This window comes from Lepidochelys kempii, chromosome 23 (assembly GCF_965140285.1).
Source record: "Lepidochelys kempii isolate rLepKem1 chromosome 23, rLepKem1.hap1, whole genome shotgun sequence".
In the NCBI taxonomy this organism is placed as follows: domain Eukaryota; kingdom Metazoa; phylum Chordata; order Testudines; family Cheloniidae; genus Lepidochelys; species Lepidochelys kempii.
Window position 1 is genome coordinate 1,795,672 of NC_136402.1, and position 133,622 is coordinate 1,929,293.

The 133,622-nt window shown below is 64.0% G+C and overlaps 7 protein-coding genes across 15 annotated transcripts in view; 4 read left to right on the top strand and 3 right to left on the bottom strand.

The window, feature by feature from the left end:
- The first annotated feature begins 4,264 nt into the window (after positions 1–4,264).
- Positions 4,265–43,609, top strand: AXL (AXL receptor tyrosine kinase). 5 transcript variants are annotated; one of them, XM_078850286.1, is made up of 20 exons: positions 4,265–4,861; positions 8,714–8,912; positions 9,396–9,496; positions 10,500–10,682; positions 14,024–14,104; positions 14,384–14,499; positions 15,423–15,618; positions 16,171–16,310; positions 17,982–18,120; positions 20,014–20,040; positions 20,458–20,590; positions 21,571–21,662; positions 23,135–23,230; positions 24,598–24,675; positions 24,857–24,949; positions 25,810–25,931; positions 35,072–35,224; positions 36,323–36,535; positions 41,449–41,596; positions 42,128–43,609. In XM_078850286.1, exons 1-20 carry the CDS (start codon positions 4,792–4,794, stop codon positions 42,919–42,921), a joined length of 3,174 nt encoding a protein of 1,057 aa, XP_078706412.1. In that variant the 5' UTR covers positions 4,265–4,791; the 3' UTR covers positions 42,922–43,609. The 5 variants fall into 5 exon arrangements, with proteins under 5 accessions (XP_078706412.1, XP_073177986.1, XP_078706414.1 ...); XM_073321885.2 differs by lacking the exons at positions 35,072–35,224; positions 36,323–36,535; positions 41,449–41,596; positions 42,128–43,609 and adding exons at positions 26,886–26,995; positions 27,972–28,131; positions 29,127–29,263; positions 29,989–32,430; XM_078850288.1 differs by lacking the exon at positions 24,598–24,675.
- A 1,698-nt stretch (positions 43,610–45,307) lies between these two features.
- Positions 45,308–69,946, top strand: HNRNPUL1 (heterogeneous nuclear ribonucleoprotein U like 1). Its single transcript, XM_073321884.2, has 15 exons — positions 45,308–45,587; positions 47,467–47,601; positions 48,450–48,759; positions 50,644–50,717; positions 51,533–51,672; positions 54,508–54,607; positions 55,109–55,221; positions 56,658–56,924; positions 57,974–58,096; positions 58,725–58,853; positions 65,146–65,314; positions 66,071–66,400; positions 67,033–67,235; positions 67,426–67,590; positions 69,026–69,946. The coding sequence occupies exons 1-15, from the start codon at positions 45,320–45,322 to the stop codon at positions 69,140–69,142; spliced, it is 2,643 nt and encodes an 880-aa protein (XP_073177985.1). The 5' UTR covers positions 45,308–45,319; the 3' UTR covers positions 69,143–69,946.
- A 1,997-nt stretch (positions 69,947–71,943) lies between these two features.
- On the top strand, positions 71,944–76,579 carry CCDC97 (coiled-coil domain containing 97). Of its 4 annotated transcripts, none has more exons than XM_073321886.2 (5): positions 71,945–72,061; positions 73,205–74,299; positions 74,886–75,128; positions 75,321–75,450; positions 76,213–76,579. In XM_073321886.2, exons 1-5 carry the CDS (start codon positions 72,019–72,021, stop codon positions 76,565–76,567), a joined length of 1,866 nt encoding a protein of 621 aa, XP_073177987.1. In that variant the 5' UTR covers positions 71,945–72,018; the 3' UTR covers positions 76,568–76,579. The 4 variants fall into 4 exon arrangements, with proteins under 4 accessions (XP_073177990.1, XP_073177987.1, XP_073177988.1 ...); XM_073321887.2 differs by having other exon boundaries at positions 71,946–72,061; positions 73,208–74,299; XM_073321888.2 differs by having other exon boundaries at positions 71,947–72,061; positions 75,860–76,305.
- Positions 76,580–96,677: 20,098 nt separating this feature from the next.
- Positions 96,678–106,306, bottom strand: TGFB1 (transforming growth factor beta 1). The gene is made up of 7 exons (XM_073321688.2): positions 105,521–106,306; positions 99,783–99,940; positions 99,303–99,420; positions 98,730–98,807; positions 98,209–98,359; positions 97,620–97,773; positions 96,678–97,028 (listed from the first exon to the last, which is right to left on the bottom strand). Exons 1-7 carry the CDS (start codon positions 105,876–105,878, stop codon positions 96,870–96,872), a joined length of 1,176 nt encoding a protein of 391 aa, XP_073177789.1. The 5' UTR covers positions 105,879–106,306; the 3' UTR covers positions 96,678–96,869.
- Positions 106,307–110,163: 3,857 nt separating this feature from the next.
- Positions 110,164–113,475, bottom strand: B9D2 (B9 domain containing 2). Of its 2 annotated transcripts, none has more exons than XM_073321848.1 (4): positions 113,377–113,475; positions 112,279–112,370; positions 111,873–111,998; positions 110,164–111,332 (listed from the first exon to the last, which is right to left on the bottom strand). In XM_073321848.1, the coding sequence occupies exons 2-4, from the start codon at positions 112,364–112,366 to the stop codon at positions 111,019–111,021; spliced, it is 528 nt and encodes a 175-aa protein (XP_073177949.1). In that variant the 5' UTR covers positions 112,367–112,370; positions 113,377–113,475; the 3' UTR covers positions 110,164–111,018. The 2 variants fall into 2 exon arrangements, with proteins under 2 accessions (XP_073177949.1, XP_073177950.1); XM_073321849.1 differs by lacking the exon at positions 113,377–113,475 and adding an exon at positions 113,199–113,280.
- A 5,135-nt stretch (positions 113,476–118,610) lies between these two features.
- Positions 118,611–125,951, top strand: TMEM91 (transmembrane protein 91). Its single transcript, XM_073321354.2, has 4 exons — positions 118,611–118,697; positions 120,816–121,261; positions 122,460–122,597; positions 123,146–125,951. The coding sequence occupies exons 2-4, from the start codon at positions 120,878–120,880 to the stop codon at positions 123,302–123,304; spliced, it is 681 nt and encodes a 226-aa protein (XP_073177455.1). The 5' UTR covers positions 118,611–118,697; positions 120,816–120,877; the 3' UTR covers positions 123,305–125,951.
- A 2,062-nt stretch (positions 125,952–128,013) lies between these two features.
- Positions 128,014–133,622, bottom strand: part of EXOSC5 (exosome component 5) — a 12,822-nt gene continuing 7,213 nt past the window's right edge. The window contains exons 4-6 of the mRNA XM_078850298.1: positions 131,813–131,953; positions 130,966–131,055; positions 128,014–128,309 (exon numbers count right to left, since the gene is read on the bottom strand). Coding sequence (XP_078706424.1) covers positions 128,217–128,309; positions 130,966–131,055; positions 131,813–131,953 — 324 coding nt within the window. The 3' untranslated portion in view covers positions 128,014–128,216. The remainder of the gene's footprint in view (positions 128,310–130,965; positions 131,056–131,812; positions 131,954–133,622) is intronic.

The window sequence follows — 133,622 nt, forward strand, 5'->3', positions numbered from 1 at the left end:
GGCAGCTGAGCGATGTGATTAGCAAGGCTTTCAGTAGATAAGGAAGGGATGATGGAACAATCAGGGGAGGAGGCAGGTGTGTGGGGCAGACACCAGGGGGCGCCAGCGGGGGGTGGGGGCGTTATCTGTGCTGGCAGGGCTCATGCGCATCCCTACAATGCAGCAGTCCAGTGGTCCACCTACCCAGAGTCTGGTGGCCCATCCCCAGGGAGAGACATGACACCCCACAGTGGATAGTGCTGGGATAACCGGTGTTACGTGCCCAGCACACCGGGGGACAGCCCAGACCCACAGGAAATGCTCCTGCTGGCAGACAGCAGCATGAGGCTCCTTTCCCAGCACACATGGACCCCAAAACAGGGAGAGACGAAGCAGGCTGCTCCCTAGGGCAGTGAGCACAGCTCCCCCCACCCTAGGCTGGGCTGGCTGGAAACTGAGGAGCTCTCCACAGAGCCCCCGAGCCTGCAGGCAGGATCAGGAACGAGACCCCCCCCACCCCCCCCCCCACAGCCCTTGGTACCCCACAGCCTGTCCCCATGGATGGTCAGACCCCCACCCCACCAGACTGAGTCTTTGCTACGCAGCGGTCCAGCTTCTCCTCCAGCAGCCTGGGGAGGGAGCAGCCTTGGGCTGGGCTCTTTGAGATCCAGGGTTTGAATCGGCCAAAGAAACAGCCATAAAATAACTCCCAGAGCTCCGCCAAGGCGGCCAGGCCGGGACTGGGCAGGGCTGCAGGTCAGCTGGGATGTGCACAGCAGATTGCGGGGCCAGGGTTCGGTACTCCAGTTAGCGTCACTCCGGATTGACCCCGGGGAGCTGAGATCAGGATCCGGCCCCACCCACTGCAGTCAGGGGTGACTCCGGATTGACCCCAGGGGAGCTGAGATCAGGATCCGGCCCTGCCCCCATTGCAGTCAGGGGTGACTCCGGATTGAGCCCAGGGGGAGCAGAGGTCAGGATCCAGCCCACACCTCTATGAGGCAGCCAAGTTTGGTCCCCTGATGGGGAGAACACCCCACTCCTGGCAGGTCCCCAAAGTCCCCAAATTGGCAGCCCCTGCATTAACCGTTTTCACACCCTGATCTCCAGCTGGGGGTGGGCAGGAGCAGGCCGGGGGGGGGGGGGATGCTCCTCCTTCCCACCCCCTCCTCCTGTCTATATTGACTCCCTTTGGGAGGCGAGTCCGGCACCTGGATCCTCTCAGCCCAGCCACTCAGCGGGGTCAGTGCCCACAAGGCCACATTCTGGGGTTTGCTGGAGGAGCCCCTGCTTTGTGTCCTGCCCCAGGGGGTGGGGTGCAATGTCAGGCTGCCTTAGGGGTCCAGCTGAGCACCCCTTGGAGCTGTGCCAGCCTTCCCGGGCTAAGAGATTAGAGACATGAAAGAGACTGACCCTGGGGACTGTGGGTTGGGAGCGAGGGGCACCACCGATCTGGGACAGGGAGCCCAGGGCTGGGCTAGCAGGGGCTGCAGGTTGGGAGTGAGGGGCACCGGCAGAGCTGGGGGGGAGCCCAGGGCTGGCACCGGCAACGCTGGGGGGGCCGTCTCAGGTGTCTATGTACTGGAGCCACATGGGATATAGCCCCCTCAACCCCTGGCTGCCCTCGGCGCCAGGCACCCCAGAGCCCAATGATCCCAGCTGGCATGGGGCACGGCAGGGGGTGGGGGTGGATGGCTCAGACTGCCTGGCCGGTGGCTTCTCTGCCCCAGCCTGAGGCATGACGCATCCGCCCAACAGACCCCTGGGCACAAAGCTCCCAGCCTGGCGCTCCATGGCATGGAAACCTGAGCCTGGCGAGTGCGGCCCTCCGGAGCCGTCCACTCATCGCTGCCGCTTTAACCCCTGCGGACAGACAGAGCGGACGGATCTGGGACACCCTCGTGACCTGCGGCAGAGAGCAGGGGCTAGTGGTTAGAGCAGGAGGGGCTGGGGGCCAGGACTCCTGGGTTCTCTCCCTGGATCTGAGAGGGGAGTGGGGTCTAGTGGTTAGAGCAGGGGGGTTGGAAGGCAGGATTCCAGGGTCTATTTCTGGGTCACCATGGGGTCCTTCCCATCTCCATGCCTCGGTTTCCCCATTTATAAAATGGGGACAGTGCCACTGACCCAGCTCTCAGATCTAGGGCCAAAAAGGGTGGAGTCTCCTGATTCATTTAGGGACCCCCGACCAGCTCCCCTCCCCAGTCCCAGCTAGGATCACAAGGGAGACCCACATGCCCCAAGGGTGGAAGTGGGGTGGCTCCCCTCTCCCTTCCAGTGGCAACTGTTCCTCCAGCTTGGCCTGGGGGGTGATCCTCCTGCTGGAAGCAGCCGCCCAGGACCACAGTCCCACCTGGCAGCTCTTCTGGGGGTTAATGTTTAAACCAAAAAGCCCCAGGCTTGTAATAGGCTCCCACCCCATTGCAGCTTTTATTGGGCACTTAATCTGGGCAAATACACCCCCGGCTTTACTGGGGAGGAGTCCTGGGCTGGGAGTCACCCACCGAGGAGCCAGGACACCTGGGTTCCAGCCCCAGCTGCAGGAGGGGGCTGGGAGCCAGGTCTAGTAGTTAGGGCGGAGGGCTAGAGCCAGGACTCCTGGACTCTATCCCCACTCTTCCAGTGACCTCAGGCAAGTCTTGTCCTCTCTCTGTGCCTCAGTTTCCACATTTGTAAAATAGGGATAAGATTCCTCCTTGTGTCTATGGAGACTGAGCTGGTGGGGGCCGGGACTGTCTCTCACTCAGGGTCTGTGCAGCTGCAGCCGCCCAGGGTCTCATCTCAGCTCCCGCTGTAGGTGGGACCCTCACACAAACACCAGATAAGATCCCCTGGCCTTTATCAGATGTATTGTCTTTCCCTAGAGCTCTTTTACTCATGGGGAACCCTGTTGTGTGCTGGTTTGTTTATTGCAGGGTAGCTTGTCAGGACTGGGCCTGTGGATGTATTATTATTCAAATTACCGTTGAATTCAAAATTCAAATTCAAAAGCCTTGACTGACATCAGGGCCCCCGTCGTGCCAGGCGCTGCCCAGACCCCGACCGAGATCAGGGCCCTCTTCTGCCAGGCGCTGCCCAGACCCCGACTGAGATCAGGGCCCCGTCATGCCAGGCGCTGCCCAGACCCCGACCAAGATCAGGGCCCTCTTCTGCCAGGCACTGCCCAGACCCCAACCGAGATCAGGGCCCTGTCGCGCCGGGCGCTGCCCAGACCCCAACCGAGATCAGGGCCCTGTCGCGCCAGGCACTGCCCAGACCCCAACCGAGATCAGGGCCCCGTCATGCCAGGCGCTGCCCAGACCCCGACCGAGATCAGGGCCCCGTCGCGCCAGGCGCTGCCCAGACCCCAACCAAGATCAGGGCCCCGTCATGCCAGGCGCTGCCCAGACCCCGACCGAGATCAGGGCCCTGTCGCGCCGGGCACTGCCCAGACCCCGACCGAGATCAGGGCTGTTTGTGGTGTTTGTCTTCCATTGACATGACCGAGCCTTGCTTCTCTCTGACACCCCAGTCCCAGCACAGGGAGACGCAGAGGAAACAGCCAGCCCTGCTCTAAGACAGGACAAAACCAGGAACTTGGTGGGGCAAAAATAAACTGACAGAAAGTCCCCACGGCAGTGGGTGTAAAGGGAAGCATGCCGGGCACAGCTGGTGTAAATCAGGAATAGCTGCAGGGAAGGCAGTGGGGATAGCCTGGGGTAAAGCTGCCGTAAACGAGTGAGGAGCCGGCTCCGAATTGCCCCTTCCTGTTTCAGTATTACCTCTGTGCCAGCCACGGGCCAAGGCAGCATCATCTGGCGGTTGGGGGCTGGGCTGCAGTCAGGACACCTGGGTCTGGGCAGCACCCGGCCCAACGGGGCCCTGGTCTTGCTGGGATCTGGGCAGCGCCCGGCGTAAAGGGGCCCTGATCTCCGCTGCTCACTGTTATCATGTTAATAAGAATAGAAAAGGTCGAATTTTTACTCGCCCCTGGTGTGCCGTGGCCGTGGACGTGGGCAGCAGCCTCCCGCCCCCCTCAGCGCCCCAGCCCTGCGCCCGCCTGCCCCGGGCCTTGCCTGCTCCTTTCCCAGCGCCTGTAACTTTAACAGACAGAAAACTTTCTTTCAGGCTTTCTTCTGCTCTCCTCCCATTAACCCCTCGGCTGCCGGCTGGAATTTCCCAGCCATTCACCCCAGCGCTGGGGACAGCAGCTCCCTGCCCCCTTCTCCATTCGGGCCCAGCCAAGTTTCAGCCCAGGCAGCGTGGGTGGGTGGGGAGCCAGGCGGGGAGGGAAGCGTCAGCAGCCCTGGCTCTGGCCCTGGCCCTGGCTCTGGAAGGAGAGAAGCCAGAGGGCTGGGAAGGGGCCAGGCACTCGCTGGGGTTGGGGTGTGTGTTTCAATCTTGCTTTGGGAACTTTTCTGACACCCAGGTGCCGGCGGCTGAGAGAAGCGGGGAGTCAGGTGCGGACACCGCGAAGGGGGACGCAGCCAGGAGTGAAACCCACTGGTCGGCCGAGGAAGGAGAACTGGAACCAGCTCTGTTTCGAGGGGCTTGCACTGGTCTGGCCCTTCGCAGGAGGGACTCAGCCGGGAGGAATTTCTTTCCCCCAAGCCCCGGCAAACCAGTCTTCGAGGCACGGATCCGCCGTGTGGAGCCAACGCTGCTTCGGGACCCGCCTGGACCAATTCCGGCTGTGGGACAGTTCCCAACCCCTGGGTGTTTCTTTCCGGGCAGGGCTCCTGGCTCTGGCCCACCACCCCGGCCCCCCAGATCAGTTCCGGGAGCCGGCGACTTGGGGGGAAATCAGAGCCGACGGCTTGTTTTGGTTTGCAGAACATGGGCAAGGCCCGCAGCTCCCTCCTGTGCGTGCTGGTGGCCTGCTGGATGGGCTCGGGCACCCCGGCGGGTGAGTACGCGAGGCTGCCCAGTGACCCACCCTGAGCCCCTCCGCGGAGGCTCGGTTCCCAGGCTGGGCCAGGCGCTGTGGAAATCTGGCCCTTTTAAGGCAGTCGGGCACCCCAGGCAAGTCACCCTGGCAAGTGTGAGCCTCCCTCACAGCGCTGCTCCGCCGGGCCGGACAGATTGGTGGCGAAAGCCTTTGCAATCCTTCTGGAAGGGCCTGGGCTGGAGGTCAGGACACCTGGGTCCAACGTCTGGCTCTTCCACTGCCTCCCTGGGGCTCCTGCACCAAGTAGGGCAGAGCCAACCCACAGGATTGGGGCCATCTTCCCCTGTGCCCCACTGCATGCAGAGGCAGCTGGGTCCTAGAGGGTAGGGCAAAGGGCTGGGCCTATGGGAGACCTGGGTTCAAATCTTGCCTCTGCCACAGACTCCCCATGTGACCCTGGCCAAGTCCCTTCACCCCCCACTGTGCCTCGGTTTCCCCATTTGTGATCAGGATCTTGACCAATCTCAGGGGCGCGGGAAGGGTAAATCTCTGTTGGGTTTAGGGGTGGGCTGGGACAGAGGGGAGGTCAGACTCCCTGCGCTGTTGGGGAGGCGCCCAGAGCCCACAGTGAGGAGGGTCGTAGAGGTACCTAAATAGGTAGGTGCTAAAAATGGCTTCACCACAAAGTATGCTGCGGGCAAGGGGCCTGGTCAGAGCCCAGCGGGGCTGGTGGACTCAGGGCCCAGGGCTGGGCTAGCAGGGGGCTGCGAGTCGGGAGTGAAGGGCACCAGGGCACCGGCAGAGCTGGGGGGGGGCAGGGCTGGGACCCAGGGGGCTGCGGGTCGGGGCTCCAGCAGAGCTGGGGGGCAGGGCTGGGACCCAGGGGGCTGCGGGTCGGGGCTCCAGCAGAGCTGGGGGGCAGGGCTGGGACCCAGGGGGCTGCGGGTCGGGGCTCCAGCAGAGCTGGGGGGCAGGGCTGGGACCCAGGGGGCTGTGGGTTGGGGCTGAGGGGCACCGGCAGAGCTGGGGGGGGCAGGGCTGGGACCCAGGGGGCTGCGGGTCGGGGCTCCAGCAGAGCTGGGGGGCAGGGCTGGGACCCAGGGGGCTGCGGGTCGGGGCTCCAGCAGAGCTGGGGGGCAGGGCTGTGCATGTCACACATGACGTCTCCTGGCTGGGAGAGTTTTGCACCTGCAGCTCCCCTCAGCCAGCGGCTCGGGGACCAGCACGCCCAGGGCCAGGCTGGTGGGTCACTGCTCAGACCAGCTCCCCCACCCCCAAGGGACCCAGAACAGCTGAGGAGCCCGCCCTGCTGATTGGGGCCAGACATCTGGGACTGGTTACAGCCAGGCCGGCCTGTACAGCCCCCGCCCTGAAGCCAGGCGTCCGGGGGCCCTTCCAACTGGCCCGAGAGCCCGACCGAGATCAGGCCCCCCCTTGCCGGGTGCTGCCCAGACCCCGACCGAGATCAGGGCCCCGTCATGCTGGGCGCTGCCCAGACCCCGACCGAGATCAGGCCCCGTCGGGTCGGGCGCTGCCCAGACCCCGACCGAGATCAGGCCCCGTCGGGCCGGGCGCTGCCCAGACCCCGACCGAGATCAGGGCCCCGTCGGGCCGGGCGCTGCCCAGACCCCGACCGAGATCAGGCCCCGTCGGGCCGGGCGCTGCCCAGACCCCGACCGAGATCAGGGCCCCGTCGGGCCGGGCGCTGCCCAGACCCCGACCGAGATCAGGCCCCGTCGGGCCGGGCGCTGCCCAGACCCCGACCGAGATCAGGCCCCGTCGGGCTGGGCGCTGCCCAGACCCCGACCGAGATCAGGCCCCGTCAGGCCGGGCGCTGCCCAGACCCCGACCGAGATCAGGCCCCGTCGGGCCGGGCGCTGCCCAGACCCCGACCGAGATCAGGCCCCGTCAGGCCGGGCGCTGCCCAGAGACACAGGCCCTGCCCCAATGAGCTCCCAGTTGACCAGCCCAGAGGAAGATGATTCTCCTCATTTCCCAGAGCGATGCAGGGACTGACCCCAGGCCCCCCGGGGCAGCAGTGGCAGAGCTGAGATTTGAATGCAGGTTTCCACAGCCCTTTCACCACTAACCCAGCCCTCCCCGGGAGCCTCTGCCCAGCCCCGCATCTCTGAGCCCAGCTGGGCTCTCAGGGGTGAGTCCCAGGTCCTGAGATCTCTGCCGCGGGGCCAGCTGGGCTCTCGGGGGTGAGTCCCAGGTCCTGAGATCTCTGCAGCGGGCCGGGACATGCTGGGAACAGCCGCCCGGGGGGGCCCTGGCCCCGGCCCCTCTGCCGGAAGCTCGGAGGGGAGAAATGAAAGAGGAAATAAATAGTTTTGAACCACAACAGGGGGAGGGGGAAGGGGGGGTGTCATGCTCCAGGCCGGGTGCCTGTGGCTGATACACACAGCTGGGGGGGCAGGGGAGTTGGGGGCAGGGGCTGTACAGAGCTCTCAGGCTGCTGCTGTGACCCACAAGCTCCCAGAGTGAGGAGCGGGGCCCTTGCCAAGTTGCTTCTGCTTCCCACGCCCAAGGGTGGTTGGGGTGGGGGAATCTGGGAAGATCCCTGCTCAAGGGGGCTGCAGAATAATCATCTGTCAGTTGGCCGCTGGGGAAACCGAGGCACGGAGGGGCGGGCAGGGACTGTCCAAGGCAATGCAGAGAGTCAGTGGCCAAGCCAGGGATGGAACCCAGGTGTCCTGATTCCCAGCCCTCTGCTATGCGCAGGCATTCAGGTGGTACGATACCAGCATGGGGGCAGCCGTGCCCACCCCAGGCACCGCTGGCTGCCAGCTCGCCTTGCACAAGGCAGGCCGCTCGCACGTAATGCCAGCTCGGGCATTCCCTCGGTGCTGTGCCAGCCAAGTGCCTCCCGGGGGGGACGGGACAAGGGGCCTCTGTCCTGGGGGTCCTCCTGCCCCCCAGCCCAGGCCGCAGGGCGTCGCTGTGCAGGGGGGTCTGTCAACCCGGGACAGGCTCCGAACCCTGCCCCACCTTACCCAACACACCAGAGAGCCGGGCCCTCGGGATGAGCCCCCCCTGGGCTCACTCCCAGCAGGTGCAGCGAGTCGCATGCTTCAGGGCCAGAGCCCCAGGGGTCAGGAGGGACGTCCCCTCAAACCCCAGCCCACAGGCCGGCTCTGGGTGAAAACCAGCCTCTGACTGTCTCTAGGACTTCGGGACTGAGGCTGTCCCAGGGGCTCATGATGATTTATGTCCCTGGGATGTAGGCATACGCAGGGATCCCTTGCCCAGCAGAGATGCAGCTGCTTCTGGGGTGGGGCACGGGGGCTGTTTATCCAGGGACTCCTCACCCAGAGCTGAGATGCAGCCACCTCTGGGGTGGGGCATGGGGGCTGTTTATCCAGGGACCCCTCACCCAGAGCTGAGATGCAGCCACCTCTGGGGTGGGGCACGGGGGCTCTTTATCCAGGGACTCCTCACCCAGAGCTGAGATGCAGCCACCTCTGGGGTGGGGCACGGGGGCTGTTTATCCAGGGACCCCTCACCCAGAGCTGAGATGCAGCCACCTCTGGGGTGGGGCTCACGGGCTGTTTATCCAGGGACCCCTCACCCAGAGCTGAGACGCAGCCACCTCTGGGGTGGGGCACGGGGGCTGTTTATCCAGGGACCCCTCACCCAGAGCTGAGACGCAGCCACCTCTGGGGTGGGGCTCGCGGGCTGTTTATCCAGGGACCCCTCACCCAGAGCTGAGACGCAGCCACCTCTGGGGTGGGGCGCGGGGGCTGTTTATCCAGGGATCCCGCGCCTGGCTCTGAGGTGCAGCTGCTTCCATACCCAGGGGATTCTGGGGGGCAGCCTCTGGCTCTGGACCCCTTCATCTCGTCCCTGTCCCCGTCCCCCCCTCCGCAGACCTGCACTTCCTGGAGAGCCCCTCGAACCAGACCTCATCCCTGGGCAAGGACGTGCGGCTGCGCTGTGCCATGCAGCTGAGCCAGGAGCTGCCCGAGATCAGCTGGCGGCGGGATGGGCAGGTGCTGGAGCTGGCCGACAGCAACCAGATGCAGATGCCCATAAACGACACGGTCTGGCTGGCCATCAGCGAGCTCAGGTGAGCGGGGGCCTGGGGGGCACAACAGCTCCTGGGGACCAGGCAGGGTCCCCCCTGCCGCCTCCTGGTGTCGGCACACGGGGCGGCTGCGTGGCCCGGTAGGGGAGGAGCCAGGATCCTGGGCCAGAGGGGCCCCTTGGTCTCACCTGGGGTGGGAAGGACGGGGACACGGGGCTGGTGGCCTGTTGCTCTGATCTGGCTGCCCGCAGAGGCCCCTGTGTTGGCCCCGTTGGGGAGAGGCGGGTGGACTGGGAGAGGGGCAGAGGAAGGGTTGGGGGGGAGGTGATATTGGGGGACCACCCTCGCCATGGAGCCCATTATATCCCCTCATTAATAACGATTTGCCTTGGGTGGGCAGCCCCCAAATGACCCACCTGTCCCCCGCCCCTGCCCATGGCCATGTCCCTGTCCGGGGGCGAGCGGTGAGACCTCGCTGTGCCAGGGGGGTGCCCGCCCTGCTCACGCTCCCTCTCCACCCTGCAGCATCCCATCCGTGCAGCTCTCAGACGCGGGCAGCTACCAGTGCGCCATGTGGGTGAACGGGGAGGAGGTGCTGTCCGACACAGCCCACCTGGGGCTGGAAGGTGAGTGTCCCAGTGCCAGGGGGCCTGGCATAGATGCCCATGGGGTCAGGGCGGTGTCTGAATAAAGGGAATTGCAGCGACGCTGCCTGGGTCTGCCGAGAGCCTGCGCCCGTCGCTGGGGGGGGGCTGCCCCGAGCGTGAGTGACGCAGGATCTGCCGAGAGCCTGTGCCCGTCGCTGGGGGGAGCTGCCCCGAGCGTGAGTGACGCAGGATCTGCCGAGAGCCTGCGCCCGTCGCTGGGGGGAGCTGCCCCGAGCGTGAGTGACGCAGGAACCCTGCCTGGGTCTGCCGAGAGCCTGCGCCCATTGCTGGGGGGGGGGCTGCCCCGAGCGTGAGTGACGCAGGATCTGCCGAGAGCCTGTGCCCGTCGCTGGGGGGAGCTGCCCCGAGCGTGAGTGACGCAGGAACCCTGCCTGGGTCTGCCGAGAGCCTGCGCCCATTGCTGGGGGGGGGCTGCCCCGAGTGTGAGTGACGCAGGAACCCTGCCTGGGTCTGCCGAGAGCCTGCGCCCATTGCTGGGGGGGGGCTGCCCCGAGCGTGAGTGACGCTGGGTCTGCCGAGAGCCTGCGCCCGTCGCTGGGGGGGGGCTGCCCCGAGCGTGAGTGACGCAGGAACCCTGCCTGGGTCTGCCGAGAGCCTGCGCCCGTCACTGAGCCGGGGCTGCCCCGAGCGTGAGTGACGCAGCGACGCTGCCTGGGTCTGCCGAGAGCCTGCGCCCGTCGCTGGGGGGGGGGCTGCCCCGAGCGTGAGTGACGCAGCGACGCTGTCTGGGTCTGCCGAGAGCCTGCGCCCGTCGCTGGGGAGCTGCCCCGGTGTCTTGGTGGGGTGCTAACACCCAATCCCACTGCTCTGGGGATGCTGTGTAGGGCAGTGTGGGGAGAGGGCAGCTAGAGATGCCCCAGCTCCTGGGGCCCCCCAGTGCCCGTCCAAGTGGGGGTGACACTGTGCATGGGCGGAGCCCTGGAGGATGGACTAGCCTGAATGCAATTCTGCCCTCCCCCAGGTCTGCCCTTCTTCTCCGAGGAGCCCCAGGACCTGGAGGTGGCAGCTGACACCCCCTTTAACCTGAGCTGCAGCGCCCAGGGCCCCCCCGAGCCGGTGCGGGTCATCTGGCTGCAAGACGGGGCCCCCCTCAACTCCCTGGTGGACCCCATGGCGCAGGCGCCCTCCATGCTGGCTGTGAGCGGTGAGTGTGGGGGAGGTGACCCCTTGGGGGCGGGGGGTGGGGGGCCAGAGCACCCCATCTGTGGGCTCTGTAGAGCAGAGGAGTCCTTGGGATGGGGGATGGGGAAGGAGGCAGAGGCAGGAGTGGGGGGAGCAGCCAGCAGAGGCGTGCACTGGCCTCCATCGCCATTCAGTGGGGGGCCCTCGCTGCCCCCCCCCACCGGCCCTGCTCTCAATAGGCCCCTTGTCTCCAGCCCGTGGCCCCGTTTGTCACCTGTCTGGAAGGTGGCATCGGTCACTGGCGGCGGCTGGTTCTCCAGGGCTGAGGCTGGGGCAGGGGGCCACTCTCCGGGCGTGGGAATGGCTTCTGCCAGCCCCCGGGGCGGGAGGCTCAGCCCGGGGCTCTGTTATTGTAGGGTTGCTGCTGGGCAGGGTGTTTATTGCAGAGTCGGCCGCGTGCCTGCTGGGTCAGCAGGACTTGTCCCTCCCGCCCGCAGCTCGCCCGGCGCTCGATACAGGGTGAAACCACCGTGGAGCCTTGGAGACGAGCACACTGATTCGGGCGACAGCTTTCGCGGGCTGGACCCCACTTCACCAGCTGCATGGGGGGAAAGTACAGAGGCAGGTAGAAATGCACAGCGCCTGAAAAGCTGGGAGTTGCCTTACCAAGGGGGGCAGTGGGGGTCACTACAAAAACTACTTACACCTGCTTATCAACTCTTTGAAATGGCCACCTTGATTGCCGTGGCCTCCTTAGCACTACAAAGGTGATTTCCCCTCCCTTGGTATTCACCCCTTCTTGTCAGCTGTTGAGAATAGCCCACCTCCACCTTAACTGAATTGGCTCGTTAGCCCTGCCCCCCACCTGGCAAGGCAACTCCCATCTTTTCATGTGCTGTGTATTTCTACCTGCCTCTGTATTTTCCACTCCATGCATCTGATGAAGTGGGTTCTAGCCCACAAAAGCTTAGGCCCAAATCAATGTGTTAGTCTCTAAGGTGCCACAAGGACTCCTCGTTGTTTTTGCTGATACAGACTAACAGGGCTGCCCCTCTGAAATCTTTATAGAGGATGTCGCTCATTACAGGGGAAACTGAGGCGCAGAGCACTGAAGCAGCATCTCCATGGTCACATAGGGAGTCCATGATAGACCCAGGAGTCCTGCTTCCCAGTTCCCCCGCCCTCAGCCGGGGAGAGAACCCAGGAGTCCTGGCTCCCAGCCTCCCCCACCCTGCTCTAACCACTAGGCAGGGGTGGAACCCAGTCTAATTAGCTGAATGTTGAAACAAAAGGCATTTTGACCCGAAAACGGGAATTTTTTCTTGTGAACCATTTGGCTGGTTCCGGTGTCCGTGGGACCGCGGGGAGCTGGGAGATGTCGGCGGTTGCCCCATCCGTGCTGGTCGATCTGCATGGGGAGGGTCTCGTCTTGCGTGTGGGGGAGGGTCTGTCCCCCCCGGATCAGGACCAGGGAGGGTGTCCCACTGGCCCTGCCCACCGTGTCCAGGGCCCCGAAGCCAGGAGCAGGGCCCCTACCCGTGTACCTGGCAGTCCCGACCCCCCTCCCCCCTGCCCCAGCCCCTGCGGACGTGGCCAGCCCGGCTGTGCTGACTCAGGCCGGGGGCACGCGCGGCAGATGCAGGAGGTGACCGGGGAGTGAGTCAGGCGCCCATCCCAGCCAGGCTGGCGGGAGGAGGGACTGGAGAGGGGCTGAGATGGGTGATGGGGGCTCTGGAGTAGCAGCGTTGGGGGCTGGGAATGGAGAGGCAGCAGTGGGAGGGGCAGGGGAACAGGGGTGTGGGTAGGGGGTGCAGGGCAAGGGGTGCTGGGGGCAGGGGGATTGTGGCGAACAGGGAAGGTGGGGGCAGGGGGTGCAGAGCAAGCGGTGCATGCAGGACATGGGGGGCTATGGCACGGTTGGCACAGGGGGGCCACAGGGGGTGCAAATCCCTGGAAATTGCTTTGCCCCGCTGCCCCTGGGCAGTGGTTCTGGGGCTGCTGCCCAGATCCCCACAGCCCCCCAGATCCCCTGGGCTGGGATCCAGGCAGCGGCAGGAGTGCTGGGGGGGGGCAGTACAGCCCCTCACCCAGGTGTCAGGTCTCATGGTGCTTGAGCAACACCTCAGGCCTTCCATTGGCTGTGTCTCTCCTGATCTGTACCCGCTTATCAGCCTCGAGAGAACCCAGGAGTCCTGGCTCCCAGCCCCCCCAGTCCAGCCCCTAACCCCGTTTGCGGTCCCTGCGCTGAGCAGCGAGACTGGCTGCGGCCGGGGAGCCAGCCCCGGAAATGCCGAGCACACGGCGGGAGCTGGGGACCCGCCTGGCGGCTGGGAGGGAGCCTGGGCCCCAGATGTGCGGGGGGAGGGGGGCACTGCCAGGCTGGGGATGGTGGGTCTGACTCCCCGGGCAGGCGCCGGATGGGTTCATGGAGCACAGTGTGGACAAAGACAGGCCTTGCTGCCCTGCCCCCCGCCCCGCCCCCTCTGCCCCCGTCAGGCCGGGGCACCCTGGCTGGGCCTGCCCTGCCTGGTGCCCTGGGCTGCGGCGGGCTGGGGACCCCCTCCCATCACTGCAGTCGGGGGGGCCCCAGGCTAGGCAGAGGGGCAGGGAGTGGGGAGGTGCCAGGGATTTGGGGGCGCTGGGAATGTGGGGCACTGGGGGGGACTGGGAATTTGCACCACAGCCGCTCCCTGCCAGTCGCCCGTCCTGGCGTCCTGAGCAATCTGGCCTTGGGCCGAAGAGCCAGCACCCCGCCCCCCACGCCCCGTGCCCCTTCTCCCAGTCCCTGCGGGGGACGCCCCGATAAGCTGGAGGCGCCATGACCTTGGGGGCCGGGAGGCTGCAGGAGCTGGTGCTGGGAACAGGGAGGGATGGGAACGCTTGGCACTGACGTCCCTCGCCCGGACAGACCCGGCCAGGGAAGGGGCAGGGCCCAGGAAGCGGGGCGGGGGTCAGCAGGCGGGCGCTGCTGGGCAGGAGTGAGGGGCACTGGGGGGCAGGGCTGGGGTGGCAGGGGGCTGCCAATCGGGAGTGAGGGGCACCGGGGGGGGGTAGGGCTGGGGTGGCAGGGGGCTGCCAAGCGGGAGTGAGGGGCACTGGGGGGACAGGGCTGGGGTGGCAGGGGGCTGCCAAGCGGGAGTGAGGGGCACTGGGGGGCAGGGCTGGGGTGGCAGGGGGCTGCCAATCGGGAGTGAGGGGCACCGGGGGGGGTAGGGCTGGGGTGGCAGGGGGCTGCCAAGCGGGAGTGAGGGGCACCGGGAGGGTAGGGCTGGCTCTGGGTTTGGAGTGCGGGGCACCGGGGGGCAGCCTGGTCCCCTTGCCCCATGCTCTCATCCCCCCCCCGCCCCACTTTACCCCTTCCAGGCCTGAACAGAACTGCCTCCTTCTCCTGCGAAGCCCACAATGCCAAGGGCGTGGCCACCTCCCGGACCGCGGCCGTGACAGGTGAGGGGGCCGGGCCCTGCCCCGCGCCGTGGATCGGGCCCCGGGAGCCCAGGCTCAGGCCCCGTGGCTGATTGGCAGCTGCTGGGCTCCCCACTGCACCGGGGGGAGGGCGCGCCCCAGGTTGCTTGCAGGGGGCCCCGAGCCCCCCATGAGCCCACAGAGGGTCCCTCAGGATAGCACCTCCCTGCCCAGCCCCCCACGGCCTGGAGCACAGAGGTGGGGTGACGTGGGGCACAGGCTGGGGCAGCCCCTGAACCCTCCCCCATTTGCCGCCGGCAGTGGTCCCCCAGCGGCCCAGGAGCCTGGTGCTGGTGATGCGCAGCGAGAACGCCCTGGAGGTGGGCTGGGAGCCGGGGGCCAGCGGGGCATCGCCCCTCAGCGTCTGCACAGTCCAGGTACGCTCGGCCGCGGGCTGGTCCGCGGGGATCGGGGCCCTGGGGGGCTGAGCACATGGGGGGCTGGTCCGTGGGGTTTGGGGCCCTGAGGGTCCTGAGGTGGGGCTGAGCACGCGGGGGGCTGGTCCGTGGGGGATCAGAGCCCTGAGGGTCCTGAGGGGGGGCTGAGCACACGGGGGGCTGGTCTCTGGGGATCAGGGCCCTGAGGGGGCTGCGTACACGGGCCAGCTCCGGGGGATGTTATGGGGGTGAACATCCCCGGTGAGGAGGGGGGCGGTCACACAGGGGGTTAAGCAGGTGGGAGGGAAGGTGACACGGGGGGGCAGCAGCCCCCCATTTCCTGTGACCCACAGCTGAGAAAGGGGAAGTGCAAGTTGCTGAGCGCCCGGATTTGGGGTTTATGAAAGAAGTTGGCCTCCCACTTCTGCTTTCCCCAGAGCCCGGACGTCCCGTTCCCCCCCACCTCCCGTGGCTGGCAGTAACCGCTGCCCCCCCCCCCGTGACCACTGGCCCCCCCCACACTGTGTCTGCTGCCCAGCCCGGCACCCTGGGAAAATGAAACTCAGGAGGGGAAGGGAGTTTCCATGGGGGGACGGTTGCCCCACCCTGCTGCCCTTCTGCCCATGTGCGATGGGGATGGGGCTGAGAAATCTTCCACCCCCCTGCCCTGGGGCTGGGGGCGGGGGTTAGGACTGGCCCAGCAGCGAATGCGGATAGGGGCCCAGTTCTGGGGAGGGTGAGAGCCTCCTCCTCTGCAGCCTGGAGCTGCCTAGCTCTGCTCCCCCAAGAATGGGGGTCAGGAGCCCGGGGGCGCCCCGTGGCTTGCAAGGGGGATTGAAGAGGAATCCGGACTCCTGCAGGCAGGGGTGGGGGCACCCCAGACGGGGCCCCGCCCCCACTAATGCCCCTGCTGTCTCCCCCAGGCCGTGCGCACAGACCCGGACCTCAGCACCGTCCCCGCCGAGGCCATGTACAACCAGAACCTCAACGTGCCGCCCTTCCGCCACCTCATCCAGGGGCTGGCGCCCTTCGCCTCCTACCACGTCCGCGTGGCCTGCCGCAGCGGGGCTGGTGCCTCCCGCTGGACCCACTGGGTGCCCATGGAGACCCTGGAAGGGGGTGAGGGGTGTCAACAGGCCCGGGGGGGCTGAGCGGGGAGGGGAGTGGGGTCTAGTGGTTAGAGCAGGGGGCTGGAAGCCAGGACTCCTGGGTTCTGTCCCCGGCTCTGCGAGGGGAGTGGGGTCTAGTGGTTAGTGCATTTTGAACCACCCTGCCCATGGCCCAATCCCTGGTGCCAGCTGGCATTTGCCGACTCATTACATGGCATCACCATGACTAAGTGCCCGGTTCCCCGGTGTCCTGGATTCCTGGGTCCCCGCTGGGGCAGGATGGAGCAGGGGGGCTCTCCTGGCCCCCCAAGGCCACTCCACGTGTCAGGGCGGAGGCGGGCTGGGCTGAGGAATGTTTTGCTCCGATACGGGGCTTTGCACAGTGCCAAGATAGACACGGGGGCAGGGCCGGGGGGGGCTCTGTTCCCATGGTGGGGAGGGGAATCGGCATGTGCCCAGTGCTGCATGGGGGAGTTCTGCTCCCGGGCAGGGCCCTGCCCCCGCCAGGGGACAGGCCTGGAGAGGGGCAGCCCCCGAGTGACGAGTCTGTGCCCCCCGGCAGCGCCCCACGACCCTCCGGAGAACGTCACGGCCTTCCAGAACGGCACCCGCGCCACGGTACAGTGGCTGGAGCCCCGCGGGCCGCTGGGCGGGATCCTGCGTGGGTACAAGCTGGCCTATCAGAGCCCCGATTCACCCGAGGTGAGCTCGCCCCTGGCCCGGGACCCCAGCTGTGGGGCACAGGGGGCTCCCCCAGCCCTTGGCCTGCCTGCTGGGGCCACGCAGCATTGGAGAACCCACCAGCTCACCACCGCCCCCTAAGCTAGGCCCCTACCGCAATCCCGGCCCCCTTGCCGCAGCCAGAACCCCACGCTGGGGCCGGATTTGGGCTGGAGCCCCCTAGAGAGGACAGGCCCCCTGCCCCATGCCCTGCCCCCCTTAGCCAGCCAGTCCCTGCCCTGGGGCCAGATGGGAACCAGCACCCCCTAGAGGGGACAGGCCCCCTGCCCCATGCCCTGCCCCCCTTAGCCAGCCAGTCCCTGCCCTGGGGCCAGATGGGAACCAGCGCCCCCTAGAGGGGACAGGCCCCTGCCCCATTCCCTGCCCCCCTAAATTGGCCAATCCCTGGGGCCAGCGCCCCCTAGAGAGGACAGGCCCCCTGCCCCATGCCCTGCCCCCCTTAGCCAGCCAGTCCCTGCCCTGGGGCCAGATGGGAACCAGCACCCCCTAGAGGGGACAGGCCCCTGCCCCATGCCCTGCCCCCCTAAATTGGCCAATCCCTGGGGCCAGCGCCCCCTAGAGGGGACAGGCCCCTGCCCCATGCCCTGCCCCCCTAAATTGGCCAATCCCTGGGGCCAGCGCCCCCTAGAGGGGACAGGCCCCTGCCCCATGCCCTGCCCCCCTAAATTGGCCAATCCCTGGGGCCAGCGCCCCCTAGAGGGGACAGGCCCCTGCCCCATGCCCTGCCCCCCTAAATTGGCCAATCCCTGGGGCCAGCGCCCCCTAGAGGGGACAGGCCCCTGCCCCATGCCCTGCCCCCCTAAATTGGCCAATCCCTGGGGCCAGCGCCCCCTAGAGGGGAAAGCCCGGTGTCCCAGCCCTGGCCCCCTAAATTGGCCAATCCCTGGGGCCAGCGCCCCCTAGAGGGGAAAGCCCGGTGTCCCAGCCCTGGCCCCCTAAATTGGCCAATCCCTGGGGCCAGCGCCCCCTAGAGGGGAAAGCCCGGTGTCCCAGCCCTGGCCCCCTAAATTGGCCAATCCCTGGGGCCAGCGCCCCCTAGAGGGGAAAGCCCGGTGTCCCAGCTCTGGCCCCCTAAATTGGCCAATCCCTGGGGCCAGCGCCCCCTAGAGGGGAAAGCCCGGTGTCCCAGCCCTGCCCCCCTAAATTGGCCAACCCCTGGGGCCAGCGCCCCCTAGAGGGGAAAGCCCGGTGTCCCAGCCCTGGCCCCCTAAATTGGCCAATTCCTGGGGCCAGCGCCCCCTAGAGGGGACAGGCCCCTGCCCCATGCCCTGCCCCCCTAAATTGGCCAATCCCTGGGGCCAGCGCCCCCTAGAGGGGAAAGCCCGGTGTCCCAGCCCTGCCCCCCTAAATTGGCCAACCCCTGGGGCCAGCGCCCCCTAGAGGGGAAAGCCCGGTGTCCCAGCCCTGCCCCCCTATATTGGCCAACCCCTGGGGCCAGCGCCCCCTAGAGGGGAAAGCCCGGTGTCCCAGCCCTGGCCCCCTAAATTGGCCAACCCCTGGGGCCAGCGCCCCCTAGAGGGGAAAGCCCGGTGTCCCAGCCCTGGCCCCCTAAATTGGCCAACCCCTGGGGCCAGCGCCCCCTAGAGGGGAAAGCCCGGTGTCCCAGCCCTGGCTAACCCCGCTCCCTGGCAGGTGGTGCTGGATGTGGGCCTGACCACCGAGAAGACCCTGGAGCCGGTCTCGGAGGTGCAGAACCTGACGGTGCGGGTGGCGTCGTACACCAGCGCCGGGGACGGGCCCTGGAGCGACTCCGTCATGGTCTCCCCCTCCTGTGAGTGCGGGGGGGCTGGGCCGGGGGGGGACCGGCCCACGGGGTGGGGCTCTCCAACGGGGTAACCTGGGGGTGGTGCTGGCGCTCGCGAACCCAGGGATGGCTCTGGTCCAGGTCCTGCCCTCAGCCCATTTCCAGGGAGAGGTCCGATCCGGGTCCCGTGGTTCTGAACTCAGTCCCCCGGCTCTGATCCGGATCCCGTGGTTCTGAACTGGGTCCCCCGGCTCTGATCTGGATCCCGTGGTTCTGAACTGGGTCCCACAGCACCGATCCGGGTCCCGTGGTTCTGAACTGGGTCTCCCGGCACCGATCCAGGTCCCGTGGTTCTGAACTGGGTCCCACAGCACCGATCCGGGTCCCGTGGTTCTGAACTGGGTCCCCCGGCTCTGATCTGGATCCCGTGGTTCTGAACTGGGTCCCACAGCACCGATCCGGGTCCCGTGGTTCTGAACTGGGTCCCACAGCACCGATCCAGGTCCCGTGGTTCTGAACTCAGTCTCCCGGCACCGATCCGGGTCCCGTGGTTCTGAACTGGGTCCCACAGCACCGATCCAGGTCCCGTGGTTCTGAACTGGGTCCCACAGCACCGATCCGGGTCCCGTGGTTCTGAACTGGGTCCCACAGCACCGATCCGGGTCCCGTGGTTCTGAACTCAGTCTCCCGGCACCGATCCGGGTCCCGTGGTTCTGAACTGGGTCCCCCGGCTCTGATCCGGATCCCGTGGTTCTGAACTCAGTCTCCCGGCACCGATCCAGGTCCCATGGTTCTGAACTCAGTCCCCCGGCACCGATCCAGGTCCCGTGGTTCTGAACTCAGTCTCCCGGCACCGATCCAGGTCCCGTGGTTCTGAACTCAGTCTCCCGGCTCTGATCTGGATCCCGTGGTTCTGAACTGGGTCCCACAGCACCGATCCGGGTCCCGTGGTTCTGAACTCAGTCCCCCGGCACCGATCCGGGTCCCGTGGTTCTGAACTCAGTCTCCCGGCACCGATCCAGGTCCCGTGGTTCTGAACTCAGTCCCCCGGCTCTGATCTGGATCCCGTGGTTCTGAACTCAGTCCCCCGGCTCTGATCTGGATCCCGTGGTTCTGAACTGGGTCCCACAGCACCAATCCAGGTCCCATGGTTCTGAACTCAGTCTCCCGGCACCGATCCGGGTCCCGTGGTTCTGAACTGGGTCCCCCGGCTCTGATCTGGATCCCGTGGTTCTGAACTCAGTCCCCCGGCTCTGATCTGGATCCCGTGGTTCTGAACTGGGTCCCACAGCACCGATCCAGGTCCCGTGGTTCTGAACTCAGTCTCCCGGCACCGATCCAGGTCCCGTGGTTCTGAACTCAGTCCCCCGGCTCTGATCTGGATCCCGTGGTTCTGAACTGGGTCCCCCGGCTCTGATCCGGATCCCGTGGTTCTGAACTGGGTCTCCCGGCGCCGATCCGGGTATTGTAGTTCTGAACTCAGTCCCCCAGCACCAATCCGGATCCCGTGGTTCTGAACTGGGTCCCCCGGCTCTGATCCAGATCCCGTGGTTCTGAACTGGGTCTCCCGGCGCCGATCCGGGTATTGTAGTTCTGAACTCAGTCCCCCAGCACCAATCCGGATCCCGTGGTTCTGAACTGGGTCCCCTGGCTCTGATCCGGATCCCGTAGTTCTGAACTGGGTCCCCCGGTGCCGATCTGGGTCCCATGGTTCTGTGTTGGTGCAGTTTCTTGCTACCAGCAGTGGCTTTGATTTCTCGCAAACCCAGAACCAAGGCCGGTTCCGATCCAGGTCCCATTTCTGGCTCAAAAGCCCCTGGACCTGCTGGTTGGGCGACTTATTGCACCAGCCCCTAAACTTGTCCCCCGCAACCTGCTCCCCATGGCTAAGAGCGCCTCTCTTCTCTCTCCCCTCTGCAGATCTGCTCGCCCCACAGACCCAGCGAGGTGAGGAGCCCCCCATCCCTCTGCCCGCCCCCACCCCCTCACTCTGCCCTGACCCCTAGCCCCCCTCCCCTCTGCCCACCCCCCCACTCTGCCCTGCCCCCTCTACCCCCTCTACAGCACTGCCCCCCCAGTCCTGCAGGACGTTGGGGTCAGATCTCACAGGGATCTGTGAGGATCCGGCGCTGGGGGGAGGCACCTGACAGGGGCCAATTCTCCCCACCTGGGGTGCAGCTCCTCAAGTGACACGGCCCCGCCCCCTGCAGGGAGGGGGTGTTCAGTCTGGTGGAGCTGGGGGGGTGGGGAGCCCAGGGAGAGCCTGGTTCCCGGGCGGGTCTGTGGCCAGGGCTGGGGCAGATCCACGGGGGGCACCTTGCTGCCCGCCCCCCACCCAGCTAACCCTCCCCCTTGGCCCTGCAGTGAGGGAGAACGCGACCCCCGCCTTCTCGTGGCACTGGTGGGCCGTGATCCTGGCCGTGGGCCTGGCCGTGGCCTTCGCCGTCTTCTTCGTCCTTATCCTGGCTCGGCTGCGCAAGAAGGAGACACGGTTCGGGTGAGCGGGGGTCTGGGAGTGGGTGGGTGGGGAAGGGGGCAGGGGGCCTTTCTCCTCTATGGGGCTGTCACGGGGTCCCCGGCTAATGCTCTGGAACTGCTCCCCACGAAGCCAGGCAGGACTCTGGGGAGTCTCCTCTCGGGGAGCAGCCTGTCTGCAGGACACACAGCTCCCCCGGCTTCACCTTCCTGGGTCTGACCTCGCAGCATTCAGCCTCCTCTGCCCCTCCGTGCGCTTCCCACAGCCAGTCCGCCCAGGCGGGGTCCTGGGGGGCCAGAGGGTCCTGCCCCCCAACTCCGCAGTCAGACGGGACTCTCAGCCAGCCAGTAAAACAGAGGTTTATTAGACGACAGGAACATGGTCTAAAACAGAGCTTGCAGGTACAGAGAACAGGACCCCTCAGCCTGGTCCATTTTGGGGGGCAGGGAGCCAGACAACCACGTCTGCACTTCACTCCTCGTCCCCAGCCAGCCCCAAACTGACCCCCCTCCAGCCCCTCCTCCTCTGGGCTTTGTCCCTTTCCCGGGCCAGGAGGCCACCGGATTCCTTTGTTCTCCAACCCTTTAGCTCTCACCTCGCAGGGGGGGAAGGGCCAGGCCATCAGTGGCCAGGAAACAGGGTGTCGGCCATTCTCTGTGTCCAGACCCCTGCACACACCTGCCCTCTAGGGCTCTGCAACGACCATACACCCTTATCCTACCCCCTAGAGACTTAAGAACTGCCTAGGGGAAACTGAGGCACCCCCACGCTATTCAGAGGAAACATTAAGAACAGTCCCGCTTCGTCACTGGGGCGCTGGTCCCAATCCAGTCCTAGGGTGGGGACTGGCTGGCTCAGGGTGGTGGGGAATAGGGCACGGGGCCTTTCCCCTCTAGGGGGTGCTGGCCCCAATCTGGCCCCAGCGCAGGGACTGGCTGGCTTGGGTGTCCGGATGTTGCCGGCTGGGGGGTCTCTCTCACCGGCTGTTGCCCCCCACGCAGGGAGGCCTTTGAGCCCCACGTGGAGCGGGGCGAGCTGGCAGTACATTACCGTGTCCGCAAGTCGTACAGCCGCAGGACCACCGAGGCCACGCGTGAGTACCCTGCCCGCCACGCCCCGCCCTGCCCACGGCTCCCCACACACTCCAGGACCTCACAGTCAACCTGTGGCCAGCCCCCCGGCCAGGCTGGTCCCAGCTGCCCCCATCCTCCTCAGGACATCTCCCGAGAGAGCATGGGCCAGAGAGTGGTCCCCACGCAACTCCCGACACCTGGGTTCCCATCCTGGTTTTGCTGCTGGCTGCCACGCTGCCCCTGGGCCAGTCCCTGGCCCCCTCCAGGCCTCCTTCCCCTCCCGGCCCCGGTATCAGACTGAGAGCCTGATCTCGGCTGGGGTCTGGGCAGCGCCCGGTGCGACAGGGCCTGATCTCGGCTGGGGTCTGGGCAGTGCCCGGCGTGACGGGGCCTGATCTCGGCTGGGGTCTGGGCAGCGCCCGGCGTGACGGGGCCTGATCTCGGCTGGGGTCTGGGCAGCGCCCGGTGGGACAGTGCCTGATCTCGGTCGGGGTCTGGGCAGCGCCCGGTGCGACAGGGCCTGATCTCGGTCGGGGTCTGGGCAGTGCCCAGTGTGACGGGGCCTGATCTCGGTCGGGGTCTGGGCAGCGCCCGGTGCGACAGGGCCTGATCTCGGTCGGGGTCTGGGCAGCGCCCAGTGTGACGGGGCCTGATCTCGGTCAGGGTCTGGGCAGTGCCTGGTGCGATAGGGCCTGATCTCGGTCGGGGTCTGGGCAGTGGCGACAGGGCCTGATCTCGGTCGGGGTCTGGGCAGCCCCAGCGCGACGGGGCCTGATCTCGGTCGGGGTCTGGGCAGCGCCCGGTGCGACAGGGCCTGATCTCGGTCGGGGTCTGGGCAGTGCCCAGTGTGACGGGGCCTGATCTCGGTCAGGGTCTGGGCAGTGCCCGGCGTGACGGGGCCTGATCTCGGTCGGGGTCTGGGCAGCGCCCGGTGCGACAGGGCCTGATCTCGGTCAGGGTCTGGGCAGTGCCCGGCGTGACGGGGCCTGATCTTGCTCGGGGTCTGGGCAGCGCCCGGCGTGACGGGGCCTGATCTCGGTCAGGGTCTGGGCAGTGCCCGGCGTGACGGGGCCTGATCTCGCTCGGGGTCTGGGCAGCGCCCGGCGTGACGGGGCCTGATCTCGGTCGGGGTCTGGGCAGCGCCCGGCGTGACGGGGCCTGATCTCGGTCGGGGTCTGGGCAGCGCCCGGCGCGACGGGGCCTGATTTTGGTTGGGGTCTGGGCAGCGCCCGGCGCGACGGGGCCTGATCTCGGTTGGGGTCTGGGCAGCGCCCGGTGCAACAGGGCCTGATCTCGGTCGGGGTCTGGGCAGTGCCCAGCGTGACGGGGCCTGATCTCAGCCGGGGTCTGGGCAGCGCCCGGTGCGACGGTGCCTGATCTCGGCTGGGGTCTGGGCAGCACCCGGCCTGACGGGGCCTGATCTCGGCTGGAGTCTGTGCCCCACTCTTACTGCCCCAGAGTCTGACCCCTTGTCCCCGCCCTTGCGCCGCAGTGAACAGCCTGGGGATCAGTGAGGACCTGAAGGAGAAGCTGCGGGACGTGATGGTGGATCGGCACAAAGTGGCTCTGGGGAAGACCCTGGGTGAAGGTAGGTGGCCTGCACCCAATGCTGGAGGGCAGCAATGCATTGTGCTACCCCCTGATGGGGTGGGCAGGTTCCTCCCCACGCGGCCCAGGGAGCCAGGCCAGCGGGGTGCTGGGGGCTGCATGTTCCCAGCGGGGGGAGCTGCGGGGCCGCAGCCAGGCCAGGTTCCCCACGCACCACCGACGTGGCCAGGGAGCTCCGGCTTTGGAAAGTCGAGGGCCCGGCTGGAAAAGCCCCTGGCTTGCGGCCCAGCACTGCCGGTGTTTCCAGTCCCCGCCCCGGCCCGATTCCACAGCCCCGTCCAGCTCCCGGCTTGGCAGGGAGACTTTCCCCAAGCTGCTCCCTCCCCACGGAGCGGATTTAACCCTTTCCGGGCACATTTCCCTCCTGCTCTTGGCACTGAGATCTGGGGGGCAGCTGGGGCTGGTGGAAGTGGGGGTCTGCCTGTCAATTTCCCCACGGAGGTGCAAGGCCCCCCCCAAGGCAGGGCCCCTGCGGCCCCCAGGTAGGCATGCAGCTGGTCCCTGTCCCACCACGTTCAGGGGTGCCCGCCGCCCCGCCTGGCGCAGCCAGGATCAGCCACGGGAAGGCTGCGTCCATGTGCGCAGGGGCCGTGCCAGGCTGACGGCGTCGTGCCAGGCAGCTGGGAAAGCCATTCCCATCCCACCCTCCGGCTTCCTGTCCCCTTGGGAGCCTGCCACCCGCCATCCCCAGCCAAGCCGACGCCCAAGCACTCGAGTTCTGTCCTGCCCCCCGGGCCTGGCTCCCAGCTTCCGCATCCAGCCCCGCACTGGGCGTCGAGGGGCTCTAAGCCCGCAGGACACCCCCATGTGTTGGGCCTCCGGTGTCACTTACAGCAGCCTCTGGGCTCCTCTAACTCGCGCTCCACCCCACGGGCCCTGGGGGGCTGGGAATAGCCGCAGCACAGCGTGCTCTGGCTACGCCCCTATTTGCCCCTGGCTTGGAGTGGGGCCCTTATTCCCCGCTCTGCACCAGCCGGGTGGCCCCTACTCGGGGCGGGGAGGATTCTCAGGAGGGGCCCGCGCATCGCTGAGACTCAGGCCCCAGAGTCAGCAGCGTGCGGGGTGGTGGGATTTTAGTCCCTGCTGCTGAGCCAGCAGGGGGCGCTGCGAGCAATGGGGGCCCTGGGAGCTCAACAACCTGCGGGGTAAGAACCCCCTATTGTGCTGAATGGGGGGGTGCGCTGCTGGGTGTGTGCACTGCCGGGGGGGTGCGTGTGTGCACTGCCGGGTGTGTCTCTGTGCACAAGCTGCTGCCCCCTGCTGGCTGCCCGGGGGATGGCCGTGCTGTGTGTCCCAGCCCCCGCACTGCCGGGGATCTCACAGCCCGTCTGCCTCCGGCTTCCCCAGGCGAGTTCGGCTCCGTCATGGAAGGGCAGCTCAACCAGGACGACAGCGTCCTCAAGGTGGCCGTCAAGACCATGAAGAGTAAGTGTCCGGCAGGCGCCTGGGGGTCTGGCGAGTCCCTTCCCCCCAGAACCCCCCTCTTGTTGCACCCCTAATGGGCCCTTCTGCCCCCGCCACCTCCCCAGGGTCCCCTCCCTTCCCCTGCGGCTCTGCCCTGGTGCCTGCGGCTCTGGCGTCACCCCCCATCCCGTGTCCCCCGCAGTCGCCATCTGCACCCGCAGCGAGATGGAGGATTTCCTGAGCGAGGCCGTCTGCATGAAGGAGTTCGACCACCCCAACGTCATGAAGCTGCTGGGTGAGAGCCCCCTGCCTGGGCATGGCACCCACAGGGGTAACGGGGCAGGGCTTCCCGGGGGGGGGCACAGCAGGGCCCATGGCACTGGCAGCCCCCAGCCCGTCACGTACGCCAGGCCGGGGTGGTGAGCGGCTGCAGCCTGGCCCTGGCAGGACGGATGGCCTGGGAAAGCAGAGAGGAAGTTGGGGGGCTGGGGCCCTGGGGCGCAGGCTGGGCTGGGGGCGGGCGGTTTCCCTGGGAAAGCAGATGTGGGAGGGAGAGACGGGAACTCAGGGCAGCCGCCAGGGGAATTGGGCCCTGGATTCCCTTCCTCGCCGCGTCACGCCTTGGCTGCACAGGGCCCGGGTTCACGCCCTGCCTCCACCGCTGCCCCCCGGGCGACCCAGGCCGGTCCCCCGTCTCCCCAGGCTGCCCCCCAGAGCAGAGCCTGCCCCTCGTCCCACGGGGCCCGTGCAGTGCCCAGCTCGGCCGGGGCTCCCCTGGCCACACGGAGCAACGGACCACCGAACCGGGGGAGGGACTCACCCACCTCCCGGAACCCAGGAGTCCGGCTCTAACCCCTACACCCCACTCCCCTCCCCAAGCTGGGGATGGAACCCAGGAGTCCTGGCTCCTAGCCCCCTCCCCCGCTGGAACCACTGGACCCCACTCCTTCCTTTTCGATTGGTATCTAACCTGCCTTGGTGGCCCTGTCCCATCTCGGGGGCTGGGATCCAGGGGGAGTCTGGGGGTGGAGAACCGGGGGAGCTGGGACCCCGGGGGTCTGGGATCCTGGGGGGCAGGTATTTGAGGGGGCTGGGATCTGGGGGGCTGGGACCCCTGGGGGCGGGTCTCACGGCCGCTCTGCTCCCTCTCGGCAGGGGTGTGTCTGCAGAGCACGGAGAGCGAGGGCTGCCCCTGGCCCGTGGTCATCCTGCCCTTCATGAAACACGGCGACCTGCACAGCTTCCTGCTCTACTCCCGGCTCGGGGACAGCCCCGTGGTGAGTGTGGGCCCCCGGCCCCACGCGCCGCCTCCCGGCCCCACGCGCCGCCGCCCGGCCCCACGCGCCGCCCGGCCCCACGCGCCGCCGCCCGGCCCCACGCGCCGCCGCCCGGCCCCACGCGCCGCCGCCCGGCCCCACGCGCCGCCGCCCCGGCCCCACGCGCCGCCGCCCCGGCCCCACGCGCCGCCGCCCGGCCCCACGCGCCGCCGCCCGGCCCCACGCGCCGCCGCCCGGCCCCACGCGCCGCCGCCCCGGCCCCACGCGCCGCCGCCCGGCCCCACGCGCCGCCCGGCCCCAAGCGCCGCCGCCCGGCCCCACGCGCCGCCGCCCGGCCCCACGCGCCGCCCGGCCCCACGCGCCGCCCGGCCCCACGCGCCGCCGCCCGGCCCCACGCGCCGCCGCCCCGGCCCCACGCGCCGCCGCCCCGGCCCCAAGCGCCGCCGCCCGGCCCCACGCGCCGCCGCCCGGCCCCACGCGCCGCCGCCCCCGGCCCCACGCGCCGCCGCCCCGGCCCCACGCGCCGCCGCCCGGCCCCAAGCGCCGCCGCCCGGCCCCACGCGCCGCCGCCCGGCCCCACGCGCCGCCGCCCGGCCCCACGCGGCGCCGCCCGGCCCCCACGCGCCTCCCGGCCCCACGCGCCGCCGCCCGGCCCCACGCGCCGCCCGGCCCCACGCGCCGCCGCCCGGCCCCACGCGCCGCCCGGCCCCACGCGCCTCCCGGCCCCACGCGCCGCCGCCCGGCCCCACGCGCCGCCCGGCCCCACGCGCCGCCGCCCGGCCCCACGCGCCGCCGCCCGGCCCCACGCGCCGCCGCCCGGCCCCACGCGCTGCCCGGCCCCAGCCCCAGCTGCCGCCCTGGCCCCAGGAGCCGCGGGCCATGTGGGGGGATGCGGCGGGGACCCGGCTCAGGGAGAGCCCCCGGCCCGGGCACTGACCGGCTCGTCTCCCCCAGTACCTGCCCACCCAGACGCTGGTGCGGTTCATGGCCGACATCGCCAGCGGGATGGACTATCTCAGCAGCCGGAACTTCATCCACCGGGACCTGGCCGCCCGCAACTGCATGTGAGAGACGCGGGGGGTCGCCCCCCCCCCGGCCGACGCCCCAGGGACGGCTCCGCACTCGGGGCACCCCATGGGGAGCCTGGCCCGCCCCCACCCCCCAGTGCTGCTCACTCCTCCTCCCCGGCCCCCCCAGGGTCCCATTCCCCCTTCTGCCCCCCAGGCCTGCCCCTCCTCCCCCAGCCCGCCCAGGGTCCCATTCCCCCTCCTGCCCCCCAGGCCTGCCCCTCCTTCCCCAGCCCCTCCAGGGTCCCATTCCCCCCCTCCTACCTCCGCCCAGGCCTGCCCCTCCTCCCCGGCCCCCCCAGGGTCCCATTCCCCCTTCTGCCCCCCAGGCCTGCCCCTCCTCCCCCAGCCCGCCCAGGGTCCCATTCCCCCTCCTGCCCCCGAGGCCTGCCCCTCCTTCCCCAGCCCCTCCAGGGTCCCATTCCCCCCCTCCTACCTCCGCCCAGGCCTGCCCCTCCTCCCCGGCCCCCCCAGGGTCCCATTTCCCCCCCTCCTACCTCCCCCCAGGCCTGCCCCTCCTCCCCCAGCCCCCCCAGGGTCCCATTTCCCCCTCCTGCCCCCCAGGCCTGCCCCTCCTCCCCCAGCTCCCCCAGGCCTGCCCCTCCTCCCCGGCCCCCCCAGGGTCCCATTCCCCCTTCTGCCTCCCCCAGGCCTGCCCCTCCTCCCCGGCCCCCCCAGGGTCCCATTTCCCCCTCCTGCCCCCCAGGCCTGCCCCTCCTCCCCCAGCCCGCCCAGGGTCCCATTCCCCCTCCTGCCCCCCAGGCCTGCCCCTCCTCCCCCAGCCCCCCCAGGGTCCCATTCCCCCTTCTGCCTCCCCCAGGCCTGCCCCTCATGACCTGGCCCCCTCAGGGTCCCAGCCCCTCTCTTCCCCCGGCAGCCCCAGGGTCCCAATCCCCCTCCCACCCACCCCTGGCCAGCCCCTTCTCCCCCAGCCCCCAAGGACCCCCCTCACCAGGCCCCATGCTCCCCGCAGGCTGAACGAGAACATGAACGTCTGCGTGGCCGACTTCGGCCTGTCCAAGAAGATCTACAGTGGGGACTATTACCGCCAGGGCCGCATCGCCAAGATGCCCGTCAAGTGGATCGCCATCGAGAGCCTGGCCGACCGCGTCTACACCACCAGGAGTGACGTGGTGAGCCGGGGGCGGCGCGGCTACGGACCCCTCCTGCCTGGCCACCGACCCCTCCTGGTGCAGCCACGGACCCCTCCTGCCCGGCCACCGACCCCTACTGCCCGGCCACCGACCCCTCCTGGCCCAGCCACCAACCCCTCCTGCCTGGCCACCAACCCCTCCTGGTGCAGCCACGGACCCCTCCTGGCACGGCTACGGACCCCTCCTGCCCGGCCACCGACCCCTCCTGGCCCAGCCACCGACCACTCCTGCCTGGCCATGACCCCTCCCGGTGCAGCCACGGACCCCTCCTGGCGCGGCTACGGACCCCTCCTGCCCGGCCACCGAACCCTCCTGGCCCAGCCACCGACCCCTCCTGCCTGGCCATGACCCCTCCTGGTGCAGCCACGGACCCCTCCCGGTGCAGCCACGGACCCCTCCTGGCGTGGCTACTGACCCCTCCTGCCCAGCCACCGACCCCTCCTGCCTGGCCATGACCCCTCCCGGTGCAGCCACGGACCCCTCCTGGCGCGGCTATGGACCCCTCCTGCCCGGCCACCGACCCCTCCTGGCCCAGCCACCAACCCCTCCTGCCTGGCCACGACCCCTCCTGGCCCAGCCACCAACCCCTCCTGCCTGGCCACCAACCCCTCCTGGTGCAGCCACCGACCCCTCCTGCCTGGCCATGACCCCTCCTGGTGCAGCCATGGACCCCTCCTGGCGCGGCTACGGACCCCTCCTGCCCGGCCACTGACCCCTCCTGGCCCAGCCACCAACCCCTCCTGCCCGGCCACTGACCCCTCCTGCCCGGCCACCGGCCCCTCCTGCCCGGCCACCGGCCCCTCCTGGCGTGGCTACAGGCCCCTCCTGGCGTGGCTACAGACCCCTCCTGCCCAGCCACCGACCCCTCCTGCCCGGCCACCGACCCCTCCTGGCGCGGCCACGGACCCCTCCTGGCGTGGCTACGGACCCCTCCTGCCGCAGCCCATGCCAGCGCTCACGCTCTCCTCCCGCAGTGGTCGTTCGGGGTCACCATGTGGGAGATCGCCACGCGGGGGCAGACGCCGTACCCGGGCGTGGAGAACAGCGAGATCTACGACTACCTGCGCCAAGGGCATCGCCTCAAGCAGCCCCTCGACTGCCTGGACGGGCTGTAAGGGCACCCGCCCCCCGGGACCCCCTGGCTCCCCCCAGGACCTCCCAGCATGCCATGGGGCCACCCTCTGAGGCCCCCCCGGGACCCTCCCAGTGCCCCAGGACAGCCCAGCATGCCATGGGGCCACCCCCTGCAGTCCCCTGAGACCCTCCCAGTCCCCCAGGACCTCTCAGCATGCCATGGGCCACCCCCAACCCAGGGACTTGCCTCCAGGCGTTCCCAGCATGCTGCATCTCAGCCCCCGCCGAGGGATCGCTGTATCACCCCCCTCCCGCACCCCTCCCCAGAGATGGCTGTATCTCTGTGCCGGGCAAGGGGACCCCCGTATAGCCAGCCTCCCCCCCCCCCCATGCCCCACCCCAGAGATGGCTGTATCTCTGTGCCGGGCAAGGGGACCCCCGTATAGCCAGCCTCCCCCCCCCCCGTGCCCCACCCCAGAGATGGCTGTATCTCTGTGCCGGGCGAGGGGACCCCCGTATAGCCAGCCTCCCCCCCCCCCCGTGCCCCACCCCAGAGATGGCTGCATCTCTGTGCCAGGCGAGGGGACCCCCGTATAGCCAGCCTCCCCCCCCCGTGCCCCGCCCCAGAGGTGGCTGCGTCTCTGCACCGAGCAAGGGGACCCCCGTATAGCCAGCCCCCCCGTGCCCCGCCCCAGAGGGGCCACATCCCCATAGGCTGTGGGGCGAAGGCAGCCCCCTGTTCATCACTGCCCCTCTCCCCAGGTACCAGCTGATGAGCAGCTGCTGGGCCCTGCACCCCAAGGAGCGCCCCAGCTTCAAGGAGCTGCACGGGGAGCTGGAGAAGACCCTGCTGAGTCTCCCCCCCACCCAGGGCCCCGAGGAGATCCTCTACGTCAACATGGAGGACGGGGGCGCGGAGCAGGGCGCCGTGGGGGGGCTGGGCCCCCAGCAGCCGGCCAAGGAGCAGCTGCTTCCAAAGGGGGCCGTGGCGGCCCAGGTGCACCGGGCCGAGGGGGCAGGACGCTATGTGCTGTGCCCCGCCCCCCCCGAGAGCGGCCGGTGGCCGGGCGACCCCCCCGCCTCCCCCACGCCCTGCGCTGCCTCCGAGGAGGGGGCCTGAGGGGGGGCTGATCCCCAAGGGGCCCCGATCCCCGTCTCTCTGGCAGGGCTGGGCAGCCTATGGTGATGGGCAGGAGACCCTCCCTCTACCAGCTCCCCCCATCTCCTGTCTGACTCCCCCAACCCTGGACCCCCACCCCTCATCTCCTGTCTGACCCACCCCCCTGATCCTGGGCCTCTGCCCCCCATCTCCTGTCTGACCCCCGCACTGACCCTGGGCCCCCACCCCTCATCTCCTGTCTGACCCACCCCCCTGATCCTGGGCCTCTGCCCCCCATCTCCTGTCTGACCCCCGCACTGACCCTGGGCCCCCACCCCTCACCTCCTGTCTGACCCCCCAATCTTGGGCCCGCGCCCCCCCACCCAACTCCATTCCCCAACAGTTCCTCCCCCAACATCGCCTGTTCCCACCGCCCCTTCCACCCCCAGCAATGGAACCCGACCCCCAAACCATCTTCCCGAATCCCTCCCACCCCTCCCTACCTGCACCCAGCCCCCCCACTCCCCAACTCCAGTCCCCCAGCTCCTCCCCACCCACAGCGAGACCTTCCCTCCCAGCCCCCTTTGCCATGAGGTGGGGCTGGAGCGTGGCTGGTCTCCCTGCCGAGCCCAGGCCTGGCTGCCCCCCATGGGAGGGACGCCGATTGCCCCCCACCCCGCAGCCTGCTGGGACAGAGACACTTGGGGTGAGCAGGGGGCTGCCAGGCCTGGGCGGGGCAGGAAAAGGGACTGGCTGGGCCACTGCCCCCCCCCGGCCCAGCCCCCCCATTTCCCCTCCAGCTGTTTCACTGCCATAGGGTGGGGCAGGGCCCCTGCCCCTCGCCAGGCCGGGACAACCAGGAAGAGGGCGACGCCGGGACAGGACCAGGCCCTCGGGGCCGGACCGAGGTCGCCCCGCGCCGGGGAATGGAGCAGGGGGTGACCCCCGGCGCCGGCCGCACCAGTGGGAGCTCGCAGGAGCCACCGGGCACCCGGCCACCGACTCCCCCGGGCTGGTCCGACGGAGCCGGCGCCATGCGCAGAGCGTCACGGGAAGAGAGTCACGGCGCGGGGCCGGCTCCCAGCGCCCTGGGGCCGAGCCGCCCCCTGGATGCTGCTGGCCTCTGGAGCCCGGCTCCCCTCCGGGGGGGCCTCGCATGGGGCCCCTGTCAGGTCCTGCGTCGCTCCGGAGCTTCGGACCCAGCTGGCAGCTCTGCAGACGCGGCCCCCACCCCGGCCGGCGCCCAGGGTCGCAACGAACCCTGCCAGCGAGCTCAGCAAAGGGCTGCGGGGCCGGGGCGGGTTTGCCGTGGCCAAAGCCCTGGGCGAGGCCGGGCCACCCCCGTGCGGGGCCAGGGACACGGGGCCGATGCAGGAGAATTATCTCCCCCCGGCCCGGCTTCGAGACAAAGCCACTTTTGCACTATTGTCCGTGCTGGGCCGGGCGCGCTCCAGGCTGAGCCACTGCCGACCGGCTCCGGGTTCGAATCCCTCATGCCGTGGAGCCGCCCGGACTCGATGCAGCCGGCAGCTCCAGCTGGCCCAGGGCGGCCTGTGAGCTCCGTCCGGCTGGGGGGCCTCCAGGGGCTCACGTCGGTGCTGCTGTGGGTCCACGAGTGCCGTGGGGCTCCCCACGGAAAGGGGGCGCAGTGTGGACATGGCAGATACCGGGCCCCGGCTTGCGCCCACCATCAGCTGTCAGGCTGGCGTGAAACCCACCGAGGCCAAGAGCTTCCCGGGGCCGCGCCCGCCGTCAGCTCCCACGGGGCGCCCGGCTCCGGCTTGGGGGCTGCAGGGAATTCGGCCTTCGTTAGCCCCCCCGGATGCAAACGCCGCATGTGCCGGCCCATCCGGCCTGCGTGCCCCTGGCACCGTCGGCCCCAGCGCGGCCCCAAGCGCCCGGCAGCAAACCCGGCCCGGCCGGGGTCCGGGACGCGGCCCGTCTGCGGAGCGGAGCCGTTTCCGAAAATGTACATACTTTGTTTACACGCTGTATATGGACCGGCTGCTCCGGTGTGTAACGCACCCGCTGCCCTGTCGGGGCACGAGCCGGGCGAGAGCGTTCGGCCACAGCCCTGCTTATAAATAAACGCTTCCCCCAAGAGCCGGCCCAGTGAGCGGCTTTCATTTCCGCTTCAGAGCCTTCAGCAGGGGAGCGGGGGCTAGTGTTGAGAGCAGGGGGCTGGGAGCCAGGACGCCTGGGTTCTATCCCAGCGCGGGGGCGGGGGTCTGGCTCTGTCACTGACTTGCCACCCGGAGCCAGGCAGGTCCCGTCTCTCTGTGCCCCTGTATTGGGGCCGCCCCAGCCTTGCGCGCGGCAGGCGGGGGGATTAATGGGCCCGTCCGGCGCTGGGCAAGTGGCCGGAGGCTGCAGCCTGAGCCGACCCCGCAGAGCAAGGACTGGTCCCCCAGGGCAAACAGGGCCCAGGACAGGGGACTGGTGCCAGGGCAAACAGGGCCCAGGATGGGGGGCTGGTGCCAGGGCAAACAGGGCCCAGGACGGGGGGCTGGTCCCCCAGGGCGAACAGGGCCCAGGACAGGGGACTGGTGCCAGGGCGAACAGGGCCCAGGACAGGGGACTGGTGCCAGGGCGAACGGGGCCCAGGACGCGGGACTGGTGCCAGGGCAAACGGGGCCCAGGACAGGGGACTGGTGCCAGGGCAAACAGGGCCCAGGACGGGGGACTGGTGCCAGGGCAAACAGGGCCCAGGATGGGGGGCTGGTGCCAGGGCAAACAGGGCCCAGGACGGGGGGCTGGTCCCCCAGGGCGAACAGGGCCCAGGACAGGGGACTGGTGCCAGGGCGAACGGGGCCCAGGACGCGGGACTGGTCCCCCAGGGCGAACGGGGCCCAGGACAGGGGCTGGTCCCCAGGGTGAATGGGCCCAAGACAGGGGGGCTGGTCCCCCAGGGCGAACGGGGGGGGGCGGCGAGGTGGGGGAGCTAGAGCAGGCTCCAGTGTGTCCGTCCGTCCGTCTGTCTGTCTGTGCGGGGGGTGGGGGGGGAGCCTTGCTGTGAGTATCCTCTTAGCAAAGCATGCTGGGAGTGGGAGGAGCTTCTGGGGCTATAAAACACAGGCCCCTCCGCCCCCTGCCTAGATTCAGTGTGAGGGGAGCAGTTGGGGGCTCTGTGGGGTCTGGTGCCAGCAGCCCCACCCTGCCATGGGCCCTGCGCTGCCCCAGCCCCCCAGGGGCGTTCCTCCCCCCAGCCCTGCTGGTGCCCCTCACTCCCAACCGCAGCCCCCCAGGGGCGTTCCTCCCCCCAGCCCTGCCGGTGCCCCTCGCTCCTGACCCGCAGCCCCGCAGGGGCGTTCCTCCCCCCAGCCCTGCCGGTGCCCCTCGCTCCCAACCGCAGCCCCCTAGGGGCGTTCCTCCCCCCGGCCCTGCCGGTGCCCCTTGCTCCCGACCCGCAGCCCCCTGCTAAGCCTGTGCCTCCGAGCGCCAGATCTCTCGGAGCCGGGGGCTCGTGGCCTGGCTTGCCCCAGGGAGCTGAGCCCCCGGCTCTGGAGCCCTGATCTGACGGGGGCTGGTTTCCATTTGCCACGGAGCAGGGCCCAGCCGAGAACAAAGGCTCCCCAGTGCCACGCTCAGCGTTCCCCTTATCGGGGGGATTAAGCCATTTTGCAACTGGGAGGGTGGGGGCCCATCAGAGAAGGACAAACACGCCCCCCTTGCTCCGGGGGCTGTTCCGCAAACTGATACAGGGGGGGGGAGGGTGGCAGGAATGTGCCAAGTTCCTGCTGGGTGTCCGGCACCAGGCCCCTAATCAGGGCCCAGTTACGCAACGGGATTTACAGCAATTCCCCCCATCGCCCTCCGCATCATCAGCACTGGGTTAGGTGCCCCTCACTCCCGACCCGCAGCCCCTGCTAGCCCAGCCCTGGGCTCCGCCCCCCCCACCAGATCTGCTCCCCCCCACCAGATCTGCCGGTGCCCCTCACTCCCGACCCGCAGCCCCTGCTAGCCCAGCATGGGGCTCCCCACCCCCCCAGCTCCACTGGTGCCCCCCAATCCTGACCCACAGGTCCTGCTCGCCCGCTCCAGCCTTGGCTCCTTAGCACCCCCTGCAGCCCCCCCCCGGGTTCCCATCAGGTCACACCCAGGCCTCAGGCCTCTCTTGCTTGGGCACGAGACCCCCCCGTTAATCCCCCTGCCCCGCTATCTCGCTGGCACAGGCAGCCTGTCAATCACCGAGCTGAATGAGCAAACCTGAAACCAGCCAATTTAGGGATCAGTGTCACGTCACCTGGCTAGTGAGCAGCTATTATCGGACCGTCCCTCCGTCATGCGCCGGCCCGCGGCATCTTCCGCTGCCTATATAAAGGGCCTGGGGGCGCCGGGGGCTGACACAGCCTGGCCATGGCCACCATCGCGCTCGCCCTGTTCCTGGCGGGCTGCCCGCTCCTGCGCTGGACGGCTGCCTCCGTGAGTACCTCGGCCCACGTGCCACTTCGCCAGGGTGGCCTGGAGGGGAACAGCCGCAGGGTTGAAATCCCCTGCCCGCCCTGGACACGGGTGAAATCCTGCCGGGACAGCTGGCGATCCCATCCCTGTCTGTGCTGCGTGGCCATGAAACGTCCCCTGGGTTTCCCCTCCGCCTGCCCCGATCCCCTCTGCCCTGGCCACTGCGCCCTCTGACGCGCTCCTCCCCAGAGGTGGCTGCATTCCTGGGGCGCTTTGCGAGGGACGTGAGATGTGATGCTCCCGTAACGGGTCCCACCTGCTCCCCCCCCCTCGCCCCCCTTCCAGGCCGGCCAGAATCTGAGCAGCGTGATGGACGCCGGCGGCCACTGCGTCTGCACCGTCATCCTGCCCGACGACACCTTCCCCCTGCAGCGGATCGAGCTGCTGGAGACGTCGGCCCGCAACTTGACCTTCCGCGTGCAGTGGGAGATGAAGAAGGTGAGGCCGGGGAGGGGACGGGGCGGGATGAGGGGTGCTGGGGGGATCAGGGGTCTGTGAATTCCTTCCCCACCCTGGGCGAGGGCAGCGCCGGCCCTGGGGCTGGTTCCCACCGTCCCCGGTCAGGGCAGGCTACGCAAGGGGGGTTGGCAGGCTGGGGCCCCACGGAGCCGCCCTGGAGCCCGGGAGCAGCCGATCAGCCTCTGGGAGCTGCTGGGCACTCAGCCCTGGGCTGGGCTCCCCTGGGCTGGGCTGGAGCCCGCAGGCTGCGTGTGGCGTGGCTGCCCTCTGCTGGCCTGGCTCTCGGCACCGACGTGGGGGGACGCACCCGGCCCTGGCCACCCGGCGGGCCAGTTTTAGCCCACTCTTTGCCACTAGCGAATCACTCGCAAAACGAGGCCAATGTTCCTTGAGCGACCCCTGTCCCCGCTCTCCCTGCTCCCCGGGGCCCTCAGCTCCCAGCACCAAGGCCCGAGCCCAAGGGAACCACGAGCTCCCGGGACTCGCCGGGGCCTGGACTCAGCCGCCGTGGGCATGACTCAGTCCCTGCCCTGGTCAGTCTCAGGCCTCCACCCCCCCACAGCTCCAGGAGCCCTGTTGGGAGGAGGCAGCTGGACGGTTTTCGTCAGTGTGGCTAATGAAACTGACCCAGGCGTGGGAACGGACCCTTTCCCCCGAACTCCCTCCCCGGGGAATCTCGCCTCTGACTCTGTCCCAGCTCGAGAGGAATTTGGGGTTTGTTTCTTTGTTCCCCAAACTGTGAAATTTTCAGGAAAAGGGATTTCTGCTGCCCAGCTGCTGGGTGTGACTGAGATGGGTGGGGAGCTCCCCCCACATCCAGCCTCAGGGGAGCAGGGTCTGCACATATGGGGCTGGCTTCTGGGCTGAGTAACACGGGTGTGAATCCAGAGTCACCCCCAACTGCAGTGGGGTCAGGGCCAGGTTCTGATCTCAGCTGCTCCAGTGTTAATCCGGAGTCACCCCTGACTGCAATGGGGTCGGGGCTGGTTCTGACCGAGGGGAGCAACACGGGTTTACACCAGATGAGGTCTGACATCCTCTCCCCACTTCGGGGTCTTTGCTTCCTCCCCCCGGCAGCTCCAGGAATACGGGCAGCGCCTGGCGTGGTACGAGGCCAAGCTGCAGAACGCCAGCCGCCGGCTGCAGCTGCTGGAGGTGGGCGACCTGACCCCCGCCGAGCTGGCCTTCCAGGAGCTGCGGAAGGAGATCGGCGAGATGGAGTCCTTCGTGGGCCACCTCCGCTCCTCCCTCAACGGGAGCGACTCCACGGTGGAGGTGGTGCACCGGGAGGTGAGCGTCACGCGGTGCCGGGGTCTGACCCCCGGGGCCTGGTGGGAAGGGCCAGGGCCGCCCGGCGGGGCAGGGCTCAGATCCCGTGTGGATCAGACACAGACTGTGGGGAGTGTTCGGGGCGACCCCCAATTCCCACCTGCGCTCAGACCCCCGGCTGGCCATGGGGCGGGGTTCTCTGCAGCATGGAGTGGCCAGAAGAACCAGCCAATTGCAAGCTGGGAAGGCCGCGTGTCACTCTCACGCCTCTTCTGCGTCCAATTGCTTCCCTTCCCGACACAGGCCACGCCCACAGGGGATAATCCATCTAAGCCCCACCCCCAGAAGAGGGTCCTGGGCCGTCCCACTCCGGAGCAGCCCCTGGCAGGGTGGGGCTGACACTATGAAGTGCCCTCGACACCGACTCCCACCCTCCTTGGGGCTGGCACGGGGCCCACTGCCAGGCCAGCCTTCCCTGGGCTTCAGCTGGGTTTGGGTCCAGCCCGCAGGAGGGAGGACTCAGCCCCTGCCTGTCCCTCCATGTATAGGGCCCCCACCTGCCCCCACAGAGCCATGAGGTCCCCTGCACACACATGGGTCAACACCTGCTCCCAGCGACGGGCGCAGGCTCTCTGCAGACCCAGGCAGCGTCGCTGCGTCACACGCTCGGGGCAGCCCCCCCCCAGCGACGGGCGCAGGCTCTCGGCAGACCCAGGCAGCATCGCTGTGTCACTCACGCTCGGGGCAGCCCCCACCCCAGCGACGGGCGCAGGCTCTCGGCAGACCTAGGCAGGGTTCCTGCGTCACTCACGCTCGGGGCAGCTCCCCCAGCGACGGGCGCAGGCTCTCGGCAGACCCAGGCAGCGTCGCTGCGTCACTCACGCTCGGGGCAGCCCCCACCCCAGCGACGGGCGCAGGCTCTCGGCAGACCCAGGCAGCGTCGCTGCGTCACTCACGCTCGGGGCAGCCCCCACCCCAGCGACGGGCGCAGGCTCTCGGCAGACCCAGGCAGCGTCGCTGCGTCACTCACGCTCGGGGCAGCCCCCACCCCAGCGACGGGCGCAGGCTCTCGGCAGACCCAGGCAGCGTCGCTGCGTCACTCACGCTCGGGGCAGCCCCCCCCCAGCGACGGGCGCAGGCTCTCGGCAGACCCAGGCAGCGTCGCTGCGTCACTCACGCTCGGGGCAGCCCCCACCCCAGCGACGGGCGCAGGCTCTCGGCAGACCCAGGCAGGGTTCCTGCGTCACTCACGCTCGGGGCAGCCCCCCCCCAGCGACGGGCGCAGGCTCTCGGCAGACCCAGCGTCACTCACACTCGGGGCAGCCGCCCCCCCAGCGACGGGCGCAGGCTCTCGGCAGACCCAGGCAGGGTTCCTGCGTCACTCACGCTTGGGGCAGCCCCCCCGAGCGACGGGCGCAGGCTCTCGGCAGACCCAGGCAGGGTTCCTGCGTCACTCATGCTCGGGGCAGCTCCCCCAGCGACGGGCGCAGGCTCTCGGCAGACCCAGGCAGCGTCGCTGCGTCACTCACGCTCGGGGCAGCCCCCACCCCAGCGACGGGCGCAGGCTCTCGGCAGACCCAGGCAGGGTTCCTGCGTCACTCACGCTCGGGGCAGCCCCCCCCCAGCGACGGGCGCAGGCTCTCGGCAGACCCAGCGTCACTCACACTCGGGGCAGCCGCCCCCCCAGCGACGGGCGCAGGCTCTCGGCAGACCCAGGCAGGGTTCCTGCGTCACTCACGCTTGGGGCAGCCCCCCCGAGCGACGGGCGCAGGCTCTCGGCAGACCCAGGCAGGGTTCCTGCGTCACTCATGCTCGGGGCAGCTCCCCCAGCGACGGGCGCAGGCTCTCGGCAGACCCAGGCAGCGTCGCTGCGTCACTCACGCTCGGGGCAGCCCCCACCCCAGCGACGGGCGCAGGCTCTCGGCAGACCCAGGCAGCGTCGCTGCGTCACTCACGCTCGGGGCAGCCCCCACCCCAGCGACGGGCGCAGGCTCTCGGCAGACCCAGGCAGGGTTCCTGCGTCACTCATGCTCGGGGCAGCTCCCCCAGCGACGGGCGCAGGCTCTCGGCAGACCCAGGCAGCGTCGCTGCGTCACTCATGCTCGGGGCAGCCCCCCCCCAGCGATGGGCGCAGGCTCTCGGCAGACCCAGGCAGCGTTCCTACTTTGGTTCTGCTCAAGTCACATTTTCAAGCTTTTCCTCGCAAGCGCAAGGGCTAGAAATGTGATTTCCTCCCCCTCCACCCCCACATTCTCGTCAGGCAAAGATACAATACAGGGTTAACCTCCGGCATGCCTGATTCATTCCTCACCCGGGCTCAGCTCCAGGCCCAGAGAGCCTGGCTGACGATTTGGGCTTGCCAGCTGGGGAGCCCCCCTCCACGGAGGACGCCAGACAGGGCAAGCCCGTTTCCAAACACCTGTCCGCTTTGTGGCGAGTCTCTCGTGTTCGTGTGTGGTGGGGGACCTTTGCCGGGACCAGGACGGGCCGTAGTTCGCTCCGCGGCACTTGGAAGGAGAAGTCCCGTTTCTCCGGCGATGGGCCACACAGGGTCTTGCTGCTAACGATAACGAGAAACGCATTTGTGGTGCCGTTTGCCGGAGCCTTGCGTCCGAAGGCAGGGGACCCTTGGGAGCCGGCAGGATTCTCGTAAACAATTCCCCCCCTTTCGACAGCCTCCCCGGCTCCGGTTCTTGGCCACAGACTTCTCCGTGGCCCCACGGGGCCTGCGCTGCTTTGACCCAGCTCTGCCCCCTGCCCGCAGACGTCTCTCGTACCCGCAGCCCAGCCAGACGCCGGTGAATCCCGCGCCCTGCAGCCCCCTCGCCAGGAGGCTTCGGGGCCCTGGGCACCTTGACTTCTGCCCCATATCTTGGTCTTTCAGCTGTTTGTGACTTTCTGCCGCCCGACCAACTACATCCTGCCCTTCGTCAACGTCCGGGGCAAGTCCCTCATCGACCGACGCTGGAACTGCCCCCTCATCTACCTCCTGCGCCGGACCCAGAGGGCCCGGATGTGCGAGCTCCTGGACGCCCCGCAGTGGCGAGGCGAGCCCAAGGAGGACTACGTCGTCCTGGCTCCCCGGCGCTGGGACAGGAGGTCTCACAGGAGGTCCTTCGCCTGCTGGAAGCTGCAGTGAGCCGCCGGCCGGGGCGGAAGGGTGAGGATGGGGCAGGGGGACTGGGATCCTCGCTCACCCAGAGGCTGCCCACTGCCCACCTGGAGGCCACTGGTCACCCGCACAAGGGCTCGGACGTGCCCGGAACACTTCATCGTCACCTGCTCGCCCAGCCTGGCTCTGTGACACCCGCTCCGGAAGTCAATGAAGGGTTAATCAGTGCCAGTGATTGACAGTTGCCTCTCCCTTTGCCCCACCCCCGGTGGGCATGGCCTATCTTTTGGCCACGCCCCAAGGCTTGGCCGGCTCTGGTGACTCCCAGGCACCCTTGCACGCCCAGCGTGACTGCAGCAATCGTGCACACAAGCTGGGCGCAGGGCGGGGAAACATGCCCCTGAAATCCTAAACTCACCCAGGAGTCCTACGCGCTGGACGATCCGGCCCCAAGTTCTTGCCTCTCGCGGGCTACAACCAGCCGGGGCCTGGCCTCCTTCCGCCAAGGATAAACGAGGCCCCAAGCCGTCCTTCCCAGTGAAACGGCCCCTGCTCCCTTGTATTTCCCCGCATGCTCTGCCCCACCTCACCCCCCTGCCCTGCCTGCATGTCCCCTGGCGCCGTCCCAGTGTCCCGTTATTCGCTGCTAAAAAGCCGAACTGCAATAAAAACTTTTCTGCTTAACCCTCCCCCGTGGTCCCGCTGGTCGAGTTCATTTCCGAGGCTCGGGCGGGAAATATTTCAGCTGCCAGGGCAGCGACACCAAAACCCGTGCGGAATCCCGGCAAAGCCAGGTACGAAAACCGGGGACTCCCCGGAGCCCGCCACACCGGCCAGCGTGGGCTGAGCACCCGGGCAGATTTCCCGGGACAGCGACCTCCGAAAAGGGACGGTCCTGGGAACCCCTGGCCGGATGGGAACGCCGGCCACCACAGCGCCAGGGACGGCACCAGGGAACTGAGCTGTGCAAATAACGGATATTTGGGTTCGCTGAAGAACACTTGTTTTGCGTCGAACCGAAAATGAACGGTTTTGTGCTGCTTGGTGCATCGAAAAGTGTGTGTGGGGGGGGGATTTATCTGGGGCCCAACGAAACATTTTGTTTGAAAACCTTTCGTTTTGCTTTGGAGCCTTTTTAAACCTCTGCTATGGGGCGTGGGGTACTTGAGATCGAAGGATGTTTCTAAACAAAGAGCCCCATTGAGACCCCCAAACTAGCACGAGTCCGGTTTGCTCGGAATTGTTTCAAGGTTGTGGGGGGGAGGGTTTCCTGACCGAAACAATTTGGTGAAACTGATGCAAACTCATGAAACATTTTGGTGTTTTGCCAAATCTGCATTTTTTCCCTAGAAAAATTTCCTTCCCCCTCCCCCCCAGCTCAAGTGGGGATTTGGGCCATGGGCTGAGGCTTCCCCCAGCTGGCGGCTTGGCCCAGTGATGCCTTGCCATCTATTCTCCAGGCTGGGTTTCTTGGTTCCCTCTGCTTCAGAGGTGGGGGAGGAGACCAAGGCGCCTGCGAGCAAATATCTAGAGCGTGACCTGAAGTTATTGGCTAATGGACGGTGCTCGGGACACGATATTTTTGGTGACGTTTGGCTGTGTGGAAAACATGCCCCGAGCTCGGCCACTGCCAGAGGACGTTGCTCTTGAGCGGGGGTGTCCGCCGGAGCTGGATGATAAGGGTGCAGACTCCTTACTTCAGCAGCCGGCAGGGCTGGAGTTTGGGCACTCGGGGGATCCAGCGAGGGGGTGCAGGGAGTCCCCCGGAAAGGGGCGCCCAGGCCCCGTGGGGAAGGCCTGACGCTTGCCCTGTTCCTTGCAGCTCCAGAACATGTCGGTCACCGTGAGCGCCCTGGAATCCTACGACAAGAACCAGGTGGTGGCCATGAGGCGGGAGCTGACCACGCTCAGGCAGCGCCTGGAGGACTGTCAGAAGGGCAAGCCGCTGGAGGGACGGCAGCCGCCGATCGGTGAGTCCCTCCCGGGGGCTCTCGCTGGGCTGGCGTTGGAGCGGGTTCCGGGGCCCTCGAGGGGAAGCATTGCCCTGTGGTTAGGGCTCTAAAGGGAGACTTCGCTCCGGTCCCGGCGCTGCCCCAGAGCCCCCCTGTGTGACCTACAAGTCACCGTGTCGCTCCCTGCCTCAGATTCCCGTCTGGGAAGTGGGGCTTGCAGCCCTGGCCAGCCCGCCGGGGAGGGTGGGAGGGTAGGTCCAGGGAAGGCTGGGAGGGGCTCAGACGCTGTGGGGCTGGGGGCCAGACGGAAACAGGCGGCCGAAGACGAAGGGAGGCAGGGGAAAAAGTCAGTGAATCCAGGGCTTTCTGACATGGCTCGGGGCAGCGGGGGAGGCTGGTTTCCTCAGAATCTTTTCACCCACTGGTTGGCCTGAATCCCACTCCTGTCAGAGCTGGGGAGAGAACCCAGGAGTCCTGGTTCCCAGCCCCCCTCTGCTCTAACCACTGGACCCCCCCACATCTAACCCTTGTGACTCCCCATCCCCCCAGGCGCGTGCAACCACCAGGGGATCTGGCGCCTCAGCAAGCCCTCGGTGGTGCAGCTCAACTGGCGGGGCGTGAGCTACAAGGCCGGGGCCTGGGGCAAGGAGTCGTCCCTGCACACCTGGCGGAAGAAGCGCTACTGGGTGGCCCCCCTGAACCTGGACGGCCGGCGGCTGGACTCGGTGCGTCTCTACCGCTCCTACCAGGACCTGCTGCTGTCCCGGAACCCCACGGACCAGCTGATCCCGGGCTTCGGGCAGGGGGCCGGGCTGGTGCTGTACAACGGCTCCTTCTACTTCAACTGCTACAACGCGCGGGACCTCTGCCGCCTGAACCTGGAGAGCGGGGCCGTGGACCGCAGGGCGGTGCCCGACGCCACCTTCAACAACCGCTTCTCCTACGCGGGCACCAGCTGGCAGGGCCTCGACCTGGCCGCGGACGAGAGCGGGCTCTGGGTGCTGCACACCACCGAACGCAGCGAAGGCGACATCGTCATCGGCCGCCTCGGCCCCGGCTCGCTGGCCCTGGAGAAGACCTGGCAGACCTCCCAGTACAAGCCGGCGGCCACCAACACCTTCATGGTGTGCGGGGTGATGTACGCCACCCGGGCAGTCAGCACCCGGCGCGAGGAGATCTTCTACGCCTACGACACCCGCACGGGCCGGGAGAGACGCCTCAGCCTGCCGCTGGAGAAGGTGACGGATGTCGTGCAGTCGCTGAGCTACAACCCCGGCGACCACAAGCTCTACATGTACAGCGATGGCTACCTGCTTAGGTACAACGTCCTCTTCCGGCCCTAGCGCCCGGCCGTAGGGCCAGCGCCCAGCGCAGGGGGGCCTTCCGCCCTCTCCATTCCCGCCGTCCCCCCTCCGTCCCCTCTCCACCTCCTTCCCCCCGTTCCGTTCGCCCGCAAGCTCCCCTCCACCCCTTCCCTTTCCCCTCTTCCCCCCCTTCCCTGCCCCTTGCTCCCTGGGTCCTTTCGCTCCTTCCTGCCCTCTTCCCCAGCCGCTGCCCTGCTTCCTCCTCTCCCACCTCCCGCTGCGTCACTAAACAAAACCAACGTGATTTTTGCCTCTTTAACCTCCTGGCTGTACCTAAGTTTGCTCAAGGGCCGAGAGGGAGATTCCCCCTCCCAGCTCCTGGGCTTTGCCTCCTTCCCCGATTGGGTTTCTGCCACCCCATGCAATGCAAGCGCAGGTGGAGTTGCGATCTCGGCTCCCGATTCCCCTTTACCCTAAATCCCCTGCCCGCGGCTGGATTGGGGTAAAGGGACCAGAACGGACAATCAGAGCTTTGAGGTTTCCGGGTCATTTGTTCTCTTGGCTTTACATTCATCCCATTGCCTCACTGGCGTTACAGCCAGGACCAGGTCGGCTCCAGGATTTGGGGGTTAGTGATTCTACTTCTCTTGAGTTTTCTGAGGCCCCATGGGAGCCTGATTTTGCCTAGAACTTCCCAGTAGTGAATAAACGTGATCATCTGACTGCAGCCCCCGTGTCTGTCGCCGCGTTTGTTGGTGTCACTCAGACCAGTAACTGATCGACCCGCCCGGGGCCGGGGCAGGGGTAGAAACGGGGGGATGGTCCCTGCCCCTCGCCTGCCCAGCGTTCATAGAATCATAGAATATCAGGGTTGGAAGGGACCCCAGAAGGTCATCTAGTCCAACCCCCTGCTCGAAGCAGGACCAATTCCCAGTTAAATCATCCCAGCCAGGGCTTTGTCAAGCCTGACCTTAAAAACCTCTAAGGAAGGAGATTCTACCACCTCCCTAGGTAACACATTCCAGTGTTTCACCACCCTCTTAGTGAAAAAGTTTTTCCTAATATCCAACCTAAACCTCCCCCACTGCAACTTGAGACCATTACTCCTCGTTCTGTCATCTGCTACCATTGAGAACAGTCTAGAGCCATCCTCTTTGGAACCCCCTTTCAGGTAGTTGAAAGCAGCTATCAAATCCCCCCTCATTCTTCTCTTCTGCAGGCTAAACAATCCCAGCTCCCTCAGCCTCTCCTCATAACTCATGTGTTCCAGTCCCCTAATCATTTTTGTTGCCCTTCGCTGGACTCTCTCCAATTTATCCACATCCTTCTTGTAGTGTGGGGCCCAAAACTGGACACAGTACTCCAGATGAGGCCTCACCAATGTCGAATAGAGGGGGACGATCACGTCCCTCGATCTGCTCGCTATGCCCCTACTTATACATCCCAAAATGCCATTGGCCTTCTTGGCAACAAGGGCACACTACTGACTCATATCCAGCTTCTCGTCCACTGTCACCCCTAGGTCCTTTTCCGCAGAACTGCTGCCTAGCCATTCGGTCCCTAGTCTGTAGCGGTGCATGGGGTTCTTCCGTCCTAAGCCACCGGCCATCCTGTCACTGGGCGAGTGGTGCATTGATTCGTGCAGGGCTGCGTTGCCTGAGCAAATGCAAACACACCCTTGATCGGCCAATGGGAAACGCACTAACAATAAATCCCCCCGGGGCTCAGCCAATGGGAAATGCACCAAGAATTAATCCCCCAGGGCTCAGCCAATGAGAAATACACTAAGAATAAATCCCCCAGGGCTCAGCCAATGGGAAATGCACTAACAATAAATCCCCCAGGGCTTGGCCAATGGGAAATGCACCAAGAATAAATCCCCCAGGGCTCGGCCAATGGGAAACGCACCCACAACATCCCCACCCCGGGCTCAGCCAATGGGAAATGCATTAACAAAAGAATCCCTTGCACAAGCAGACAAAACATCCTCCAGGCTCAGCCAATGGCAGACAAGCTCACGCCCTCTCTCTCAGGCTCAGCCAATGGGAAATGCACAGAAAACAAACAAACCCAGGGCTCAGTCCGCGAGAGACTCAACAGGAAATTATGGGGGGGCCACTGTGATTGGTCCGCAGGCGGTCTGTCTCCCTCCCCCGTCAGCCGTCCATCAAGCCCATCCTTCACGCCCTCAGGGCTCGGTTTGATTGACTCACCAGGGAAGCGGCCTCCCGCCAATGGCAAGGCCCGTTACGCCGCCCTCTCCACCTCTGGCCAATGGGAGCTCTCCTCACAAGCTCAGCGGGCGCGGGAGACGGGCGGCCAGGGGCGCGCGGAGGCAGCGGCCCAATCAGCAGCGGCCTTGCATCCCGGCGCGGGGCGCTCGGCCAATCGGCGCCCCCGTGGCACGGCGGCGCGGCGCGGGGCCGGGAGGCGGGCGATGGCGGCCATTTTGAGCGGGCCGAGCCGACGGCCGGGCAGCCGCGGCCCAGCGCGGGGGTCTGAGCGCGGCCGGGGCCCGGGCGGCGCCATGGACGTGCGGCGGCTGCGGGTGAACGAGCTGAAGGAGGAGCTGGGCCGCCGGGGCCTGGACACGCGCGGGCTGAAGGCCGAGCTGGCCGAGCGGCTGCAGGCGGCGCTGGAGGCCGAGGGGGCCCGGCGGGGGCCCGGCGGCGGCGGCGGCGGGGAGCCGGCGCCCGACGGACACTGTGAGGGGCGGGGCCCCGCGGGGGGAGGGGGCCGCCCCCCCGGCCCGGCCCGCGGGCCCCGCCCCCCCCGAGCGCCGCGCCCCTCCCCCCCCACATCGCTGCCCGAGCGTCAGCGCCCCCCCCCCCCCGGGCCCGGTTGTGGGGGGGCGCCGCTCCCGGGCGGGACCGCGGGGGGCCAGGGCGGGTAACAGGCGCCCCGAGTCCGGGGCCTGCCCCGCTGGCGTCGCCCTGTCGGGTGCGGGCGGCCGGGTACCGAAGTCCCCAGGGGACCACACCGGGGGGGCGGGGGGGCGTCGCCATCAGCGCCCCGAGGCCCCTGGTGAGACGTCGTCTGAGGCCCCAGGCAACTCCACCGCCGCTGCAGGGGACCCGCGGGTTCTCCCCGGGCTCCCCTTGTCGTGAGGGGGGCAGGTGTGATGGGCGACCCCAGCCCCGCGGCGTGTGGGGCCAGTGGTTGGGGCAAGGGCCGTGGCGACACGAGTAGGACTCCTGGGTTCCAGTCCCAGCTCTGAGGCGACTAACGCCTCCCCCCCCCGCCCCCCATCTTGTACTGAGGTGGAGGCATAGGAAGTGTGCGTAGATATACACCCGATAGACCTCCACGCCCCTCATGAGGAAATACTGCGTCCTTCTGCCAGTTGCGGGTGCTTATTTGTTGCAGCACATGGGTTTTGGTCCACAGCTGGGTCAGCTCCTTGCCAGAGTAGTTCCTCGTTTTGTTTTCTTGTTGATGGATTTTGGCAGATGGGAATCCTGCCCGCCCTGAGGACACCTCCTCTAGACTTCTGCCAGCGTCCCCGTCCCCCCCCATTCGCCAGGTGGTCAGGGTCTGCTTCGGTTGTAGAATTGGTGTTGGCAGGTGCGCGCTGTAGAACAGTGACTAGTCCGTTCTCCTTTTTTGCTGGCCTCATATTCCTACATGGTGCGAACGTACGGCTGGAGGAGCTGCATGTGCAGGTGTGGAGATGTCTGGGTAAAATACAGACTGAGCTTAAAAGACAGAAACTGAACTGCCCCTCAGGGATTCTGCATTGGGAGTATATATGGGTCTGGACTTGCTAGTCGTCTTACCATTTTATTATATGACACTTCAAATCATGTGCAGGAATGCTCCCTAAATCTCTGGTGCTGGGAAGCATGTGTCCCTGGGCAGCTTGTTTGCTTGATAATGTCCCTTTATCCTTAATAATGGTGCATCTTGTACAGGTCGCTGGCATGTGGTATTTCCATGTAACTTGCTAAGATACCTCATCATGCTGTGAAAGGGAATGAGCCACCAAGCAATATTTCACTAGAAGACACTGATTTGCTTAGGTTCTGCACCGAGATGCTCTTGCTATATCATTGCTGAATTTGTTTGACGGCCTCTGAGCAGATCACCAAAATTGGCTGATTTGCATTTCCCCTGGAAGCGGGTGTTCCCTCCCTTGCCACTTTCACGTTTTGTGGCTCTTGGAAAGTAAATAGCAAGTTATCAGTCCTGCTCCTTACATCGCTGTCATGAGGGTCACAAGTCAATACTGTACATGTGGGAAGTGTTGTCTGTCGTTTGCTGAAGTGTTGGTTCGGAGACTCACCTTACTCTGGGATTTCAGGGTTTTGTTGTTTTTAGTACAAACTGGGTTGTTTCCACTGGAAAAGTTTTGTGACTGAAACACATGACTTTTTTGCAGTGAACAAGTGATTGGCTTCTTTGCCTTCATGATAGCTTTCTGAGAGTGCTGGGAGCCAGACCTGTTAGTCTTCTGTGCATAGGTCCCAAAAGTTGCAGGGACCAGTTCCCTGTTGATAAAGTGCTGAAGCTCACTTTTCCTCTGCATATGCTAGTTACAGTCTGTTGTAAGTACCGGCCTTAATGCATGCCTGTTTCTATTTGAAGATGCTGTCGACAACAATACTCATCAGAGTGACCCCCAGGGTTATCAGTCCTTCGAGCACTGCAATATTAAACAGGAGAACGAATCCAAGTACGAGAGGAGATCTCTAGACCACGAGCGTCCGGTCTTACACTCAGGTAACATTCATTTTAAAGTCGGCCTTATCAGCAAAACTCCTTGAAAAGTAAGATTTTAACGAATGGGCATGTAATTACTGCCTTAAGTCACTGTGGTGCCCAGAGCTCTCCTTTGCTGGTGGATCGGTCCCTACCAGAAGAAAGAAGCTTTCTTTGGTCCTCTTCCCCTCCCTTCCATTCCCCATGCTATGTAAGGCTTTGATACAGGTTTGCAGTTGTATTGCCCCATTGTGTGGTGTGACCAAAGAACTGGTTTCAGTCTGACAAGCACTAAAAAGGCAGCATCAAGGGATGGAAGCTACACTGATCTGGCGTCTGAGACTTGAAATAGCCTGTTCTTAGACAGCTCTCCAAATCCCTCAGCTATAGATCAGTGGTGCATTTATGGTCCAGCGTTTTGTGGTTGTTCAAGGCTAGAAACAATTTCTGCATCCCCTGGGGAAGCTGGGATTTTGATTCCCACCGGGGTACAGCAGCTGAATGTATTGCTGCCAAAAAGATCACAAAACATCAGCCCTTAAAATGACATCTCTCTGACCCCCAGCTTACTTGCTGCCATCCCCCAAGTTTGCAGTATTTTGCAGCCTAATAGGGCTAGAAATAATTTGGGACCAGTATGCTGCCAAAGACTGGTCCTGAACATGCGATTAGGAATAGGGGAAAAAGTGGAGCCCTGTAATGTCTTTTAATCACACTGGGGGGAAAGGGATGAATGATCATAGCGAAACTAGCCTGGGGAGTGGTGGGGGAGTTGTTAACATTGAGCTGCTCTTGGTAAAGGCAAAAGAGTCCCTGTCTTGTCATGGGTGACTGGAATATTTTAATCTCTCTCCCTGTTTTGAATGCAGAGATGAAGACAGAAGTGAAGCAAGAAGAACCAGCTCCTGGCTATAACATGCCGGCTCCTGGCTATAACATGCCGGCTTCTGGCTACAACGCCCCTAGCTACAATGCACCCTCCTCTGGCTACAACACCTCTAGTTACGGTGCCCCCAGCTCTGGCTACAACGCCCCCACTCCTGGCTACAATGCACCCCCCTCTGGCTACAATACGCCTGATCCATCTCAGCCCAGGCAGCAGCAGCAGCCACAGGGCCGCAAGAGACCTTATGAAGAGCAGCGAGGGCGAGGGTATTACGAACACCGGGAAGATAAGAGGTGAGCTCGTGAAGGGAAACCTGGATGAGTCTCTGGCTTATTGCGGTTAAAGATGTTAATTCCTGGGCCAGGGGCTAAGGAGGATTCTAGAAGCTGAGTTTAGAAAGAGCTGGGAGCATAGCTTGTTGGATCTGTCGAGGATTTTGCCAAAGGCCAGCCATTCACTTTCACTTCTTTCACGCTTGACCTAGTGGGTAGAGCACAGGACTTGGACTCAGGGGACCTAGGTTCTATTCCCAGCTCTGCCACTGGATGTCTGGGTGTCCTTGGGTGAGTCATGCCTCCCCGTGCCTCAGTTTCCTCATTTGTAGAATGGGGATAATGATAGTGATGTCCTCTGTAAGGCGCTTTGAGGCCTAGGGATGAAAAGTGTTCTAATGAGATCTAAGGATTGCTGCAGTGGGGTTTGGGCTTTATTGCTTATGAATACTCCGGCACAGTGAGCGACCTGGCATGGCCGTTATCACAAAGATTGTGGGTCTCACGGTGTCTAATGTCCCACATTTAAGCAAGGTGTTAATGGCAGAAGGTAATCTGGCTCCGGGACCTCACTCCAATTGACTTTTTTTAAATGTTGCTTTTAATCTTGTGCAGTAGCAGAGAGGAAGAATTGTCTCATGTTTAAATCTCAGAACTGGGAGTCAGGAGATGGGGCGTTTAGAGAGGACCCTTCCACTGACTTCCTGTATAACCAAGGGCAAGTCACTTAACTTTGTTTCCCATGCGTAAAACTGGAATCCGGCATAGCTTCATGAGGGTGTTATGGAACTTCATTAATGCTTAACAGGGAGAACTTTCAAAAGTACCAGAGACTTAGGCACCCAGCTCCCCATGCCTTTCAGTGGGGCTTGTGTTCCTAAATCCCTTAGGAACTTTTCAGAAATCTCAAAGCTCTTTAGGGAGGAGATCATCCTCAAAGGAAGTGCTAGAGAGGGGGAAAATAACACATGCTGCATGTGAGTGAGTGTTCACCTAACTTGAAATAAGAATTATAAAGTGGTATCTCCTGTTAGAACTTTTGGTTCTTCCTGTTTGTGGCAGGTTCTCCCTTGCATTTAGGTTTGGAAGGATTAGATTTTTATCAGTAAAAGTTGGCAAAGATTGATTTCATCGAACACACAAATGAGCAAAAAAAGTCCATTGATAATCAGGGTGGGCAAAGTGAGAAAAATGCTGCTTGAGAACTTGTTTGATTTCAGGTTGTTTATTTGGTATATTTTGACAATAAAGGTATAACTTTATAAAGCTTTAATTTTTTGCATCTCAGAGTCTGCTGTTATTAAATAATCTTTGACAGCTGCTCCTGTTGTCTAACCCTCCAGAATTTCCCTCAACTGTGAACATTTAAATAAAGTTAAAAGCAAATATATTATGTGTCAAAATGATAAACAATAAAAATCCAGTTCTGCCACGCCTGCTTGTATTTAACAAAGTGATTGTCTGTGACATTTTTTCCATCTAGTCTTAGAGTTCATGTTTGTTTTAAGAACAAATCTGGTTCTGTTCCCCACACCTTGTGTGGTTATTGACAATGGTGTGTCAGTTTCACCAGTCTGATCTGGTGGTGTGTTACAAGCAGTTTGTACAGGGTCAATAACTCTACCAGATGCAGGGCCTAATGTAACATCCCCTGATGAAATCCTGGAAGCTTTCAGTGGTGGGGAGAAGGGTTACTGTCAAACCTTCCTGGAGAGCCTCTTCACCTTTGCTTTTCTAGTAGGAGTCTCTGGTTGCAAATCCATACATAATCTGTCCCAGTGAAAGCCTGACGGTTCTTAAATCCCTCCAGGCTTTCTTCCCACCTTACTTGCTGCTCTTTGTCCCCAAAGCTCTGCCCTGCTGGTTGACATGAGTAACGTTTGTGCCTTTGTGTTTTTGCTCTAGGGGCCGATCGCCTCAGCCTCCTGCAGAAGATGACGAAGAAGAGTTTGATGAGACACTAGTGGCCATTGATACATGTGAGTGCGGGGGGCAAAGAATGGTGGTATCCTGCACTCCAAATACCTTTACATGATGGTCTCCTTCCTGCCTCTTCTCAACTTGAAAATTATCCAGGATAGCAAGACTAGATTTCTCTGGTTCGACTGGAGGACTCTTAGGGGGTCCCAGAGATATACTGGCAGCTTTCTCTTTCGATCACTGAGGGGCAGGGCTATTGTACCTTTAACACAAACTGCCTTTCTCTCTAGTGCTTACATATTGGAATTCAGAGTCCAAGGCCAGAAGGGACAACTGTGATCATGTAGTCTGAGGACTTCCCTGAATTCTTTCCTGTTTTAATTAAAAAGTGTTAATGAACACAGGTTTTAAGTCTGACTAAAGATCTTTCCTGTTCCCTTGTTTATTTTTCGGACCCTTGAGATGTCATCATCTCTCATGTCCTTATCTGGCCCCTATCACGGTAGTACCTGAGCGCCTCGCTTTCTGCAGTGTGTTGATCCCCCCCCACCACTCCAGTGAGGCAGGGGGTGCAACATAGGGATAGGCCCTTCCGTTATCCCTGTCTTACAGACGGGATCTGAGGTGGAGAGACAGTTTATAACCCAAGTTCCTCCTTGTGCTAAGACAACGTGTAACAGGTGGCTGAGAGAGACAAGCATGTCAGGGTGGGGGAATGCCAAGAATAGGGCTTTTACTGTATTATGGTAAGGCCTAAAACCTCATTGTGTGAGATGCTGTAGCCATAGAAGGTGGTGTGCGGTTCTTAACCAATCCAGTGCACTGATCACCTCCGTATGGTTCCAGTTAACAACCAGACCTCCTTGTCTTCTAGATAATTGCGACCTGCATTTCAAAGTAGCCAGAGACCGATACAGCGGCTACCCGCTGACCATAGAAGGCTTTGCTTATTTGTGGTCAGGCGCCCGAGCTACCTATGGAGTGAGGCAAGGGCGAGTCTGCTACGAGATGAAGGTAAGAGCAGCATGCTGCCATTAGCAACGTATAAGTCACCATGAATGGTAACTTCAAATTTCATGTTTTAGAGTAACAGCCGTGTTAGTCTGTATTCGCAAAAAGAAAAGGAGTACTTGTGCCACCTTAGAGTTTGTATGTATAAGAACATCTTCTGTATTTTCCAGACCAGCAGGAGAGTGGGGTGGGGGGAGAGAAAACCTTTTGTAGTGGTAAACACCCATTTTTTCATGGTTTGTATGTATAAGAACATCTTTTGTGTTTTCCACAGTATGCATCCAATGAAGTGAGCTGTAGCTCACGAAAGCTTATGCTCAAATAAATTGGTTAGTCTCTAAGGTGCCACAAGTACTCCTTTTCTTTTTTCAAATTTCATGTGCTAGAGATCTTCCAGTGGGGAAAGAGAGCTGGATGTGGGAGCATTTCCAGCAGGAAACAGGGCTTAGCCATGAATAGGACTAACAGCAAATAGGTTCCTAAAGACTCGTCTGAATATCCAGCTTCACCAAGGGGAAGGAGTAAGATGAAATCGTAATCTTCACGTGTATACTTCATGCCTGTTTTCATTGCAGCCTACGTAGTAGACATAGAACGCAGCTTCCCTCTGAGCAGAGATAGGGACTGTAGAGTAACAATGCAGATTTCATTCATCTCCTTCCGGCTAGAGAGGAATGTCTATCCTTTAACCCACGTCTCCTTTTTCCATGGAGGTGCCCAATTAACTGATGGTGATCATTAAATCCTCTCTTTTCTCATCTGAAGCAGCAAGCCCTCTTTTTTCCTTACAAGTAGCATAATCAGCAAAATTGGCTTCCTTTTTAATATGGTCAGACTGAAATCCCTCCACTCCTGTTGTGGGGCTAGTAACTTCAGTCTAGCCTTATCCCTCAGGCAGACGTCAATTGGGTCAGCTTGCAATGGCTTGGTGACCTGGGGTTCTTTCCCTGGTGGCTGTATCTTGTCCTCTTGAGTCTATAGCTTCATTTTTCTAGAGTTACAAAAAAAAGTGTGAAGTGTAAGTTGCTTAGCACTTCACAGGCCTAAAATGTAAATCGGTGCAGGGCAGTCTTCAGGCATGGGCAGAGAGCCTGAAACTAGCTTTAAAGAGATGACTGTCTTCATTCATTTCGGTTTGGTGTTAATTCTGATGCCTAGTGATGATGCATTGAATGTCAGTGCTGACTGTTGCACTGCAGATCATAGCATGGGTGCATGGGGAGGGATGGCCAGCTGTCCAGTCTGGCCTCTTGTTTTGAGTCATAGGTGGACAGCCTTTGGATTGTGGTTGTAACATGGGAAAGCTTTGGCGCTCTTTCCAGTCTGACCCCTGGTTGATCGGGCTACCAGGCCACTTCTGAGCTCTCTGTTCGCTTCCGGGCACTGGGTAGTTCCACTCCACACAGCTGGAAGCAAAAACCTTTAAAACTGGTTGGAGCAGGAAACAGGAATCTTCCCCAGAAGAGCTGTGAGGGCACCCGTACCTCCCCACGCTCACTCGGGACTGTCGTGTGCGATCTGTCAGGTCAGACCGTCTGCATTGGGATTCGTGAATTGAAACAGTAGGAAAACACCTCGCCCAGTTACCTACAGGGAGGTCTCATTTCCTGTCACCCTCCGTAGCTGATTTCATGAGCCTTAGCAGTAACACACAGCACAGTCCTGTCCTCCTGTTCTTTCCCTTCTCCCCCCCACACCCCCGTTTGTCACACAGTCTGGAGCTGGGCAGAAAATTTCCAATTAGTAAAGTGGAAACTTACAAACGTCGGCTTAACTCAAGTCATGCCTTTAGCCAGTTCCTTACTGCTGCTTCATGTAACACAGAGAATTATTCCAGTAATCCAGGCTGCTGGTGCCTCTCAGCTGTGGTCTGTTAAAGCTTCTGAACAGAAATCTGGGGGAGAGATCATGAGTACAAGGAGCTAGGACACCTGGGTTCTAATCTCACTGAGTATTGCTTCACCTGTTTGTGCGTCCCTTTCCTCATCTTACAGATGAGGCTAATAGGAACCTATCTCCCAGTGCTGAGAGGGTTATAAAGCTTTTTTAAAAGTACAGTCCTATTCAATTGCAAAATGTTACTTACTGCGTCACTACGGTGGATTCGGATTGCCTCACCAATGTTATGTAACAAACCCATGGTTGTTAAAAAGCGTTCAGCATTTCATCTTGTGCTTCTCTCAGCTTGGGCTGTGCAAATAGCCTTGTCAGTTTCTCGTTCATTTCCGTTCTGCTAGTCAGCTCTGGTGTGCTAGTACCTTGTTTGTCAGCCCTTTATTCTAAGTCAGTTTTCGCACACAGCCCCCCTTACATTTACCATAAGAGCGTATGTGACCATGATTCTAGTTATACTGGCGTGGGGCTGGACTAGATGTCCTCTTGAGGTCCCTTCCAGCCCCATGTTTTAGTGTGTTTTAAGGGGGTGACCCAGAACACAGTGACTTGAAAAGTCATGGTGTGGGTGAGGTTTGGGTTGTAATAAAACATTCAGTGCCTTGGGGGTCGCAACCCGCGGGTGGAGAAGAAGAGTTACTAGCACAATGGTTCAGTGATCCCATAGCTTAAAAGTTGTTATCCTGAGAAGTCTTTAAACCTTTGTGGAAACACTGAATTTTACAGACCCTGAATTTGGGACCACATTTTACTGCGTGTCCCTTTGCTTTCGTGGCTCTAGATGAGACAGGATTGTTAGGCTGGTAATTTATTTCTCTGAAGTGTCTGTCCCTGGTTCTTGAATAGACCACTCCAGGCATTGACTTTAAAATGTAAAAGGTTTTTTGTGAACCCTCCAGTTGTTCTGGGCGTGAAGGTCATTTCAACCTTGTTTTCTGTCCCCAGATCAATGAAGAAATCTCTGTAAAACACCTTCCTTCCACAGAACCCGATCCTCACGTCGTACGCATTGGCTGGTCCCTGGATTCTTGCAGCACTCAGTTAGGTAAGAGCTGCCACAGCTTTTCATGTGTGATGCCAAATAGACACATCATGTTACTTCTGTGGTGCACTGAAATGTAAGTAAAGTCTTTGATGTCACTAATCACCATGGCACCCAGGTGCTCGTGTCCCTGTATGGGGTGGGAGGTGTACTCTGCCAACACCTCACTAACTGTGTATGAGGGTATTTTCTTCAGCTCTTGGTTTGCTCCAGACGTAGCCAGGTCATTCTGCCACTGTTAGGGGGTGGCTTGCTCAGCTCTTTATCAAGAGGGCTGTCCACTGAAAATGCCCTAGCCCCAGAGACTCTTCTCTCTCTTCTGAAACAGGGCTGTGATGCTGGGAAAGTTGTAGCCATGTGCAGCTAGCCAGGGCTGGCAGTAACCCTGAGAGGGCAGAGCAGGGCCTGTAGCCTTTCTGTTAGCCCTCGGTTAAAGAAGTGGCATGTGCAACCCTATGTTTGAATTGGCCATGACCAAGCGAGCCCCTTGGACTCTCTCTTCAGGGGAAGAGCCCTTTTCCTACGGTTATGGAGGCACCGGGAAGAAATCCAGCAGCTGCAAATTCGAGAACTACGGCGAAACATTCTCGGAGAATGACGTCATCGCTTGCCTTGTTGTGAGTATCTGTTTTTGCTGCTTCCAGGGGATGCCCCCTTGTGCTGCCAGTGCCCCCCCATCTCCCCCATAGGCAGCACGTCCTGGCGTGGAAACTGACCTGGCCGTACATTCCACCAGCCGCAGCCCTGGGTGACCTGTTGGAGCTGCGGAGTTGTCGGTGCCACTCTTTAAAGTGCATTCAGTCACTTCATTTCCATAGTCTCTGTTTAAATCTTTTGGAGCAGCTGTAGCTACCCCACCCCCTTCCCTCCTCTACAGTTGCATTATTAAATATAATGTACTCTGCTGTACTCTGCCAGCACCTGACTGACTGCTCACAAAGGTATTTTCTTCAGCTCTTGGTTTGCTCCAGACATAGCCGGGTCATTCAGCCGCTGCCACTCTTAAGGGGTGGCTCCCTGACCATGTCTGTGTAACCATGGCTGTGGCTGGGTTGAATCTACACCCTCGGGAGCTAAAACCAGTGAAGGAACTGGGTCTCTAGGAGTTTGCTACTGCACGTCTGCCCATGGTCCAGACGCTAGAGGGAGCTAGAGTCACGCTGTCAATGTGGGTTACATCTAGAAAAGGAACCCGTCCTCTCAAGGCCGTGCCGTTTTCTGGTACCACCCAGTGTGCTGGTTTGTTCTGTGGGCTCAAAGGGGCACCCGCAACTTTAACCATCGCTTCTGTCTGCCGTGTTTTGTCCGCTCCTCTTACCTGTGACGCCGGAGGCTGCAGCTGAGGGAGGAGCTTCGCGTTCCGCTTCCAGGCTGCTTGCTTTGTGCGTTTGACTGCGCTCTGTCTAGTCATTTGCACTGAAGTCAGCCCACTTCCTCCGTCCCCTCTGCAAGTGCCCCATGGGAAGAGAAGCAGCTTAAAACCCCAAGACACTGACAGATATGACACTGAGCCTGGTGCTGCTTTTGCCCCCCAGGGGTGTTGGCGTAGGTGGTGATAGGGGAGAGCCCCCTGCTATAGGTCAGGCTTCCTTGCAAAGTAGTACTGGGAATCCACATCTCCGCACGCCCATCTTCCTCCCCTCCTGAGTGTCCGGTCACCGACTAGTTCAGTTCGGGGCAGAGTCAGAAAGCACCTGTGGCAGTTACTCAGACCATGGTGTGGTAACAACCTCCCCCAGGGGCACTGGGCTTCCACGCTGGAGCTGTCGGTTGCTCACTCTGTGCTGGCTGACCTGGGAGCGGGGCCTCCAGAGAATTACCTTGCCAGAGCTGTGCTTGCAAATGGCTCAGAGCCAGGGGAAGGGGCTGCTTTGGTGGAACCAGCAGCGGCAGGGTCTTTCCCGTGACGCTGGGGGTGCTGTCTCGATGGGTGACTGTGACGTTAACACACATTTGGGTAGTGCTGCTAGTGTGTGTTGTTCAGACAGTAACTAGCTCTGTTTACCACCTCCCTGGCCCTGCATTTACACGGACTCTCTTCCCCTGTAACTAGGACTTTGAGTGTGGGGAGGAGGTGGAAATGTCCTTCATGAAGAACGGAAAGTGGCTGGGCGTGGCCTATCGGGCACGGAAGGAAGCTCTGGGCGGCCAGGCGCTCTTCCCCCACGTTCTGGTGAAGAACTGTGCTATCGAGTTCAACTTTGGGCAGCGGGATGACACCTACTTCCCCGTCCCCCCAGGCTTCACCTTCATTCAGCACGTTCCGCTGGCCGAGCGCATCCGTGGGACCATAGGACCAAAGAGTAAAGCAGAGTGTGAGGTGGGTGTTTTGCATTGCGCTCGGTGCTGTGTAGCTATATAAGCCACGCGCTTCCTGCCGTGAGGCGCTTACAGTCAGAGCGTAAGGCTAGAGGCGCCTGGGGCTAACAATGAAACCGTTCCCATCAGTATGGAAGCAGCACCAAACAGCACGCCGGCTGCCTAACCATTGAGTGACTCGTAGGCATCCGGGCAGAGGGGAAGATTAGAGGGTGTTTGAAGGAGGACACCATGCGGTGGCTTTTTACTGCCGTCACTTCCTGTGACCAAAGATCTGAGCGGGGGTCCATTACCCCCAATATCCTGCCTCCAGTGGCCAGGATCTGCTAGATCAGAACTTGGGGCAGGAAACTCTGCCATTATGGAATAACTTGCCACTAGCAGGGGGCTGGCTCATGCTGTGAAGCAGGGGGCTTTAGATTCCTTCCACCAGTCTGGTTTAAATTGCTGTTCTCATTCTTCATATAAATCTCCACTCCTGCTCTCAATTCTGCTAAGCCCTTGGACTCAGTGGCCCCTTGTGGCAGAGAGTTCCTCAGGCTAGCGTACGTCTCGTCCAGGAGTAACTCTATGGCATCACTAGAAGGGAGAGAAGCAGGTATATTGGTTTTTAGTAAACATTGCCATGTTTTAAAGGCACCGCAGCTCTAGTCAGCTGAAGGAATGACGATTCTCCAGCGTGGTGTAGGTATCTGAGCACATGGGGTTCTGATCCAGACTCAGACCAGCTCTCTTGGTGCGTGGGTTTTCCTAGCTGTGAAATGGGGATGAGCTCAGATACCATGGTGATGGGCACGCACTAAATAATTGGATGGACAGAGAAGAGGAGGAGGGTAAAGTTGTGTAGCCTTGTGGTTATGGTGCCAAACTGGGAATCAAAAGTCATTGGTTCGGCTCCCTGCATGACCTTGAGTAAAGTCACTCCCCTGCCTCTGTTTGCCCCATGTAAGAGGGAGTGTCTGTCTGTCAGAGGAAGTCTTAGAATTAGTGTGTGGAAAGGACGAAGCGCTCAATGTTGTTGCAACAGCTGATGCTCTGTGTGTGTTTCAGATCCTCATGATGGTGGGGTTACCTGCTGCTGGCAAGACCACGTGGGCCATAAAACATGCGGCTGCCAATCCAGCAAAGAAATACAACATTCTGGGAACAAACGCCATCATGGATAAGATGAGGGTAAGAGATGAGCCCTCGTCAGTAGCTAAAAGTCTCCCACTTCTGCGCGTTGTTCCTTCTCCAGTGATCAGAGGGGTCGCTGAGTTGGAAAGCAGTCGCTCCTGTATTAGACGTTACAGGGGAGCGCTGCACCTCTCTTACTCCTGGTCCCAAATCAGCCTTTTCTTAGAGCAGATTATTCGCTCCTTTCATTCCAAACCCTTTAAGTGGTTCATACACGTGAATTGACCTCATACGCCCTGCACAGTGAAATGGGTATTGTCCACATTATGTAAATGAGGGAAATGATATACAGAAGGTAATTGGCTTTCTCTGGCGTTGTTGCCACAACTCAGAAAATAATCCCAAGAAATCCTGACTCCCAGCCCCCTGCTTCAACTGCTAGACCCTATTCCCTGCCTGGAGCTGGGGATGGAACCCCGGAGTCCTGACTACAGTCCCCTGCTCTAACCACTAAACCCCACTCCCCTCCCAGAGCAGAGAATGGAACCCAGGAGTCCTGACTTCCAGTCCTGTTCTGTAACCACTAGCCCCCACTCCCAGTACTACCTCATGAGGTGCTGAGGATCCCAAACCTGCTGCAGCACGCAGACCCCGCACTGTAATCTGTACCGTTTTTTCCTTCAAGGTGATGGGACTTCGCCGCCAGCGCAACTATGCGGGCCGCTGGGACGTCCTCATCCAGCAAGCGACACAGTGCCTGAACCGCCTGATCCAGATCGCTGCCCGGAAGAAACGCAACTACATCCTGGATCAGGTACAGAGTCCTTCGCCCAGCCGCCTCCCTGGCGTCCGCCTGTGTGCGTGACCCGTCGGAGCGGGCCCTTGTAAACGGGCGGTGCTGCGCACTCAGGCATACCCAGTGCACTGCAGAAGTGTTATCCAGGTGCACATACGTATACACCTGTTGTATGTCTGGGACTGAAGGAAAACTCCCACTGTAAAGAGCACACCAGAGAAATAAGGTTTAAAACATTCCGTGGTGAGTAATAGGAAGCGCCCCCTTAGCTTAACCACACACAGCTCAAAATATTGAGTGCTTTTGGAACTAAATTGTTCTCTTTAAAGTGTATCCAGGTAAGTGGCCGTGCAACTAAATAGTGGCTTTTCAGGTCCAGGAAGATAGGCTAAGGTAAGTGCTGGTCTCTGGACGTTTCCTAGAGTGCCCAGGGGATCCGTGAGTACCACCGGTGAGTAGTTTGTTGTCTTTTGTTGGCATCAGTGTCCTGAGAAGAACAGGTAAGCCCATGTGAGTAGCAGCCAGGCTGGCATCGCTCAGGGTTATAGGAAACCAGACTTCCCTCCCGTTACACATGCAGGCTTAAACCTCATGGCTGCATTTTCAAGCCCATTAACTTTAATGGGAATGGAGCATCTCATTCCCTTAGGCTTTGAAAAAACTCACAAAAGAACCCTGTTCTGAAGAGTCCAGCGGCTCTGGATCTTTATCACCTAGCTGGTAGCTTTCCCAGCAATCCGTAAAGTTCATTGTGTCCATCTTGCTTTGGGTTAAGGCTTAAAGGCAGGTCTTCCTACGGCCGCCACTGTTCTCTAATCGTACTGCTGGTGCGGTTTTCTCAGAGATGTGGACAGCATTTAGCGTCTTCCCTTTAGCGTCTTCCCTTTATTAAGACACTTTATTAAGACGGCGCTAGCCATATTGGATGGCAGCACTCAGTTTAGTCTGTCCCTGTTAACTAGGGCATACATGTAACTGACCCGCACTTATCGGTCAATTCTGTATATTGAAACCTGAACCCTGAAATGTAGAATAAGTGTCTGAGGATTTTAAAAAACTAATGAAACCCAATTTGGCCTAAAAGGTGCACGAATGAGATCTTTCTTTGCTTCATCCGTCTAAAATTCTGAATCCTGGTAATCTTTCCTTGTACAATATTGATTAAATTTGCCTTGAGCCTGCAAGTGAGATCTGGGTGCCAAGCAAACTTTCGATCGTATGTGGGGTGAGGAAGTGTCTTCCCCTCTTGGGGCTGGAGAGTTGTGAGTGTGTGGGTGTCTGGAAGGTTTGGATTTAGCTCCTGCTGGTTTTAGTATGAGATTTCAGTTTACATGATAGAGAGGTGAATGCAGCGAGGGGTTGATGTCATGTTAGAGGTTTAAGCATGTTTCCAATACAGCTGGCTGCTTTCTTGATGAAGAGAGAAAATATTTTTCCACAGCTGCTATTGATTCTAAAACATTTAGGCATCTCAGCACGGAGTTTAGATTAAAGCAATGTAGTCTGTGAACTCTGATGTGGACTGAGATCTTTTACTCTTTTTAGGCAACTCTGCATTTCACGTATGCTTCTCAGGCCTTGTCCTTCTGTTTTCTTATGGGTTTTCTTGAATTGTAGCTTTTTGCAAGGTTTAAATAAGATGAAGTGTTAGTGACTGTTCTATTTTAACTGTAAAACTGAAGAGGTGGTTTCTGACCTTCTTGTATCTGAAGAAGAAAGCCAAAAAGATTGTCCATGTAAACATCTTTCAGTTCGCTGCTATGCGTTGTTGCGCGGATGCTGTGGGTTTTTGTAAGCTGCTGTGCTTTAAGGCAAACTCCTTTGCAGAAGTGCGTTTACAAACACTGTGTATCTGTCATGTAGATGAGTTTAATATTTTTTTAAAACCTTTAATGACCGAGGATTCAGGAAAGCTGTCCTGATCTCTATTTACTATGTGTTCTCTCTGTAAAACGTCCGTGATGTCAGCAGTAGCTGAAAAGTCTTGGCTGTTAACTTTTGAAGGTTCCATACTTGTTAAATGGCTGTGAGTTGCATCAGTTTGCTATATACGACAACCACAATGATCTGAAACTGATAAAGGTCCCCCCACAAAATTACAATGTTGTTTTGGGAGATTTTGTGCTTTTCAGTCCCAAAGGGCATTATATATTTTGCTGAAAGTGTCGTGGGCTCCTCACTGCGTATATATGGGTTGGCTCCTTGCCTTGCTTAGGACCGTGCCCCGTTGCACCGTGGCTCCAGACTGGCTCTGAGAAAATAACGTGGCCCGTTGAATTATCATGCTTCTTGTGGAAGTTAGGGGAGACGTCCAACTGTGTGCCGACTTAGGAGAGCCGGTGGAAGCACAGTACAAGCTGCAGCCAGCCAAAAGATTGCCAGAAATCTGGCTGGCCAAGCCAACAGGCTAAGCCTTGTTTTTGCTTTGAGTGTGAGCTAGCCCTCCTTTGGGCCGTGCTGGCGTAGTGCGTCCCCTGCTGGGGGGCAGTGGTATAGCTAAGGGAAGGGAGCCTTAGCGCTCTGAGGACGAATGCATTGCTGATGTTTATTTCATTGGAATTCCAGTGAGCGGTGCAGTAGCCATGTAAAAGATTCAGGGGCAGGTCCTCAGCTTCTGTAAAACAGACGCTGATGGAGCTACGCTGATTTACACCAAGTGAGGATCTGGCCCAAATCATTGAAACCCAAGTTCCCTGGCTAGATCTGGTGCATTGTGGGAAGATAGGATCCCCAGACCATATGGAAAACCCTGCTCCAAAAGCAGGGATCTCAAACTCAAATCACCACGAGGGCCACATTGAGGACTAGTGCATTGGCCCGAGGGCTGCATCACTGACACCCCTCCCCACAGCTACCCTGGCTCCGCCCCTTCCCCACCCAAACTCCGCCCCCTCCCTGCCCTTATTCCAACCCCTTCCCCAAATCCCCGCCTCTTCTCTGCCTCCTTCCCTGAGCACGCGGGTCCCCGCTCCTCCCCACTCCCTCCTGGAAAGCGCTAAGCGCTGCCAAACACTGGTGGTGGGAAGCGCCTGGAGGTAAGCAGAGGAGCGGGGACGTGGCGCGCTGGAGGGGGAGGGGAGGCAGCAGGGGAGGGGAGCTTGGCAGTCGCAGGAAATAACTTGGTGGGGTGAGGGGAGCTTGGCGGGCCGCAGCAAATAACTGTGGGCTGCGTGTTTGAGACCCCTGTCCAAAAGCATGAGTGAGACCCGAAGCCCTGGGCCCTGAAAGGTAACCAGTTAATGGACAGAGCTGTGTCCTCAGAGAACTGAGATTCTTGGCTGCGTTGCTCTTATTTAAGGGCATATAGGTCTCTGTGATTGGCTTAAAAATGGTGTGCTTGTGACTGGCCTTGGGCCATTCCCAGCTGTCACCTTCCTGCCTGCAAGGTAACCGGCAGAGCGTGGGGTAGCGGGGGCAAATCCCCAGGTAGGAAGTGAAGCCGGGTATCTGGGTTCTCGGCTGTTCACACTGAGCAGCAGCAAAAGTAGCTTAAGAAAAACACTCCCCTTCTCCCTTTCCGGTGTTCTCCAGGCTGAGCCGGGGCTCAGTATCGTACCAGCCCGTGTTGTGTTCGAGGGAAGTGCTGCTTGCCACGCTGTTGGCATCGGCCCGTTTCCTGGGGACTGGGGAGAGCAGCTCAGGGTCCCCTTCGGAACCTCAGACCTCACTCCTTTGTTGACCCCCAGTCCTGTGGCCCCTCCCTCGATCGAGGGGCAGGCTTTGCCCCTTCTGCTGGGCCATCAAGTAGGCCCAAAGCTCTTGCTAGAATGAACCTCCTCTGGCGTGCTGAATAGTAACCTAGCTGCCTGTAACTGACAGCAGGGGGTGAGAGCTTAGCTTTAGGTGCCACTCTGCCTTGAAAGGATGCCAAGAACTTGGTCCTTGTTTATTACATGCAGCCTAGGCTGCTGCTGGACCCAGTTCTGTTAGTCTGCTGAGGGCGGGAGGCGGCCGTGCTGAGCGAAGCCGGAGCGACCAGCGGTTGTGCACGGGTTTGCTGGATGCTCAGCTTGGGCAGTGGTTACTGTTGAGTGCCTGGTGACCGCATGCTGGTCTGGCAGTGAGCGAATGCCTTTTTGCAGCAGTGTTCTGTGTCCTTGTCTCTCTGCTGTGGCAGTAGCTGCTGTGGATATTCTCTCCTGCTTTGGGAACAGTTTGGCCTGGTCTGGGACTGGCGCTTGCGTGAAATTTTATTTCCAGCTCATCACCACAGTTGAGCATGTACAATAGGTGCTTAAGGAAACGGAAGCATCAGTGTTTCAGCAACGCACGTATCTGGGTTTCACTGGCCTGTCGTGAAGATCTTAATCACCTGAGGAATTTTAGCTGAATAGATACTTGCATTGCAGAAACCACAACTGGCATCTGTCTGTTGAAAACCATTGCATACCTCAACCAGAGTGTGAATGTAGTGTGTGAAATCCCCGAGGAGGAGATGGTTAATCCCATTTTATATTAGAACTAAAACTGAGGCTCAAAGCAAATCAAGATGTTGTGGTGAGAAATGTGCTTCGTGACAGACATGTAAGGAATAGTCTCATTAAACCAATGAGAGTGACATGATTTTGCCTTAACAAACCCATAGGTTGAAGTCCACCTAAATGTCAGTTTTTAATAGGAATAAAGTTAAAACGTGCCGCTTCAGTTTCCTTGTTTATTATTAGATCCCATCTTTGAAATCAAGATGCCTGTATACCTAGTGGTACCCCCGCTGTCATGGCCATCCTCCCAGTGAAGAGAAGCATCGGTTAGGAGCCTTCCTCAAAATAGCATATGTAAGAGACGGTATTTGATGAATCTACCCCACTGCAACACGAGACAGTGGTAACATCTGAGCTCATCTGGGAGACCCTCATGCAGTTGGAAGAACGCTAGCAGCTGTGCAGTCTAGCCGTGTGAGTGCTGGTTTAGATGGCTCAAAACTCCCTCCATCACCAGCCTCTGATTCCTGTGTATCACGCCTGCTTCTGTTCTCCCCTTCACTTTCTCAGTCATTCTTAAAACAGCCAGCCTGCAGGAGCATGAATTTTTACCACTCCTCGGCAGTCATTGCAGAGAATACAGTTGGTGAAAATAAGCCGGGGGAAGGGGTGTCTCTAGCAGCTAATCTGCACTGTTACAAGTTAGAATAAAAGAAACATTGGGCCGGAAAGGCCCTCAGGGGTCCATCTCCTCCCCCCGGCCCTCCTGGGCTGATGTAGGATTAAACAAACCTAGACCATCCTTGACAGATGTTTGGAGGTGTTTTAAAGAAGTGGTTGGACAGTGATGGGGATTCCACAACCTCCCTGGGTCAGCTGTTCCAGGACTAAATTATCCTTCGAGTTAGAAAGTCTTCCCTAATATCTAACCTGAATCTCCCTTGCTACAAATTAAGCCAATTACACTTCTTGTCCCATCCTCGATGGGCATGGAGTATGAATGATCGCTGATGTCATCTTTATAACAACCTGTGACCTGTTTGAAGACTGTCATGTCCCATACCCCCTCTGCCCCCCCCAGCCCTGCCTTCTCTTTAGACAAAACATGCCCAATTCTTTCAGCCTTTCCTCCTAAGTCATATTTTCTAAACCTCTTATTTTTGTTCTCCCCTGGACTTTCTCCAGATCGTCCACGTCTTTCTTAGAGCTGCTCAAAAGTACTGGACAGTCCCCCAGCTGAGGCCTTGCCAGCTCCTCCTGCCCTAAAATAAGATTTTTAATCCCTAAAAAGATTTAAAATCAGTTGAATACTCCTAGCCAGCCTTGTGATACAGGGGTTAACCCCAGTTTAGATGGAGAAACTGAGGCACACAAGGGCCGCGACTTGCTTAATGTGTTGATGTCAAAGTCACACCTAGATCTCGGACGCAGCTTTCAATCCTGTGTTAGCAACCATGCCTTTCAGGTGCCTAAACATTAACACTGAATTCCCATTAGTCACACACAAACATTCCTTTCAGTGTGCAGGTCTGCATTCAGCCTGTCCAGCTTCACACTTAATCACTCGCTTATTTGTAAAGAAAGCAAACACATACCCTCGTCTTCATCAGTCTCTCTTGGGGGAAGAAAGCAATGAAAGATCTCATTTGAATTGCAAAAAGTACCAAATATGGGCGTTCTAGTTCTATCTCTCCCCTCCCCCCCCCCCCCCCCCCCGGCTTCCTCACTTTAAAAGGTAGGTTAGCCGTCCAGGGTTCTTCACAACCATCTAAACACACAGGGGCGGGGGCACCATGTCTTCTTTCACCATTGCAGGCCACAATGCTCTGTTGAAAAAGAGAACGCCGAATAATGAACGGTTTTTGCCTCTTCTTTGTCACCATTGCTAGACAAATGTTTATGGATCTGCCCAGAGACGAAAAATGCGTCCTTTTGAAGGTTTTCAACGCAAGGCTATTGTAATTTGTCCCACGGATGAGGATTTAAAAGATCGAACAATAAAGCGCACTGATGAGGAGGGGAAGGATGTGCCAGATCATGCAGTGTTAGAAATGAAAGGTAGGATCCTAGAAACAAACCAACCGATCCACAAACCACACGCGGCCAAAAACCCTGTTGTGTTGTTTAAGACCTGGAAAGAGATTTATTTTTGGTTTCAAATGCTGACCCTGAGATTGATCTTTTGTCCTCCCTTCCTTTCGTCTCACTGTGGTCGTCTTCCATCTGTTCTCCCCCTATGCTTCTCCTCTGCCCTTAACAAGAGATGCTATAAACCCACGGTGCCTTTTTTCCAGGGGGGAAAATGTTACGTATCTTTCACGTTGTCCTCCCGGAAACCAATAATCAGAGCAGGGCTGAAGGGTTGTTTTTTTCCTCTTCCCCCCCAACAACAGGAAACCCTTTCCCTCTGCATTGTTGGCTGTTTTTTCACAGCGAGATCATGATTCTGTCCAGATGAAAGTGACCGCCTGGTTCCTCTGTGGCTGCATTTCTCGCGGCTGGACACCAGGGGGCAGGAGAGGTGACTGGTACTTGGATGCAGTGGAGACTGGAGTGTGTGGTCCCCCGTTCCCCCGCCATTGGCTGGGGAGGGGATGACATCATGCATACATCATTTTTTGTGGCTTCTGGTGTCTCTTTCCTTCCTGTTCACTTTTGCCTTCCGATCTCTTGCCTCCTTTGTGGTGGTCCGACGCTGTGGTGCAAGGCTGGGCTCCCGTGCGCGGCAGCCTTTGTCCCTCTGCCAGGCTGCTGCTGGCTTGCTCACGTCTCTTGTTTTCTCCCCTTTGCCCTCTCGCCGGGCCCGCCATCCAGCCAACTTCACGCTGCCGGAGGCTGGCGACTTCCTGGATGCGGTGATCTACATCGAGCTGCAGCGGGGGGAGGCGGAGACGCTGGTGAAGCAGTACAACGAGGAGGGCAAGAAAGCCGGGCCCCCGCCGGAGAAACGCTTCGACAGCCGGGGCGGCGGGGGCGGCTTCCGGGGCCGCGGCGGCTTCCAGCGCTTCGACAGCCGCGGAGGCAGCGGGGGCGGCCCGCAGGGAGGCAGTCGCGGCGGCTTCCAGAACCGAGGGGGCAGCGGAGGCAGCTTCCGGGGCAGCGGGGGAGGGGGCAGCGGAGGAAGTGGCGGAGGAGGAGGAGGAGGTAGAGTCTCAGCTGTTTCAGAGCCCAGGGTCCGAGCTGTTGGCGGGAGGGGTCTGAGCACGGAGCTGGGCCGATGCTGCGGTCTGAGGCTGGTCCTGGGCTATCAGCGCAGGGCTGGAGAGCTGAGTTTGGTTCCCACCCCTGCCGCAGAGTTCCTACGCACCCCCAGGCTGTGCTCGGAGGGTGGGGTCTCCCAGGTGCCTGCGGGGCTCACGCCCCATCTCTGCAGTGAGGGGTGCTGATCCTTCCACCCACCCCTTGTCTAGTGAGACTGTGAACTCTTTGGCGCAGGGAATGTCTGTCTGTGCAGCCCCTGGCCCCGTGGAGGGGGAGGCAGGCTCGGTCAGGATCTTTGCAACCCCCAGTACAATGCAGGGGGGGCAGTCTCCGTGGGTGTCTGTGCAGCCCCCCAGCCCAATGGCAGGGGTTTTATCAAAGCCAGTAGGTGCGAGGGGGGCTAATCCTCACTTCTCGGGGAGAGTGGGCTGCACTGTCTTTGAAGAGCTGCCATGCAGAGTGGTTTTCAGGTGCTGGGCCCAGTCGCATAAACAGCCACAAGGGTTTATCAATGAGATTTGTTCCTCTTGGGTGTAGGGGTGATGCCTGGTGACAGCCCCTGCTTTCTCTGCTAGGCTTCAACCGGGGCAGCTACACCCAGAATCGCTGGACAAGCGGCACCAGAGACAACAACTCCAGCCCCCGGGGCAGCTACAGCCGGAACACCCAGCCACAGAGCAGCTACAGCCCCGCTCGCAACCAAAGTAGCTACAAGCCTCCCAGCAGCACGCCCCCCACCACCAGCAGCACCCCCAGCAGCTACAGTCAACAGCAGCAGGTCAGAGAACCCATCAAGATCTGTCTGACCCCACCCTGGGGGGAATGTTTCATGGCTGTTCACCCCAGGGCAGCTCCGCCGTTGACCCGTTCCCTGCAGGGTGCGGCTGTTGGGCCGCATGGAGAGCACCTGGGAATGGTTGTCAGTGAACCATGCAGCACAGTAACAGTCCTGTCCCTTTCATTTACAGCCAAGTTACCCCCAGCCCTACACCCAGGCAAGCTACACCCAAGGAGGAGGGTACACTCCCAACTACAGCTATGGAAGCTACAGTGGTTATAGCCAAAGCTACACCCAGCCTCCACCGCCAACAGCACAGACGTACAATCAGCAGAACTACAACCAATACCAACAGGTAGGCGGGAGACAGGCTCTCGGGCAAGCGGTCACCTGGCCGGAGGGTAGGCTAAGGGTGTATCTGACCGCAGGATGAATTGATGCTTGTATGGATGGAGGAGGGGCCCATGCATAGGACTGGGGGAAGGAAGTTTCCATGCTTCACCCTGGCTCTGGCTGATTTGCTGTGAGCTTGGGCCAGTCGCAGAACTCCCCTTTGCCTCCTTGCTGTTAGCGGAGGAGTTGAGGGTTAGTGAAATGTTTGCTGTGTCCCTGGGAGAGATCAGGCAGGTGACTTCCAGCTGTAGTTGTCCTAGGCTTGAATTCAGTCTCTGATGCTGATTATAGAAATCCGTTTGAATACTGATCTGTTGGCTTCCCACACTCCTTCCTGGTGCCTGAGGATCCATGCGAGATGCTCTGGCTAGTCGTTTAGAGAGCGTGCGTAATGGTACTTTTCAGAAGATAATCCAAACCCAAGCGTCTCTGCCCCAGAGGGCTTAGTCCTGAAGCCTCGTCTTGACTTGTACCATGCCCAATGCTCGCTGTAGGCTCAAGGGAATTTACCCCACTCCTAGGCAGAGTTAAGCAGCACCCCTACAAATCCCACCTTCCAGCAGTATGGCCAGTCTGCACGCAGTGTTAATTGCTGTGAAATCTAGTATTGCAGGCCAGGGCCATCTGGGCCCCATTGTGCTAGGTGCTTAGAGCCATATGCGTGCCCCAGGAGAGTACCAGTCCAAAAGGCCAGTGGTCCGGTGCTGCGGGTGCCAGATGTGCAGCAGCACCTCTCCTGGGCACAGGGCATCTCGGAGCCTGAAGCTCCAGGATGAAGAGGTCGGTCAGTGACGCCCCCTCCTCGGGCACAGTGTGGGGCTCTGCCATCAGGGTGAGCCCTTCGGTGCAGAACACAGAGCGTTCTTGGTGCGTCCCCAGCCTGGGGAACAAACTCCCCCAGGACCAAGGATCAAACCTTCCCCTCCCAGTGCCAGGCACACTTCTCCAACCTGCCTCTCCCATATAAAGACAGCAACTCAGATATGTAGAAAGTCCCTTTCAAAACGCTCCATTACCCGCCTGCCCCTGGACAGTCAGTCACGTTGCGTAGTGCGCGCAGCAGGAGAATAAGAACAGCTCTTCCCCAGCACATAGCAGATCTCAGAGCACTGGCCGAAGGAAGTCAGTCTGGCTAGCATGGCTGTCCCCATGGCTAGCAGAGGTAAGAAGTTGCCGACGGTCACCCAGGCCAGTGGCAAGTCTCTTGACGGCTGGGCCACGCCCTGACTAGGTAGAGTCGTGAAAACCCTGGTCTTGCGGGTTTGCCCGGGTGTCTGAAATGGGTAAATCCCCAGAACGAGCGCGGCCTGATTCCTGGTGTTAAAGGGTCTGGTGATGCTGGGGGCTGCCTGCCTCGCCCGCACACTGCCCAGGGCTAACTCTGTCATCTCCCCCAGTACGCCCAACAGTGGAACCAGTACTATCAGAACCAGAGCCAGTGGCCTCCGTATTACGGCAGCTATGACTACGGGAGCTATTCGGGCAGCTCCCAGGGAGGCTCCAGTGCTCAGTGAAGGCCAGCAGGAGCTAAGGAGATCACACCCCTGCGTCTTTCTCTGGGAGCGGCCTGCAACCACTCAGGAAACCGCCGTGGCTCCATCAGAGCGGTTCCTGATCAGCTTTGGAAACAGGCAAGGGAAGTGGAATCCCCGCCCCTTGTTTTCTCTCTGTAGTTTTGACGATGAATGCGTTTCCTTGTACACTCTCGACAGACAATGGCATGCTCCCTTCTTCCTACCCTCTAAGAAAGTTGCATTATTTCTTTCCATGTGTTTAATACCATCTCCTTTCTATTTTTCGACTCTGAAAATGGTAGGATCTTAACCAGCTCCCCTGTTCTAGGTACTGTACTCCCAGGCCAGGACTCTCCTTGTCTAAAATCTCCAGTAGCAAAGGGCCAGCTGTGGCCCCTGATAGCCTTCTCCCTTCTCCCCTACGCTACACAATTGTGCTAGTGAGAACTTCCAAGCTTTCAAGACTTTACTGCAGTTCAGTGTCAGTCTTTCCTGGAGGTGTTTTATTCATCTATTCTGCAAAACGTTTTTAAAATAAAAAGAGGGAGGGGAGATGGCTGTTTTATGGTAATTATGCTTTTTTTTTTAGATTTTATGTAACTTTTTACCGTGGGTCAGCAGCTGTTAATATTTCATCAAGATAACAATTTCTTTGCTCAACCCGGGTGAGAGATAAAAGAAACCATCTTAAATGTGTAACTTTTTATACAATGTCTAAGTTTCTGTAACTTTGCACATGCTTTGTTTTGAGTTGAATTGTAACAGCTTTTTGTATTTGGAGAAAGAGTGAATATTGAACTTTAATGTCTTGGTGTTTTTCTTTTCCCTCTTTCATAAATCCCCTGGGGTTTTTTTAAAACCGATTTATGCATGAAAAGTGTCTTTTAAAAACAGCTTTTCACAAAACCTTAATGTCACTCAGAGATGTATGCAGGGAGAGTTTCAGAAAAAAGCTTTTTCAAAGAAAGTTTGTTTTTCAAGAAGGCACATTCTCTGGCTGTGTTTCCCAAAGAGCAAGAAATTGATTAGCTCCATCTCCTTGGCTTTTTTATAAACTAATGTGAAATTGATGCATCTGTTTTCATTACCTAGGCTTAGTGAAATGCAAACTAAGTGGCATAAACAGTGGAAAATTAACTAGATTTTTAAAATATGGGGCCAGATCCCCAGTTGATGTGGCCCATGAATTTTAAATTGACTTACATCCCTTTTAAAATCCTTCAGTAAAAGCCACCTAGTGGCTTTTGGACACCAGAGGCTCAATTCACCACCACCCTTCTTGTTTCATCACTTACCAGTACAGTCTCAAGCAGCATTTCTGTTTCTTTGCCTAGCGATGAATTTTTATTGATGGAAATACTTTTTGGTAGTTGGTGTGTGTGCGGTGAAATTGACCTTTATCAGGGCTCTACTCCTTCCAAGCCTACACCAATAGGCAGCAATTAGTGACCCTCCCTTCTTTAGAGCTCACTTGCTCTCCTGTTAAAACAGCTCCCTTCTTCGGGGCGGAGGTGAGGGAGGCAGACCAAGCTGCGTCAAGCCCCACACTTGCTAAATGAGTTAAGTTTATAAAGTGTGGAGGACAAAGTATTCTGGGAAGGTTCCTTGTGCACAGCTGGAACTGAGCCCCTGGGATCATTCCAACCAGCGTAGTATGATGCGATGGATGCACAAGCCTGATCTGAATACGATGCCTGGGATGTGAAAATCTCCCCTGCCCCTCTTACACTGCACTCTGCCCTCGCTGTCTCAGAATGGTGGGGCATTTTGACACTTACCTCCCTGGTAAAGCACAGAGAGAGCTACTGACAGGGAAAGAACAGCATGGTGTAAGAGCTCAGAGGTAGCTTATGTAACCTTTAAGGGGAATAAAACCTGCATCTCCAGGGAAGCCTTTTGTGGGTAACTTGTCCACCAAAAAGTATAGATCCCCCTGCTCTCTTCCCTCCGGCAACCGGAGGGACCACCAGCTTGCTTCCCTGTGCAGCAGTATCTTCCAACAGAACGTAACGGCCAGCCTGGGTCAAAACTGTGGTCCATTTATCCCAGGGTCCTGTCTTCTGACCCTGGCTGGTGCCAGAGGTTCCAGAGGGAATGAACAGAGCAGGGCAACTGAGTGATCCATTCCCTGTTATCCACTCCTAGCTTCTGGAAGTCAGAAGTTTAGAAACAGCCAGGTTGTGGCTGTGTCCTTGACCATCTTGGCTAATAGACGCTCCCAGTCTACGCTCAGTGGATTTTCAGCTGGTTTCTCCTGCAGTCTGTACTGCTACCTCCTCCCTAAAGGTGTATTTTCCCTGGGATTTCACGGATTATAAAGCCCTGAACCCCCTGGGATGGTCTTGCCTCCTGTACAATAAGCCAGAGAACCTCTTGGCATTCATTCCTGTTTGAACGTGAGCAGATTTTTGCAGGGGGACCAGTCCCAGCTTGATGTAAAAGCCACGACCGCTTGGTAAGTTGTTCCAGTGGTTAATTTACCCCTTGTTTGCCAGACTTTCAGCCAGCAGCAGGTGTTAGTCCGGCGGGTGGGGGGGTCTGCAAGCTGGGGGAGCCCCCCCCAAAAATCTAATCCTTGCAGCACCTGGGGCCAAATCCCTCTGCAGTGAGATTTGCCCCTGTATCTGCGGGGAGTACCCTGGCTGCCCGAGCGGCCCCTGGGCGGATGAGGTGGGGGTGCGGGGCTGCCCCCCCAATCTGTCCCCTTTGAATGAGCGATGAGCCCCAACAATGACCCTTCCCCACCCGCCGCGGAACGGACCTGTCCCGGAACTAACGTGCCCGGGCCGCGTTTCCCCATCCCGCGGGGAACCCTTTGGCCGCGGGACCGGCGGGGGGGGGACCCGGAACTTCCGGCCTGGCGCGGCGCTCGCGCGATGGAGGCGGAATCTGAGGCGCGCGCGCGGCCGACCCCGCCGGGTGAGGAGCGGGGCGGGGGGTGTCGCACCCAAAGGGGTCCCCCGGCGCCTTGCTCAGGCCTTGGGTGGGGGGGGTCGCTCTCTCCCCCTGGAGGAGATTTGGGGGGGCCCCCGAGTTCTGCCCTGACCCCCCCGCGGGGACCCCCGTTACTCTGGGGGCGGGCTCCCCGATCCCCCCCGACTGAGTGACCCCCGGGGGCTGGGGGCGGGCTCCCCAACCTCCCCTCACTGAGTGACCCCCCCGGGGGCTCCCCCATCCCCCCCCCTCCCCTGACTGAGTGACCCCCGGGGGCTCCCCCATCCCCCCTCACTGAGTGACCCCCGGGGGCTGGGGGCGGGCTCCCCCATCCCCCCCCCCGACTGAGTGACCCCCGGGGGCTCCCCCATCCCCCCCCCTCCCCTGACTGAGTGACCCCCGGGGGCTCCCCGATCCCCCCTCACTGAGTGACCCCCGGGGGCTGGGGGCGGGCTCCCCGATCCCCCCCGACTGAGTGACCCCCGGGGGCTGGGGGCGGGCTCCCCAACCTCCCCCCGCTCCCCCAACTGAGTGACCCCCCCGGGGGCTCCCCCATCCCCCCCCTCCCCTGACTGAGTGACCCCCGGGGGCTCCCCCATCCCCCCCCCCCGACTGAGTGACCCCCGGGGGCTCCCCCATCCCCCCCCTCCCCTGACTGAGTGACCCCCGGGGGCTGGGGGCGGGCTCCCCGACCTCCCCCCGCTCCCCCAACTGAGTGACCCCCCCGGGGGCTGAGGGCGGGCTCCCCGATACCCCTCCCTGACTGAGTGACCCCCCGGGGTCTGGGGGCGGGCTCCCCGATCCCCCCCCCGACTGAGTGACGCCGGGGGCTCGGGGTGGGCTCCCCGATTCCCCCCCACATCTGAGAAATCTGCCCTGAGCCCCCCCCCCCCCCCCCCCCCCATGGGATGTCCCCCAGTTACTCCAAGGGGCAGAGCTGGGCGTGGGGCCCACTTGCCCTCTAGCAGCCCCCTCCCCATGTGGACCCTCCCACACACACACACCCTTAGAGGCCTGGGCTGGCTGGTGGGTCCCTGTTCTCCCCCCTCCTCTCCCCACCCTCCCAGGTCAGCCCTGACCCCCCTTGGGGAGCCCGGCTGGCCCATCGTTAATTCCACGTCTCATCAGCAGGTAGCACGGGTGCCTGGAAGAGCAGGGAGCAGCAGGAGCCGGAGGCTGCACCTTCCCCGTTGTTGGCAGAGAGCCCAGCCCCGGGGGACCGTCCCCCCAATACCAGCGGGGTCACCGAACCGCCTCAGGGCACGTCGCGCTGCGGGGAAGGGATGCTGGAAAGGCCAGCCCCACAGCACCAAGCCCCCAATACCAACGTGGTCACCGACCTCCCCCAGCGCATGTCACAGTGGGGGGAAGGGTTGCTGGAAAGACCAGCCCTGGGGGACCGTCCCCCCAAGAGCAACGGGGTCACTGAACCCCCTCGGCAGACGTGGCACTGGGGGGAGGAGATGCTGGAAAGACCAGCCCCGGGGGACCGTCCCCCCAAGAGCAACGGGGTCACTGAATCCCCTCGGCAGACGTGGCACTGGGGGGAGGAGATGCTGGAAAGACCAGCCCCGGGGGACCGTCCCCCCAAGAGCAACGGGGTCACTGAATCCCCTCGGCAGACGTGGCACTGGGGGGAGGAGATGCTGGAGAGCCCAGCCCCACAGGACCAACCCCCAAAGAACACTGGGGTCACCACCCCGCCCCGGCACCCGTCGCCTTCGGGGGAAGTGATGCTGGTGACGCCAGCCCTCGGTGACCATTCACCCGACAGCAGTAGGCTCGGTGAACAGCTGCAGGGCCCGTCCCAGCAGAGGGGAGGGATGCTGGAGCCCACCCCTGCTGTGGGCTTGGCTCACCAGGAGCCCGGGGCCCAGGAGCCGGCGGGCCCCCCCGAGGCAGGCGAGCGGGCCCTGCTGGCCATGCTGACGGCCGTCGCCAGCAGCCCGCTGCCGGTGCGCAGCCAGCAGAAGGACGAGCCGGACCTGACGGCGGAGGAGAAGCTGGCCATCCTGCGGGCGCTGTACCGGGACAAGCCCGTGGTCTTCCTGGAGCGCTTCCGGCGGGCCCTGCGCGTCGAGCACCTGGGCTGCTTCGCCCACCTGGCCGCCCGCTACGAAGTGCGCTTCTACTGCGACGAGGTGCGCCGGGCCGCCCGCGGCAAGGCCGGCCACACCCGGGTGCGCAACAAGAGGTACGCCGCTCTGCAGCAGCTCATCAAAGGTAGGGGGCCGCCGGCCCGCCAGGCCCTGACCCTCCCCGCGCTGCTCTCTGTTATTGCACCCCCCCCCACAGACGTGGGTCACAAGAGGGGAGGTCCAGGGAGGGCTCTGCCTTCACAGTCTGGCACCCCGGTCCTGGTGCTACGGGGCACGGACCAGCAGCGGTCCCTTGGCGGCCAGTGCTGACTCGGATGCCCCAAGGCAACGCTAGGGGGCGCTGTGCTGCAGGGAGGGTAGGTTGGTGCCCGCTGGGTGCCCTGGCTGGAGGCTGATCTAGCAGGACGTGACCATGTCAGTCAGCCCAGCTGGTGCCAGGTGCCCCCCGCACAGGCTGCCATGGCAGAGGCTAAGGACGGCGTGGGTCAGAGACAGGAACCCTGCCTGTGGGGGATCTCTGCAGGCTGAACAGTGGAGGCTAATGGTTAGAGCAGGGGGGCCTGGGAGCCAGGACTCCTGGGTTCTCCCCCAGCTCTGGGAGGGGAGTGGGAGCTGTGTCTGCCCTGGAGAGCCCTAGAAGCCACCTGCCTCTGGAGGCCACCGCCCCAGCCCTGGTGCTCCGGCCCCTCCATGCTCTCTCTGCCTTGCAGGGGGGGAGTATTTCAGCGACGAGCAGATGCGGGCGCGGGAGCCCCTGCTCTACGAGCAGTACATCGGCCAATACCTGAGCGACGAGGAGCTGCTGGCTCTGGGCAGCCAGGCGTTAGCCGGCCCCTGCTCCCTCTCCGGCGTCCTGCTCGACTCCTACCAGGAGCAGGTGCTCCAGCTGCGGCTGCATATCCAGCAGGAGCAGGAGGACGCCTGCATGGAGGAGGAAGAGGAGGATGACGAAGGTCAGTATGTTGTCCAGCTTGGGGAGGGGAGTGGGGGCTAGTGGTTAGAGCTGGGGGGGGCTGGGAGCCAGGACTCCTGGGTTCTATCCCAGCTCTGGGAGGGGAGGCGGGGTCTGACAGCCCGTTACTGGCTTTGCGGCTGGTATCTGTCCCCTCCTTGCTGATTGTGCCCTTCCCCTCTCTCCTTGCTAGGCGAGGATTCCAGCTCGGCCTCGGATGCCTGGGTCCCCGACACGGAGGAGAAGGCCTTCCTGCGTGAGGAGTTCACCAGCCGCATGCACCAGCGCTTCCTGGACGGCAAGGACGGTGACTTCGATTACAGGTGAGGGGGGCGGGCACCGGGCGTCACTTGCTGGGCCACTGCCTGGGGGGGACACAGCAGAAGTGGGTCTGGCGGGGGTGGGGCAATCTGCGTCTGTCCCAGCTCTGGGAGGGAGAGAGGTCTAGTGGTTAGGGTGGGGTGCTAAGCCAGGACACTGGGTTCTGTCCCCGGCTCTGGGAGGCGAGTGGGGTGTATGGGTTGTGGGGGCTGGGAGCCAGGTCTCCTGGGTTCTCCCCCAGCTCTGGGAGGGGTGTGTGGTGTAGGAGTTAGAGCAGTGGGCCAGGACATCTGGGTTCTGTCCCTGGCTCTGGGAGGGGAATAGGGTGTAGGGGTTAGAGCAGGGGGGCTGGGAGCCAGGACACCTGGGTTCTGTCCCTGAGGTCACAGCTCTGGGCTCGTTCTCTCCCAGCGAGGTGGATGAGAACCCGGAGTTCGACAACCTGGACATTGTGTCGCGGGACGAGGAGGAGCGTTACTTTGACGGCGAGGAGTCTGAGGAGGCGGAGGAGATGGAGGCAGAGTAGTGGGCCCCCTGCGCCCCCACCAAGCCCTAGCACCCTGATGGAGTGGGGGGACACCAGGACCCACCTTGTGTACAGTAACCCAGACTCCTAGTCTGTGACCTGGGCTCCTTCCCCCTGCCGGCTGGGGGCGTGTCCCTGCAAGGCACTGCCCCTGGACGCTCTCCCCAGGTCGCTCCCCGCCTCTGATCTAGTCCAGGTACCTTTGTGTAACAGGATCCCTGCCCCCCTTCTCTCCAAGGCTGGGGCACCCAGCTTCGTTATGGGCTTCGTTAGCCCCACGTTCCTGGCTCTCATGGGCAGCCCAGAGCCAGGAGAGGCACCGGGGAGCAGCTGGACTGGGGAAGGGGCTGCCCAGACTCTGCCCCGCCCCGTCTCGCGGGCAGAGGAACCGCTGGATTTCTGGCCTCAGCTCTGGGCCTCCGGACCCCCGAGGGCGGGAAGCGTCCCAGTGGCGAGGCGAGGCCCAGGGCTGGGAGCCGCTGGCCTCTCGACGCTGCACCGGGAAGCAGCCGCTCAGGGGAACAGCCCCCCTGGTGGAGCTGGCCAGGCGCGTGGGGCGGGGGGACGCTGTCACAATTAAAGCTCTTCAGTAACGGGTTTTGCAACAGCAGCAGTTTGGTCCTTTCAGCCTGGAAATCCAGGAGCCAGTGTCTGCGGCTTGAGCTGGGGCAACAGGGAGTGTGGGGCTGGGAGCCAGGACTCCTGGGTTCTCTCACCGGCTCTGGGAGGGGAGTGGGGCCTGGTGGTTAGAGCAGGAGGGGCTGGGAGCCAGGACTCCTGGGTTCTCTCTCTGGGAAGGGAGTGGAGGCTAGGGGTTAGAGGTGGGGAGGGAGCTAGGACTTCTGGGTTCTATCCCCAGCTCTGGGAGGGGAGTGGGGCCTGGTGGTTAGAGCAGGAGGGACTGGGAGCCAGGACTCCTGGGTTCTCTCCCTGGGTCTCTGGGAGGGGAGGGGAGGCTAGGGGTTAGAGGTGGGGCAGGGCGGGTGGCTAGGACTCCTGGGTTCTATCCCCAGCTCTGGGAGGGGACTGGGGTCTCATGGTTAGAGCGGGGGGGGTGGGAGCCAGGATGCCTGGGTCCTGATGCCAGCTGAGGCAGGGCAGTGGGGGTCTAGTGGGTAGAGAAGGGGGCGGTTCTGTTCCTGGCTGTGCCAGGGGAGCACTCTCTAAGCATCACAGCTGGGTTTGCTGGAACTGGGGTGTGCTCCCAGCCCCTCTCTCTGTGATAACTTACTTTGCCTCTCCGTGCCTCAGTTTACCTTACCCCAGGAGTTAGTGTCTGTTGGGTGCTCAGGAAGCTCAGAGCCTTATCCCCCCTGCCGAGCTCCTTCCTGCTGGCCAATCGTCCCTGCCGGCCCTGGGCCCTGATTGATTCCAGCCCCCACTGTTTTGGGGGGAGGGTGGCCAGGGCCCACGCAGGGACCTTCCGCTAGGGGGTGTTGCAAGCGGGGAGAGCTGAGGATCCTGATCCCTGCAGGTGACTCACTTTCCCTCACCGGTTTCGGTTCCTTTCCCTGTCCCTCGTGGGGTTTTCGATCCCTTCCCAGCTTCCCTGTGGGAAATTCCACCAGCAGGTGGGGGTGCTGCCGCTCAGCTGACTGCCCGGGGCCGTCACCGAGGGGTGCTGGGAGCGGGCAGGAAATACCTGGTCCCAGCCAGCTTCCTCTTCGGTGACTGAAGCCAGTTCCCCTGGGGCAGTCCCAGCTAGGCCCCTGCTCGGGCTTCCTTGTCTCGGGCCTGGGTCACGGGCCTGGCCCCTGATGTCAGTTACAGCAGCCTCAAGGCTTCTCTCACTCCTACTTACACCCCTGGGGGGCAGAGAATAGCCACTGTGCAGGGCACCCCAGCCACTGAAATCCACCCCCTGTGGGCCCTGGGGGCAGAGAATAGCCATAGCGCTATGCTCTCCGCCCACGCCCCTGATCCGTCCCCTGGCCGGGGTGACCCCTGTGTGAGGAGATTCCCAGGGGCCTGACTCCTCACCCCAAGGGTCTGGGTGTGACTGAGAATTCCCAGTTGTCCCATGGAACTCACCGCCGCTAGATCAGCCCCGGCGCTGGCAGTGGGGGGAGGTGGGGTCCCCTGGGCAGCTGCCTGTGGAAGGCATGAGCTGGGCTTGCCGGCACGAGCGACCCCGCGGTGGGCGAAGGAAAGTGGCGGCTGCCGCGGGCACTCGGGGTCGGGGTGGAGAATCAGCTGCCGCCTGCAGGGCCAGTTCTGCCGCCTCTGGCAGCTTGGAGTGAGCACCAGCCAGACACCTGGGGACATGGGCCGGGGGGGTGCTCTCCCCCCACCCCATATGTGTCATCCCTCGCCCCCCGACACACACACGCACATGTGTCGGGTGCCCAGGGCTGGCTCTGGCCCCACTTGGCTCCAGGGGGCGACCCCAGGGTCAAAGCAGAGGCCGTGGGAGAATGGGGTTCATGAGTGTGTTGGGGGGGGGATGCAGCAGATCACTGGGGTTGCTCAGCCTCCTGGGCCCCCTCCGCCGAGGCTGCCGATGGGTTTCTAGGGCTGAGCCCTGGGGAATGGTTCGGACCCTTACGCCCTGGGCCCAGACTGAGCCAGCACCCCCAAGAGGGGACAGGCCCCGTGTCCTAGCCCCCACCCAGCCAGTCCCCACCCTGGGGTGGGAGCAGGGCTGGCGCCCCCGAGAGGGGACAGGCCCTGTCCCCATCCCTTGTGGGAAACGTGAGGACCCTGCTGGCCTGGATCCTGCCCCGGGGGCTGCATTGGCCCAGCCCACGGCCCATGTTCGGGTCGTGCCTGGTTGCTCGGAGCCCCGAGGTCAGTGCTTGGCAGGGAGTCCCCCGCCCAGACCCAGCTACAGGGGCCTCTGGGGGGCTCAGCCACTGGCAGCCGGGCGGCCTCAGGCCTGCGACGAGTTTGCCGGGGCTCAGCACTGCTGGGCCTGGAGCTGCGGGCAGCACGTGGCAGGAGCGGGGGGGCCAGGGTTCGTGCAGGAGGGTCCCGGGGGGTGGGGGGAGCTTGTCCCACCGGTCCCTCCCCAGCTCACTTTCCCTGTGCTCCAGCGCTCCCCCACTCGGCTGTGGGGACCCTGCCCCTGATCCCAGGCCCTGGCCCGGCTCTCCCTACGTGGGGCTCTCCCAGGGCTGGCTCCTGCCAGGATTGGGCCCTGCCTTTCGGCTGCTGCCTCCTGGTCCCACCGCAGCTGCCCCCCCCCCAACCACACACACGTCTCGGCTCCAGCCGCCCACACGCCGCCACCTCAACCACTCCCACAAACCGCTCGGAGGGGCGTGGGGCCTAGTGGTGGGAGCCGCGGGGGGCAGGGGGCAGACTCACTGCTGGTGAAGCACCGATCCCCAAAGGGCTGGGAGCCAGGACTCCTGGGTTCTCTCCCCGGCTCTGGGAGGGGAGGGGTCTAGTGGTTGGAGCAGGGCGGGCTGAGGGCCAGGACTCCTGGGTTCTCTCCCGGTTTGTCAGTGATGTGCTGTGGGACCTGGGGAAGCCCCCTGCCTCTGTGTGTGCAGTGCGGCAGGGCCCTGATCTCCCCCAGTGGGGGGGGGCGGAGGCCCTGAGAGAGCCCCACGTAGGGAGAGCCCGAGCTCTTTGGGGTGGGGGCTGGCGGCCGCAGCGGGCCCATTATGAGCGGAATCACGAGGGGCAGGAGCATAGGGGGGTCCCTGGGGCTCCTGGCAGGGCCTGGTTGGGGGCGGCTGGGATATTCCTGTCCCCGGCACTGGGTAATTCAGGTGTTGCCACCAAAGGTTTGTCATCAACTGCTCACCGCTAACACGCCAGGGCACCGCGGAGAGGGGGGAGCCGGGCCTGGACTAGCAGGGGCTGCGGGTCGGGAGTGGGGGGCACCGGCAGAGCTGAGGGGGCCCCCGGTGCTGGGCTAGCAGGGGGCGGGTTGGGGCGGGGGGCACCGGGAGAGCTGCTGGGGGGCCCCCAGGGCTGGGCTAGCAGGGGGCTGTGGGTCGGGAGTGGGGGGCACCGGGAGAGCTGGGGGGGGGAACTAGCCCAGTTTATATCAGTCTCCTCCCAGAACTGCCAGCCCCACATTCCCTCTGCCCCAGACCGCTCTGCACGGGGTGGGGGGGATTGGCAGCAGGGCCCTGGCAGTGACTCAGCCCCCGACATTCCCCCCGGGGGGGGCTTTCCATGGAAATTCCGGCTCCTCTCGCTGGGGGCTATTTTTGGAAACTTTTCTAAACATCCCGGGCCCGCCCCTGCCTTTGATTCACCCCCAGCTCCTGCTGCAGGGCCCCCGGCCTGGGGAGCCGAGGGGGGCTGGGCTGGGCAGGGGGGTCCCCCTTGCGGCTGGTGCCCCCAGACAGACCCTGTAGCCCAGGGGTTCTCAAATGGGGGTCAGGACCCCTCAGGAGGTTGCGAGGTTATTATATGGGGGGTCGTGAGCTGTCAGCCTCCCCCCACACCCCGCTTCGCCTCCGGCATTGATAATGGTGTTAAATAGAGAAAAAGTCTTTGAACGTATGGGGGGGTCGCACGCAGAGCCTGGCTGTGGGAAGGGGGGCACCAGGGCAAAGGTCTGAGAACCCCTGCTGTCCACTGCCGGGGGGCTCCAGTCACCCCACACCCTGCAGCCCAGCTGCCCCTACCGCCACCCTGGGGCCAGCCCCGCCTGCCAGGGGAGAGCGCCCCCTGCTGAGCCCCCCATCCCGCTCCCTGCAGCCCAGCGCCCCACGGGACCCCAAGTCCCCTTGCTCTGGCCGTTCGCTCCAGCAGCAGCTGCTGTTATTGGTCCCCCGAGGGGGACGTGGCTGGTGCTTGGCCCAGTCGTGCGGCGCCGACTCTGGGGAAGCCCCCGGGCCTGTGGCCACGAGCACAGCTGCTTTCTCCATGCCCTCTTGACCTCCCGCAGCCGCTCTGCTGACACGGGGCTGTCCCGCCCCAGAGGTGGCTGCATCTCGGCGCCGGGCGAGGGATCCCTGGATAAAGAGCCCCCACGCCCCACCCCAGAGGTGGCTGCATCTCGGAGGCGGTGGCAGCCAATTTCACACGCTTTGTTTCAGGGGGCGGAGAAGGAAACTGGGAACTGCCCGGCTCCCCATTCTCGTCTCTGCCGCTGACAGGGGGAGCTGAGCGGCTGGGATGTGACGTGAGTTCTGCAGGGCTGCTTCATTCCTCGCTGTGCCCCTGTGCCAGTCCCGGGGGGCTCGTCCCTTGCCCCCCTGCCAGGGGGTTCTCCATGGCCCCCTGCCCCCACAGCCAGCAAATGCCCCTTGTCTTGCCAGCAGCTAGGCTGAAACCCAGATCCACCCCTGACCCGGGCCCACGGCCACCGTCACCCCCAGATCCACCCCCAACCGGGGCCCACGGCCTCCGCCACCCCCAGATCCATCTCCAACCCGAGCCCACAGCCCCCGTCACCCCCAGATCCACCACCAACATGGGCCCATGGCTCTCATCATCCCCAGATTCACCCCCACCCCCACCTGGAGCCACGTCCTCTCTCGCCCCCACCCCCAGATCCCCCGTCAATCCAGGGCCACAACCCCCATCACCCGCAGATCCACCCCCAACTGGGCCCACGGCTCCCGTCACCCTCAGATCCACCCCCCCACACCTGGAGCCATGCCCTCTCTCACCCCCCCAGATTCTCCCTCAATCCAGGGCTACGGCCCCCATCACCCGCAGATCCACCCCCAACTGGGCCCATGGCTCCCGTCACCCTCAGATCCACCCCCCCACACCTGGAGCCATGCCCTCTCTCACCCCCCCAGATTCTCCCTCAATCCAGGGCTACGGCCCCCAGCGCACAACCCGCCCCCCCCCAAAGCCCCCCGGACCACTGCACTTCCAGGCCTGCCGTGCGCTTGGCCTAGTGTTGAGGGGGGAGATTCTACCGTCGCGTCACCGACCCACAGCCCCTTGGACCCAACAGCGCGGATTGAACTTGGATCACCCACACCCCCCGGCTCCCTGAGCTAATGGGGACTCCCCATTAGTGACGTGCAGCGCAGGGCCTAAGACACATGGGAGCAGTTCTGATTCCAGCCAGCAGGGGGTGGTAGCCCCCCCCCAACACACACACACACAGAGAGCTCACGTGCAGGCCCTCGCCTGTCCTGGGTGGGGGGTGCCGGCAATCTGCCCCAGGCCAGGTGGGCTGGGCGGGCCCGGGCCACACGGTGACATCGTAGGGGCGGCCGGCCAAGGCAGCATGCGGGGTGGGGGGGGGGGTCCGTGTTTGCTCTGGTGTCGCCGGCAGCTGCTTTGCAGGAACCCGTGGGAGGGGGTTTGGCTCTGTGTGTGTCGGTGTGGGGGGGGGGTGCGCAGAGCCCCCTGGTGCTGACCAGCCTGGGGGGATTCGGATGCCGGCGGAGCTGGACCCACCATCGCCCAGTCCTGGGTTGGCCCCGCTGGGATGCTGCCCCCCCAGAGCATTTCAAAGACCAATCAATGGGGCCGGGAGGAGGTGGGTTTTCCTGATCCACTGGGGGGGTCCCGCATCCAAGGGCTTTTTCCCATTTTCTCGCTGCACCCCCCAGCCCAGCCCCTCCGATGACCCAGGCAGCTCGTGGGGCTCACGCCAGCCTGGTTGATCCCTCCCCCAGAGGGGCTGGGTTCTGGGGCCCTGTTTGCAGCGTGATCTAGGGCCCAGCCCCTGCCTGATGCCTCTGTGGATCAAGAGGCGGAAGGGCAGTGGTGGCCCAGCAAGAGAGGTGGCTCTGGCCCCACACTGAGCCCCCAGAGCCATGGGGCTGGGGGTTAACCCCCCTGTGAGGTGCTTGGGCAAAGGGCTCAGGCTCTCTGCACACTCAGGCAGCCTCGCTGCATCCGACACACTTGGGGCAGCTGACCCTGATCCCAGCGACAGGCTGAGGCTCCCTGCAGGCGCCTGGTGTCACATTTTTGAGCTTTTTCGCCCCAGCCTCGGCCAGAACCCCGGGCTGCCAGAGCCAAGACCCGGGGTACAGGAGGCAAATCCATCTCCCGCTGAGCTGAAGGGCCGGCCCCGGCCTCCCCAGGGAACTGTCTCTTTGGCATGAATAGAGCTGGCGCGGCACGTTCTCCCTCCGAGCAATGCCCGGCATGACCCCCGCTAACGCCCGTGGCTCTGGCTGGTTCTCGCCCTTCGAGGCTGGCACTGGGCATGTGGCGGGGGGGAGAAATTAGCATCCAGGGACATCTCGGCACGTCGGTTCACTCTCCTGGCGCAGGGGCGTACAACTGGGCAGCAGCCTCAGGGGTACGACCCAGGGACCCCTGCTCCAACAGCCTAGCCCTCTGCGTGAGAGGAGAATCACCTCCCTGGGCGAGCAGTGTCGGGGATATGACACACGACATACAGTGCCGTACCCATGCTCTAGAGGGCCGTGAGTGGTGTGCAAGGCTAGCTATAGATACACATAGATGTCACAGACACAGGCGTGCGAGTGTGCACAAACACGCACATAGAAACACACACCCCTGCTCCTTGCACACCTTCGTCTCGTGCCCTCCGCTCACTCGCCCCGGGGGCTCCCAGCCAGGTGTGGGGCCCCAATGCTCCCGGTGCTGCACAGACAGACCTGGTCCCTCTCCTGACAAGTTCAAAGTCTAACAATGACCCAGGACTCCTGGGTTCTCTCCCCGGCTCTGGGTGGAGAGTGGGGGTCTCATGGTTAGAGCAGGGGGGGGGGCTGGAAGCCAGGATTCCTGGGTTCTCTCCCCGGCTCTGGGTGGAGAGTGGGGGTCTCATGGTTAGAGCGGGGGGGGGGCTGGAAGCCAGGATTCCTGGGTTCTCTCCCCGGCTCTGGGTGGAGAGTGGGGGTCTCATGGTTAGAGCGGGGGGGGGGGGGCTGGAAGCCAGGATTCCTGGGTTCTCTCCCTGGCTCTGGGTGGAGAGTGGGGGTCTCCTGGTTAGAGCAGGGGGTCTGGAAGCCAGGACTCCTGGGTTCTCTCCCCAGCTCTGGATGGGGAGTGGGGTCTCGTGATTAGAGCGGGGGGGCTGGGAGCCAGGACTCCTGGGTTCTCTCCCTGGCTTTCCCCTGACTTGCTGTGACCTTGGGTCAGCTGAGGGGGGCCGGGGGGTGTGATGGAGGAGGGGAATTCAGCCGGGGGGGCGGCACGGGCCGGGGGGCGGAGGAGGGCAAGGGGAGAGGAGGGGCTGAGGAGCGCAGCCCCCCCCGCCTGGCACATTCCTTCCCACTTGGTCAGTGTCTGAGGCTCCTGCTGCCTCCACTTTCCCCGGCCGCAGGCTGATGGAAACCAGGCCGTTCCCAGGCCCCGGCCCCCGCACACGCGGCCTGGCGCTGCCGGGGGGGTCTCCCCCGGGGCCCCTCGCTGCGGGTGGGGGCAGGGCCTTTCTCATCGCAGGCTGCTCAGGGGGAGGGGAACATAATGCCCCACTCTGCCCCCCATGCACTGGGGGGTGACTGGCTGGCTGGGGGAAAGGGGCCTTTCCCCTCTGGGGGGCGCTGGGCCTGATCCGGCCCCATGGCAGGGACTGGCTGGCTTGGGGGGGGGCAGCGAATGGGGCATGGGGCCGTTCCCCTCGGGGGGGGGGGCCGGCCCTGATCAGTCTGTAAAAGTTGAGCCCTCTCCTGCCCCCTAGTGGTTGGTGCACAGGGAGGGTAACGATCTGCTACTGCTACCAGCCGGTGGAGAGGCTCCCCTAGCTCAGCTGGGCTGCGAGGCTGCAGGGCCTGGGTTCAAGCCCAATTGGCCTGGCCCATGTGAGCCCAACACTCCCCTCTTTGCCTTCCAGCCACGGGCCTCCCTGGGTGGGTCCCAGGAGCTCCCCCAAGGTACCGCCCATGCCCCCGTTCGAGTCCTGCAAAAGTGGGTGAAACGGGGAGAGGTGCAGGAATTGCCAGTGACAGGGGAGGGGGCTGGGAGCCCGGACTCCTGGGTTCTCTCCCTGGCTCTGGAAGGGGAGTGGGGTCTAGGGGTTGGAGCAGGGGCGGCTGGGAGCCCGGACTCCTGGGTTCTCTCCCAGCTCTGGGAGGGGAGTGGGGTCTAGTGGTTATAGCAAGGGAGCTAGGAGCCAAGACTCCTGGGTTCTCTCCCTGGCTCTGGAAGGGGAGTGGGGTCTAGGGGTTGGAGCAGGGGCGGCTGGGAGCCCGGACTCCTGGGTTCTCTCCCAGCTCTGGGAGGGCAGTTCCAACCTCACAGCTGGGCCGTGTTGAGGGGACAGCTCCTGAGCAGTGAAATCCTGGGACTGTGGCAGGTCCCGGGACAACCCCCCAGCCCACCCCCGAGGAACCGTTCCCAGGCCCCTCCTCTGCGGCTCCCGCCCACCCCAGGCGGGTCTGTCTGGCCCGTTCGCTGCAGTGCCCAGGGGGAACACCCGCCCGCCTGGCACAGGGGCCCACCCAGGGGAGGGGGGGACTGTGGACTCCACAAATACCAAAACATCTGGAGCAGCTGGTCTGGCGTCACTGCGATTCCCACAGCCCCCAGCCTGCGTGTCCCCCCGTCTGCACCCCCAGGGCAGACTCCTGGCCATCCTGCTTGGGCACCCAGCCCTGTCGCCCGCCCCCAGTGCTCTGGGTGCATCTCACAGCCCAGGGCGGGGGCCCTGGGGCTGGCCACACACGTCCCGGCGGGGTCCTGCCACCCCTGGGAGATGAGCAGCGTCCAGCCCAGTCACTTCCCTCCGGGGTTACTCGCATCCTGGGGGGACGAGTCAGGCTCTGGTGAGGTTCCTCCCCACGGCCCGTCGCTCAGCCTGCCTAGTAAGCGGGACTGGGCCTGGGCCACTGCGGGGAGATTGAAGTGAGACCCCCACACTCTGCTCCCAGAGCTGGGAGAGAGCCCAGGAGCCCTGGCTCCCAGCCCCCCCTGCTCTAACCACTAGACCCCACTCCCCTCCCAGAGCCAGGGAGAGAACCCAGGAGCCCTGGCTCCCAGCCCCCCCCCCCCCCCGCTCTAACTCTGAGACCCCACTCCCCTCCCAGAGCTGGGGAGAGAACCCAGGAGTCCTGGATCCCAGCCCCCCCTCCTGCCCTGCCCGGAGCCACCCCGGCATGGTTCAAAGGAGCGCGGGGCCCACCTTGGGCCTGGCTCCCCGGCCAGCAGCCACCCAAGAAGCGTGCAGCTCGGGACAGGGCTCCTGGCCGGGTTCCAGGGAGGAGGTCGGGAGACCATAGCTACGCGCCAGGGCTGACCACAGGCGTCCGCGGGACCCGCACGCAGCCCTGGGGGCAGGTACGGCTCAGCCGCCAACACCCTGCCAGGCTGTGGGACTTCACCTTGGGGAGTCTCATCCCCCAAGCATTCGTGGGGTGAGAGGCAGTCAGAGCTAGTGGTTAGAGCAAGGGGGCTGGGAGCCAGGACTCCTGGGTTCTCTCCCAGCTCTGGGAGGGGAGTGGGGTCTAATGGTTAGAGCAGGGGGGGCTGGGAGCCAGGACTCCTGGGTTCTATCCCAGCTCTGGGAGGGGAGAGGGGTCTAATGGTTAGAGCAGGGGGGGCTGGGAGCCAGGACTCCTGGGTTCTATCCCAGCTCTGGGAGGGGAGTGGGGTCTAGTGGTTAGAGCGGAGAAGAGGAGGGGCTGGAAGCCAGGATTCCTGGGTTCTATTTGCAGCCTTTGAAAGACTCCCAGGCCCCCTGAATTTGGCTTTGCATTTAGCCCCAGAGCCTGGGGGGCAGCAGGGTCCTGCCCTGGGGGCCCCTCTCTGCCGCCCCTCCCCCCATGGTGCGGGACCCTGCTGCTAGGACTGGGCCTGGCTCGTCCACAGCTGGGCAGGCTCCCTGGCCTCCCTCGGCCCTGGGAAAGCTGCCTTGCGGTTGGGGCCGGCTTTGAACTTCTCCTGCCTTCGCCCCCCGCCTTCCCCCCGGCCTCCCATGGCGAGAGCCGGCAGGAAATGCCTGCAGCATGGGTCAGCAGCCTGGGAGCGCAGGCCGGGGCAGTAGGAGAGACCTGGGCTCCGCAGGGGGCTCCCCGGTCCAGGGACCCTGACAGCTTTGGCCCCCCGTAGCCAGCCTCAGCCCTAGTGCTCTGGCTCTGACTGGGGCCTAGTGAGTAGAGCGGGGGAGCTGGGAGCCAGGACTCCTGGGTTCTATCCCTCGCTCCACCACAGACCTTGTGTGACCACGAGCAAGTCACTTAGTCTCTCTGTGCCTCAGTTTCCCCATCTGGCAGAGGGTAGCACTTCCTCCCCACCGGCCCGAGGAGCTCAGATACCCCGGTGATGGACACAGGGCTGATTGGGATCTGGCCTGGGTCAAGAGCAGTGAAAAGGGATTAAAAGGGTCCATGGCTGAGAGGGAACGATCACGGGCTCATCTGTATTCACCTGTTAGGTGTGTGACAATAGCAGCTACAGGCCCCAACCCAGGCGCTGCCCAGACCGAGTGTGAGACACGCCCTGCCCCTAAACCCTCCCAGTCTAAACAGACAAGTGTGGCAGGGTGAGTGTCCCCGTTTACAAATGGGGAAACTGAGTCACGGGGCCAGGCAGTGACTTGACTGGGGTCACGCGGGAAGCCCCTTCCTCTGAAGCCGCTGGTCACCGCCAGGACAGGAGATGGGGGAGAAGGACCCGTGATTAGAGCTGCCAGCCCCATGAGGCCCCCCCACCCTCATAGTGCCTCGCCCCGGGGGCGGCTCGTTGGGCAGGCTGGAGAGGGCGGTTCGGGATAATTACAGGCCGGGAGGGAGGGATGGAGCCAGCTTGGCAGGGAGTCAGCCTGTCGGAGCCCTGCAGCCAGGCATGGGGCGATTGTGTGCCAACGTGGCAGCGGGTCCCAGGGCTGGGACACAGAGTGGGGAGCGGGGGAGGGAAGGGGACACCCAGGGTCACAGGGCATCCCAAAGGGCCCACCCCAGGGTGCCCCCTCAGAGGCGGGCAGGCGGGGGGGCCTCAGTCTCTGTGGCCCATTGCAAGCCCTGATCGCACCCCCAATAAAGTTGAACGGCCTCGGCCTGTAGCACACCAGGGGGCTGGGGGGGGGGCGGCTCGTTCAGGGTGGTGCCAGAGGAGTGGGGGGCTCAGGACCGAAGCTGGGGAGGGAGGGGAGTGAGGTCTAGTGGTTAGAGCAGGGGGGGGGCTCTGTGAGCCAGGACTCCTGGGTTCTCTCCACAGCTCTGGGAGGGGGGTGGGGGCTAGTGGTTACAGCAAGGGGGGGCTGGGGGCCAGGACAGTGGGAGGGGGTGGGGGCTAGTGGTTAGAGCAGGGGGGGCGTCAGGGTCGTTTCCCCCCCACCCCCGGCCCCCGCATCCTGCATGGCCCTGCTGCCCTCCAGGGCCAGCAGCTGAGCCCTCTGGTGCCAGCCATCCCCGCGGTTCCCAGGACTGGTGGGGCTGCCTGGTGCAGCCATTTGCACCCTGGCCTGGGCACAGACTGTCCCTGGAGCAGGGGGCCATGGGCCGGGCTCCAAACTTCCCACCCCGGCCGCAGGAACCTGCTCCCGGCTCAGCCTGCCCCACAGACGGTGACCTACAAAGCCCCTGGGCACGGTGCTGTGGGGTGGAGGACACCCTCCCCTGGTGGGCTGCGCTGCCCCGTTTTCCATCGTACACGCTCTGGTCATTGAAAGCTCCTGGCCAGTTCCCCAGGAGCTGGGGGTGAACCCTGGCGTCCTGCCCAGCCAGGTGAGTCCGTCCTGCAGCCCTCAGTCACGCGCAGGATTCGGGGCTCCTGCTTCGACCTCGTGGTGTTAGCGGCAGCCGTGTTACCCCCCAGAGCTGGCTGCATCAGCTCCAGGTGCTTTGTGGTGAAAAGCGCCACTGAGGTGGCTAGTGGCTGCCGGTCCCCTGGCGTGTACCGGGGGCTTGGTGCAAGCCGTACCAGCCTGCCTCGTGTGCTCTCCCCACCCCCTAGCCCTGGGCGAGGAAAGCCAGCTCCTGGCTCTCCCGCTCCCAGCCAGGGCCGCAGCAGCCCCCCCAGGGCTGGAGAAGCAGCTCTGACCCTGCAGCCCTTGGAATCTGTCATCACGGGGCCCAGCTCCCGCCCCCCGGCCAGGGCCTGGCTCGCATCGATGGCCCCCACCCCCTCTTGGGGCTGGCAGCTCCGCGGCTCATTAGGAACACGCTGGCCCCGGGCCATGAGCCCAGTGCCGGATCCTGCAACCCCACACGGCCAGCTGCTATGTTGTGATTCAGGGAGGGGTGGGAATAGGACCCAGCAATCCTGGCTCCCAGCCCCCACTGCTCTAACCATTGGGCCCCACTCCCCTCTGAGAGCTGGGGAGAGAACCCAGGAGTCCTGGCTCCCAGCCCCCCGCTCCCTCTGGCTCTAACCACTGGACCCCACTTCTGCTACCTGCCATGATCTCATACTTCACACCCCACCCTGCCCCCTCTTCCTCTCTGCAGCCGGGGATGCTCTGGGGCTCTCCCGCAGCCCCACTTCTGCTTAGCTGGGCCCCTGGGGGCAGGTATCCCTGGGGCACAGGCCGGGCTGGAGCAGAGCTGAGAGGGGGGGCTGCCGACTGGCCCCGTGGCTCGGCTCAGCCCCACCCCGGTGCCTTTTCCACCCTGTGGGGGGCAGATTCCAGAGCCGTAGCCTCAGGGCTCCAGCCTGTAGCCCCCAGGGTGGCAGCGACCCCGACGGGCTGGCCAGCCCCCCCGCCCCTGCCCCCCGCCCGCCCGCCCAGGGTCTGTCTGGTCACCGGTGCGTCCCCCCTCCCCCCCCGACCCTGGACTCAGACAAGGCACCAGGCCAATCAGACCAGCGGGGCAGGCGGCTTCCCACCCTCGACTTCCCCCCCCGCCCTCCGTCCGGCGAGACAAGCAGCTGCCTTTCATTTGGGTCGGCCTCGCCCCAGCCTTGCGGGGTAGACGTGAACCGTCCTGGGCGGGGAGTGGGGCATGGGGCCTTTTCCCTCTAGGGGGAGCCAGCAACAGGGCAGGGACTGGCTGGCTCAGGGGGGTGGGGAATGGGGCCCGGGGCCTTTCCCCTCTAGGGGCGCCGGCTCGGATCGAGCCCCGGGTATTTCTGTACTGATCCGTCTGCCCGGCGTGGGCCCTGCACTCGCCGGGTTATTGCCAAGCCATTGGCAGTGCAATGGGTCGGGGTCCTGCTCAGCCCGGGGCTGGGTCAGCCCCTCGGAAAGAGGGCAAAGCTCGTTAGGGCTTGGAAGACCCTGGTGCATTTGGCTTCTTAATTACTGAGGAGTCGTTAGCCGGTGACAATACTGGGCGGCCAGGGAACTGAGCAGAAACCGATTCCTCCCCCACCGTCCCAGCCCCCCAGGGTCTGTGGGTCTGCAGGGCCTGACCCGAGCAGGGTCCAGACAGGCCTTCATCCCTCTTCTGCTGTGGGGGGCCTTTAAAAACCACTCCCTGTAAAACCAGCCCCTGCACCCTTCCCCAGAGGTGGCTGCAGCTCAGTGCCAGGCAAGGGGTCCCCGGATAAACCGCCCATGTGCCCCACCCCCGAGGCTCCAGCTCCAGATGAGGACTTAGGGGGTGTTTATACAGGGATCCCATACGCAGCACTGAGATGCGGCCGTCTCTGGGGCGGGGCAGGGACCCCTCACACGGCGCTGAAGGGCGAGTGTGTCAGTCCCATGTCCTGGGTTCAAATCCCGGCCCCAGAAGCCGCCTGCACGGCTTGGCTCGGGCCGGCTGGGTCCTTTGCTCACTTGCCATGTGGGCGAAGGGTGCCGGGAGCCCCTGGGGGCGGGGGAGGTTCCCAGAGCCCATCTCCGCCCCGCTGGCATCAGCCCCAGCAGCAGGGACCCTGCCCGCCCGCCTGGCACGGGCCCTGCCAGGCCACCCAGCAGCTGCTCTCCCCGAACAGACCCGTCACTGTCCCTGCCGGGGCGGGGGGGGAGTGAGGGAGTCGCCCCAGAGACGGCCCCCGGGCCGATGAGTCAGGGAAAGAATAACAGGCAGGCGGCACCCGCCACTCAGCCCGGCTGATTGACAGTGGGGGGAACCACGCCACTGACGCAGAGCCCAGGCTGAGTCAGAGCCTGGGACCCAGGCGTCCGGGCACCACAGGCAGGCCTCAGCTGTCTGTCTGTCCTGCCCCTCCCACCCTCTGCCATCCGAGTGTCTGGTCATCTGTCCCCAGTCACCGTTTATCCCTCAATCCCTCCGTCCGTCCCCAGTCACCTTCTGTCCGGCCATCTGCCCCCAGATACCCCCGTATCCAGGGCCTGATCCTGGGCTGTGTTGGCTCAGCCCTGGTTGCCCCCCCCCGAGGCCAAATTCCCCGGCGTGACGCAGGCGTGGGGGTGGGCGCCGGATGGTCCCTGTCCGTGACTCAAGGGACGTGCGCCAGCCTGTCCGACCCTGACATGCCCGGGCAGGGCGAAGGGACCCTACTGGGAATCCCTTGGGAGGGGGGGCTGGCAGGAGTGTGGGTCTCCCTGAATAGAGACGGCCCCCATGGGTGTGACTCAGCCCCCACCCCCCGAGGTGAGAGGGGATCCCGCTTTCCAACCCCCACCCAGCCTGGAGCTGATCAGCCAGTGCCCCACATGCCGGGGCCTGTCTCTCCCCATAGAGACTCCAGCTAGCTCGCTATGCTTCCGTCCCCATACGCCACTGTCTGTCTGTCTGTCTCTCTATCCCCATACACCTTATCTATCTATCTATCCCCATCCACCCCCTCTATCTATCCATCTATCTAACCAACCCCATACACCCCCTCTGTCTGTCTATCTATCCCCATCCACCCCCTCTATCTATCCATCTATCTAACCAACCCCATACACCCCATCTATCTATCTATCTATCTATCTATCTATCCCCATCCACCCCCTCTATCTATCCATCTAAGGAACCCCATACACCCCCTCTATCTGTCTATCTATCTATCTATCTATCTATCTATCCCCATACACCACCTCTATCTATCCATCTAACGAACCCCATACACCCCCCTCTATCTGTCTATCTATCTATCTATCCCCATCCACCCCCTCTATCTATCCATCTAAGGAACCCCATACACCCCCCTCTATCTGTCTATCTATCTGTCTGTCTATCCCCATACACCCCCCTCTATCTGTCTATCTATCTATCTATCCCCATACACCCCCTCTATCTATCCATCTAACGAACCCCATACACCCCCCTCTATCTGTCTATCTATCTGTCTGTCTATCCCCATACACCCCCTCTATCTGTCTATCTAATCAGGTGACTAAGGAGTCCAGCAAACTGCCAAGTTCATGGCCCAGCTTCCCCAAAATGAAATTGACTAGAAACAAAGGTGAAACTGACAAGTTCATTTGTTTCATTGCAGCTGAGAGAAACCAGGAAAGAAACAAAGTGTGTGGGGGGGTGTCCATCGGGGCGTGTGTGTGTCTGGGTGTGTCTGGGAGTGCGCACGTGCGGGGGGGGGGGGTTTGCAGCGCTGTGCTCACGTGCGGGTGTGTGGGGCGCGGGGGGTTGCTCGCGCGGGTGACTGGCCTGTGACACCAGCAGGCAAGAATTCCCCAATCCACATGCCAGCCCCTTGTCAGTGTCACTTCCTGCCCTGGTGGGGGTCAACAGGCCGGTGGGGGGGGGGCTGCGGTGGGGGGCAGAGGAAGCCTCATTTCCTCTCCCCGTGATGCAGCGACTTCTGCTTTTTGACTCTTGCCGGAAATATATTTTTATCTGGCACCAGGTTGCCCCCCTCCCCCTTCCGCCCCAGCTCCCGACTCTGCAGCTGCGGTTTGACCTCCCCCGGTCACGTCAGAGCTGCGCCGGCAAACCCCCCCTCGCCACCGGGCCGATGGCTCTGCTCCTGGGGCTGGGTGGCTGGCGAACTGGGGGCAAACTCGGGCCCAGTGCTCCAGTTCCCCACCACAGCAGCCCCCTCGGGCCTGCCCTGGTAGCTTTTTTCACTCCCGTTTTGCTCCAAGCCAGCAGCAGGACAAGGGGGGAGCTGAGCCCGGACGCCACCAAAATTCCCCCAGGCCAAGACTTTCCCAAGCGGCCGGATCCGCAGGGAGCGAAGGCTCAGGGCTGTCCGGAGAGCTGGCTCGGGCTGGGCACGGGAAAGCTTTGCTCAGCTGGCCCTGCTGCGTCGGGCGCTTGCGGGCCCAGTCTCAGCTCTGAGCGCCAGCCCTGAACGGGAACCTCCTCGCAAACCCCTGCGGGCATCACGGCACCGGCACGAAGTTTTTTGCCTTGGCATTTCCTTAGTTTTTACTGAGGTCAGCGCCTCACTCTTGGGGGGGCCTTTTCGCCGGCCTATCTCCAAGCGCTTCATGCCACATGATTTAAACTACCCAGAGCCCGAGCCGCGAGGCCGGTGGGGCGGGAGACAGCCCCTGAGCCTGGGGCCAGCCCGCTTGGGGCAGGGGCTGTGGGGCTGCCGAGGGCGGGCCCGGCTGCGTCTGGCCGGCGAGGCTGAGGAGGGGCTGAGGGCCGGTAGCTGCCTGGCCGCAGCGGAAGCAGGAGGAAGGCCTATTTTGAGCTGTGGAGTTATTGTGGCGGCTGTTTATTTTCCTAGGGCGATTTTAGCTTCCCCGCCGTGCAGGGCACCACACGCCGCCCACCAGCGGTTGCTGCTCGCACACTTGGTGACGGTCCGGAGCGCAGCCTGGCCCCCCGCTGTCCCGGGGCGCAGGCTGGGACCGGGAGAGGCCGTGACAGACAGCGGAAAAGCACCCTTGTTAGTTTTAATTTCAATGCCTTTCGGCGGGGGGGAGGGGGTTGGGGGAGGGGGGGGGTTAGAGCTCGTTAACCAAAGGCTTGTTCGCCTCCCGGTCGGCGGTTCAACGCCGGGCCGAGTCCAACGAGAGCAGGCGTCTGTCCCAGCTGTCGGCGGGCCGAGTTTGTGGGGGCTCAGGCCGGGTCTGAGCAGCGCAGGCCGCCAGACTCTGCGCCCAGTGGGGTGACGCCGGCTTGACCCCCCCGGCCATGTGAAGGAGCCTGGCTGCTCTTCACCCCAGCGCCCCCCCTCCCCCCCCCCCGTCCGGAGGCCCCTGGACAAGCTGCTGTTTACACAGGAGCCAGGCTCCAAACCCCCCCCCCCCCCCCGTTTTTGTGTTTATGGGCCCTAGAGGCCTTTCCCATGGGGGGAGGGAGATCCCCGGCTTTTCCCCCACTGGATCAGCCACCCCCCAACACACCACCAGCCACCCGCCTGACCCCGGGGCAGGGGCATCCCGGCACAGAAGGCACATGGGGGCTCTAGGGAAAGGGAGGGGGGTGTCATCCGGGAGTTCCCCTCCCCCCACATTCATGTGTCTGCCCCTCCCATACACCCCCCAACCCCTGGGGCAAGCTATCGCCTTCCCCAGGCTCCATGTTCTACACCTGACTCCAGGAGGGGAGTGGGGCGGGAGGCAGGACTCCTGGGTTCTAAGCCTGGCTCTGGGCAGGGGAGGGGCTAGGAGTCAGGACTCCTGGGTTCTGGGGATAGACTGCAGTGGTGACCTCAGGGGAGGGCGTGAGCCGCATCACATCCCTTGTTTGGGGTGGGGGCGCTGCTCTGGTTTCCCCCCCCCTTTCGCCAGACCCTGCTCAGCCCCCCCCTGCAGCCCGGGATGCCAGCGGGGGGGCACCTGGGGCGGGGGTGGGGCAAGAAGCCCGGCCCCATCCCCTGCCTGCCCCAGCGCCTAGCTGGTGCCATGTGCGAGGTGAGTTTGGCAGGTCTCAGCCCAGCTCCAAGGGGAGTGAGACCCACAGGTCACCTGAGCAGAGAGCCCAAGGCCTGATATCTGGGGGACTCTGGGGTGCAGGACAAGGAGGCCCAGTCCCCCCACATGGGATGGTGGCTGTGGGGTGGGGGCAGTCCTGACTGAAGCGATTTACCCCCCCATCCCCCCTCCGATCAGGGGAGCTGCTGAGCTTGTCAGTTTCACTTCCCTCCCCCACACTTGACATGGAAAAGGGGAAACTGCTTGTGACCTTTTCAACATGGCCCTGCTGCCAGCCGGGGCCGCGGGTCGGGAGTGAGGGGCACCGGCAGGGCTGGGGGGTCCAGGGCCGGGCTGGCAGGGGCTGCGGGTCGGGAGTGAGGGGCACCGGCAGCGCTGGGGGGGGCAGGGCTGGGCTAGCAGGGGGCTGCGGGTCGGGAGTGAGGGGCACCGGCAGGGCTGGGCTGGCAGGGGCTGCGGGTCGGGAGTGAGGGGCACCGGCAGGGCTGGGGGGCCCAGGGCTGGGCTGGCGGGGGCTGCGGGTCGGGAGTGAGGGGCACCGGCAGGGCTGGGGGGCCCAAGGCCGGGCTGGCAGGGGCTGTGGGTCGGGAGTGAGGGGCACCGGCAGAGTGGGGGAGGGGCACACTCCCATGCCCCCTCCTCGGGCCCGGCGCCCAGGCCAGGACCCTCCCTCCCGTTCCCAGGCTCCTGTGGCAGGCGTGGGGGGGGGGCGGGGGGGCTGGGCCGAGCCTGGCAGCCACCCGCAGCCGCAGGAGAATCAAGCCCTTGTGTGTCTCTGGCACGTCCCGCCAGCCGCTGCCAGGGCCAGGGCCGCAGGCGTTTCCAGTCCTCGGACCCCAGTGTTGGGCCCAGAGAGACGTGACCTGAGCGAGGCCCAGACACCCCCTGGCGACAGCCAGGCCCCCCAGCCCCTGGCCAGTCATCGATCCCATACCCCTCCAGTACCCACCTAGCCCCCCCATCCCGCTGCACGCCCTGTATGGGGCCGGGGGTCCCCCAGCGTGGGGGGTGGACACAGCCTGCGGGGTGCTGTGCTGGGTATGCTGCCCCCCCGGCTTTGCCAGTGCCCCTCACGCCTGCCCCCCAGCCCCTGCTAGCCCAGCCCTGAGCCCCCCCCCACCCCTACCCCTGAGCTCGGCTGATGTCCCAAGGCCTCCCCAGGGCCCACCTTAGGCCTTGACTGGCGGGCGGTCGGGGCGGGGGGGCAGCCCTGAGCCAACCCCTTTGTGCCCGGAAAGCTGCAAGGGGGTCCCTGGATAACCAGACCCCCCCCGCCCCCAGAGGTGGCTGCATCTCAGCGGCGGGCGAGTGCACCAGGATTAACAAACAGGACGCTCCGAGGGGCCCCCCCTGCGTCACCAGCAGCCGCGGGCCTGGCCGGGACCGGGACCGTTTCCTGGGCAAGTCGTAAACATTCCCCGTGGCGTCAGGCTCCCGGCTGGGGGCTCGGCTCAGCCTGGGCTGACGCTGGGGACGTGAGGTACGCGGCTGCTCAGGACGCCCCCCAGGGGCTGTGCACGCAGGACTCCCTCGCCCAGGCGTCCAGATGCAGCCACCTCTGGGGTGGGACTCAGCAGCCCTGAGCAGAGCCCAGCAACGGGGGCGGGGGGCAGAATCCAGCTCTGAGGGGCAGTGGGGGAGGAGATGTCTGGAGGCGGAGTCACACCCAGTGGGCGGAGTTATGCAGTCGGCAATGAGCAGAGCCACCTGGCACGCGCCCCCGCCCAGCCAAGGTGGTAGAGCCCAACGTGGGCTCCCCTCTTGAGGAGGTGGGGTTAGGGGTCAGGAGGCGGAGCCATGTGGTGGGTGGGAGGAGTCAGATCAAATGGGTGGGGTCACAGTACACACAGGCTCCGCCCCCTGGGGCTGCCAAGCCAATACCCAATCAATGGTGGAAGAGAAAGCAGGACCTGCTAGTGAGGAGGCGGAGCCATGTTGCACGAGGGGGCGGGGCCACACTTCTAGCCACGCCCATTCCCACGGTGCTCAGTTCACACAGTCTCCGCCCTTCGACGTGTCCTCCACTGGCCTTCGACTCAGGCTGCCATGGCGCCCCCTGGCCCCGCCCCTCGGTTTGAATTAAAGCGACGGCGCAACCCGTTAATCCAGCAGGGGGCATCTGATCATTTTTAACTCGATGCCCGCCCCCCAAACCCCCCCCCGAGGATTTTCGATCGAACCAACAGCAAAACGAAACCTCGTTAAATAATTCTCTTTTTCTTTTTTAAATTACAAAAAATTCAAGATTTTCACCCAAAAACACTGAGGGAATTTACAAAAAAAATTATTAATAATAATAATAATAAGAGAAACTCCAAGTCCAAACCCCCCTAGTTCCCCCCCCCCATGACCCCCCTGCCCCGTTCTCTGCGGTGCGGGGGGGCAGTGAGTCCGTGGGTCTCGGCCTCGCCCCGCCGGCGCCCGGGCGATCAGCTGCACTTGCAGGAGCTGACGATCATGTTGGAGAGCTGCTCCACCTTGGGCTTGCGACCCACGTAGTAGACGATGGGCAGGGGCGCCAGGGCCTGGGGGACGCAGCAGGGCGCGGCCGAGGCGCCCGGGTTGTGCTGGTTGTACAATGCCAGGACCTGCGGAGAAACAGCCCCCGGTTCCGTATCTGTCCGGGGACAAGCTGGCCCCCGGGGGTGGGAGCGGGAGAGGGGGCCTGTCCCCCCGAGGGAGGGGGCCGGGTGCTTGGTGCTGGGCTCATGCCAGCCTGGAGGGGCTGGAGGGTGCCGGGGCGCCTGGATCCTGGGGAGGCTGACCCCACGCCGGGCTGGGGGGACGGGGCAGCAGTAGGTTGGGGGCAGCCGGCAGCTTGAGGTGAGCTGGGAGGGGCCGTCGGGCCCCAGAACCCCCACCAAGGTCCACACTGGGCTAATCAGCTCCTGACTGGGCTTCCCTGTCTGCCTACCCAGGCACCCTGGCTCCCAGCCCCCGCCCGGCTCTAACCACTAGACCCCACTCCCCTCCCAGAGCCAGGGATAGAACCCAGGCGTCCTGGCTCCCAGCCCCCCTGCTCTAATCACTACCCCCCCTTCCCTCCCCTCCCAGAGCCAGGGAGAGAACCCAGGCGTCCTGGCTCCCATCCCCACTGCTCTAACCACTAGCCCCCTCTCCCAGAACTGGGGACAGAACCCAGGCGTCCGGGCTCCCAGCCCCTCCCCCGGCACCCCCACCTTGCTGTATTGGGTGTCGGAGCTCCAGATGTAGGGGCAGGGGCCCATGCAGAAGTTGGCCATGTAGCCCTTGGGCTCGTGGATCCACTTCCACTGCAGGTCCTTGCGGAAGTCGATGTAGAGGGGCCGCACGCAGCAATTCTTCTCCTCCGTCCTGCCGGGGGCAGAGCCGTCAGGGCACCGCTACGACACAGCCAACCCAGGGGAGGCAGCCAGAGCCCGGAGAGAACCCAGGAGTCCTGGCTCCCAGCCCCACCACTCTCACCCCTAGACCCCACTGCCCTCCCAGAGCCCGGAGAGAACCCAGGAGTCCTGGCTCCCAGCCCCCCTGCTCTCACCCCTAGACCCCACTGCCCTCCCAGAGCCGGGAGAGAACCCAGGAGTCCTGGCTCCCAGCCCCCCTGCTCTCACCCCTAGACCCCACTGCCCTCCCAGAGCCGGGAGAGAACCCAGGAGTCCTGGCTCCCAGCCCCACTGCTCTCACCCCTAGACCCCACTGCCCTCCCAGAGCCGCGCCCCCCCCCACAACACCCCCCGGCAGCATCCCCTCCCCGGGAGCCTGGGTGCCCCCGTCCAGGCCGCAGCTCACCCGAAGCAGTAGTCGGTGTCCAGCGCCCGGCGGTGGCGCGAGCTGTGTAGGTGGCTGGCGTGCTCCAGGGGTGTGGACATCACCAGCACGTAGGGCACCTTCTGGGCCGTGGAGGAGACGGTGCCCAGGTCCCCCCGCCTCTGGTCAAAGCCTTCAGGGAGCAGACACCCCGTTAGCGGCGTGCATATGGGGGGTTCCCCAAGCTCTGCCCCAGGGCGAGGGCACACTGGCTGGGGGAGGAGGGCTGGGGCCCACACCTGGGGGGAACTGGAGGACGGACCCGTCGGCCCAGCCAGGGAGCCTGGCAGCTGGCAGGCGAGTCCTGGCCTGAGACTGGAACACGCCAGCCCAGGGCCTCAGGCCGATACCCAGGGACCAAGGGCAGCAGGGGCAGGGGAGGGGGCGTCTCCCTGTGCAGGAGGAAACTGAGGCACACAGGGAATTGCCTGGCTACCACCCCCTGCTTTATCCACTAGACCCCACTCCCCTTCCAGAGCCGGGATAGAACCCAGGCGTCCTACCGTCTATGGTCACTTTCAGTTCCTCACAGGTGTCCTCGCAGGAGCAGTGAACGCTGAGTTTAAAGATCTCCAGCGGCTCTGAAACAGACCAACGGGGTGAGATTCCCGGCAGCACAACCAGTCCTCAATGTTCCGCCTCCGTGCACAAACCAGGAAATCCCCACCCCCCTCCCAAGGCGGGGGAGAGAACCCAGGAGTCCTGGCTCCCAGACCCCCCCTGCTCTAACCACTAGACCCCACTCCCCTCCCAGAGCTGGGATAGAACCCAGGAGTCCTGGCTCCCTGACGCCTCAGCTCTAACCCACCAGACCCCCTGCGCTGTGGCTGTTCTCTGCCCCCAGAGCCCCCAGGAGGCACAGCACAAGTTAGAGCAGCCCGGAGGCAGCTCTAAGTGACACTGGGAAACAACGGGGGCAGGGTAACCCCCCAGTGCAGGGATGGGGGACCTCGAGGGGATGGGGAAGGACAGGACACTGTGCCGGGTGCAGGCTGCAGGGGCCCCGGGGGGAGCTGGGTGCCCAGGAAGCAGCGGGGGACATGGTGTGCCCCGGATCGGGCCCCCCCCCCCCTCACCTTGGCCATTCAGCCACTGGCGGACCACCTCGGTGACATCGAAGGCCAGCCACTCCTCCTCGGGCGCCCGCCCCACGGCGCGACTGTCCAGGTAGCGCCAGGACCTGTTCCCGTAGTGCTGGGGGGAGACGGGTGTGAGCCAGCGCACCAGGGGAGAGACGCCCTCCCCGGCCACAGTCTGCCCCATGGAGCCCCGCCTACCCCCAGCCTGCCCCACAGGCCCCACCCACCTGTTCTCCACCCTCCATCCACAACCCACTTCACCTCCTCTAGCCCCGCCCTCCCTGGTTTCACCCCACCAACAATCCACGCTGCCCCACCCCATTCTTCTAACCCCGCCCTCTGTGGCCTGGCCCCGCCCATCTCCTGTAGCCCCGCCCGTCTCCTGTAGCCCCGCCCTCTCTGGTCTAGCCCCGCCCTCTCTGGTCTAGCCCCGCCCACAACCCACGCTGCCTCCCTGGCCCCGGGGGCCCCGTGCACCTGGTACAGCTCCACTCGCTGCTCCGTGCCCGGCTTCTGCAGCATGCGCAGCTCGGCCCGGTGCAGCAGGGCCTCGCTGCTGATCTGCGCCCGCACCTGCGAGGCGTTGAAGAGGAAGAAGGTGCGCTGGTCGGTCTTGCCCCAGCCCTTGTAGCTGTCTGCGGGGGGGGACAGGGCGTGAGCGCGCAGCGCGGTGCCCCCTTGGGCGCCTCCTTTCACCCGAAATACCCCGGCCAGGCCCTGCCGCGGGTTGCCACGAGGCTGCCCAAAGGGGGCGGAGGAGCCAAGCGAAGGGGCCGAACCCCGGCGGCAGCTTCGAGCCGCTCAGCGTCAGTCAGAGGAGAGCCCAGGGGAGGAAACGCCAAGAAAGGTCTGGGGTGGTCACAGCCTGGAACGGACCTATCCCCAGCCGGCTGCAAGCTTGGGCCCGATCCCGACCCCCCGACCAGTGGAGCCAGGCCCACCCCAGAGGTGGCCGCATCTCTGCACCGGGCGAGGGGTCCCCGGATAAACTGCTCCCGCGCCCCACCCCAGAGGTGGCCGCATCTCTGCACCGGGCGAGGGGTCCCCGGATAAACTGCTCCCGCGCCCCACCCCAGAGGTGGCCGCATCTCTGCACCGGGCGAGGGGTCCCCGGATAAACTGCTCCCGCGCCCCACCCCAGAGGTGGCTGCGTCCCCGCACTGGGATGGGGGGCCCTGTGTGTCGAGGCACGGTGCCTGTGGGGGGCAGGTCTCAGGGGCCCCCGGTTCCCAGATCATTCCAGCGCCGGTCTCAGCCCTGTGGCTCTGGCTGCATTATTCAGAGGCCCGTGACCTCGGCTCTTTGCAGCCCCCCCAGGACTCATGCCACAGCTCCCAGCTGTCCCCCCGCCCGGCTCCTGTCCCCTTTGCGAGGAGGAAGCTGGGAGGGGCTGGAGCCACCCGACCAATCGGATTTTAGTCTCATGGGAGGAGGCGGGGTTAACTGCCCATGCCCCCCACTCTGCCCCAGCCACCTGCTCATGGGAAGTGTTAACTCTGGAGCGGAGTGGTGGGGAGAACCGCCCACATGGGACTCAGCACCTGACGCCTCGTTACCACGGAGCACTAATCACCCCAGCGCTACGTGGCACGAACCCCCCGTGCTCAACAGTGGCCCGCAGCTGATCGGACACGCCGGGCACCCCGGAACGGCCGGCTAGCAACTCTCAGGTGGTTTCTTGTTTTCCCCTTTTTGGCCCGGACGGCGAGTTTTCAGCCAATCGATGAAATCAAAATACAGCTGGGAGGGGAACCCCCCCCCCCCGACAGCAAGAAACGGGGCCACGGGACATCGGGGTGAACAAACCCTCCCCCCCCCCCGGTCAGGGCCTTGCAGGGATCGCAGAGGGAATGTAACGTGGGGGGGCTATTTTAAGCACCTGGCCATGATCCCCCCCAGCCATGTGCTCTGCTCCGTGCCCCCGCATATGCACCCGCCACGTTCCCCTCACCTCTTGGCCTCGTGCCCCCCCCATACACAGCCCCCCGCCATGTCCACTCCAGGCCTCACTCTGCCTGACCCCCCTATGCCCCCAGCACGTCCTCCCCTCCCCGGCCCTTTGCCTCTCCCTCTCCCCATGCCCCCCCCGCCACACCCTGCCACGCTCTGCCCCCCCCAGACACCCCCGGGATTTGTGCTGTTTCCTGCCCCCCCAACGTCTTCCCCCCCCGCCAGTGGCCCAGCTGGTGTTTTTACAGCGGGAAGAGGTTATTTTAAGCCATTTTCCCTTTGGCTCCAAGGGGCTTTTGACTCCGTCCACTCCCCCCCCCCAGGTCTGGCCAGGCCGATCCCGGCGACCTCCGAGGCCCAAACAAACAGCACTCGGGGTGGGGGTGGGGGTCCCGCGCACTGGGGGGGCTATAAGAGATTAATGGGATTGGGGGGTTGATGGAGCGGGAAAGAGGAAAGCGAAGCGAAAAGAAAGTGATGGAGAAAAGGAAAGGAAAGAAAGAATGAAAAGTCGGAGCAAATGAAGAGGAATGAAAAAGGGGGACCCGACGGGGGAACCGACGGCCAGAACGAATGCAAAGCCGGAAGGGAAGAAGGAAGGAAGGAAGGGGGGAGGGAGGGAGGAAGGAAGGGGGGAGGGAGGGAAGGATGCAGGGCAGGAAAGAGCGAGAAGCCAGGGAATGACGAAGCTGCAGGGGGGCTGGGGGGTCTTAGTCCTGGAGCCATTTGACATGTTCCCCCCTCCAGCTAGGGGTGGGGTGGGGCTGGCAAGGCGGACGGGGGCCACGGCTGAGGGGTGGGGGCACTGGGCTGGAACCCAGGAGAGCTGCATTTAATCCCCAGCTCTGCCCCAAGTGTCCATGGGTGAGTCCCTGGGCCCAGCTCCCAGCTGGGGCTCAAACCCCTGCCTGTCCCTGAGCTCGCCAGCACCTGGCACCGCTCTAAGCACGGGACCCCCCCTCCTCTCCCAGAGCCAGGGAAAGAACCCAGGAGTCCTGGCTCCCAGCCCCCCCTGCTCTAACCACTGGACCCCCCTCCCCTCCCAGAGCCAGGGAGAGAACCCAGGAGTTACAGCTGGGAGGCTGGGAGCCAGGATGCCTGGGTGGCTGGCTGGGTGAGCGGCCTTCCCCGCTCTGACCGTCACTTTCCCAGCATGTGCTGGAGGGGCAGAGGGGCAGGCCACGCTCAGCGCCAGACAGACCCGACAGGGCCTGGCTGGAAGGTGTCTAATCCCACCTGTCCTGTGCGGGGCGGATTTGAGGTCAGACCCCTGCCTTTGCCACGAGCCCCAGGGCCCACTGAGAACAGCTTGCCTGTGCCCATGAGATCCCCACCTACTTCAGGGTAAGTGAGCCCCAATTTCACAGGCACTGGTGGGAAACTGAGGCACAGACCAGGTGAAGTGACCTGCCCAAGATCCCCCAGCAAATCAGTGGCAGAGCCAGGGATCGGTCCCAGGGGTCCTGGCTTCCAGGTCCCCTGCTCTAACCCCTAGACCCCACTCCCCTCTCAGGGATCCTCATCCTAAGGAATCCTCTGCCTTCCCAGGACTCAGTGCAGAGTCCCAGCCCGGCCAGAGGCAGAACCCAGGAGTCCGGGCCCCCGGACCCGCTGCCTCGCCCGGAGATACTGCTGTTGCGGTTATTGGCGGTTTCAGCTCTGGACACACCGACCCCTTCTCTGCCCCTCACCCCCCCGTGGCCCTTCTGGCCAATCTGCAGCGCACACAAGCCAGGCGGACCCCTCCTCTGCCCCCTGCCCCAGCTCACCCCCAGTGGGCCTCCGGGTTACTGTGGAGTGTGCACGGGCCAGGCTGACCCCTCCTCTGACCCCCCCCCCCCCCCCCGGTGCGAGGGGGCCCAGATCTCGGTCGGGGTCTGGGCAGTTCCCGGTGCAGCGGGGCCCAGATCTTGGTCGGGGTCTGGGCAGCGCCCAGTGCGGCGGGGCCCAAATCTCGGTTGGGGTCTGGGCAGCGCCCGGCGCGGCAGGGCCCGGATCTCGGTCGGGGTCTGGGCAGCGCCCGGTGCGGCGGGGCCCGGATCTTGGTTGGGGTCTGGGCAGCGCCCGGCGCAGTGGTGCCCTGGCTGGGGTTGAGGCTTCTGGGTGCTCACCTCCCATATCAACAATATCCCTAGGCCCTTCCTTGGGAGCACAGACGCTGGCATCCGGCTCTGACTTGGCAGACACATCCCTGTTATTGAAAGCCAAAAAGCACCCGTCTGCCAGGGCTGGATGGTGGAGCCGGGGGAGGGGGGGGATCCCCTTTGCGTCTGTGGAAAGCCGCCCCTCCCATGGCTGAGCCCCCTCCTCCCCCCCCCCAGGGCCCGTGCAGCCAGCAGCCGACTGGGGCAGGCCCAGGCTGTAATGACGGGCGGGAAGTTCCCCTCTGAGCCACGGCCCCAGGGCTGGGCTGGGCCATTTCACCACCGCGGTGCGGGGAGACAAGACGCTCCGGGCCATGACAAGCTCCAGCAGAGGAACCAGACGCCTTCCCCTGAGCAAGCCGCTCCCGGGGCCAGAAATGGGATTTGGGGCAGGGCGGCAGCTGGGAACTGCTGATTCGGAGGCAGCCGAGTGGCTGGGCCGCGGGACTAGGGCAAGAAAAGAATTCGGGACGTAGCAATAGTCAGAGCAGGGGCCCGTCTACCCCGGTATCCCGTCTGCTGCAGCCGCTTCAGGGGAAGGCGCAAGGGACTTCCCCGGCTGGACGCAGACGGGATAACCTGCCCACAAGGGACTGGGGGTGACTGGCTGGTTCAGGCCCTGGCGCGTGGGGGCCTCTTGCCCAGCCCAGATTCTCCGCTCCGTTTTAACCCTTGCTGTTCCCTCTCGGGATGGTCTCATTCTCTGCCGCAAAGCCCAGCTGGGCACAACTCCCGGCCCCAAAGAGACCTAGTGGCAGTGAGTTCCACCAGCTAATCCTGCTTTGGGGGAGGGAACTTGGCACCAGAGAGGCCCATGGGGTCTCAGCTCCCCCACTCTGCAGGGGGAGGGGTTGAGATCGCTTTAACCCTTTACACTCTGCATTGTGGGAACCCGCCCAGCCCCAGTTACAGCAACCTCAGGGCCGCTATAATTCACGCTCTGCCCATGGGCCCTGGGGGGGGCAGGGAATACCCACTTCGCAGTGGGCTCCGGCCATACCCCGATCCACCCCCTATGCTGCGGCTGGGAGCAGAGCCCGTACGCCCGCTCCACACCACCTCGGGAGGCCCCTGCGTGGCGGGGACTCTCGGGGGCTGATCCCACCCCAGAGGAACCTGAGCGTGATTGAGAACCAGGCCCCAGATCTCAGTTGGGGTCTGGGCAGCACCCGGCACGACGGGGCCCTGATCTCGGTTGGGGTCTGGGCAGAGCCCGGCATGACGGGGCCCTGATCTCAGTCAGGGGCTCTAAGCGCTCCCATCACACACATCATAAAGAGTAATTCTATGAAGCTGAAAGGATGGAAACATTCACAACAGATTAAAAGGACATTGTTTATCCACCCCATGGCTTTAGCCTGTGGGACTCACTGACACTGGATCCCAGTGAGGCCGAGGGCTCAGCAGGATCCAGACAGGGTGGTACATTTATGTGGAGAACGAGCAGATGCAGATGGGGAGTGCTGCGGGTCAAGCTGAACCCAGCACAGTTATGGACACTCATGCTTCAGGGCATCCGCTGACCTCTAACCAGCAGGGTCAGGAAGGGACGTTCCCTGGGGAAAGGTTACCCATCGGTATCTAGTAGAGGCAGGATACCGGGGTAGATGGGCCCCTGCTCTGACCCAGACTGGCACTTCCCTGTGCTGCTAACTCTGCCTGGTAAGGACTCAGTGGCCACATCCAGCGCGTGCCGGGCGCAGATCTCAGGGCCCTCAGCGGATGCTTCTCCCACCATGCAGAGAGAGAACCCGAAACCCAGACACCTCAGTCCACGCCCCCCCGGGAGCCCCTTTGGCACCGATGGACTGACACCAGGTGTCACCTTGGCCCCGTGAAGTCAAGGGACTCGCCTCGAGTCACGCAGGCGATCAGTGGCAGAACCAGAAATAGGACCCAGGAGTCCTGGCTTCCAGCTCCCCCCGCCCCCTAGGGCACACAGCTGGGGACAGAACCCAGGAGTCCTGGCTCCCAGGCCTAACCACTAGACCCCCCCGCTACCCCAGGCCACACAGCCGCCCCCCCCCATAACCACACACACACTAGACCCCACCCCACTCCCCTCCCAGAGCTGGGGACAGAACCCACCGGTCCTGGCTCCCCCCCGCCCCGGACTCTCACCGTCTTTCACCGACAGCATGGAGAACTTGTGCACCTCCTTCGCGTAGTACTCGTCCTGGGGGCTCTCGCGCAGCTTCGCCGCCTCCTGCTGGCGGGCCATGTCCCGCACCATGTCGCGGGTGCTGTTGTAGAGCGACATCACCTCCTCGGGCAGGCGCAGCAGGGCGGCGTCCCCCCCCTCCACCTGGGGCGGGCTGTCCAGCCGCAGCTTGCTGAGGATCTGCCCGCGGATGGCCTCGATCCGCTTCCTCTTCACCAGCTCCATGTTGATGGTCTTGCAGGTGGACAGGGCCTGGCTCGCCCAGAGCCGCACCAGGGCCAGCAGGAAGAGGAAGAGCGGCCCCATGGCCTGCCCCATGGCGGGGGGGCCCCTGCGGCGACAAGCAGCTTCCGGCCCGAGGCTGGGAAGTCGGCCTAGCGCCTGCCCCCGGGGATCCCGGCCCGCAGCAGCTGGAGGGAACCCCAGCGACGCCGCCGGCCGCCGGCCAGGTCCATGGGCCACGCTCCTCGGGCGAGACGGAGCCGCTCCGGGGCTCAGCCTGGCATCCGGCCCGGAGGGCGCATGGAAACGTAGGGCTGGCCGGGGGCCAGGCCAGCCGGACAGATTCCACCCGCTCCCCGCTTGGCTCCTCGGCGCTTGCTGGGACCTGCTGGCTCCCGCGAGCTGGGGCTGGAGGCTTTTAAAGGCTTTTGCCTCTGCCCAGCCCCAGCTCCACCCAGGAAACGAGCACGGGCGGGGGGACCCGGAGCCCGGCTCCGTGTTTCACTCCCACGCCTGGCGGGGCATGGCCAGTTCGAGGGAGCTCCCCTCGCCTTCCCCTCCCCCTCCCGCCCCCTTTCTGTTCCTTGCCCTCCACACTCCCCCCTTCCGCCTCCTCCGGCTCCCTCCCCCCGACTTCTCTCCCTCCTCTCTTCCCTCCGTCTCTCCTTCCTTCCTTCTTTCGGCCCGTCAACTTCCCCTTCTTGGCTGGCTTCTACATTCCAGCACTTCCCCTTCTCTTCTTCCCCAGCTGTCTCCTTCTCCATCCCTTCTTCACTCTCCTCCCCCCTTGCTGTCTCTTCAACCTCCGCCCCCTGCTCTGGGGGCCTGTCATCTCCCCAGGGGAGCTGAGCCGGCCCCCCTCAGGGTCAGATCAGTCCCCAGCCCCTCTGCTTGGGCAGTGACTGCCCGAGGGCACTGCGAGCACCCCCGCCCCGTGTCGCCGACTCCCCCGACTTTGTCACGGGTCTCAGGATCGTTATCCTTTTCCTTAAAGCCCCAGCTCCCGGAGTCAAGGGGCGATGTGAGGATTTCAGCCTTTGTTCTTAAAGGAAAAGTATGTTTCTAGCCCTCGCGGCTGTGGAGAAAGCTGCAAAATGTGGCCCCAGGGCACCCTCGAAATGCAGACGACAAACAAAAAGACCCCCCCCCAGGGCGTGTTACAGAATCTCGTGATTTTGGCGAGCCTGACTCGCGATGTTTGAATGTTTGGGGCTGGAGATGCTGGATGCGGGCAGCATGGCCGAGGGGGGATTGGGGCAAACAGAATTTACCCCTGTCTCGTCTGGGGCCTATGGCATTCACTCACCTCCCTGCCCCAAGCCGCCCCCCCGACTCCGGTGCTGCCTTTTTGCCCCCCGCTCAAACCAGCCGCTGTCTCTTCGGAGCTGCTCAGCCTACACCCAGGTCCTGCCCCCCACGGCGCCGCCCAGCCAGGAACACCAGAAAACTGAGTTCACCCACTTCTTTTTTTTACCACTGCCCCACTGCAGAAAGGTGTGAGGGCATCAGGAACTGGGGTCTTTGCGGGGAGCAGACAGGGCCTCAGGGGGTGACAGTTGGAATGTGGACCCCAAGCCGGGCCCATCGGCCCCGATTCCTGGGGACCGGCTCTGGCTAGGGGCTCTGCGACAGGACAGGGGGGCGGACCCCAGCACCCAGGCTCGGCGCTGGTATCGTGTGCTGGCCGGATCTGAGCTGCGGAAGGCCTAAAGCCAGATGGGGAAAAGGGGAGGAATTTAAATCCACCTGCTCCAAACTTCCAGCCCCCTCCCCACACAAGGAGAATCCCCAATAGCTGTAGCCACTGTAGAGCACATGCCATACAGCCAGGAGCAAAGACCGCATCAGTTTCCCTCGGGGCAGGGGGAGCAGCCTAGCGGTTCTCCGCTGGGGTGGGGAAGTTACTTTCCATTCAAACCCAGACCCAGACGTGTTTGTGCCGTATAGCCCCAGCTCTGCTGCCCTCAGCAGGATGGAATGGGTATTGCGTGGCTGCGTGTCAGATGCCCTGTACTGCAGGCAGTGATGAGGATTTTCTGTTAGCTCAGGGAGCATGCATCCCTCTGCCTTTCAATCCCAAGCCCCCAGACATTATCAAACTCATCCTCACAAGCCTCCACTAGGCCATCACAAAGCAAGAGCCAAATTGGGAAACTGAGGCTTTCAGCAGGGCAGGGACTTCCCTAAGGTCACAGAGTGAACCCATGGCAGAACTGGGAAAGGAACCCAGGAGTCTGGACTTTCAGCTCCAATCCTCCCCAGCTCTAACCACTAGACCTCGCACCCCTCCCAGAGCTTGGGATAGAACCCAGGAGTCCTGGCTCCCAGCCCTGCCCCACCCCAACCACTAGACTCCACTCCCTTCCCAGAGCTGGAGAGAGAACCCAGGAGTCCTGGCCCCTCTCTGTGTACATTGACCTACCAAAGTCATGGAGCAATGGGCCTGGCCCCCTGGGGTACAGCCCTCTCCAGCAGCATTTTCCAGCCCCGGAGGGCTCCCCCCCGCACCTCCACATTCCTGGGCCGGGGGGCTCCAGGTCACCCCAATGCTCCCTCGGTGTCTAGCCAGCAACTCCCAGCAGGCAAACGGGGACACCCCAAAACTGCTGCTCGGGCGCCCTCTGCTGGCAAGCGCCTGAATTGTGGCTTCTCTGAGCTCCGGGGAGCCCGAGCCCTGGGCCTGCCAACCTGGGTCAGCCGGACAGGGGGCCCTGGGGCCCCCGGTTTTAATCCCAGCTCCGATTTGCAGCACGGCCTCCGGCGAGTTCCTGCCCTGCTTGGTGCCTCGGTTTCCCCTCCACCCGTTTCCCAAAAGCGGGAGGAGAGGGCAACCGATGGGATGCGGCTCTCAAAGGGCCTTGGGACTCCAGGGAGAGACACAGGCAGGATGCGGAATGAATGCGACAGGCCTCAGCTCAGCCCCTCCACCAGGGGGCATTATTCACCCCTTGTTTTAAACAGTCACGTTCCCCCCCAGAGATGGAGAGAGAACCCAGGAGTCCTGACTGCCAGCTCCCCTGATCTTACCGCTAGCCCCCCCCCCTTCCCTCCCCTCCCAGAGAACCCAGGAGTCCGGCCTCCTGTCCGCTGGGCAGTGGATGAGCTGCGTCCCATCTGGAGGGTGAGCACAGCTCTTCCGAGGGACGCTGCCCCGTTAACGGGATTCGCCGCAGAGCTGGAGGGTTAATGAGCCCTGGCTCAGTGGGGGGCCTTGGCAGCCCAGCCCCCGCATGGGCCCAGTGCCCAGGGCCGGGGTGAAAGCTGGACCCACCTGCCAGGAAGAGCTGGTGCTGGCAACGAGACTTCCGGGACGGCTCCCGCCAGCCCTTCCCGGAATTTCACCCCCAATTAGGCCGGGCGGAGGTAAGAGCCGGGGGGCCGTGAAGGTCAGCGGGCAGCGGAGCAGCAGCTGGCTGCAGGTGGGCACCGGCCTGGGGCCAAGTTGGCATCAGACCCTGGCTCCAACAGGCCACAACCTGCACCAGTCAGCCAGGGAGCCCGCGGCCTGGGCTACGAACAGCGGGGCGGGAGTCAGGACTCCTGGGTTCCCTACCTGAGCTGGTGCCCCTCACTCCTGACCTGCAGCCCCCGGCTAGCCCAGCCCTGGGCTCCTCCCCACCCTCACTCCTGACCCCCAGCCCCCCCACTAGACTAGCCCTGGGCTCTCCCCGACCCCTGCTCTGCCGGTGCCCCTCACTCCCGACCCGCAGCCCCTGCTGGTCCAGCCCGGCCTGGCCTCGTGCTCTCTCAGCCCCGATGAACTCAGGCTCCGAAAGGAGGACGCCAAGCAGCCGGATGGGGGGGCCCGGGCCCGTCTGTCACACTGGAGGGAGCCGGAGGGCGGCTGGGGGGGGTATTAACTGGAGCAGATGTGGGCCCCATCCCGGCCAGGCTCAATCCAGGGACACACGTGGCTGGCATGGGCCAGGGGCGCCCTCTGCTGGGGCGACACTGGAACAGCACCAGCCACTGACCCCTTGGGGACACGGACAGGGGGCAAAGCGCGAGCTAGGGCCCCCCCAACGGCCGAGAGCCACCTGCCCCCCCGAGCTAGGGGGGAGCAGGAGACACTCCTCCCCTCCCCGAGCTCCCGGGGATATCGTCGCCCTCCCGCTGGCTGTTCTCGGCCCACGGAGCACGCCCACCCCGCTCGGCCCTTGTGGCAATGAGTTCCACGGGCTATGGCACTTCTGGGGGGCGGCGGGCTGGGGCGGGAACGAACGCGGTGCAGGCGTCTGGGGGCAATCGCTGATTATGTTTCTACCCCCCCAATCAACGGGCCCCCCCACCGTTCTGCAGCTACACCCCCATAATCTTTTGCTGTAGGGGTCACCATGGCTATCGGTGGGCGGGGGGAGAAGAGAAACTCTCGGAAAAGCCGTTAGTGCAAAAGGATCTTTATATAAGGGGGGGTTGTTCAATGGGGGGCAGGGGAGAGAGACGGGGGAAGACGGGCGGGGGAGCGCTTTGGGGAGCAGGAGGCAGAGGGGCCTCCCTCCCCCCCGCCAGCCCCCAGCGCTCCCCATGGAGCCAGCGATGGGTCCAATTCCCACCGGCCCCCGGCGGCTCTGCGCCCTGCCCGGACAGCGCTGCCCCATGTTACAGAGGGCAGAGGGCACAGGGGCCAGCCCCAGGTCACCAGGGTCAATGGCAGAGCGGGGGAAAGAACCCAGAAGTCCTGCCCCCCCCATGAAACACAGACTGAAACCAGCCCACCAGAGGGGAAAGAGCTCGTGGCCCCTTCCCCACCCCCTGGGCCAGCCCAACTCCCCCCCCAGCCCCGTTCTTACAAAAGAGCCCCATCAAGCAGCTGAAATGTCCACACTGTTAAAGGGGGGAAGGCTTTGCGGTGACCCCCCTGGATCCAAGGGCTTCCCCAGAGCCCCCCCCCGGACCCTGCAGCAGGGGCAGGATCCGTGCAGACCCCTCACACCCCACCCCGCGGCAGGGGGTCCATACAGCACCCAGCCCGCAATGGGGAGCCTGCCCACTCCCTAGAGCCCCGCCCCATGGCAGGGGGTCCGTACAGCACCCAGCCCACGGAGGGGGGCCTGCCCGCTCCCTAGAGCCCCGCCCCATGGCAGGGGGTCCGTACAGCACCCAGCCCACGGAGGGGGGCCTGCCTGCTCCCTAGAGCCCCGCCCCATGGCAGGGGGTCCGTACAGCACCCAGCCCATGGAGGGAGGCCTGCCCGCTCCCTAGAGCCCCGCCCCGCAGCGGGGGGCCTGCCCGCTCCCTAGCACTCCACCCCGTAGCGGGCGAAGTGGCGCAGCACCACGCCCAGCTCCAGGTGCACGGTGCCCGCGGCAGTGGTCTGCAGGCGGTACCGGTCAGCCCCCGTGTAGATCAGGTCGCTGTTCAGCAGCTGGGGCCCCCCGCCCACGAAGAGCTGGGAGAGCCGCTCCTGCCACGAGCCCAGGGGCTGCCAGGTGACGCAGGCCAGCGCGTGCCAGCCCGGGCTGCAGGGCACGTGGCAGACGCCGTAGCCGTACAGCTCCCGGCGCCCAAAGGGGTCCTGGTGCCAGACCTGCACGTGCAGCTTGGGCCAGCCTGACGGCAAGAGAGAGGGGACCCGTCAGTGCCCAGCCCCCTCTGCAAGCCAGGTGCCCCCTGCCCCCCAAGCCAGCCAGTCCTGCCCTGGGGCCGGATGGGAGCGTTCATCCATCCTGGGGACACTTCTGCAGCCGAGGACACAAGGCGCTTCCGGAAGCAGGGGGATGTACGGCTGCACCTGCCCCACCCGGGCTCTGCCCCCCACCCCAGAGCCATCCCCAGCTCCGGCGGGGCCGAAGGGAGGGGAAGAAAAGCCCCGGGGGAGACGGACTGGAAAACAAACGGCCTCTGGTGTCTCACACAACTGGAGCCAAATTCCCTTCACTGAGAGAAACTAACTCACGCCTGGCCAGGGCTGCCACGCACCCCCCGCCCGCCCGAGCCAGGGCTGCCTTCCCCGTCCCTGCCCCACTCTGAGCCAGGGCTTCCTGCCCCCCACCCCCAAAGCTCCCGTCTGGAACCCGCAGCCTTCCCCGGATCTCCTGGGCCATCAGTCCAGGGAACACCGGGCTGGAACCCGCGGAGGGAGGAACTTACCCTGCAGCCCCTTGGTGGCAAAGTGCACGTCGATGGGGTGGGACCAGTAGGCCACATCGTCCAGCTGGGGGTGATCCACCTGCGTCTGCCCCTCCCGCAGGCCGGACAGCAGCTTCCAGGCGCCACCTGGGGGGGGAAGCGCAGTCAGTGAGGGGGGCAGAGGCTTCGGGAAGGGAGCACATGAGAGCTGAGGAGAGAACCCAGGAGTCCTGGCTCCCAGCCCTCCCCCACCCCCCAGCTCTAACCACCAGACCCCACTCCCCTCCCCGAGCCAGGGAGAGAACCCAGGAGTCCTGGCTCCCAGCCCCCCTGCTCTAGCCCACTAGCTCAGGCTCTGGGCCTCTGCAGCCCTGTTGCCCCAGCCCACGAGCGGAGCCCCTCTTTCCCCCGGGGGGCCCCGGCTCACCTGTGTGGATTCCCCACTTGCAGAAGAGGCTGCTGCGGGGGAAGCCGCTGGCTCCCACGATCTGCCCGATGAGGTGCACTTCGGCCATGATCCTGCAGCAGGGGGAGGACAAGGGGCGGGGTTAGAAATAGATCCCAGGAGTCCGGGCTCCCAGCCCCCCCTGCTCTAACCACCAGCCCCCTCGCAGAGCCAGGGAGAGAACCCAGGAGTCCGGGCTCCCAGCCCCCCCTGCTCGAACCATCACCCCCTCCCAGAGCCGGGGAGAACCCAGGAGTCCGGGCTCCCAGCCCCCCCCCCCCGCTCTAACCACCAGCCCCCTCCCAGAGCCGGGGAGAGAACCCAGGAGTCCGGGCTCCCAGCCCCCCCTGCTCTAACCACCAGCCACCACCCAGAGCGGGGAGAACCCAGGAGTCCGGGCTCCCAGCCCCCCCCTGCGCGAACCATCAGCCCCCTCCCAGAGGCGGGGAGAACCCAGGAGTCCGGGCTCCCAGCCCCCTCCCAGAGGCGGGGAGAACCCAGGAGTCCGGGCTCCCAGAGCCGGGGAGAACCCAGGAGTCCGGGCTCCCAGCCCCCCCCCCCTGCTCGAACCATCACCCCCCTCCCAGAGCCGGGGAGAGAACCCAGGAGTCCGGGCTCCCAGCCCCCCCTGCTCGAACCATCACCCCCCTCCCAGAGCCGGGGAGAGAACCCAGGAGTCCGGGCTCCCAGCCCCCTCCCAGAGGCGGGGAGAACCCAGGAGTCCGGGCTCCCAGCCCCCTCCCAGAGCCGGGGAGAGAACCCAGGAGTCCGGGCTCCCAGCCCCCTCCCAGAGGCGGGGAGAACCCAGGAGTCCTGCTCCCGGCCCCGCCCAGCGCGCGGCTCCCTGTTCCTGTGCGCTGCCGCCCGGCCCGCCCCAGAGGTGGCTGCATCGCCGGACACACCCCGCCCGGGGCTGGGGCGGCGCGTGCTCGGGGCGTGCCGGGGGCGCGCACGGGGAGGCGGCGCGTCCCCCCGCCTCAGCGCGCACCGGGGTGGGGGGGGGGGAGAGGGGCCACCCCGCGCATGCGCACCGCGCGACGCCCGCCGTGCCCCGCCCCTCGCTGCCCGGGCGCTACGGACCCGCGAGCGACCCCCCGGCCCCGGCCTCGTCTCCAGCCGCCGCTCCCGCGCCCCGCCCGCCGCTGCCACGGCAACCGGGGAGGGCGGGGGCCCCAGCCCAGCGCCGAAGCCGGATTGGCGGGCGGATGAGGCACGTGACGGCGTTTGGGCGGAAGCCCCGCCCAGGAAGGCGGAAAGCGGGCGAGGGTCGCGGCCATCTTGAGCGCGGCAAATGACAGCCATCGTGAGGGCGGCGCCATGTTGGGTGGGTCATGGGAGGAAGGCGGCGCCTCCACTGGGCGGGGCGAAGCCCTGCGGCAGCCATCTTGGGAAGGGCAGAGAGATTGACAGCTGGGGGGCGGGGCTGGGCATCGTGGGAGTGACAGGGAGACCCTGCCCCAGCCAGCCCATAGCTGATGGGCGAGCTAGAGTGGGGGGGAGGGGAACCCGCCCCCCGGCTGCTCCCCCTCCCCATCGCCCTGGCCCCACAGGCAAAGCGCTTCGCCCCAGGAAGCCGAACCCTCGACCAATCCCAGGCCCCCCGATGTGCCCCCCCCAACGTGGGACCAACAAACCCCCCCCTCGGCCGCAGCCAGAGGCGATATCCGACCCCCTGCCCCCCACCTGCCTCCCTGCCCTGCAGGGCCTCAGACTCACGCAGCTGGAGGAGAGACCGGGGGGGGTCACTCACGTGGGGGGGCCCCCTCTGGCTTTGTTAAATCAGCACAAGAAGCCAAGACACAGGTGAGTTGGAGCCTGCAGAGCTCTAGGCCGCGGTGACATCTTGCGGCAGTGAGTTCCGCAGGCCCACCGTGCCGGAGAGAGCCAATTACAGGATAAGACACCCCCCCGGGGGCGGTCCCTCTTGACCTCAGGTGGGTGGCGATTGGCTCGTGCCTCAGAGTGGGCAGGGCTCATACCCACCGCTGATCAGTGAAAATTGATTGGCTTTTGCTCAGACCTCACATTCCTCCTCCAACCAATGAGGTGCATTGCCCAGGCCTGGGCACCCTCCCCTCAGCCACATCCATGGGCCCAGGGCCATTTCGTTTGCTGGTGACCAGGAATAACCCTTCCCAGCTCAGGGACCCTCCGGGAACCATGGGGCTCTGGCCAGCCCCGGCTCCCTGCATGAGGCCTACGACAGGGGCTGGAAACACCTCTTCCAGCAGCCTGGTTTGCGTTTCCAGGTCCTGCCTAGCACCTGAAAGTGCTAGGGGGTGAACCGCCTTGAGCGAGAGGGAAACTGAGGCACAGAGAGAGATGGCACCCTGCCCGAGGTCACAGTGGAAATAAGTGGCAGAACCAGGGAGAGAACCCAGGAGTCCAGGTTCCCTGCCCCCCGGCTCTAACCACAAGACCCCGCTCCCCTCCCATAGCCAGGGAGAGAACCCAGGAGTCCTGGCTCCCAGCCCCCCCGCTCTAACCGCTAGACCCCACTCCCCTCCCATAGCCAGGGAGAGAACCCAGGAGTCCTGGCTCCCAGCCCCCCTGCTCTAACCACTGCTCCTCCTTGCCGCTCAGCCAGGCTTCCCTGGGGCGCTTCGCTCTCCTGGCCCCGCGGGTTGACCCTTCTTGCCAGCATCGCGCGGCTGCCGGGCTATTCCAGCTGCCCGTGGCCAGCCCGCCCCCACCCCCCAACTCCGAGCTGGGATTATTTCCTGCCTCTTGCAATTAAACTGAAACGCCAGAGTGCAGCGAAGACAACAGAGGCACCTAATGCCCCCGCCCGCCTACCCCCACCTCCATCTGCTTCCCTGCACAGAGAGCCTGCGAGCTGCCTTGGGAGGGGGCGGGGGGCTAGCGAGGGGGAGGGGGCAGCCGGCTGAGCCCTGGCCCATTCCCGCTCTGCATGAATCCCAGTTAGCCCCGTTCCCTTCCTGGTCTGGAGTCCTGGCCAGCCCCACCCTGGGGTGATGCCCAAGGCAGGACGGCCTACAGCGAAGGCCAGTTCCAACCCAGCCCAGGGCCTGCGTCCTGGCGTCAGGGGGTGGCTTGTCAGAGGGCGTGGATTGCTGGGGCTCAGAGACACCGGGGCCAGCCGGCTCCAGCGCGAGGCCCTCGGAGCAGGGAGCGCTGGCTGGGCTTTTCTCCGGAGAAAGGCTCAGGGACCAGCAGGGCTCGGGGGGAGCCCAGGGCCGGGCTGGCAGGGGCTGCGGGTCAGGAGCAAGGGGCACCGGCAGGGCTGGGGGGCCCAGGGCTGGGGTAGCAGGGGCTGTGGGTTGGGAGTGAGGGGCACCGGCAGGGCTGGGGGGGCCCAGGGCCGGGCTGGCAGGGGCTGCGGGTCAGGAGTGAGGGGCACCGGCAGGGCTGGGGGGGCCCAGGGCCGGGCTGGCAGGGGCTGCGGGTCGGGAGTGAGGGGCACCGGCAGGGCTGGGGGGGCCCAGGGCCGGGCTGGCAGGGGCTGCGGGTCGGGAGTGAGGGGCAACGGCAGGGCTGGGTAGCGACGTCTATTAATAGCTGCTGCGATGCTGGTTTGGCAGCAGGACTCCTGGGTCCCTGGTGGCTGCTCCCGCCTCCGCGTGCGTGGGGAGGAGGCGGCGTTGGGGGAGGGGGGGGGGCTGTTCGCACCCAGATCGGGGCCTTTCGGTAACTCAGCACCCCATTGGCAGGAGGGAGACGGTTCCTTGGCCCCCCCGGCGCTGCTTGGCCCCCTTACTTTCAGCTCATGGATTCTCCCCCCCACCCAGCACGTTCCCTCCCCTGCTCCCCGGGCACTTCACGGAGCGGGGGGGGGGGTCACCAGCCCCCCTTTCCAGCTGTGGAGACCGCGACACAGAGCAAGGACTGGAGCCCTGGGGCCCAGTCTAGGGCCCTGTCCACTAGGCCACGCTGCCAATCTTCCCCCTCCCGCCACCCTGGCCGGCTGAAGTCCCCCCGGGAGGGCCTGGCAGGGGGTTCCGGGCCCCCAGAATGGATCAGACCAGCCGTCCGTCACGCTGAGCCCCCCAGACACCATCCATCACGCGCTATCTCAGAGTCACCCCCTGCAATGGGGGGTGGGGGCGGGGCCCAGCTGGGGGGGGGCAGGCTGTGCAGTGGGCAGCCTACCCCAGACCCCTCCACCCCCAGCAGCTCGGCTGGGGGCCCTGGGGGCAGAACCTGCAGCTTGGGGGGGGGAACGCGGGGGGGGAATTGCTTGTGCCACCCCCTCCCCCTCCCCCTCCCCCGCCTGTCTGTGAGCAGCTGGCTGGTGGCTGCCCAGCGCTGTGGGGGGGCGGGGGGAGGGTGACAGTTCCAGCAGATGGCAAAGGGGGGGAGGGGAGCTGGGGGGAGGTAAACGGAGAACGCGGGGGGGGGTGCTGAGTCCACAGGGCTGGACAGAGGCTGCGACTCCCCACGTGACCCCCAGCCTGCCCCCCCGCCGCCAGGCCTGGGCCCAGCATCCCCAGCAAAGGGCAATAACGCCCCCGAGGTGGGGGAGGGACTCCCCAGGGCAGGGCCCAGCCCCTGCAGGGTCTCTGCAGGGTCTGTGCAGCGCCTGGCACCGGGGCGGGGGGGGGCTCCAGCTCTCGGCCCGGTGGCGCCTTCAGGCCCTGTGGGAGACAGGCCCTGCCCCACAGAGCCTGGCGACCTCAGGGGCCACCAAACATAGACCCATCAAAGCCGCCCTCGCAAGCCAGCGGTGCCCCTCACTCCCGACCCGCAGCCCCTGCCAGCCCACCCCTGGGCTCCCCCCTGCCCTCCAGCTCTGCTGGTGCCCCTCACTCCCGACCCGCAGCCCCTGCCAGCCCACCCCTGGGCTCCCCCCTGCCCCCCAGCTCTGCCGGTGCCCCTCACTCCCGACCCGCAGCCCCTGCCAGCCCGGCCCTGGGCTCTCCCCTGCCCCCCTGCCCCCCAGCTTTGCCGGTGCCCCTCACTCCCGACCTGCAGCCCCTGCCAGCCCACCCCTGGGCTCCCCCTGCCCCCCAGCTCTGCCGGTGCCCCTCACTCCCGACCCGCAGCCCCTGCCAGCCCACCCCTGGGCTCCCCCCTGCCCTCCAGCTCTGCCGGTGCCCCTCACTCCCGACCCGCAGCCCCTGCCAGCCCGGCCCTGGGCTCTCCCCTGCCCCCCTGCCCCCCAGCTTTGCCGGTGCCCCTCACTCCCGACCCGCAGCCCACCCATGTGCCAGTTCCCTTCCCTCCCCCACCTCCCCCCCACGCACGGAGCCCACTATGAATGATTCATCAGGCCCCGAAGCGTTACTCTTGAAGGAGCCCGGCTGCTACAGCCCCCGGCTGGGCTCTGCTTCTCCAGCCCCCTCAATCTTCCATGGGCCCCTCGGCTCACAGGCCGGCCGGGGACGCGAAGCCGGGGCCAGCCCTTGTGCAAGGAGCTGGCTGGGTCAGCTGGGGCCGGCGGCCTCCCAGAGGGAAGGCCCTGGCCACTGGGAAGCAATGGGCCCCCCGACCTGTGGAAGGGGGAGCCCAGGGCTGGGCTGGCAGGGGCTGCGGGTCGGGAGTGAGGGGCACCGGCAGAGCTGGGGGGCCAGGGCCGGGCTAGCAGGGGGCTGCGGGTCGGGAGTGAGGGGCACCGGCAGAGCTGGGGGGCCAGGGCCGGGCTAGCAGGGGGCTGCGGGTCGGGAGTGAGGGGCACCGGCAGAGCTGGGGGGCCAGGGCCAGGCTAGCAGGGGGCTGCGGGTCGAGAATGAGGGGCACCCGCAGAGCTGGGGGGCAGGGGGGAGCCCAGGGCCGGGCTGGCAGGATTCCCTGCCCCCTGGCATTGGCTGGGTCCATGGGATGACACCGCCCGGGCTCTGCCCCCCCCGTCCCCAGGTGCTCAGCGGGGAGACCCCGTCAGCGGTCAGGGCGATTCTTCAGCCCGGTTAATTCGCTCCCTGCATCTGCCCCCCCCAGCCGGGGAGAGAACCCAGGAGTCCTGGTTCCCATACCCCTCACATCTCTACATTGTCGGGGGGGGGGCAGGTCTCACTGCCACGCCAGGTCCCCTAATGCTGGTAACAAAGCAGTGATGCAAACCCCCCCCAGCGCCTCCCCCCGCTTTCCAGCCCCCCCCCCCCCCGCCGCCCCCGGCCCAGGCGCGTGGGAGCGAGCCCGGAGCAGGCAGCGCTTCTGGGGACCCCCAGCCCCCCACCCCCTCTGCGAGCCTGCCCCCCAGCCCCTCCCAGCCCCCCCGAGCCTGCCCCTTGCGGGGGGCGGGGGGCGGAGCCGGGCTGCGGCTGCATCGCGGAGCTGCTGCGGGCTCCGTGCGGGGGGCGCGGGACGTGCGGGGCCGGGGGATTTTCGCCTCTCCTGCCGCGGGGGGGCCGGGGGCCCGGAGCAGCCCCCCGGGATGGGGGCTTGGGGGGGCTGCAGAGCGGCTGGCGGGGGCCCGGCGGGCGGAGGCGGGCGCTGAGGTGCCGGTAAGTGCCGGGGGCAGAGCCGGCCAGGGGGGGTCCCTGGAGCCGGGCAGGGGGGCAGGGCCCCGGCGGGTGTCAATGGGGCCGGACCCATGGCTGGGGTCAGTCGCTGGAGACGCTCGTTACCTCAGCTGCGGATCTGGCCCAGAACTGAGGCGGGAGGGGGCTGCTAAGCTCAGCACAGCGCCCCCCCCGCAACCTCTCCCCGAATCCGAAGGGGTCCGGGCAGAGCCGCACCCCCTGTCCCTAGCGGGGGGGACACAGGTTCCGGTGCGGGGGGGGGGGACACGAGTCAGTGTCTTTCCCAGCTGATTGCGTGGGGGGCGGGGGGGTGAGAAGCCAAATCTCCTTCCTGCCCCTCCACAGGGGGCTCTGCCCCCCCATTCACGACCTCACCTATTGCCATAGGAGCGACTAACTCGGGGGGGGAGAATGGGGCTGCCCCCCCAGGTAAAGTCTGGGCTCCCCCAGGGCCAAGGCTGGGCATGGGGCCGCGATCCCAGAGCTTCGGGTGGGTTCCTTTGTTTTGTGAGTGCGGTCCGTGGGGCAGCCCCCCAGCTGGGGTCCGTCGGCCGTCGCTCCGTTGGGGTCCGTGGGGCAGCCCCCCAGCTGGGGTCCGTCGGCCGTCGCTCCGTTGGGGTCCGTGGGGCAGCCCCCCAGCTGGGGTCCGTCGGCCGTCGCTCCGTTGGGGTCCGTGGGGCAGCCCCCCAGCTGGGGTCCGTCGGGGTCGCCACACGCTGGAGCTCGGCACCTTGCAGACCCAGGGCCGACGCTGCGGCCCCCCTGCCCCGGTGGCCGGAGCCGGGGGCCCTGCCCGCGGGAAGGAGCTGGGTCTGGCGGGGCCCCGCCGGGCTGGGACGCGGATTGACCAGCCCCGGCCCACGGGCGCCAGGCAGGGGGGTGCGACCTCTGCTTGGGGGCAGCGCCGGGCACAGAAGCGGGGCTGGGAGCCGGTGGCCAGTCTGCAGCGGAGCTGGCCCAGGGAGCGGGAGAGAAACCTGCCCCCCGCACCCCCCCGGCCGGCTTCCCACGCCCCAGGGGGTGGCGCAGATTCCGGGGGCTCCCCAGCGCCGCCCGGCCCAGCTCCGAGTCCCTCACCAAAGCCCCGGGGAGCGATGGGAGCTCATGGACCCGGGCAGCTGGGCTGGGTAGATGTGGACGGGGAGAGGAGTGGGGTCTAGGGGCTAGAGCAGGACTCCTGGGTTCCATTCGCAGGTTTACCACTGACTGACACCAGGGGCTCCGGCCCCTCCCTTTCCCCTCTCCGTGACTCAGTTTCCCCAGCACCAGCTTGCTTCTGGGCGGGCGGGGACTGGAGGCCAAATTCATCCCAGCGCCCTGTGCCGCTCCCCCCGGGCGCCAGATACCGCCCCCCCCCCAGGACTCAGCGCGTCCTTCCCCGCACCTCCCCCGAGCCCTCCGCCTCCTGCCGCCCCGACCCCACCGCCCGGCTGCTCCTTAGGGCCCCGCCCGCCCTCCTGCCCCCCAGAAGCGGCGGAGCAAATCGGCAGCCGGCTGCAGGAGCGAGAAGATTGGCACAAAACCGGCAGCCGGGCGGGGAGGAGAAGCCTCCGGGGCATGTGCGCTCCGGGGCAGGGGCCGGCTGCCGGAGATCATGGGCGACTCTGCGCCGCTTGGAGAACAGCTTCCCTTCCCTGGGGGGGCCCTGCAGGCAGCCGGTCTAACTCTGCGCGAAAGCAGCTCCAGCCCCCTCCAGGCAGCCGCCAGCGAAAGGCGCTGGGCGAGGCAGGGACCCACGGTTGCAACGAATGGTCTAATCGGCACCTGGGCTCCCAGCATCAAGACCCAGGGCTCTTTGCTTCGGCCAGGCGGGGAGCAGCTGGACTTTGTCCAGGCCCCCGGGGTCTCTGGGAGGGAAGTGGGGTCTAGTGGTTAGTGCAGGAGGCTGGCAGCCAGGACTCCTGGGTCCCTTGGCCAGCTCTGCGAGGCCTTCCCCTTGTGTGTCATAGGGACAACGCTCCTCCCTTCCTCGCGTGCAGGGGAGAACAGCCTGGCACCGCTGCCAGCGGAGGGAGCCACTCCTCCTGCTCCAGCCTGGGAGTCTCCTTTTTTTGTGCCCCTACAGATTCATCCTGTTTATCCCTTACTCCCCCCCACCAGGTGACCTGGGAGCCCAAGACCGCGCCGGACGCCCTGCCGGAGCAGGGATCTCCCCCCGCCTCATGGAGAACAGCCACGAACTACAGCGCCCGCTGCTGGCCAAACCCTCCGGGGGCGCCCTGGCTGGGGAGGCGCGGCGGGAACACCCCGGCTTCTTCTCTCGGCCCGGCTGGAGGCGCCTGCCCCCGCCACCCCCCGAACTGGCCCAGCAGCTGCTGGACGCAGGGACCCTGCAGAGGACAGTGGAGCCGCTGGGCAGCCCCGAGCCGGCCCCCCCACCGGGCTCCACATGGAAGACCGGGGAGCCCCCCAGCTGGAGGAAGCAGGGGTACTGCGAGACGGCTTTTGGGGAGCCGGCCGAGCGCCCCAAGAAGCTCTGCCTGGAGAAGGACATTCACACGGTCTGCTGCGAAGTGGGGGATGGAGAGCTGCTGCCTGAGTTCGAGGTGAGGGGGGGCTGGGAACCCAGGCGTCCGGCTGAGCCCTGCCAGCAGCTGGAGGGCACTGGCCTGGGGGATGAATCACTAGCCACCTGCCATCGCTCCGTGAGCTCCAGGGACTGGCTCACGAGCCCGGTCAGTAAATCAATGGCCTGCAGTGGGGCTGGTCACAGTCCACGCTATCCCGGAGGGTCTTTGGGGTTCCCTGCTCACCGGGTCTGGGGAGCAGTACCGGGTTTACAATGGCACGAGTGGGGCCCCTGGGACTGGTGCAGAAGCCTGGCCAGTCTCAGTCAGTTGTGGGGGGGACAGTGTGGGGGGCTTGGCTGGGCCCCTCCAGGCAAGTGGGTCTTGAGGGACCCGGGCCGGGGCAGGCCCTGGCCTGGCTGATCGCGCCACTCCGGAGTTGGTGGGTGTTGGGTGGGGGGGCCGGGGCTGCGTGACGCGGCCTGGGCCCGCCCCCGAGGGGAAGGGGCAGGCTGGCAGCACGGGGCCGGGCAGGCCACTGTGCGTCTGGCAACTGCCAGTTTGTAAATAGTGCCCCGGCGCTGGGCTGGGCGGAGCGGGGCGACCCCTTCCATGCCCCATTGCCCCTGGCTGGCCCCTCGCTCTGGGGACCAACCCCGCCCCCCACCGCGCCATGCACCATTGCCCACATGGGGGCCCACAAATGATTAATCTGGCCCTGCCCAGGAGCGTCCAACCAGGCCCTCACCACAGGGCTGAGCTCCGTAGCCCGGGGACCCTGCCCTGCAGCCGAGGGGCCCTAGACTCAGGGTTCAGAGCTCTGCTCCTCTGATGCAGAGGTGTAGCTGGGAGCCAGGACTCCTGGGTTCTCTCCCCAGCTCTGGGAGTGGAGTGGGGGCTAGTAGTCAGAGCAGGGGGCTGGGAGCCAGGACTCCTGGGTTCTATTCCTGGCTCAGGGAGGGGAGTGGGGGCTAGTAGTCAGAGCAGGGGGCTGGGAGCCAGGACTCCTGGGTTCTATTCCTGGCTCAGGGAGGGGAGTGGGGGCTGGTGGTCAGAGCAGGGGGCTGGGAGCCAGGACTCCTGGGTTCTCTCCCCAGCTCTGGGAGTGGAGTGGGGGCTAGTAGTCAGAGCAGGGGGCTGGGAGCCAGGACTCCTAGGGTCAACCCTGGCGGCCAGGGGAGCGCACTCCCCCCACCCCCTGATCTGGATTCCCGCCCCCCCCACATCCCCCACCCAGAACGACTCGGCGAGCGAGAGTGAGAGCGACAGCGACTTCGGCCTGATGCTGCCGCAGGATCACCTGGGCCTGGCCGTGTTCTCCATGCTCTGCTGCTTCTGGCCCCTGGGCATCGCCGCCTTCCACCTGTCCCAGAAGGTGAGCGGGGCAGGGACAGGTGCGGCCCACCCGGGAGACGAGTTTGCTGGGCCTCCACCTAGCCCCTCCCCTCCCCACCCCGCAGTAAAATCTGGACAATCTGCATACATTATGGGAGATATTTGCATAACTTCCTCTGCCCCCCCAAAACTGGTCCAGTCCCTCAGGGGGCCCCCAACCCCACACAGGGCACTGTCACAGTGCCCCCCCCCGGCCCCCCCATCCCCAGAGCTTGGGGGGGGGGTCAGGGCAGAAGGGGCACTGCGTGGCCCATAGGGCCTATGGGGTGAGAGGATCTGGCCTGGGAATGGGGCGGGGGGTGTCTCCGGGTACCCAGCTGTGGACGGGGGCCCAGGCTGGGGCTGGATCAGGGTACCCGGCGGGGCAGGGGGCAGATGGCGGGGGGATCTAAAGCATACGGGAGGTGTGTGGGGGGCGTCATGGGGTATCCAGCCAGGGGTGGGGCTATCCATGGGGGGGGTGTCTCGAGGGGGGGAGGTCTCAGGGGATTCCTCCTCCCCCCTCTAACCGGCTCTCCCCTCCCCCAGACCAACAAGGCCTCGGCGGAGGGCGATTTCCCGGGGGCGCGGGCGGCCTCGCGTCGGACCTTCGCGCTGGCCGTGCTCTCCATCCTGCTCGGAGTCTGCACCTACATTGGGGCCGTGGTGGTGCTCATCGCTTACCTGTCCGACAAGGGCCCCCCCTAGCGCCCCCGGGGGCCGGACAGCCGGGGGCCGGCCCAGCTGCCACGGGACGGAGGCCAGCAGAGAGAATTGGACTAGCAGTTCCCTCCCCCGCCACCAGAGACATGGGCCCGGACGCCCGGGTTCACCAGGAGCAGGGTTTGGGAGCCTGGTTCGTGGTGACCGACCAGACCCACTTCCTTCCTCCTTCACTGCACCTCCAAACTGTATCCCCATTTTGTATGTCCCCCGCCCCCCAGCCTTCCACTCAGGGTTGCGATCAGTCCAACGGGGGCGCCCTACCCAGTAAAGGCCCCATCCACTTTGCCCGCATCTGCTGGGCAGCAAGGGGTCAGCCCCAGAGGGGAGGGGAAGGGTTAATGCCCCAGGCGGGGGTGCTGCTTTCCCACTGCCCCCAGGGGGTGGAGGCCCATAGAGAGGCCGTGGGTTATCTCCTGGAGCCAGGGGGCTGGGAGCAGGACTCCTGGGTTCAATCCCTAGCTTCAGGGGAGAGAGGTCTAGTGGGTTACAGGGTGGAGGCTGGAAGCCAGGACACCTGGGTTCAATCCACAGCTGGGGGGTTAGGGCTAGTGGGTTACAGGAGGGGGAAGAGCTGGAAGCCAGGACACCTGGGTTCTATCCCTGGCTGTGGAAGGGGCATGGGGTCCTGTGGTTAGAGCAGGGGGGGTTGAGGAGCCAGGACTCCTGTGTTCTCTACCCGACTCCCTGTCTGACCTCAGCAAATCTCTCCCCCTCTTGGTGCCTCAGTTTCTCCCTCCAACCCCATGACATCCTCACGGTTGAGACAATTCATCCTCAAACGAAGCAGGATGCAGCCGCTTCCATCCTGCGGCAGCCAAGTAAGTCTCCCGCGCTCTCCGCTGTGGGGGGATGCGGCCGTGGTCCTGCCCCACTGGCTGCAGGCTCTCCCCTCGGGCCCGGAGCATCTGAGCGGCCCTGCAGCTCCACCCCAGCTTGATGGGCCCTCACCAGCCCTGCTCTGGCTTTTTCAGTGAAAGCCTTAAATGTTCCCTTGATCCCCGCTCAGGCGGAAAACTTCCCCAGGAGACGGCGTGGCTGGCTGGCTCACCAGCTCTGCTCTGACGGCGGGGAAACCGCGAAGATCCACCCCACCCCGGTGCTCCCCCATCCCACTCCTCCCTCCCCGCTCACCGGAGATTGGGGGAGAGACAGCGAAGCCCCTGCTCAGCCAGGGGAAATAGTGGCTTGGTGCCGGCTGGTGCTTTCAAGAGGCACGGCTGGGTGGGTTTAACGGGTCTGCTCGCACGGTACAGCAGCGCCGAGCTTGAGCAAACGGGGCCAGGCCCCCAGCGGCTGGGAATCAGCGTCGCTCCCATTGGAGTCAATGGGGCCAGGCCCCCAGCGGTTGTGAGTCAGCAACAGAAAGTAAATTAGAGCAGCTGAACTGCGCTCAGAAGCTAGTCTAGGTTCACACTAGTGTCAGCAGGAGAATTTGGCCCTAATTTGGTTCAGGCTGGTGCCACTCCCAGGATAGCAGCCCCCACCGCGCCCCTCTCAGGCCAGGTTTTCTAAACCCCGCACCCCACAGAAAGCTTGGGGTTAAAAACCTGTCTGCTGAGTTTGAGCCAAGCCTTCCCTTCCCACTGCGACAGCCCAGCCCTGGGCCAGAGCGGGGTGCCCGGCCTGCAGGGCGCACACGGCCCCCCAGCGCATTTCGGGAGGCCCCTGAGCCGCGCACGGCCCCCCAGCACATTTCGGGAGGCCCCTGGGCCGGCTTCAACACAATCTACTCACAGCCGATTCCTTAGCGCTTGGTGGTCACGTTTACAGCAGTTTAGGTCACACACGAGTGCGTAAACAGCCAAGATTAGACAAAGAACCCAGCTAAACACACATGAAACAAGCAGAACTTGAAATACACGTGCCCCACTCGAGATGGCTGCATCTCAGTGCAGGGTGAGGGATCCATGTATGAACAGCCCGTGCCCCACTCCACCCCAGAGGCAGCTGCATCTAAGCATTGGGTGAGGGGTCCCTGCACAAAGTCCCCGTGCCCCACCCCAGAGGTGGCTGCATCTCAGCTCCCGGAGACAGGTCCCTGTATCTACAATGCTGTAGCAACTGGAAGAGCATTAACCTTCGCAGCACCCCTGAAAACGGCAGGGGGGATTGCGAGCGGAGAACTGCTCCAGACAGATTTTTCAAACCCAGGCAGCAGATTGAGCCTCCCCCCCACCGCAGAAATTAACTGGAGTCACGCGGCTAAATCCACTGGGCAGATGTGAAATGTCACGGCCCAGCTGGCTGGGTTGTTTCAGTGCAGAGCCCCAGGGTGGGGGCCGGGTGCCGGCTTTACTTTTCGGCCAGCCCAGGCTGAGTCCTGCTGGGCTGGGCCTGGACCACTTGCGGCTCATGGGTCCGACACCCCCACCGTGGCTGGGAAAGATAGGGCAGGGCTGCGGGGAGTCGAGCTGGGGGTGCCGCTCTCAGCCTGGCGGGACAGCGGCTGGGGTCTAGCCTGAGCCCAACACCCCCACGAGTTATTAAGTCATGCAGATCTCTCTCCACTGCCTGCTGGGGGTTTTCGGGGTGGGTGGGTTTGCCACAAGGTGCGAGCATAAAAGAATAAATCCCGTTCCCCGCAGCCAGAGTCACGTCACTGGCTGGGCTTGGGGAGCGTGAGGAATGAGCCATTGGGGTGCAACTTCATTTTTGGCTACAGGGCCTGAGGAACAGGGGTGTTCAGCAGGGTCCCCCCAGCCTGCACCGAGGGGCCGCGCCCGGGCTGGGAGGGTCAGGGGGCGTAGTGTGAAAATGGGAGGAGGTTGGAAAGGGGGCAAGCAGACGGGTTAGGGCAGGAGACGCACACGGAGCCGACAGGCAAATACAATCATTTCATCAAAGCGATTAGGCTCCTTAACCAAAGCAGCGGCCTGGCTCTGCCAAGGAGGCTGCTGACGGTGAAGGGGGGGGAGCCCCATGATTTCAGGGGGGAGGAGAATCCCACCCCCCAGAATCCAGAGGGGGCACGGCCGGGGGTCTTGCCGGCTACCTCCTCGCAGGCTGTAACTGCAGGGGACCCGCGAACACAGGCCGTGGCTGCTCTGGGGTGGAGCACAGCGAGGGTGCAACACGGGGACTGCAGCCGACAGAAGAAGGAGAGGACCCCAGGGGGGCGCTTCATGGCCATCAGCAGACCAGGCCGGGGGGGTGCCAGGTCCCCAAAGGACCCCGGGGAGGAGGGAGGCTGAGTTGGGGGCGGGGGGTCGCAGCTCATGCTGGGACCCCAAAACCAAGCTGAGCGGCCAGATCCTCCGGGTTGCAGCAAACCCGGCCACGCTACCCTGGGGTTTTGTTCCCGCACCAAGAGTGGGCAGAATAATAGCCTCCTTGGTGGAAACGGCAGAGAGCACGCTGGGCTAGGACTCGCAGTGGGGTCTGGGGTTAGAACGGGGGAATCCAGACTCCTGGCCCCACTTCGAGGAGGGGAGTGGGCTCTAGCGGGGAGGACGCTGACAAACCGGAGAGGGGTCAGAGAAGAGCCAGTGGAATGACTCTGGGATCGGAAAACCTGCCTGAGCGCGAGCCGCAGACCGGCCGAGCAGGCGACCTGATCCCACGGGGGGAACGAGCCGGGAAAGTAAGGGGGCTGCAGTCCACAGCCAGGCGCCGGCCGGGAGCTGGAAATAGGTAGAAACGTTTAATGGGGAGGGGAAGGAACCAGGGAACCACTCGCCAGCGGGGGCTGGTTTTTCTCCTTCGAACAAGAGTTCCTTGGGGGCCGCCCCAGGGCAGACAGGATCACCCCACCCCGGCTGGCCTGGGCCCCGCTCCCAGTGGGGGAGAGATCAGAGCACAGAAGAGGGACTCCGGCCAAGGGGATTCAGAGCAGGCTGCGGGTAGGGCAGAGGGGAAAAGCCACGGAGCGGGAAGGGGGAAACGAAGGAGGGGAGAAAGGAGGACACAGGGAAGGAATGAACGTGTCACCTACTTTCACCCCGGGGCACAGCAGTGCCCGGCTGCAGCTGTGGAGCTGGGCTCAGGCAGGTGGGTTCGGCCCCGATCCAGGGTGCAAGAAGGGGCGGGGGCCGGGGCAGAGAAGGGTAAATAAAACGGGGGAACGAGCCAATGAAAGGAGAGTGAGAGAAATCAGCTCATGGGTCACTGACATTTCCTGCCTGGGTTTACACTGGATTTCCCCTGCAAATCTGCCCCTGACCCGAATCCCCTGACAGTTTAACTCTCGTCACCACCCCGCAGCACACATTGGGCAGGGGCTTTGGCCAACAACCCCCTGCCCTCCCCAAATCCTTGCCCCAGTACACAAGGGGTTAACCATGGGGGGAGTACTGTGGACCGGGGCTGGCCCTGACCCAGCTTGGTGACAGATGGGCTGAAACACCTGGGTGTGGAGGGGTCCAGATGTCTGCCCACCGGGCCCTGCCAGGTGAGAGCTTCCCTGCAGCAGGGCCAGGTGGAGATTGGCGCTGGGAGGGGAGACCAGCACCCCTGCCAGGCCTCAGTTTCCCTCCTGTCGCATCCACAATGTGGCAGCCGGGGCTCCGTGGACCGGGCAGCTCGAGGTGCGCCAGGACGAAGTGCTCAGAATCTGGCTGCCAGCTCCGGCCCTGCTGGAGGGAAAAGGAAAAGCCAGGAGGCAGGGAGAGCCCTGCAGAACAGCAGTGGGCCTGGGGGGCAATCGCACGGCCAAAGGACACGCTCCCATCCCACGCACGGCGCAGACGGCTGGCTGGACACACAGACAGACGGGGGGATGCCCCCTTTTTAATGGGCCCCGATGCACAGAGTTCATCGCGGCAAACGCCGGGTTTGGGGTGATCTGGGTGTAGCCTGTGCGTGACGGGCAGGAGCCGGGAGAGCAGTTTCACAGGCTGGACGCACCGACAGGGGTCCCCGCTCAGCAGGGATCCGGGACCCGGCTGGGGGCCAAGCCTCACGTCTTGGAGTATTTCCTGCGGACGGAGTCCCGGTAGAACTGGAAGATGGCACCGCTGGCTCGCTGGGCGGCTGCGATGCACTGCTGCAGCTGGGGAGGAGTGGGGAGACGGGTGGTTAGAGCGGGGGGACCCCCAGAGACAGGCCCTCACGGCAGGTGCTGGGCTGGCTCTGTCCCCAGGGGCTCCCAACACCTGCCCCCCACATAGGCTCGGGCTGCAGAGGAGAAGGCTCTTCACTTTGCCGGGGCATCATGGGACAGTTCCGCCGACCAACCTGCCCCGAGAGGCCTGGGGCGGGGGGGGGGGGGGCCTGATTCCCTGTCCCCAGGAAGGGGGGGCCTGATCCCCTTCACCCTCCCTGTAATTCATGAGGGGAACCCCCCCCCATGTCCTCCCTCCGGGCCAGGACCCCCACACTCCCCACCCAGCCCCACGGCCAGCCCAGAAGTGTGTGTGGGGGAATGGGAGGAGAGCTGCCATCCCAGCACCCTACCTCCCGTCGCCGTAGCAACCAGGTTGGGGCTGTGATTCCCCATCAATCATTCAAAGTTGCCCCACACCCAGGAGGGGAACCCTTCGCTCCCAGCCCCCTGGCACCCTCTTCCTGCAGGCAGCCCACCCTCGCCCCACAGCGCACAGGAGGGGAGAAAACAGCCCAGGGGATCCCAGGGGGTCGCTCCCCACTGGCCCCTCAGAGGGCAATGGAAGGCAAGCCCTCGACTGGGGCTCAGAGCCACCCCCTCGGCCCCACATGGGAGTTGAGAGGATTCGACAGGCCACCTACCCACCCACCCCGCCCTCAGCGGCTCTGCCCCCAGCGCCAGCCGCCCGGGAGCGATTGGGAAACCAGACGCGGCTGAAAGGGCCTGAAATTCTGCCCCTGGGCAACAGCTGGGCACATGCCAGCCCCAAGCAAAGTGCCACAGTGACTCCCCGCCCCGCTCTGCCGATGCCCCTCACTCCCGACCCACAGCCCCTGCTAGCCCAGCCCTGGGCTCCCCACCAGCTCTGCCGGTGCCCCTCACTCCTGACCCCAGGAAGAAGATTTCACAGGGTCTGGAGGGAAACAGGAGCGCAGAGCTGAGCTGCAAACGCAGCATGGCCCAGCATCAGCGCTCTCGCCCGTCCGATCCCCTGCCAGGGCACTGAAGGGTTAAGAGCCAGCCAGCGAATGGCCCCCCACCCCCCGGTGATCAGTCCCCCACGCAGGCAGGGCTGAGATCCAGGCCCCCCAGCAGCGAGGCTCTGAACGTCACGGCAATTAGCTCGCCGCAGCCCCCAGGCTGGGCAGGGAACGGATCGAGCGGCAGCCGGCTGGGACAGCCAGAGTCCGGGGGGGGACGCACACGCAGCCCGGGGGCAACAGGCGCACGGAGCCGCAGCCGCAGGCTGTGATGTGCGTCCACGGGGCCGACGCAAGCCCACACCACGGCGACGCACACAGCCACAGCCACACGCTGGCAGCTGTGGGGCACAGGACGGCAATGCCTGCGCAGAGAACCACAACCACCCACACCATGGCGACGCACACAGCCAGAGCCGTGCGCTGCAAAGCAACGGCCACACAACATGGCAACGAGCGCAGAGAATCACAACCACACGCTGGAAAGCAGTGTGCGCGCCCTCCCCACCCCCGAGCAACGCACACCCCCCCCAGAGCGACACACACCCGCCCCCCCCACCCCCCCGAGCAACGCACACCCCCGCCCCAGAGCAACGCACACCCGCCACCCCCCCCACCTCCCCCAGCGATGCACCCCCCCCCCAGAGCGACGTGCACACCCGCCCCCCCACCCCCAGAGCGACGCACACAGACACGGCCGCGCACTGGAAAGCGATGTGCACCCCCCCCCATGCACGCACTGGAGCGCCACCCACCCGGGGGCAGAGACCAGCCCCAGCAGTGCGCTCTGGCCACACCTCCTATGCCAGCACAGGCTCCATGCACGGGGGATTCTCCGGGGGGGCTTCCCACCCCCCTCAGATCCTGCATGCTGCTGCGCCGTGGGGCCAAGGCAGGGCCCCGCCGGAGACCCACCAGCTGACACTGAGCAGCTGCTGCGGCCAGACGTGCCGGGGTGCTGAAGACCCCTCGCGGGCACAGAGGGGAGCCGAGGCGCTCGGGACCCCCACCCCGACCGAACCAGCAGGACCGCTCGGTGGCCCCTCGCCCCGAGGGGGGATCTGTGCCCTGCCCCGTTCAATAGACCCAGGAGGAGGAAAAGGGTTTTCAAGCAGCCAAACCTAACTGGGATTCAGCCCAGGCCGGCTGCTCGGCCTGGCAGAGCCGTTTGTCTGGGACAGCCAAGAACACATCCATGGTCCCGCCCGCTCCCCAGCGAGGCGCCGGGTCGGGAATACTAACAGCCTGCCCTGGCGGACTGGGGTCCTTCCTCCCACCCCCCGGGGATTCCCCTCCCCTGCCTCAGCGGCACCCCCGCCTTTCTTGTCTCACGCCGGGCCTGTACGGGGCTTGGCCCCCCCATAATCCCAGCTGCTCTGCACCCTGCTGAGTTCAGCGACACCCCGGAGCCCCAGTTCCCGGCCACGGCACCGCACCCCAAACCCAGCCCTGCTGCCAGCAGATCCGTCTCCACCCGGCAGGGGTCACACAGAGCTCCCAACACCCCCCCACATGAGATCTCCGAGCCTGATCCAACCCCTCCGCCCCCTGCTCCTGTGGGTCTTAAAGCCGGGTTTGCCCCCGCGCCTGGCGGCCCAGCCGCCCAGCCACGCCCTGCTCACCTCCTCCACCGAGCAGGTCCCCTTGGTGGTGGACATGAGCACCTGCCGCTCCACGCTGCTGATGGCGAAGGTCACCACAGCCCGAGCCTCCTGCAAGGGAAGGGGGAGAGCGTGAGCTGCCCGCCCACGTCGGAGCCTTCCCCATTCATCCTAGGACCCTCGCAGGCCAGGCTCCCGCCTCTGTGGTCCCTTCGCTAACGGACCCCAGCCCGATGCAGAACACACAACTCCCCTCGCATCAGACCCGTTAGCCAGGCAGCCTGCTCGTGCCAGCATCCAGTGGCGGAGAATTCCACAGGTCACGCCGACTGCCCCCATGAAGTGGGATTATTTCGACTTCACTATTTCTGCTCCCAGAGGTCACCACCTCGCATTTTGCCTCAGTTTCACCTATTTCTGACTCCCAGTCGCCTGGCTGCTCTAACCACTGGACCCCCTCTCCACTCCCAAAGCCAGAGAAGAGTCCTGGCTCCCATTCTCACTGCTAGACCCCGCTCTCGGTACACACGGAGCAGATGAGGCCTGTGGGGAGAGTGGGGGAGCACTGATTCCCGCCGCCAGGCAGGAGGGTCAGGGGCTGGCAACGTTTACGAACCATTAAGAGCACTCAGGCTCGGAGGAGCGGAGGTAGCTCAGCTCCATGCTCCAGGGCACCCGTCAGCACAGGGTCAGGAAGGAACACCCCCTGCCCCAGATTGTGCAAGGCAACGGCACAGACCCTGCCCCCCCCCCAATCAGGGGCCCCCCTTGTGCTGGGTGCTGCTTCTAGTCCCGTGGGGACACCATGGCGCTAAACCCAGACACCCCTGGGGCACAGCCGCCTGGCCCTGGGCGGTCCCACACCCACCTTCTCCTGCTTGGCCGTGGGGTCGAGGCCGATGGCCCCAGTGGCGTCCAGGGTGCACGTCACCCCACAGAAGAGAGACTTCATGGGCAGGCCAGCGTCCATCAGCCCCATGCAGGCCGCGTTCAGGCAGCAGGCCAGCAGCTGGGTACCGGGTCAAGGAAAAGCTGGCAGCTAATTAACAGGGAGGGGTGCCACAGGCCGTCCTCGCTAACAGCCCCAGCAGCGCTGACCCCAGCTCTTGGCCGCTGCGTGCTACACGGAGGGAAACCACCACTTGTTTCTTCAGAGGGGCCATAAGTCCCTATTTCAGCACACGCAGAGGTCGCCTCAGCTGGAAAGCGCACCTGGATCTGCAGGGTCTGGAGGATGTGGGGGCCGCAGGGGGCTGGGGGCCAGGACTCTTGGGTTCTATCCCCGGCTCGGGGAGGGGAGTCTAGTGGTTAGAGCAGTGGGGGCTGGGAGTCTGGACTCCTGGGTTCTATCCCTGGCTCTGCCACAGATTTGTGTGACCCTGAGCAAGCTACTTGCTCTCTCTGTGCCTCAGTTTCCACACCTGAGTGGCTGTGCAGGGGGTGCTGCCTATGGCGGGTGGTCACTTGGAGGAGCCCGGCTCCAGGGCCGTCAGGCTAGCGCCTGTCACCAGAGCTAAGCACCGCCTCCAGCTGAACCGGGCATGCTGCAGGCGTTTTCAACAGCAATTCAATTCCCCTTTAAAGAGGGCAGCCTAGTAACGCTTGGCTTCCCTGGGGCACCGCACGGCTTCAAACACTCCACAATCGGCCTCCCTCCCGGAGCACAACAGAACCCAGGAGTCCTGCCCCCCAGTCTCTGCCTGCCCCAACCTCAAGACCCCACCCCTCGCCGGAGCTGGGAAGAGAACCCAGTAGTCCTGACTCTCTGAATGGGGCCTGAGGGCTCTAACATTTCACTGGACATGTGGAGCCCACCAAGCCCGTAACCAACCAGCTCCTGCCCATAAGTAACCCACCCCCAGCCTCCCTGGGGTCTGGCTCCCCCTCCAGGGGCCCAGCCTGTGTGGCAGCTGCAGGAGCATCTGGGGGCGCGCCATGGGCCAGCCCCCCATGGCGCTAGCTACTGTTCACTTACTAGGTGTATTACGGTAGTATCCTGGGGTCCTGACCCAGACCTGACTTTGCTAGGCACTACCATAATACACCTAATAAGAGAGCAGTACCCAGCTGGAGCTCCAGTTATGGACCAGCCCCCCACTGTGCAAAGGTCTGCACATTTATTAGGTGCATTACAGTAGGGCCAGGACCCTAAGGTACTATCATAATACACCTAATAGATGTACAGCACCCAAAACAATGGAGTTCTGGACTGGTCCATTTCGGGCTCCTACCACATTACCACACCGAAGAAATGTACAGTGCCTAGCTATGGTTCATAACTGGGGTGCCTAGGTCTTACCATAATACACCTAACACAACACAGCACCTAGCACAATAGAGTCCTGCTCCATAACTGGCAGGCCCGGCCCCATAACTCCTTTGTGCTGGGCACTGGTCCTCACGTCTTAGGTGCATTACGGCTGTGCCTAGCAGTCCTGAATGGACCAGAACCCCCCGGGGGCTGTATGTGTACTAGGGGTCTTGGGGTAGCACGTAGGGGCCCCCCGCCCGGAGCAGGACCCCGCCGGGCGGTTGCTGCAGGTGGAAAGGCTCCGGCTGGGTCCCCACGCCCTTCCTGCCAGCGCTAATCCTCCCCCGGGGATTTGGCTCAGTGAAAAGCGAGAGTCCTTCCGGCAAGGCCGAATTAAGTCATCACTCCTGCCTCTGTTCAGATGGAA

Coding starts and splice junctions, on each gene's coding strand:
- AXL (XM_078850286.1), top strand. CDS start 4,792: ATGGGCAAGGCCCGCAGCTCCCTCCTGTGCGTGCTGGTGGCCTGCTGG. Junction 9,497..10,499: donor AGCCCACCTGGGGCTGGAAG/GTGAGTGTCCCA, acceptor GCCCTCCCCCAG/GTCTGCCCTTCTTCTCCGAG. Junction 20,591..21,570: donor AAGAAGGAGACACGGTTCGG/GTGAGCGGGGGT, acceptor CCCCCCACGCAG/GGAGGCCTTTGAGCCCCACG.
- HNRNPUL1 (XM_073321884.2), top strand. CDS start 45,320: ATGGCGGCCATTTTGAGCGGGCCGAGCCGACGGCCGGGCAGCCGCGGC. Junction 47,602..48,449: donor GCGTCCGGTCTTACACTCAG/GTAACATTCATT, acceptor TTTTGAATGCAG/AGATGAAGACAGAAGTGAAG. Junction 66,401..67,032: donor TGGCGGAGGAGGAGGAGGAG/GTAGAGTCTCAG, acceptor TTTCTCTGCTAG/GCTTCAACCGGGGCAGCTAC.
- CCDC97 (XM_073321886.2), top strand. CDS start 72,019: ATGGAGGCGGAATCTGAGGCGCGCGCGCGGCCGACCCCGCCGG. Junction 75,129..75,320: donor GGAAGAGGAGGATGACGAAG/GTCAGTATGTTG, acceptor TCTCCTTGCTAG/GCGAGGATTCCAGCTCGGCC. Junction 75,451..76,212: donor GACGGTGACTTCGATTACAG/GTGAGGGGGGCG, acceptor CTTCTCTCCAAG/GCTGGGGCACCCAGCTTCGT.
- TGFB1 (XM_073321688.2), bottom strand. CDS start 105,878: ATGGGGCAGGCCATGGGGCCGCTCTTCCTCTTCCTGCTGGCCCTGGTG. Junction 99,941..105,520: donor CATGCTGTCGGTGAAAGACG/GTGAGAGTCCGG, acceptor CCCCCCCCGCAG/ACAGCTACAAGGGCTGGGGC. Junction 99,421..99,782: donor AGCGAGTGGAGCTGTACCAG/GTGCACGGGGCC, acceptor GTCTCCCCCCAG/CACTACGGGAACAGGTCCTG.
- B9D2 (XM_073321848.1), bottom strand. CDS start 112,366: ATGGCCGAAGTGCACCTCATCGGGCAGATCGTGGGAGCCAGCGGCTTC. Junction 111,999..112,278: donor CAAGTGGGGAATCCACACAG/GTGAGCCGGGGC, acceptor TTCCCCCCCCAG/GTGGCGCCTGGAAGCTGCTG. Junction 111,333..111,872: donor TGCCACCAAGGGGCTGCAGG/GTAAGTTCCTCC, acceptor TCTTGCCGTCAG/GCTGGCCCAAGCTGCACGTG.
- TMEM91 (XM_073321354.2), top strand. CDS start 120,878: ATGGAGAACAGCCACGAACTACAGCGCCCGCTGCTGGCCAAACCCTCC. Junction 121,262..122,459: donor AGCTGCTGCCTGAGTTCGAG/GTGAGGGGGGGC, acceptor TCCCCCACCCAG/AACGACTCGGCGAGCGAGAG. Junction 122,598..123,145: donor CCTTCCACCTGTCCCAGAAG/GTGAGCGGGGCA, acceptor CCCCTCCCCCAG/ACCAACAAGGCCTCGGCGGA.